General features: G+C 41.5%; 3 protein-coding genes and 1 long non-coding RNA gene across 5 annotated transcripts; 2 read left to right on the top strand and 2 right to left on the bottom strand.

The window, feature by feature from the left end:
* The first annotated feature begins 15,389 nt into the window (after positions 1 to 15,389).
* LOC110196034 (uncharacterized) lies at positions 15,390 to 19,271 on the top strand. The gene is made up of 2 exons (XR_002321084.2): positions 15,390 to 15,585; positions 18,266 to 19,271. It is a non-coding gene; the product is annotated as an uncharacterized LOC110196034 (long non-coding RNA).
* A 20,377-nt stretch (positions 19,272 to 39,648) lies between these two features.
* Positions 39,649 to 53,807, top strand: IL17B (interleukin 17B). The gene is made up of 3 exons (XM_020969167.1): positions 39,649 to 39,723; positions 50,118 to 50,446; positions 53,297 to 53,807. The coding sequence occupies exons 1-3, from the start codon at positions 39,703 to 39,705 to the stop codon at positions 53,541 to 53,543; spliced, it is 597 nt and encodes a 198-aa protein (XP_020824826.1). The 5' UTR covers positions 39,649 to 39,702; the 3' UTR covers positions 53,544 to 53,807.
* Positions 53,808 to 60,399: 6,592 nt separating this feature from the next.
* PCYOX1L (prenylcysteine oxidase 1 like) lies at positions 60,400 to 72,646 on the bottom strand. 2 transcript variants are annotated; one of them, XM_020969164.2, is made up of 6 exons: positions 72,439 to 72,646; positions 70,586 to 70,792; positions 68,575 to 68,749; positions 63,537 to 63,748; positions 62,742 to 62,882; positions 60,400 to 61,464 (listed from the first exon to the last, which is right to left on the bottom strand). In XM_020969164.2, the coding sequence occupies exons 1-6, from the start codon at positions 72,515 to 72,517 to the stop codon at positions 60,803 to 60,805; spliced, it is 1,476 nt and encodes a 491-aa protein (XP_020824823.1). In that variant the 5' UTR covers positions 72,518 to 72,646; the 3' UTR covers positions 60,400 to 60,802. The 2 variants fall into 2 exon arrangements, with proteins under 2 accessions (XP_020824823.1, XP_020824825.1); XM_020969166.2 differs by lacking the exon at positions 70,586 to 70,792 and having other exon boundaries at positions 72,439 to 72,645.
* A 2,883-nt stretch (positions 72,647 to 75,529) lies between these two features.
* Positions 75,530 to 98,048, bottom strand: GRPEL2 (GrpE like 2, mitochondrial). Its single transcript, XM_020969178.2, has 4 exons — positions 97,889 to 98,048; positions 88,378 to 88,531; positions 83,590 to 83,671; positions 75,530 to 80,369 (listed from the first exon to the last, which is right to left on the bottom strand). Exons 1-4 carry the CDS (start codon positions 97,963 to 97,965, stop codon positions 80,014 to 80,016), a joined length of 669 nt encoding a protein of 222 aa, XP_020824837.1. The 5' UTR covers positions 97,966 to 98,048; the 3' UTR covers positions 75,530 to 80,013.
* Between the last annotated feature and the right edge of the window lie 9,549 nt (positions 98,049 to 107,597).

Below are 107,597 nucleotides of genomic sequence, written 5' to 3' on the forward strand. Positions count from 1 at the left end.
CTTGGCCTTTTGCAGCTAAGGTCTTTTCGAGTTCTCACTTTGCCTGAGGCAATCCCCAGAGCCCAGTGCCATCCCTTGGTACTAGAGTAACTGCCCAATAAATGCTCTGAGAATTGAGTTGACTTGGTATCGTTACTGGGGAGGACCCTGTTTTGGCTAAGAATACAGTGATGCCATCTATGGTGTAAATTATGCACCGTTAAAAGAATTTGTCATCAATGACAATGGTCAACCTAGATAAGAGAATAGTGATGTCATCAATGGTTAGAACCATGTTTCAGCTTCAGTATTGATCTGATTTGATTTATTTCATTGTCTTCTGAGCAATATTTGTGCAGATTCTATAGCCATTTTCCAAACTTTGTTGCCATTTCAGAATTCACTAATACCTGTAATGTGAGAATTGTAGAGTGTCAGAGCTGGAAGAGACTTTACAGATCATCTAGTCTGACCTACTTCTCTCTCAGGCTTTACAGATTGGCAAAACTGAGGCCTAGAAAATAAAATGAGCAATTGACAGAGTAGAGACTAGAGAGTACAGGCCTCTTGACTCCCCATCTAGTGTCCTTTCTGTTTTGCGTGATCTACTCTCCCCCTATCCAATTCCATCATTTTGCATTCCAAGATCTCAAATGATTTCTTATAAGGAGATTTTATGCATTCATCCTATCTTCTCCCAGCCAAAAATGCTGTTGGATAGGAGCATAGCATTTTAGAGGTAAATAATGTAAGGCCTTAGCGATCATTTTATCTAACTTCTCTCATTTTACAAATGAAGAAACTGATGCCCAGAAAGAAACAATTTTGCCAATCTCACAGAGAGAGCTGGTGGAAGAGTTAGGACTAGAAACTACATCTCCAGGGCAGCTAGGTGATGCAAAGGATAGAACACTGGCTCTGAAGTCAGGAAGACCTGAGTTCAAATCCGGCCTCAGACACTTGACACGTACTAGCTGTATGACCCTGGGCAAGTCACTTAACCCCAACTGCCTCACCAAAAAGCAAAAAAAAAAAAAATTAGGATATCTTGAGGACATCCCATAACTTTTAAGGTTGATGTCAGGGGGAGGGAAAAACCCTCCCACAGCATATTCCTGGGTACTATTTTTAGAGCTAGAAAACTGGACTGGATGGACCCAAAGACAGAATGTTCTTAAGTTGTATGAGCTTCAAAGGCCACTTACAGAGTCAATTCAATTCTTCTTTGGGTCTTTGATCTCAGCATCATGGGTGTTCTCTCCAAAGATGTGGATTGCAGCCCAACTGTGATTTCCCATTCTTGTGCATTTTTTCTCCATGCCTTTCCATAAAAAAAAAAAAATTCATAGAGAATCTACCCAGTTTGCTAGGCATCTTCATCTAAGTCTTTTACCATTTCATGGGTAACAGTGACAAACCCACAGGCAGTCTAATAGCTAAGAGATAGCATTTACTTACATAACACTTTGAGGTTTGAAAAAAGTTTTGCACATTTGAGCATCACAACCCTGAGAGGTAAGCACTATTATTATCTTCACTTTACAGAGAAGGAAACCGAGGGAAACCTAGGTTCAGTGACTTGCCCAGGGTCACACAGGTAGTAACTGAGAAAGGATTCAGATTCAGGTCTTCCTGACTCCTAATCTATATACTGCATCACTTAGCTGTATCATCCATCAGCCCTAGCTCTTGCTACATGACTGGAACACTTTTTCCAATCACACCAATCATTCTAATCAATTTTTCTGGAAGACATCTCTTATGGCATATGTTAATATTCTGTGGAAGCCCAACATATCTCTCTCCATTGCTCTTTGGGTCACTCACAATTTTTATTTTTAGGAGGCTGTTGTGGTCCATTATTCACAGGCTTGTAGTCATTTTTAATATTATATATATATGTGATTTTTAATATTATATATATATATGTGATTTTAAAACAACAACAACAGGTTATGGTGTCAGGAAAGACCTAGAGATTATTAAAAGTATTTATTTCCAGATGTTATTCAACCAATCTCTTTCCCCTATTCAGTTCTGGGCCCAGGACTTTATTTACCACCAACATGCTCCCAGCCTCTATGTCTCCCAGACCCCTGGTGCTGTTACCTGACCTAGTGATGCGACCTGAGTCCCTCTGAGCCTTGCAATACTCTCACTCACTGCACCATGAGGTTTTCTGTGATCTTTCATCTGTTCTTCAGCAGAACTTTCTCTTATGTATCATCTACATTGGTTAAAGTATGGGCTTCTTGACAGCATGGACAGTCTTGTTTTTCTATTTCTGTCTCAGCATACAGCACAATGCTTGGCACAGAGTAAGGCTTTAAGAAAAACTTGTTTTCATTTACTCATTCACTAATAGATAAATTTAATGGATTCCCCATGCAATGGAAGGTCACAATCTACACAATGGATTATTCATCCATTTGATTTTTCCTGTGTGAATTGTCAGGTAGATATTTTTTGAGTATTCAAAAGTCTCACTGAGGTATCTTTATAATATTCAGAGGCTTGGTATGATCAATGCGTATCATCTACAAACAAGGGCATCTGGAAGATATCACTACATATAAGGAGTCCCTGTCCCAGCTGGACCTTGCACAGACCTCCTCCATGTTAGCTGTAAACACTGTAGTCAAGCATACATCTCCAGCTCTGTGCTTTGCTTAACATTGTTAATCAAGGGACTGTGGAACAAAGTTGTCTCCATGGTTGTACCTATCAAAGAACCAAGCATGATCTTAGCATGAAAATGAAATATACCTTTTTGGTGGAGAGCCTTGAAGCCTGTGTTGTTTTTTTTTTTGATGTTGTTTAGCTGTTTGGATATATCACATCAGTGCTATTTTTTGAAATCCTTATAAATTAATCACATAGAATTGTTTTCTCTACAACTCTCAGTGTTTGTGTCTGTGTGTGTGACTAAGCTCCATGAGGGCAGGGACTGTCTCATTTTGGTCTATGTATCCCCAATGCCTAGCACAGTATCTGACACACAATAGGTACTTAAATCCTAATGGATTGATTGATTAAGAGGTGGTCAGCAGTAGAAAATTGTCGGCAAATGGTGTTCTGTTCTCTTCCAGCATCTTCTTCAAGGATACTCTCAAAGAAATGAGTAGATCATGCTTGTAAAAAAAGACCTACTCCAAAGCCCTATAGCTGGGTTCCTGAAGGCTATGCAAATGGAGCACAAGCTTTGATCGGTTCTAGTAAGTCGGAAAGACTTTCAGCGTCGTTTCTGCATGGATCACGTCTGTTCCTAGGTCATCATTAGCTAGGCACACATAAGTTGGGAAGCTGGCCAGTCTTTGGTCGTGTCAACCCATAAAACAAGGAGAAATGTAAGTCTTAGAAATAAGAAGCGTAAGTTTGCAGTCTAATGCAGTGGCCCCCTTCTACTTCTACAGTAATGTGGGCAGAGCAGCAGCATTAAAAAAAACAAAAGTGGCAGATGGTGCTCATGTTCAGTAGTTTCAGTCATGTTGGACACTTGATACTCCCATTTGGGGTTTTCTTGGCAAAAATACTAGAGTGGTTTGCCATTGCCTTCTCATCTTACGGATGAGGAAACTGAGGCAAACAGGGTTAAGTGACTTGCCCAGGGTCACACAGCTAATAAGTATCCGAGGCCACATTTGAACTCAGGAAGAGGAGTCTTCCTAACTGCAAGCCTGGGACCCTATCAACTGCGCCACCTAGCTGTCATCAAGAACAACATCGTTTTAAGACTAAAGAAAATTAATTTAGCTGCTGATACTCTAAATGTGAGATCAATATCTATAGACTACTACAGAGAGAAATCTGCCATCTCAATACTATCATTCTCACTACAAACAAAATCACAAAACACAGAGAAGTTCCTATCACAGGGTCTCTCCTCCTTTTCCCCATTTCTTCCAACACCCTCCCACCCCCACACCAGCCCCATCCCTCCTTCTGCTGTTTCTCTGTCTCTATCTCTCCCTCTTTCTCTATCTCTATTTCTCTGTATCTCTCCTTCTCTCTCTCCTTTTCCCTCCCTTCCTCCCTCTCCCTCTTTCTCCTTCTCTCTCTCTGTTTCTGTCTCCCTCTCCCTCTCTTCTCTTCTCTTCTCCCTCTGTCCCTTTTCCTCTTCCTCTCCCCCTCCCTACTCTCTCTCTCTCTGTCTCTGTCTCCCTCCCTCTCTCTGCCTCCTTCTCTGTCTCCCCATGTCTCTGTCACTTCCCCTCTTCCTCCCTCTCCCTCCCATGCCCCTTCTCTCTTTCTGTCTCCCTCTCCCTTTCTGTCTTCCTGTGTCTCTCTCTATTTTTCTCTCTCCCTCCATGTTTCTGTCTCTACCTCTCTCTCTTTCTTCCTCTCTTTCCCTTTATCTCTCTCTCTCCTTCCCTCCCTTTCTATCTCCCTTTTCCTCCTACCTTTCCTCCTCTCTGTCTCTATCTCTCTCTCCCTTCCCTTTATTCCTTTTCTCCCTCCTTTCCTCTTTCTCCCTCTCTCTGTCTCCTTTCTTCTCTGTGTATCTTTCTGTCTCTATCTGTTTTCTTCCCTCTTTCTGTCTCTCCAGGTCTCTGTCTCTCTCCTTTCCTCTTTATCTTCCTCTCCCTTTTTCCTTCCATCTCTCTCTCTCTCTCTCTCTCTCTCTCTCTCTCTCTCTCTCTCTCTCTCTCTCTCTCTCTCTCTCTCTCTCCCCCCTCTTCCTTCTCTGATTTCACTGACGTAGGGAACTCCTGATGAGAAAACTACTACTTCCGTCTATGCAAATCTGTACATGCCCTGCAGCAGGTAGTCTTAAAGAATTGCCTGAGGAACTAAGAGGTTATGTGACTTATCCAGAGTCACACTATCACTCTGTGTAAGAAGCAGTATTTAAATCCAGCCTTTTCTCACTCGGAGGCTGGCTCTACATTCAATGTGGCCAACTGCCTCTCCAAACAGGAAAATAAAGGGTTAATTCAGTTGATTTCATTGCATTCCCAAGGGCAATAAGAAATATCACCTTTTCTTGTAGTATTTGCATAAGCAACTGGACCGCCTTGAAGACATTTGAAGCTTGTAGGCCAACATCTGTTTGAAACATATGAAAAATTAATGAAAATCTATGAAGAACTTGACAAGTGGCAAAGGAGTACGATAGAAAGAAGAGCAAATTTGAAGTCAAAAGATGTGGGTTCAAACCCTGCTCACACACTTATTACCTGTATGACTTTGAGCAAATCACTTAACCTTTCTGTGCCTCAGTTTTCTTATGTGTAAAATGATAAAATTAAGCTAAATGACCTCTAAGATCCCTTTTGGCTCCAAGTCTGTGGCCTAAGATCCTTTAAATTAAACCAGTGTACACACTGATACTTGAAGACCTTGAGAGAAGTTGTGAAGTAGGAAGAATGGTAAAAATGTGTGTGTGTGTGTGTGTGTGTGTGTGTGTGTGTACCCAGATAAGAAATGAAAGAAGGCCAAAGGTTCGAATACTATTCAGAAATCTTATATACATCATGAATACTTTCTTTAAGAAGAGACATAACAAGCAATGTATAGTATCATTTTAAAAATAAAATTGAATATTTTTTATTAGAAAACATCTGGTTGCCAACATGAAAATCATTTCTGGATTTTTGAGCTGTCAGACTATCAATTAGATAAAGCAAAAGTCAAAAATCAATACCACATCAGATGAGATGAGAGGAAGGTACCATGTATCTTTATAACTCATCTACCCAGACCTACTCAAACTAGTTAATGTTAGAAATGGACAAAATAATTTCATTGTTGTTCTTAATGTTCTTCTTATTATTATTATTAAATAAGTAATAACAAATGTAAATTTATCACCACAATGAGACCAAAAGAACTCAGAAAAGATAGCAACCAACAAAACTTTCATCTCCTTTCCAAGAGGAGTGATCTGAAAGCCAAGTTCAACATGAGTAAAGTACAATTTTTTGAGGCACCATTGAAGGGGATGTAGAAAAATATAAGTTGCACCGTCTCATAATACAGTGAAAAGTAGTGGAAGGGAAAATAAGATATCAGAAAGCTTGATGTATGACTCATATAAGCCAAGCCATTCCAAGATCATTTGGGGACAAACCTGAAAAGTGAACAAGTTGATAGAAAATGGAACAGATCTTTCTTCATCTCTATAGCGATCTATACTTATTATTGATGACAGCCCTGTAACACCTGGAGCATCTCAGTGCCAGATGTAAACGGCACTTCATAAAATGAAGTCAGGAAGTCAGGAAGTCAGGAAGAACAGCTAGATCAGATCAAATATAAACAGAATAAATCTGTGCTGGAGACAACACAATTTTGAAAGCACTGAAGAATTGTTTTTCAAAGAATTTCAAAGGGAAATGTCAATTTTTAAAAAATAGTGGACATTATTACCACCCCTCAAAAAAGTGGGTATTCACAACAATTTTCTATATGCTTATTTTCCAATCTCTATAAAATAATTTTGTTAAGACAATTAACAACTATGAATATATCCGAATTCAACTCAACATAACATTAAGTTCCCAATTTCTGTGTGTCACATAGTAGAAAGAACACCATACTTCAAATGTAGTTTTTGACCTACATTCAAATACCAGCTCTATCTTTCTTCTAGTTGCATGACTTTCGACAAAGTTACTTAACTTCTCTAAGTCTTGGTTTGTAAAATGGAAATCTCAAAGAGTTGAAAGAGCTAGCTAAAAAATTCAGGAGTTAGAACCCATGCCAAGTGTTGCAGCCAGCCCAGCACTGATGCCTGGAGGAGAAAGGAGTGATAGGGGGTGATCTTCAAGACTCCAGCTCAGGAAAAAGTCTCCATCTGTCAATGATGCATCTTTTGGAAATGGTAAGTTTTGAGCGTACTGCACCAGATTAGACCAAGGTCTAATTAGACCAAGGTGATGTAGGGGAAAGTATGTCCCAAGGGCACTGAGGAAAATGATTGTAGTAAATATTCCTTCATAAAAGGAATGGTTAAGTGGAACTGAGGGCACTAGTCACAGGCCCCTAATAATGGAGGGTTGTGGGGGAACATAGTCAGTAAGCTTTGAAATGGATGGAAGCAGAGAAGAGAAACACCCACAAACTCCTCAGGGCATCATGGAATTCTGAGGGGAGATGTAGTCTGCCTGGCCCTGGAAAAGAGAACCAGAACATCTTCATTACAAACACATCACCTGTCTCGCAGAATTGTTGTATTTTGTTACCATTTTATCATTTTTATTGCTACTAGTATTATGATTACTGTTGGGGTTTTGAAGACTCTTCTCAACTAGGTTTCTCTTTTGTCAGAGTGTGTTGGTGGGATTAAATAAGACTTTGCAGGAGACTTAGAAAGGACAGTCAGTGCTGAAAACACCAGCCTTCTTATTCCGGCATGGTTAAGGGAAGATCCAGAAGGGAGGGCCACACAGCTTGCCTAGAGACACCAAAGGGAATAGGAAGCGGGAATGACCAAGGAGGGGCACTAGGACAACCTCATGAGCCCTTGACGTTGGGGCCAAGACCAGTACCACCAAATCAGGACAGCCGATGGAATTAGCTACATTAATGGGATTTTTCACTAAAATAAAAAAAGAAATGGCCAGGTTCTCCTACTTATTTTAAATATGATATTTGGTGGATCTTCCTCTTCAAATGAGTGATTCTGTAGTAAGTCATTTGGGAGAGAAAAAGGAGAGAGGGTCCACACGCGAAAGTTACATATTCAAATGAGATATTTTGAAGAGTATTCTTTATCACCTAGTGAGGCCTCAGGTGGATAGGGATGAAGGAATGTCAAGCACAATTATCCTATTGCATATGTTAGGGAGTGCGGGGCAGAGAGGGTAAGAGCTCAAAAATTACCTGCCAGCTTTCCCCTTTTGTATTGGAAAGATTGCATGTCGGACATGTGCTGGTCATATTTCCTTACCTGCAAGCAGTGAGTTGTGGGAAAGCAAAGTGTTATCTACCATTTCCACTCCCAGCTGTATGCTTTGGAATCTTCAAGCATTTTAATTGATTGAGTGGGCAAAAAAGAGAGAAAAGTAAGGGAGGGAGCATTTGCTTCATCCCTATAGTCAACTTTGGGTCTATCCTCAAAGAAGTGCAGCCCTTGGCTCTCATGGCCTTGATTAGATTCTGCAAACCTCTCTCTAAATAGGAGGTAATGAGCTCAAACGAATAACAAACATCCTCTTCAACACTTCAGTTTCATGAACTAGCCTCCAGATTCTAAAGCAAGCCATAGGCGTAGTGAACAGACTGATGCTCACTCTGCTATTTTTTTCCAGCACTTTATGCACAGTAACATCTTGCATCTATGAAATGGTCTAGCAGACAATTACTGAGGAGGTGTGGGGATTCAGTAAGCCCTAATATGCCCTTCAACCCTCTCATGTTGGGGCCAGGAGTAACACCTCCAAAGCAGGCAGCCCCACAATCCACATACAAGTTGGGGTCCCTCCTCTCATGACACTAAACCAAGAGTTCTTTGCTCATCTAAGGTAGGTAAGTGCCAGATATAACTTCAGCATAGTGACAAGAGCAGCAGATCAGGAAGCAAATGAAACGTGTTCAGATCTCTGCTCAACAAATCACATCCTCTCCCTGGACCTCAGTTCCCTCATCTGTAAAATGTGACATTGACACTAGCTCTCATCCAGTTCTAACTTCCACAATCCTCCATTCCTTGCAGAGTTCAGACAAAACTATGATTCTCAAACAATAGCAAGGATCTCCAGATGCTGTTGTCCTCAAATAACATTGGGACAACTGCATCAAGCCCAGGACAATTACAAAGCCTCCTTTGGGAAGTCCAAACCAACACAAGAGACCTGGGTGCCCATCTGCACAGTAGATAAACTGCTGGGTTTTTCCAGATGTCCCTGTTGGAGAATTGACATTGGGTAAGCAGCATTAAGCCCTTGAATATTAATAAAGGTCCTCAGTGAGATCCAAAATCATTCTGAAAGAAAGGCCTAGCAATCCATATAAGAAAAATCAGCTGGAAGAAGGATCCCTATTGCTTAGACTAAGACATGTAGTTGAAAGGGAATTACATCTGTTTAATCCATCAATATCTAGCAGAGTGGCTAACCAACTATTGCTAGGTACTTGCCAGGTAATAGCCTGAGGCCACAGGAGCTAGAGAGCTTAGAGGATCCCTATCCTTTCCCTACTTCGTTCTTTGTCCTGATTTCATTGCTCTGGGCTTGCCTGTCTCACTGGGGAGCTAGGCTCCCAGCATTTCATTTCCACCCCTACCTCAGATGCCTGAAGAAAAATGTAGTCTTTGGCTGTGGTCTAAAAAGTCACCTTCAGTAGAGTGGGGAGGGAGAGGAGGAAGTGAAAAAGAGGTACCCAGGGTACAAACATGAATCAGGTATGGAACAGGCGGTCTTGTGCTTGGAGAGAAAGGTGAATGTTAAGTAATAAAGAATTATAGAATGATTATGATCTAGTACTCAGCCCTCACCGGAACATTCACAAAGTGCTCCATATTAGGGGTTTTTTAAAAAATTTTTTTTCCTCCACTGAGTATAGCCCAACCAATGCCAAGTAGGTTTTTCTTCTTTCTTGATGCATCAGCCACTGCCTCTGATGCTGGTAACATTGCAACACCTACAGTCGTTGATACCCCATTGCTTGGGTGCCTGGGAAAATGACTGCCTTTTGAGATTCCACAAGGCCTAGTTCCAAAGGGAAAAAGGCACAAGCAAAAAGTACCCCCATCCCAGTGCCAGACTCGCTAGGAAGCCATTCATTCATTCTAAGAGATCCAACAGGGGGAAGGGTGTCCTCCCACTGACGCTCTAGATTTCAAAAAGTCAACCTCATACTTTAAGACCTGTAGGAAGAAGAGGCCCCAGGAGCAAAGATTTCCCCTTTGTTATATAAAAGGAGTTTTGGCTCAGTAGTTAATTACAAGAGTCTTCCTAACTGACAAGAAGCCCTTAGAGGTTATCCATACCTGCTCTGAAGTAGGATCTTGGGGGTGAAAGGGAAGGGCCCCTCTATCACACATCCCCAGTGGAAAGCTAAACTCACATATGTCTTCAGCAACGGAAATGAATGAAAGAATGACTAATGATGAAAAATATTTATTAAGTGTTTATTATGTGCAAAATACTGTGCTGAGTACTAGAAATACAAAAAGAAAAAAGAGATTATCCTCGCTCTCAGGGAGCCAACCAGCCCCTTCTATGCCTCTATGTTGCTGAGAACAGAGTAGTGCATTAGGTGAAGGTCTTTCATGTGACCTGGACTGCATTTGGGAAATACAGCAGCATTTTCAATGATCCCAAGCTGCTCCCTGTGATAAAAACGTTTTCCTACTAGTAATCTTGCAATGTAATATAGGCATGCATCCTGGAATACTACCATCTCTGAATAATCATAACTACTGGATACCTCAAAGGCAATGGAGAGACACATGGTGAAAGTCAAAAGACAAAGCATCTTACTGGAAATGAATTTCACACCAGAGATAAAAATTGCCATCCAGGAAATACACAAGCACAAAAAGAAGGTGAGCCAATCAAGCTTTGAAAATCAAGTGTAAATTAGAAGGAACAAAGATAACTGGGGGAAAAATGTTTACAGTAAGTTTCTCTGATAAAGGCCTCATTTCTCAAATACATAGGGAATTGAACCAAGTGTGTAAAAATAAGAGCTGTTCCCCAGTGGAGAAGTAGCCAAAGAATATGAATAGGCAATTTTCAGAAGAAGAAATCAAAGCTATCAATAGTCATATGAAAAATACTTACGTCACTATTGATTAGAAAAATGTAAATTAAAACCACTCTGAGATAACACCTCACACCTATCAGGTTGGCTAACGTGGCAGAAAAGGAAAATTATAAATGCTGGAGAGGATATGGAAAAATAGGGATACTAATACACAGTTGGTGGAGTTGTGAACTGGTCCAACCATTCTGGAAAACAATTGGGTAGATTTTCCTCTTCTATAGACCAAAGGGCTATAAAACTGTGCATATCCTTTGATCCAGCAATACCATTGGATAGAGATCACAAAAAGGGGAAAAGATCCACATGTACAAAAATATTTCTAGCAGCTCTTTTTGTGGTGGCCAAGAACTGGAAATTGAGGGGATGGCCATCAACTGGAAAATGTCTCAACAAGTTGTGGTATATGAATGCAATGGAATACTATTGTTCTATAAGAAATGATAAACAGGTGGATTTCAGAAAAACCTGGAAAGACTTACATGAACTGATGCTGAGTGAAGTGAACAGAACCGGGAGAACATTGTACACAGCAACAGCAACATTATATGATGACAAGCTTTGATAGACTTAGCTCTTCTCAGCAATATAATGGTCTAAGACAATTCCAAAAGACTCATGAGGGAAAATACGAATCACATCCAGGGAAAGAACTATGGAGTCTGAATGCAGATCAAAGCATACTATTCTCTCTTTTTCTTTTTTGTGGTTTTTCCCTTTGTTCTAATTCTTCTTTCACAATATGACTAATGTGGAAATATGTTTAATATTAATCAAGTACATGTACAGCCTATAACAGATTGCATGCTGTTTTGTGGAGGGGAGAAGGAGAAAATTTTGGAACTCAAAATCTTATAAAAGTGAATGTTGAAAAATAAAAATAAATAAGTAATTTTTAAAAATGTGTTGATCCAACAGTACTGCTACTAGGTTTGCATCCCAAAGAAATCAAAGAAAAAAGCAAAGGATCTATATGTACAAAAATATTTATTACAGCTCTTTTGTGGTAGCAAAGAATTGGAAACAGAGAGGATTCCCATTAATTAGGAAATAGCTAAAGAAGTTATGGGTATATGACCGTGATGGCATACTACGGTGCTCTAAGAAATGAAGAAGGAAATTATTTCAGAAAAACCAGGAAAGACTTATATGAATAGATGCAAAGTGCAGTGAACAGAACCAGGAGAACATTGTTCATGGCAATAGCAATATTGTAGCACTGATCAACTGTGAAAGACTTAGCTACTCTGATCAATACAGTACAATACAATAAATAATACAATAACATGCCATAATTCCAAAGGATACTATCCACTTGCAGAGACAGAACTGAAGAACTCTGAGTGCAGATTGAAGCATAAATTTTCACTTTATTTTTTCTTGCTTTCCCCCACCACAACATGGCTAATGCAGAAATATGTTTTGCATGACTTCATGTGTCAAACCTGTATTGTATTTCTTGCTTTCTCAATTGCTTGGGGAGAGGATAAAGGAAGGGAGAGAATTTGGAACTGAAAATGAAAATAAAACTATATATATATATATATATATATATATATATATATATATATATATATATATATATATATATATATATATATATATGAGGGGGAAAAGAGAAAATGAAGTATAAGTTCTCAAATATCACACAAATAATGAGAATGCATTTTAGGGGATTTCTCATGGCTCATTGCCCTCACTTAGGAAATCTGGGAATTTTGTTATATGACTACATCAAGTCTGTTTTCACCACACCCCGTACAAACACAGAAGTCACAAGTTCAAGGAAGAAAAAAAATTTTTTTTACAGTTCAATAAAGCACTTGGAGTCAGGTAGAGCAAAGTTCAAATTCTATCTTAGACGCTTACTAGAATGCCTGAAACTCAAATAAATTGTATCATTTCTTGAGTTTCAGGCACTCATCCCTAAAACGAAGGGATTGAGCCAGATGACCTCTGAGGTCCCTCCCACCTCAAAATCTATGATCCTATGACCTGTGATCCTATTATCTCAGAGGTCATGGAAGGTTTTTGCACCTGCCAGTAAACAACTTTTCCCTAGGGACCTCTAGAGTTTCAGTTGCTTACAGTCATGTACCAAGTAGGGTGCCTAACAGGCATTATGTCTCAAAGTTTCTTAGCACCTGGCCTCTGCCACGACTCTGTAACAGCTCCCTGCAAAAAGTGACCTCTATCACTCTGCCTCAAGTTTTCCTTAGCCTCCAGTAAGTGGTATGGGCAACTATTTTTTCTGAAAGAAAAGCTGCTGTGCTCCCAGGGCCCTACATCCAAAATGAGGGGAATCTTTTAGTTTCCCTGTTACAGTGGGAGAGTACAGCTCTGATGCCATGCCAGATCCCAATGCCTCCACACTGAAGCCTCTCCCTACCCCTAGGGTTCATTTTAACCTTGGAACAGGTTAGGAATTCACCACCTTTGATCTGTCTCTCTGTCTTGTATTCTGATTCCGAACTGTTAGAATTCATGTTCTAATGAGCTTTTATCCACAGCTCTTGGGGACTGGGTATTTCTCACCTAAGACAGTATTTACTGTGGATGCATAGGACTACAAATCTATTTTTTTTTAAATCTCCACCCTCCCCCCATCATCCTTCAAAGTCTTTTAAGGTCCAATCAGGAAGTATAATTCAAATGACTCAGGTCTATTGGTCTGAGTCATGTAGAGTATGGTTCTGGGAGGAAAGAGCTGAGCATTCTCACGACATTAACATGTGACAGATATATATGTGTGCATATCTATCTATATGAACATGTATACATACACATGTATGGCTATATCTAGATAGATATATACACATATATTTCAAGTAATATAGTAGTAGTAATATATAATGCTATATATCATACTAGTAATAGTAATAATATGACATATTTTATTATAATATAGTAGTAATAATAATACTGTAGATAACACCCACCACAAAGGAATAGATACTATTAACCAAAACATTCTTTAACAATACACAGCAACACACGTGTAGCATTTATCAGACAGGCTTTCTGGACACGAAAATTTATCGTTACCTATTTTGAATCCTCTCCTATGATCTATGCCTTTTTTTTTCCTTTTCTTACTTTGTAACTAAGTGCCAGTATTTAAGTTTATGATAGGGTTTTTTTTCTTTTTCTTTTCTCTATTCTGTATTTGTGTTCTGGTGTTTGAGTCTAAGATAAAATTCAATTTTAAAAAATACATAGCCTGACAGTTTTGAGACAAAGAAATCAAAAATATCTATAGTCACATGAAAAAAAATGTTCTAAATCACTATTGATCATAGAAACGCAAATTAAAACAACTCTGAGGTACTACCACACCTACCAGAGTGGCTAATATCATAAAAAAGAAAAATTTTGGATGTTGGAGAGGATATGGGAAAATTGGGACATTAATGCGTTGTTGATGGAGTTGAGAACTGATCCAACCGTTCTGGAGAGCAGTTTGGAACTATAATTGTGCATACTTTGATTCAGCAATACCACTGCTAGGTCTATATCCCAAAGACATCCAAAAAAGGGAGAAAGGACCTATTTATGCAAAAATATTTGTAACAGCTGTTTTTGTGGTAGCTAAGAATTGGAAATCAAAGGGATACCCATCAACTGGGGAATGGCTAAGCAAGCTGTGGTAAATGATTGTAATGGAATACTATTGTTCTGTAAGAAATGACAAGCAGAATGACTTCAGAAAAACCTGAAAAGACTTACATGAACTGATACATAGTGAAGTAAACAGAACCAGGAGAATGTTGTAGACAGTAACAGCAATATTGTTCAACAAAAAACTGTGAATGACTTAGCTATTCTCAGCCATACAATGATCCAAGACAGTTCCAAAGGACTAATGATAAAGCATACTATCCGCCTCTAGAGAAAGAACTGATATTGATTGAATACAGACTGAAGCACTCTATTTTTCACTTTTTCTTTAATTTTTTTTCTTTTATTTGAGCCTTCTTGTACAAAATTACTAATATGGAAAGGATTTACATAATTGCACATGTATAACCTATATCTGACTGTCTCAGGGAGGGGGGAAGGGAAGGAGAAAGTGAAGGACGGAATTCGAACTCAAAACTTTAAATAAAAATGTTTAAAAGTTGGGAAAAAGACTATACACAGAATGAGTGAAATACAAGAGCCTACAGAATGTTAAAAGACCTTGAGGAAAGCCTCCAGTCCAATGGGTTGATCACCTATGGAGTATTTATGGAATGATGTGGACAAAAATAACACAGGATGAGGTGTCCTCAGTTTCCCCATCTGTAAAATGAAGGGCTGCACTCTTCTATTAGTCCTACTATTTCTGTTAGTCTCTATTATTTCTTTCCCCTGCATCAAGCCATCCTCATTCTCATAGTTTAAAAAAAAATCCCAGACCCACACCAGCCCCCAATATTTGAGTGAGCTATAATGAGCAGCAACACCAGGAAAAAAATGAAGCTTCCTTTTTTCACCTCCCTCTTCAATCTTGGCTGAGAAGACGTCACCAAGGCTTTCTCAGTTCTGAGTTCTACTTCACTGTGGCCATTAACTTCCTGTGTGACCTTGGGCAAATTCCCCTCTCTGGGCCTCAGATTCCACCTTTATGGGGGAAATCTTTGTAAGGTTCTATGATCCTGATGACATTCATGGAAGCCCCTCCTCTGAGCCTCCCCCGCAGCGTATACCAGGGCAGACAGCCCTCTTTAGGCTGCACGAGCACCAGCTCCACATGCTTGGGAGACCAGCCCTGCCCTGTACCAAGTCCTATAATTAGAAACTAGGTTTCTAAATGAGTGAAAAATGTAACGTTAGCCTCTGTTTGTTCAGTGGACGCCAAACTCTTGTTCCATGACCCAGAGGGGCTGCGACCTCTAGTTTCCAAGAAGACTTAATAAGGTAATGTTTATGAGCTTACTATCTTTATAACTGTGGTCTATTACAACTCTGTAAAAAAAATATTTGGGACAAACCATAATTCCAAAGAGATTTTTTCCCCCTGCTTAATCCTACTCTGATGTAGGCACAGCAGTAGAGTGTACAAAGAACTGCCCTCATAGTCAGGAGACCTAGGTCCTAATACTGCCTCTGCCACTAATTCAGTATGGTTGTTAGACAAGTTGTTTTCCCTTTCTGGGTCTCAGTTTACCCATCTGTAAAAGAGAGGTTTGGACTAATAATCTCTAAAATCCTGTGATTATATGACGATATGGTCTGATACTCCTAGGCATGGAAGAATGGAAAGAGTTTAAGAGGAAGGCAGGCAGGCAGGAAAGAAGGAAGAAAGGGAGAAATGAAGGAAGGAAGGAAGGAAAAAAGGAAGGAATGAAGGAAAGAAGGAAGGAGGGAAGAAGGAAGGGGAAAAGTGGAAGGAAGGAAGAAGGAAAGGAGGGAGGGAAGGAAGAAAAAACAGATGGAAGGGAGGGAGGAACAGAAGAAGGGAGGAGGGACAGAAGGAAGGAAGGAAAGGAGAGAAGGAGGAAGGGGAGAAGGAAAGGAGAAGGTGAAAGGAAGGAAGGGAAAGAGAGAAGGAAGAAAGGAGGAGGAGAAGAAGGAAAGAAGAAAGAAAAGAAAGAAGAAAGGAGGGAGGGAAGGAAGAAAAAAGGATGGAAGGGAAGGAAGGAGGGACAGAAGGAAAGAAGGAAGGAGGGAGAATGGGAAAGAAATTGGGAAATACTTAAATTAAAAAAACCCAATAAAACATAGATAACATTACATTTAAAACTCAGTCAATATGAGGCCTGCTGGATCCTTATGTATGGAGCAGTGGCCGACATTTCTATTTGAGTTTGATACTGCTGCTCTAGATGACCTTAGGCAACTCCTTTCTTCTCTCTCTAACTCAGTTTCTCCCTTTGTAAAAGGAGGAAGCTGAGCTAGTCAAGTCTCAGTGGTGCCTTTTAGCTCTGAAATTCTGTGACTTTTCGACTTGATATCAGCATCTCTGTTCAACATCCTGGATCATTCCCCTTTGGCCTTGGCTTGGCACCTCCGTGTCTGGACATGGGGTTATCTGGGAAGGACACTCTACCAGCCCTGGGAAGCTGAATTTATACTGGATGATATGATCCCAGACTTTTTTTTCATAGTTTTCAATTTATATATTTCATTTTGACACATCAGTCATTTCCTAATAAACACCACCAATCTCCATTGGACCCTCCCATAGTCAGTCAACAATTATTAAATAACTGCTATATGTCAGGATTGTCACTGGAGACATAACCTCTCTACAACCTCTGCCCTCTAGGAGCTTCTGGTCTGTTTCTGCCCTCATTTTTAAAAAAAATTAGCAAAATCCCCAATAGAGTGATTGCTACTAATAGTATAAGCCCAGATTCTTTCTCTCTTTCTCAGTGCTAAAACATGGAGTGGGAGAGGAAGGAGTTTAGAGCTGGCAAGGCATCGGGGGTAGCTCTCTGGAATAGGACAAGCTATGGGCCTCCCTTGAGAGAGTGAGGCCTTTGCTGAGGTCAGAGGTCTTGGCAACGGGAGGGATTTTGCTGAGGAAGAGACTGGGGTGGGGTCAGGTGGGGTGAGACCTTTGCTGAGGGGGAGAGAACCTTGCTAAAGAGAAGAGACTTTAGCTAGGGGAGGCGGGGGAGGGATTTTTGCTGAGGAGTGATGTGAAATGTTTGGCAGGAGAAGGCTTCCAAAAAAGAGTTTACAATCTGTCTTTAAGCTCCCGGCCTGACAACTTAATGGCTTGTAGTGAATGCCAGGTACAGACACAGCAGTAAACGTCCAGATGCGTGTGTCCTAGAGAAGGTCCTTCTGCAGTCAGACTTGGCTCCCAAGTCTCTGGCCTTCCTCCTCCAGCACCCTCTCAAGGCTACTCCATTACCTATTAGGAAATTATCAGGAGGCAAAATCTATGAAGGCATTGCAATCCATACCAGGGAAAACAGGATTAATTCCCCATGGTCTCTAACAGCACTAGGCTGAGCCCCAACATGTCAGTCCTTACATTCCAAGCCACAGAGCAACCTCTCTTGACACAGCTTGGACCCTTGTCAAATGCCTCCTGGGCCTTCCTCGCAACCTGGCATCCCAGTCACCCTCCCCCTCATCCAGGGCCCTCTCCCTCATCTCCCAGTCCTTAACCCCTTGAATACAACCCCACAATCTTGAGACTACATGATCTCTTGGCCAGTGGATCCAGAGATCCACCTGGTAGCAATCATTGGGGCTCCATTTAAGAGCAGAGGGATTGTGGGACCGGCAGAGACGGCCAATAGGAAGGACTTGCTCACCTCCTTGTTGTCATCTTTAATGTCATCCTCTGGGCACTCTTACAAAATGATATTGAGACTTCTGACTGTAACAGATGAACCAGCAAGAAGCACCAGGACCCTGAGAAGGTAATCACTTATCAGTCCGATGTCTCTGGCCTGTTCTTGGAATTGCCCCACAGCCTTGCACTGTGGTGGGCTCTGAGCCAATGAGCCAATGAGCCTATTTCTGACAGCATCTTAGCTGAAAGGGGCCTTTGAGATAATTTAGTTGTACTCCCTTATTTTGCAGATAAAGAAACTGAGGCTCAGAGAGATTGGGTGATTTATTACACTTCTATTTGCAGAGTGGGAATTGAAGCCAGGGATTCCAGAATCAGAACTTCTCTGATGACAGTAAACAGCCTCTCCTTCTCTTCAGTCTCCAGCTGAATCGCTTTCTACCTGAGCAGTTCAAACAAGCAGATAAGGCTTTTCTTGCCTCGAATGCTTTCCCTGAGTGCTCGCCTTCCCAGAATAGATACAACTAAGACCGGGCCAAGACCAACGCGTGAGGGAGATGTCGGCTTTGGGGAGAGAGCTGCGAGTCTGGAACTCATAACCCTAGACGTCCTGTACACTGCGGTGGAAGCATAAACATCCCAGGAAGGCTGCAAGGCAGGATGTGCTGGGCCAGCCGGCGCCAGCGGCCTGCTCTGGGGAGCAGACTGTTTATGCCCTGTCAGCCCTGGGGCTCCCTCTAGCTCCCCAGAAAACCAATATGAATGGGAGTCGGAGCCCTGGGGTGTGTGGGAGGCCACAGGAAGCCCAAGTAGGGGAGGAAGGATTTCCCCAGGCTGATTGAACTTGACGTCATCCTTGAACAAGTCACTTGCCATCTCTGGGTTCTTACTTACACCTTTGTAAAATGAAGAGTCCTACTAAGTGGTCTGTAAGGTCCCTTCCAACTTTAAAATCCCAAGTCTAAAATCCCATCCAGCCACCTACCAGAAAACATAGGCCTACGAGGAGGCATCTTGTCCTCTGCCCTGTTATTATACCCACAATACCCAGCCCCCAGCTTCTCCCCTCCCCTCCCCAACCATTTTCCACCTCTTACTCTGGGAACAGTAATCAAATCAATACTCCCATTGCTGCTGGACATTAGACTGTCTTTTGGTTCTATCTGCAGTCCTTGGGATGACCCAGAGTCTAGGCCCTAGATCAAAACCGTTTTATCCTGACCACCATTTTCCTTTAATTGCTGCTCTCATCCCTCCCCTACATGTAATCTCCTTAGTGACAAGGACCCTTCTGAATTTGTATTCCCAACATCTAGGACAATACATGACTTAATAAACGTCTTAAACTCAAGTACCTAATAAACACTTTTTTTCTTTCATTGATTTATTTATGTTCCTAATAATAATGATAAATTGCATTTCTTTGGAACTTAACCATTTGTGAAACATTTTTTCTCAAAACAATCTCAAGAGCTCAGAAGGACAAATATGATTATCCCCTTTTATAGCTTAGGAAGCTAAGTCTTGGGCAGGCTGATAGGACTTCCTCAAGGTTCACAGCTATGGAGTATCAAGAGTTAGGATCTGACTTCAGGTGTCTTGATTCTAACTCCTCTGTGCTAACGGCCATGATGCCTCTGTCTGGGCTGCTCTGAGGTGGCTTCTTCTGAGAGGGGCAGGCAGTGCCCGGGTATTACTTGGTGCTGTGTGTCGCCCTGTGTTCAGCTGGAGAAATGAAATCACAAAGAAGAACAAGATGCTCTAATGAATCAGGGCAGTGGTCACATGAGAATATACCCTCACTTATTCTCTAACACAAATGCAGATGAAGAAATCCGGCTTTCCTACAATCCAGATGAAAAATCGAAGGGGAGGGGGAGGGGTCTTACTCAACTAAGAGTTTAGTTGAGCCAATAAGTGTGTCATGGCAGCTACAATACAGCTAAATTCGCTGTATTAATAAAAAACATTAATAGTTTTTGGTTTGATTATTCATTCAACAAGTGATCATTAAATTAAATTTATTTCAACAAATGTTTACTAAATAACTACTAAGTGGAGAGCATTGTGCTAAGTGATACAAATCTCAAATAAGGTGCAGCCCCAGAGCTTTTCCCAAGATTAAGAAAGTATATTGTTGCCTGGGCATCAGAAAAAGCTTCCTGGAGGAGGTGACATTTGACTTGGGCTTTTAAAGGCAGGTAGGTAGGGCAGCTAGGTGATACTGTAGATAGAGCACAGGCCCTGGAGTCAGGTGGACCTGAGTTTAAATCCAGCCTCAGACACTTACTAGCTGTGTGACCTGCTGAAGTTACTTAAACCCCAACTGCCTCCAAATAAAATAAAAGACAGATAGGAATCCTGTGTGTGTATACATGTGTTTGGGCGGGGGGGGGGGGGGGGGGGGGGCAATTACAGGAAAAGCTACTCCAAGCAATAAAAGCAAGAATGCATAGGTAAGGAGGGCGTGTGGGGGTGGGAAAGGTAACAAGTAGTGTAATTTTACCGGAAGGTAGCATACTTAAAGGGAAGTGATATGAAATAATCCATAGAGAGAAGTTGTGCAGCATTGTGGATACAGAGCTGGCCTCAGAATAAGGGATACTCTGGTTCAAGTCCAGGTTTTGCCATATGAGCCAGTCACTGAATCCTCATTGCCTACAGGTAGGTAGATGTCCCTTAATGGGAGACTTCACACCCTGATGAAATCGCATATCCAATACAAAAAGAAATAAGGCTATAGAGGCAGATTGGAACTACCAATTTTGCAGGGGTACCTTTTGCAAAGGTCCTTGGGTACGGCCTTTTAACTGAGTCCAAGTTTTACAGAACAATCTTTTATTAGGCGGATTTGTTCTGTGGAGTTTGGATTCAGTCAAAGCACTTGAGGACCTAGAGGGCCACATGTGGCCTCGAGGCAGCGGGTTCCTCCCCCCTATAGCCAATGAATGGCCTTGAGTGCCATGTAAGGGAAACCAAACTTTACCTAGCAGACAATAGTAAGCCATCAAAGGTATCTCCACAGAGGGGCAATGTGATGTGATCAATGCAAAAAGATCAATCTGGAAATGGCATGAAGATTGGACCAGAGAAAGGAGACTGAAGATGGGAAGACTTTTTAGAAGATTCTTACAATAAATGAAGCAGGTAATAACAGAGGCCTCAATAATGGTAGTGGTGATTTTAGTGGAGAGATAGGATCATAGTTTTAGATTTAGAGCTGGAAAATACCTCAGAGATAATCTAAACCCTTTTATTTTATAGGTGATGGAAATGAGGCCTAGAGAAGTTAATTAACTTGCCCCATCTCATATAGCTAGACCAGGATTCATATCCAAGTTCTGTACAAGAGATGAAAGTAAAACATACTAGTAGCACAGGTAGAAGCACCCAGGGATTAGTGACGGATCAGCGAATGAAGAAAAGAGAAGAGTCAGAGCTAACGCCAACATTTCAAAAACGAGAGATCAGGTGGACAGTGCTCTCCTGGAGAGAAATAGTAAAGTCAGGAAAAAGAGAACGTCTTGGACATTTTGAGTTTGTGGGGCTGGTCAAACAAAACTTGTAGACAGCAAGAGATGCAGGTGTAAAGATTAGGAGACAACGGGCTGAAGGTGTAAATTTGAGAACCGTCTGTATGGAGTTCATAGTCAAAGCCTTAGAAATGAAGGTATAGAGAGAGAAGAGAGAAAGGCTGAGGACTGAGTCTTGGGTTTAAGAAGCCTGTCAGTCAACAATCATTTATTAAGCATTTACCATATTCCAGGAATAGAGCTAAAGCCTGGAAATTCAAAGGGAAGCAAAAAACCAGATCCTGTCCATAAGGATCCCACCTATTAATGTAGGAGACAACATATAAACAACTCAGAGAAGGCACAAGCAGTATGGTGACCAGGAAAGACTTACTGAAAAAAGGTTGGGTTTTAATTGAGACTTGAACAAAGCCAGGGGATCCAGGTATCAGAGCCAAGGAAAGAGAATTTCAGGGATGTGGGCCAGCCAGTGAAAATACATTGAGTCATTCCCCAGTTGATAAATGGTCAAAGTTTTCAGAGGAAGAAATCAAAGCTATCAATAGTCATATAAAAATATTCTAATTCGCTAATAATTCAAGAAATTCAAATTAAAACAACTCTGACATACTACCTCACACTTATCAGATTGGCTAACATGACGGAAAAGGAAAATGACAAATGCTGGAGAGGATATGGAAAAACAGGGACACTAATGTACTGTTTGTAGAGTTGTGAACTGGTCTGACCATTCTGGAGAAGAATTTGGAACTATGCCCAAATAGCTATAAAACTATGCATACTCTTTAACACAGCAATGCCACTACTAAGTCTACATTCCAAAGAGATCAAAGAAAAAGAAAAGGGACCCATATGCACAAAAATATTTACAGCAGCTCTTTTTGTGGTGGCAAAGAATTGGAAATTGAGAGGATGCCCATCAATTGGGGAATGGCTGAACAAGTTGTGGTATATGAATGTAATGGAATACTATTGTGCTATAAGAAATGATGAACAAGCTGACTTCAGTAAAACCTGGAAAGACTTATATGGTCTGATGCTGAGTGAAGTAAGCAGAACCAGGAGAACGTTGTACACAGTAACAGCCATTTTGTACAATGACTAACATTGATAGACTTAGCCCTTCTCAGCAATACAAGGATCTAAGACATCTCCAAAGGCCTTGTGATGGAAAATGCTATCCACATCCAAAGAAAGAACTATAGAATTTGAATGCAGATTGAAGCATACTATTTGCTTTTTTTCCCTTCTGTTGTGTTTTGTTTCCTCTTTCTGGTGGTTCTTCCTATTGGTTCTAATTCTTACTTACAACACCACTAATGTATACGTATAGCCTACATCAGATTGTGCGCAATCTTGGGAAGGGAAGTGGGGAGGGAGGGGGAGAAAAATTTAAAGCTCAAAAGCTTATGGAAGTGATTGTTGGTAAATCAAAATAAATTAATTAAAAACAAAGGAGAGGTCTGTGACACTGGGGTCAGGGCTGGTCTAGAGTGCAATGCAATGGTAACAGCAGCTGTGGGTTTTGGAGGTGGCTGTAACAACAGTAGCAGCTTCGGAAACTCTCAGCCCAAAATGATAAAGTGACAGGACAAATCATCAGAAAGAGATTTCAGGGGACCCCTGTGCTATCACTGGGTGAAGGACCAGGCGCTGTTTGGCAACTGTATTACCCAAACGTAGTTCCAGGGCACAGTCCCAGGGTAGAGAGGAGAGCTAGATTTGCAGCTACAAGGGAGCGTCAGCTCTTCTTGGGTGAGAACTATAGCACAGAGCAGTAGAGCAGTAACCATGCTTCTCCCCAGATCACATCACCTTGAAAGTACTGGAAATATGTTTTGTATGACTTCACATGTATAATTGATGATATCATATTGCTTGCCTTTTCAATGGGTGAGGGAAAGAATTTGGAACTCAATTTTTTTAAAAAAATTCAATTTCAAAATAAATAAAGCATAATTATAAAAAGAAAAAAGTAGTAATCAAGAAATTAAAGCAAAAAAAAAAGAAAGAAAAACTGGTTTGCTGCAAAAAAGGAAATGAAAGAAACAAAAGAAAGAAAATAGGTTAGCCACAGTAGAACAGGCACAAGGGTGGGGAACTTGCAGCCTTGAGGGGCATATGTGGCCCTCTGGGGCCTCAAGTGCAGCCCTTTGACTGAATCCAAACTTCACAGAACAAATCCCCTTCATAAAAGGATTTGTTCTGTAAAACTTGGACTCAGTCAAAAGGATGCAATCAAGGACCTAGAAAGCCACATGTGGACTCAAGGCCACAGTTTCCCCGCCCCTGGGCTAGGAAAGGAGCAAACTCCATCAGAGTGCAGCTGGGGAAGAGTAGGTTTGGTCTGAATAGGGATGAGAATTTGAAAGAAGTGGTAGGGATAAGCAGTTTGCATCTAAAACAGTGAGAATAAATCAGGGTGAGGAATAGTATGATGGAAAATAATAATAACAGTTCATGTTTCTGTCATTCTTGAAAATTGACAAGATGTTTTTTGCACAGCCCCTCTATGAGATAAGAAGTGCAAAGATGATCTTGACCATTATTGCCACTCCACTCTCTCAATAGGATTTTTCAAGACCATACCTGGAAGGAACTGAGCCATTCTGATCTGAACTCCCTGGGACCGTGTAACCTCATCTTCTGCCAGCCATTTTCAGCATTACTACAACATAAGTGCTTCCACCCTTCTTTCTGCCTCTTGTTCTGAAAGCTATAAAAAGATTAGCATCACCAATGACTCTGAAAAGGGCAGAGCAGTGCACTGGCCTCTTGTTCCATTCATCATCTTTGTGATTTTCTGCACCATTCCTCCTTTCTCTGGACATCATTTTCCTATATTTGTTGTCTCCCAATTAGGAAGTAAGAACCTTGAAGAAAAATACTATCTCACTTTTGTATTTGTATCCTTAGAGTTTAGCAAAATATTTGGCCAGAGTAAGCACTTAAATGATTAAGCAATAAATGATTTTCAGAGTAAGCAATAAATGATTTTCATTCGTTCAAAATGAACGAGGTAACTGAAGGAAGAGCTAATAAGTCGAAGAGTTGGGACTTGAATCAAGGTTCAGGTTTCCTGATGCCAAGTCTGATGCTTTATTCGCTATACCACATGTAATGGTATGCAGGTACTTGGAACTTATAGAATTGACTGGCCCTAAGTGTTTGCATTCCCAGTACTGAGCAGTAGGATCACCTTGCACAAGAGTAGATACTTCATAAATGATGAATGAATGAATGAATGAATGAATGAATGTAGAAATTCTGAAAATCAAAGAAGTAGTTTTTGAAGAAATTTATTTGCTGGATTTTTCAATGGACTGAACATAGAGGCAAATCATTTAGTGATTTGAAAAAATGGGGAGACAGAGCAACACAGAGAAAGGAAAATTGAATTATAACAAAATGAAAAAGTTATTTCACAGAAAATGAAGAGAAAATAAAAGAAATTACTAGAAATAATTACATAAAATTATTTGCCAACTGAACTAAAATGTAATGGAAATGGATGAATTTTTGAACTATGTAAAATACCCAAATTGACAAAAAAACAAAGAATTTAAGTAACCCAACCTAAAGAACTGAAGTTATTTAACATATTATTAATGAACTCCCAAAAGAATTTTTTAAAAGGGCCCCAATGGATTTACAAGCGAATTCAATCAAACATTCAAAGAATGATGGGGGTGGGGGTAAGCTAGATTTCAAGTCAAAAGACCTGGTTTCAAAGTCCAGCTCTTCCATTTGCTGGCTCTGTGATCTTGGACAAGTCATTTAACTTATCTAAAACTTAGTTTTCTCATCTGTAAAATGAGGAAGTTAGACCAGATAACCTCTTCAGTCTCTTCCAGCTTTAGACCCAAGACACTATAATCTATGATTGTAACACCACAAAGCATAATAAACTTCCAAAAATACATCATCTAAATATAAAATCCTCTATTTGGTATTCAAAGTCCTTTATAACCTAGCCCCCTCTTGCCTTTTTTTTAAAATTTCTTACACCTTACTCCCCAAAATGAAGTCTTAAATCAAGTGATACTGACCTCTTGGCTGTTCCATGAACAAGACACTCCATCTCTCATTTTCTCTGACTATCCCCCCATGCCTGGGAAGCTCTCCCTCCTTCCTCATCTCTGCCTTCTGGTTTCCCTATCTTACTTTAAATCCCAACTAAAATCCTATTGTCTACAGGAAGCCTTTCCCAGCTCCTAATTCTAGTGCCTCTTTCTCTTAATTATTGTTGTTCAGTTGTTTCAGTCATGTCTGACTCTTGTGACCCTATTTGGTGTTTTCTTGGCAAAGATACTGAAGTAGCTTGCAATTTCCTTTTCTGACTCATTTTACAGATGAGGAAACTGAGGTAAACAGGGTTAAGTGATTTACCCAGGGTCACACAGCTATTAAGTGTCTGAGGACAGATTTGAACTCATGAAGATGAGTCTTCTGATTCCAGGCCTGGCACTCTACCTACCATACCACCAAACTGCCCAAAATGTGTATGTATTGACTGACTAAAAGATTGCCTTTTTTAAAAAATTTATTTAGAGGAGTATGGAAGGAGGTATCTTACACAAATGTGGCTAGAGGAATAAATCATAGCTAAACAAGGATGGAGAAATAGAAGGTAAAATGAGCAATTTGGATTTTATAAAATTGAAACACGTTTAAATGGCCAGAATCAATGCAGCTAGATTTAGAAGCCAGACAGTTAAACAGAAAAAAAAAATCTTTGTGTAAAATATCTCTGGTAAAGGTCTGACATAATATTTGCCATAAAGTGATGCAAACATATAAAAGAAGAAGATAAGTGATCAAAGGATATGAACAGGAAACTTCCAAAAGAGAAAACGTAAGCTATGAACAATCGTATGGTGAAAAGTCCTCCAGATTAAATGTGAATTAAAACCACTCTGAGGTGTTACCTCTCATCTGTCATATTGGCAGAAATGACAAGAGACAAAAATGATCAAACTTAGAGCAGTTGTGGGAAGACGGGCATGACTGATGATCAAACTATGAATTGGTCCAACCATTTTGGAAAACAATTTGGAATTAAGCTTTAAAAGTCATTAAACTATGTGTCCTTTTACCTATTGCTAAGGGATATATCCAAGAAGAGCAAAGATGAGGAAAAAGGCTCCAGTGTACAAAAGGATTTGTAACAGCATTTTTGTAATAATAAAGTACTGGAAGGGAATAGGTGCCCATGATTCAGAAATGACTCAAGAAACTATGACTTGTGAATGTCAGCAAGTAAAATTATACTCTAACAAATGAGATTTGTTTAAACCAATGAAGAGCAAAATAAGCAGAACTAGGAGAGCAATTTACATTACAACTGTAACAATATAAAGGAAGACACATGAAATAGCTTCATAATTCTGATCAATGCAGTGATCAATGTTGACCTCAGATACCTTGATGCTAGGGCATGTTTCCCATCTATCAGAAAAGAAATGGTGGTCAATAGATGTGGAATAAGGCATGCCTTTTCAGACATGGCAATATGTTGATTTATTTTGCTTGACTGCACTTATATGTTAGTTACCAAGGCGGTTTCTGTTGGTGGGGTTGGGGTAAACATTGGGAAATAACAATTATAGCAGAAAAAAAAAAGATTAGAGATCAACCAAAAATACTTAAGAGAATGGCATTGGGCAGGGCAGAGAGGTGTCAAGGACTGAATGTATTTAGAGAAGAAAGATCTATGCCACTTGACTAGGGGTATGTGGCAATGGCTTGTAGGAGAGGAGGCTGAAGAATTAAGATAAAGAGGATGACAGAATATAAAGTTGGAAAACTCCATATACATCCTTTAGCCCAGCCTCTTTATTTTGCAGGTAGAGTAGACTGGGACCAGTTTAGGGATGCCTTGATTGCATAAAGAATGCTGGACTTTATGTTCTAGATCAGGGATGGGAAACCTGTGGCCTTGAGGCCACATGTGGCCCTCTAGGTCCTCAGGTGTGGCGACCCTTTCACTGAATTCAAACTTCACAGAACAAATCCCCTTAATAAAAGGATTTGTTTTGTAAAACTTGGACTCAGTCCAAAGGCCACACCCAAGGACCTAGAAGGCCACATATGGCCTTGAGGCTGCAGGTTTCCTACCCCTGCTCTAGACAGCAGGGACCCACTCAAGGTTCATTTTTGAGCAGAGCAGTGACCACACCAGAATTGTACTTTAGGAGACCAGTGATAAGTACAGGATATATTGGAGGAGAAGAGAGTTAGGGAGACCAAATAGAAGGCAATATTTCAAGGGAGAATTAATAAGGAAATGGACAACAAGAAAGGGCTATAGTAGAGTACATGAGACAATTAATGTGACAAATATTCCAAGGGAGGCAACTTGGCACATTGGGTAGACAACAAAGCTTGAAGTTGAGAACATCTGGATTCAAATTCCAGTTCTACTTCTTACAACTTGTGTGACGGTGTGCAAGTTCACATGACCTCTCTACGCCTCCGTTTCCCTATTTACAAAATGAGGTGGTACATACAAAATGAGGTGACTTCTAAGGTCCTTTCCAGATCTGAGTCTGTGATCCTTTGAGATGCTTTGGTGAAGGATGAAGACAAAGGAAGAGTCAAAGACAACACAGGTTTTCAACCTGAGTGACAAGAATTAGATTGCTATTAACAGAAATAGGGAAATCTGGTTGGAAAAATTGGTTGGAAGTGTTCTGTTCTGGACAGAAATCTGATGCCCGTATTCTTTGACCCAGAAATACTATTAGGAATTTGTCCCAAGGAAGTCAAAGGAAGAAAGGTCCCGTATATTCCAAAATATTCATTGCAGGACTTTTATGGTAGCTAAAAAGTAGGAACAATATAGGTATCCATCAGTTAGGGAATGGCTAAATAAACTGTGGTACAAGAATGTAATTAAATATTACTGTTCTATAAGAAATGACGAATGTTACAAATTCAGAGAAACATGTTGACACTTTTATGAATTGAACTCCTATATATATATATACCACTACAACATAAATGGATGGAACAGTAATGGAATAATGTGTGATTATAATGACCAAGCTTAGAGCCAGAAAAGAGAACAGAGAATGCCCCTTTCTCCATTCAATGCAGAAGTGGAGCCCTGGAGTGTGAATAACTATATATGTATGCTATAAGATGTGGCCAATGTGTTGATTGGCTTTTGCTGACTACTTTCTTATTTTTTAAATCTTTGTTACAAGAGAGGCTCACTTTGTAAAGGAAGAGGGACACTTTCAGAAACAAATAGGATGTAGAGACAGAAGGATTCAATAAAAATATATTTGTATATCCTCCAAAAGTAGAACCGTGTTTATCATGGAACCTCTAAATCAAATGTCCTCTGAGATACTTGCCAATTCTGAGATTCTTTAATTGTTCATCAAGCTGGATGTATCAAGGAGGGAGCTATAAGGATAAAGAGGGATCATAGAATTTAGGACTTTAGAGATAACCTAAATTCCCAACTATGTCATATGAAGTTTAGCTTAAGAAAATAGAGATTTAGTCTGGAGAAGATAAGACCTAAGGAAGACAACATCACTGGCTTCAAGTTTCTAAAGGATTATCATATAAAAGAGTGTCATAGAAATAGAGCTGGAAGGGACCTCAGAGGCATTCTAATGCAGCTCCTTTATTTTACAGGTGAGGAAACTGAGGGTCGAAAAGGGTAAGTGGTTTGCCCAAACTCACACAGCTGGTGAGTAGCAGAGTCAAGATTTGAATCCAGATCCCATGGAGACAGTGTTCTTTCCACTTAACCACATTGCTACCCCCAGGGGATTAGAATTATTCTCTGACCTAGAGGCAGTGTGGTACAATGAGAAAAGTAATCAATGTGGAGTCAGAAGTTTGGTTCAAATCTTAGATACTACCTCACAACCTTAAGGAAGACACTTAATGTCTCTGGGCTTCATTTTCTTCATCTATAAAATTAGGTTGGACAAGACGACCTCTGTGTTTCCTCCCAGTCAGAGGTATGCTAATAAGTGCTTATCAACCACTCACCAAAAACCTATGCAGGCACAGAACACTTTAAAAGTTTAATCTGTATTATTAAAATTTTCTCCAACACTTTCTTAAATCTAGACAATCAACTAAATAATGCATCTGGCTCCGATTTGTGGTGTTTACAGATTTCTGAGGTGTCAATGGTCACGATGAAAATATTAACAATCAGTTCTTGCAAGCTGGCTACAGGCACTCTTGCTTACAGGTCAAAAATTAGTTCTATGAATGGAGAAATGGTGATCAAATATGACATTTACTTACTCATATGACCGAGGACAAATCACCTAACCTCCCAGGGCCTCAGCTTCCTTATCTTAAAAATGAGTGGGATTGGTGCCAACGGGCTTAAACCGGGGACATAGTCCCCAAACCACCTACCTACTCATCTCCTGGTTGATTTCTCACACAGGTGTGAGTATGGAACGCTCAGAATGTGAGCTCCCAGGCCCAGGGCTGTGTGCCTAGGCAGAGTGGGCATGGAGCAGATGGGCAAGTCAGCCAGGCCTCCCTCCATGTTTATATTATCCAGAGGCACTGGCCGGGTGGTTTTCCCTTTTTTGAGAATGGGGAGCTCACAGGCCTGTCTCATTCCCACCAAACAATGTTCCTTTCCAGGGAGCTTAAAATAGCTCCTTTTGGCCAGGACTCCAGAGAGAGCAGTGAGCAGGCATTTGTGCAAATATGGGCCTGGGCAAGGAGCCCCCAAGTGGGGCTGAGCTGCAGGGGGGCTGATGGTAAGAAGCCTTGGCCAGGAGCCTACCTCTCTGGACTCCCGCATGCAATGCTGCTTTCTGACTCCCTAACCTGTTCACCTCCAGGTCTTCTGTCCGAGACTCAGATTTCTCCCCTCCCTCACCGTTGTCCCCCTGTCCCTTATGTTAAAAAAGCACTAGCTCTGCAAATATAAATCCTGCCTCTAACTCTTATTACTTGTATGACAGACATTGGGTGAGTCACTAGAGTCAAGGGTGGGGAACCCGTGGCCTCGAGGTTGTGGGCCTCTAGGTCCTTGGGTGCAGCCTTTTGACTGAGTCCAAGTTTTACAGAACAAATCCTTTTATTAAGGAGATTTGTTCAGTGAAGGCCACACTTAAGGACCTAGAGGGCCACTGTGGCCTCAACACCACATCTTCCCCACCCCTGCACTAGACCTTCCCATGCTTCAGTTTCCTCATCTGGAAATTGAAGGTTGGTCTAGATGGCCTCTGGGCTCCTTCTAGCTCCAGACTATGATCTCTTTCCCTCCTGAGACTGTCCCCTCTCTTCCTCACTCAGTTGGAACGTGCTCCCCTCTCTCCTTTACCCTACCTATTCTCTGCTCCCAAATCTACTCTGTCCTCATTACCCTAAACTTTGTTCCTTGCCCCTCCCCTCCCTGTAAATCAATCTCTCCGTTCTCCACATTCTGTCCCTTGAAGTCTCCTCTGGCAAATTATTTTTTCACCTCTTCTCCTTCCTACTGTCACTCTCCATTCAGCACTGACTTTGTTCTTACCTCAGGCTCATGCCCTAAAATGCTGCTGTCCCCCCTTAGTCCCCTTTTCCTCATTCTGCCCCTATACCCACCTGATTCACTCTGTCCCTACCTCACTAGACTTCATATTTTTGCCTCCCCTTAAATAATTCAGTCCACTCTCCATATTCTGTCTCTTTGCCTCTTCACACAGTCACCTCTCTGACAAATTCTGTCCTTTCCCCCTCCACACTGAGGCTCCCCACTCCTCATCACTGACTGCCCATCCCCAAAACATAGCTGACCCTTTCCTCTCCCAGGCTCATTCTGCCACCCCCACATAGTTTTTAGGCTTGACCAAGGAAGTAGAAACTTCATTTCATCACCCCACCACTTCATATCCCCAGACCAAGGGTCTTGGTCCTTGTTTCATTCCCCTCAAAAACCTTCTCTGTCCTTTTAAGAGCTGGGACAGTCCTTAGGCCATCTAAGGACAACTTGTAGGTACACAGGCATTTCAGCCAGGCCTCACTCATTCTTAGGTTCATGGCATTTAGTGTTGGAGGAAGCTTAGAGATAATTTAGTTCAATTTTACTTTACAGAGGAAGAAATTTAGGTCTGAATAAAGGAAGCAACCTGCCCCAGGTGAAAAGAGGTAAAATTGCAAATCCAGGTCCATTTAATGCCTAGTGTTTATGTAGTGTGTTACAGTTTGCAAAGTACTTTACAAATTTATCTCATTTAATCCTCACAACCACCTCAGAGGAAGGTGGTATTATTATTTCAATTTAACAAATAAGGAAGCTGAGGCAGGCAGAGATTAAGGGTCACCCAGCAAGTAAGTGTCTCAAACTCAGGTCTTCCTGGCTCTAGGTCCAGCTCTCTATCCGCTGTGCTTCCAGCTGTCCCTTATAAAGCAACTGCTTTGTTCAGAGTCCTAAGAAAGACACTGGGCCTCAAGCACAAAAATATGGTAACCCTACTACAGGCTAGAGAGGCAGCATTGTGTAGTCAAAAGCAGCAGCCTGGGAGTGGGAAAACTTGACCTAAAATGCCAAAGTCAGCTGTCTACCAATTGTGTGAGCTCAATCAGGTTATATCTGCTCTCAGCCTCCGTTTCCTCATAGCTGGCATTCATATCACATTTTAAGGTTTGCAAAGCACTTTACATGTCTTATCTCACTGGATCATCCCAATAACCCTGGGAGGTAGGTGTTGTCCTCATTGGTCAGCCAGTCATTCAACAGGCATTTACGAAGTACCTACTGTGCCTCAGACACAATGCTAAGTCCTGGGCATCCAAAAAAAAGGCAAAACATATGGTCCCTGCCCTCAAGGAGCTTATACTCTAACGGGGAGGTAACATGCAGACGACTATGTACATACAAGAACAGAGTGGGTGATACCATTGCCAGGGAGCACTGAAATGATCCAAGGTGGGTGGTAGTAGCCTTGGGTGCAAATGGGGGGCATTGAACAAAACTAAGGAGGTGGTGGAAGCATGAGGAAAGGCGAGAAGAGAAGAAAGTTTGGAAAAACAGTTTGTGCATCTTTCATCTGTTGTGTAACAGAGTTAAAGTCGCAATGATTACATTATTTCCAAGTAAACACACAAAATGCAAGTTCTAACCCATCAGTGGTGAAGTCCACTGACAGGTCTTAACAAGCAAGTGTTGGCAAGTGAGCATATAACGCATTGTTGGGAAGTCCAGCACGCATCAGCAGGAATATGTGTGTGTCTGACTTGTTTGCAGTATGATACTATACTATTATATGCCACAATACTGCATGTTCAAAATTCTAATGTGTGATAAATTTTAAAATTTAAGATATGTCCTTTTTTTAAAAAAAATATTTTATATTTTTTTGAAATGACACAAATTTAAAAGAAAAATCATTAAAGGGTTAAAGAAAGTAGATTTCCAGGGAACACTGAGTAATTTTTTTTTTTTGGAAAAGGGGGCAATAGGCCAAATAAGTTTGGGAACCTCTGCGATGGAAGGTAATTTCAGAGGAAAGGAACTGGTATTTGGGGAAGGAGGGCAACAAAAAAGCCCTCCTATAGAAATTAAAATTGAGATGAGTTTTAAAGGAAGCCAGGGAAGCTGAAGAAATCAGAAGTGAGGAGAAAGACCGTTCCAGGCACGGGGGGACAGCCAGTGCAAAAGTATTGAGTCTGGAGATTGAATATCATACATAAGAAACAACAGGTATACACCTGGATTGTAGAATACATCGGAGTAAAGTGTGAAATGACTGGAAAGGTTAAAAAAGGGGGGGACCAGCTGTGAAAGGCTTTAAATGCCAAAAAATTCAATTCAATCAACCAATCTTCATTAAGTACCTACTGTGTGCCAAATATTGTACTAAGCACTGGAGATACAAAAAGAGACACAAGATGGCCTGGGACCTCGAGGAGCTTACTTTTATATCTGATGCTGGAAGCAATAGGGAGCCATTAGAGTTCATTGGGGGAGAGAGGGGCGATATATTCAGACCCGCACTTTAGAGAGATCCCTTTGATGGCTGAGTGGATGATGGATTAAAGATTATAATACTTGACTATTTACACCATTGGGTGTTGTGAGGTTCATTTGAGATAATAACATAAAAAGATCATGTAAATATTTACTATCATTATTATTAGGAGATATGCTGCGTGAGTGCATGAGAGGTACAAACAGATCACAAAATCAGAAAGGAGAATCATTGCTGCCTGGAAGGATCTCCGCTGGGAGAGTCTGGCTTCTGCACTGAGCCTTGGAGACTAGGTAGGATGTCCGAAGGTGTTCCCAGGACAGTGGAAAAGATCACACCCAGCTTCTGCAATCAGAGGACCTGCCATTGAATTCTGGCTCTGAACTTACAGTGAGGTGATCCTCGGCCAAATCCATGGGCTTCCCTGGACCACATCCATCAAATTAGATTAGGTTAAACAATATCTAAGGTCCTTTCAGTTCCAGGTCTACGACCTTATGATTTTGAGTGTTGGGTTGGGGGGTGAAGGTGGAGAACTGTGTGAGCAAAGTCCAGCAGCAGAAAATGAGCTCCCGAGCCGGGAATCTGACTTTATAGCATCGCCACCTGGCGGCCAAACAAGGCCTCCCACCACCATCATCAACCTTATGTCCCTGATTTTTCAACTGGTTGCTGATCTTCTCATTCATTCAACAATGACCGATGCCTTCTGTGTTTGCTTAAGGCCCCTGTGGAGGAGATAAAGCTGAATAATGCCTAGGTCCTGTTTCGGGGTAATCCATCCTTTAGTTTGGTGATGTTGTTCGGTTGTGTCCAGCTCTTTGGGACCCCATTTGGGGTTTTCTTGGTAGAGTTACTGGAGTGGTTTGCCATTTCCTTCTCCAGCTCATTTTAAAGATGAGGAAAGTGAGGCAAGCAGGGTTTGCCCAGGGTCACAAAGCTAGTAAGATTTGAACTCAGGAAGGTGAGTGTTCCTGATTCCAAACCTAGTGCTCTATCCACTTCACTACCTAGATGCCCCTGTCCTCTAATAGAAGGGATCAGAAATAAACCCAGACTCAGACTGAGAAGACACAGATCCACAGTAGTGGAAAAAACACCAAACAGGGTCAGAAGACCAGAACTGGAGGCCAGGCTCTGTGATGAACTGGCTTTGTAATCCAGGGCTCTTCTCTAGAGCTGTTTCACTTTTTCTAAAACATGAGTGGAGGGTTTTGGCAAGTTAAAGAGGAGCTAAATGACCTGTAGGCCTCCTCCAGCTGGAACAGGATCAGGGTAACAGGAAAGGTGGCAACAAAGTGCCATTGGGCTCAAAGATTGGAGACATCACTTCCATTATGAAAGATTTCTGGATGGGTAAGCTTGAAGGTTGGATGACATTTCAGAGGATGCTGGCTCTAGGGCTGGACAGAACCCAGAGGTTATCTAGTCCTAACCACTCATTTTTCAGATGAGAAAACTAAGGCCCAAGGAGGTAACGCAGGCAATAATAATAATCAGAAGCAAAATTTGATGAATCTTCTGATTCCAGAGCCAGTGCCTTTTCTCCTTTACCAAACATAACATACCAAACAGGCCAAAAAGCACTTGGCATCTCTCTGACACTTGCTACTGCTATAATCTTGGGCTGGTCATTTAAGTACTCTGAGTTTCAGTTTCCTCATCTGTAGAGTGAGAGGAATGGAGAAAATGATCTCTTGAGTCCTTTCCAGTTCTCTACCTGTGGTCCTGTGTTTGATGGTTAGTAAGCAAAGTGGGCTTTCTAGAAGTGAGGGTTTGTGTTGGAAAATAGAAGGAAAAAAAATGTTAGAAATGGAGATGAGGACTAGAGGTGTGGAGGACCTTGAGTACTAAGCTGAGGAGGCAGGATGTTATCTCAGAGGCAACGGGGAACCATTCAATGTTTCTGAGAAGGGGAGTAGTATGATCTGAGAAGCAATTCGGGTACGATTATCCAGACAGAATGTGGATTGATCCAGGGAAGAGAGACTAAAGGCAGGTAGGGTATTACAATAGTTTGAATAAGAGGCAATGGGAATCTGTACCAGAGTGATTGTAAGGGAAGTGTAAGGGATAAGAAAAATGTGAGACAGCTTGTTTGGAGGTACACCTAAGTGGATTTGGCAACCGATTGGCTATGTGACATATTTTAGGAAAGATATTGCTTAATTTGAGAGCTTCCAGAGAAGAGTGAGTAGAATGGGGAAGGGCCTCAAGATTAACCCATATAAGGATCAGTTGAAGAAATGGTGACATTTCACCTGGAGAAGAGAAGGCATAGTGGGGAAAAAGAGGGGGAACATAGGCTGTGTTTTTAAATACTTGAAAATTTCTCACATGAAAAAGACTTTAGACATGTTCTTATTCAGTTCAGTCATTTTTCAGTCATGTCCAACTCTTCAAGATCCCATTTGGGGTTTTCTTGGAAAAAATACTGAAATGGTTTACCGTCCCCTTCTCTAGCTCATTTTATAGATGAAGAAACTGAGGTAAACAGGGTTAAGTGACTTGCCCAGCATCACACTGCTAGTAAGTGGCCGAAGCCAGATTTGGGCTCAGGAAGAGGAGTCTTTTTGACTCCAGGCCTAGCATTCTGCCCAGACTTGCTCTACTAATCCCCAAAGAGAAGGAGTACAAACAATGATGAAAGTGTTAGAGACAGATTTCAACTTGATTTGAGGAAAAATATCCTAACATGTAAGAATGCGCTGCTTTAGCCAATGGTGAATTTCCTATCACTAGAAGTCTGCAGAGGGAGATGTAGAGGAGATTTTCCAGTATGTATGAGAATAGGTGTCCCCCTGAGGTTTCCCTCCGACTACGAGATCCTCCAATTCCATTGTGCAGCAACAGAGGGTTGGAGCAAAGGATGTTTGCAAAGGAAAGCAAGAAACACCTAAAGCAAACCTTGTCCATGTCAGACTTTCTGCAAGGAAAGTGTCTTGGTGGTATGGGAGAATAAGTGCTGCCCTAGAAAAAGCCTTGGGTGGGTTCCATTTCCCATTTCTGCTATCTTCCATGTTCTAAAGTCTTTTCTAGCTTTGGCATTCTATGTTTTGTCTTTTAAGGTCTCTTCTAGCTCTGAAATTCTATGCTCTGTGTTCTAAATCCCTTCCAGCTTTGACATTCTATGTTCTATGTTCCAAAGTCACTTCCAGCTCTGACATTCTATGTTCTAAAGCACCTTTTTGTTCTGAAACCCTGTGTTCTATGGTCTAAGGTCTGGGGAACACAGGGGATCTATCTGGTAGATAGATCTGATATTCCACTTTCTAAGGCTACTTCCTACTCTGACAATCTGTTCTACGTCATCTTCCAGCTGACTGAAGACTATACTGGATGTATGCTCTATGTTCCAAGGCTCCTTTTAACTTTGACATGCCCTGTCCTATGTTCTAAGATAAATTGCAGAGCTGAAATCCATAGTCTAAGACCTCTTCCAGCTCTGGCAGTCTATATTCTAACTTCCAAGGCTACGTCTAGCTCTGATGTCCTAGGTTCCATGTTCTGAGTCTCCTTCCCATTCTGACATCCCCTAGTTTGTGTTCTACTTTATGAGCTTCATGAGGTCTTTGCTTGGTTGTTGAGCTTTGCTCTCGAAGAGGACCAAAATGGCATCACCAGGTCGAAGTCAAGGTACACTGTGTCCCATTGTGGCTGATCTGACCAGTACAAGCCCAGAAGGTTCTACCACAATTCAGGCACAAACAGTCCACATGAACATTTGGGATGGAGATGTCTCTAAATCTGTACATCTCATGTTTCTTTTGAGTTATTGCAATTCTACTTTGCTCATGGAGCACAGTGCTTTCTTTGATTCTGGCATGCCAGGCTAGGCAGTCCCTGTGCCAGTGTCTCCCATGTCACGCAATTGATTCCAAATTTGGATGTCAAATGAGATCTTGAATAACGAGTAGAATAGAAAGTCACCTGTGTATCGCTGTGAATGAGTTGATCACAGGAATCACATGGGATCAGAGCCCTAGAGGGAAAAGGTCCTCATAGTGACAGGAGAGACCAGTAGACCCAGTAGTAAAGAATAGAGAGAGGGATGAAGAGGCAGGAGGCTGAGGACAAAGTCCCACAGTTCTCCAGGCCTGCCAGCCCCCACCCAGGGTTATTTATAGGAAAGGGAAGAAGGCAGGAAAGTGAAGCTCCCTCGTAGGACGAGAACCACTTTGGAATGTCACAAGATGGATGGGTCCAGGGGAGGTTTGCGCTACATGACTGAAGAGCTGGCAAGGGCAGAAGGATATGGGGAAATACCACCATATTTGGTCAAATACCAAGCAGGGCTCAGCTCTATCACTGGAAACTTTGTAAGGAAGATGACTCTGAAAACATGTCTCAAGGCACAAGCTCCTTGCCCCTCCCCTTGCTCTCCCACGGATTGTCACCCATTTGGGGGAGGGTGCGATGAGCTGCCTCCCCAGACCTATTTCCGGCCTTCCTTCTGCCAGACCCCCCAGGCCTTGCTCACAGAAGAGCCTTGTTGGGAGGCTGGGACAGTGGGAAGAGACCTGGCCTAGCAGGCAGAAGATCTGGGTTTAAAGCTTTCATCCATCAGTGGCTAGCCATGGGATCCAGAATGAGTCATTTTGCTTTTTCCGACCTTCAGTTTCCCCATCTGTAAATTGGAGACAATAATATTTGCATCATCTTCTTCATAAGAGTACAGTAAGGAGAGTGTTTCATATACTCTTACCTAAGTAAGAGGCAGCTAAGTCCATGCAGTGGAGAGAGTGCTGGATTTGGTGACCGAAAACTTGAATTCAAATCTAGCCTACAACACATCCTAGTGCATATGACCCTAGTCAAGTCACTCTATCTGCCCCAGTTTCCTCAATTGTAAATTGGGATAATAATGGTACCTACCTAAATCTGTGGCCTATGTAGTCTAATTGGTACCTGAGCAAGCATCCTCTCCGTAATATCCCTGATGCGTGGTCATCCACCCTTTGCTTGAAGATTCCGGGTGAGGGGAGAACTGCCCGTTCCACTTCTGGATGATTCTAATTACTAAGGACTTTTTTTCTTACCTCAAGCTTAAATCTGCTTCTCCACAACTTTTCCTCATTGTTACTAATTCTTTCTTCCAGGGCCTAGCAGAACAAGTTCAATCCCTCTGCCATATGAATGTGTTAAGGGAGCTACCATCATCTCTCCACTACCACCCCACCCTGCCCTAGACTTTGCGGCCTGGAAGAGTTCCTTCAGCCAGTCATCATAGGGACGGTCTCAATTGCCCCTCACAAGCCCGGTGGCCCTCCTCTAGGCGTGCTTCCATCTCACAGGTTAGGAACTTTCTTCCAAACAAAGTTTAGAACAACTGCAGGCCTTGAAGTTTTTGGAATACTCATGCCACTTCCACATCTCTCCAATTTTAAGAAATACCTAATATTTCCTCTGAATAAAAGGATACATTCTCTATCCCATCTAGAATGCCAAGCTAAGATGGGCCTTAGAACACAGAACATAGAATGTCAGAGTTAAAATTGACTTGAGAACACAGAACATAGAATGTCAGAGCTGAAATAGATATTAGAATATTGAATGTAGAATGTCAGGGGTGAATGCATCTTTGAACATAGAAGATCAGAGGTGAAGGCATCTTAGATCATAGAGCATTGAATGTTAGAGCTGCAGGAGATGTCAGGAACTGTCTCTTCCGGACCCTTCATTTTACATTCAGATAAATTAAGGCCAAGAAATGGGAAGTGACTTGCTCAAGGTCACAGAATAGGTTAGTGGCAGAGCAGGAATTAGAGCACAAACCTCCTGATTCTTGTTGAAAACATGGCTTCTTTGCAGAGCTCAGAAGCTGTTTCCCTGTAAGATTAGGCTGGGCTCCAGCTGCAGCCAAAGAAACTGCTGAGGACGTTTGCTCTTCTGACCGCACCTCCCCAACCTTCACCCTCCCCCCAAAGTCCATCCAGGGAACCTGATTGTCTCAGCCTGTGCTGTGGGTGCTGGTGGTCAGGTGGCCACAAGCCAAGAGCAGAGATGCTGTCCAGCCAGGCTCCACCAGACACACAGGACATTGTCCTTTTGTCAACAGCCCCGGCAGCACCTTGGGCAGGTTCCGAGGCTGCCCACGGCCCCCCTCATGCCAACATGAATCTAGGCCAGACATGGCCAGGGGCTGAGGCTCTGAACCATCCCACCCCCCCTAGTCCCCACAAACACACCCCTTTTTATCTATAATTGCCTTGTTCCATCCTCTCTCTGCCAGTCCAAGGGAGGTATCCCTGCTGCTGCTGCTGCTGCTGCTGCTGCTGCTGTCGTCGACTGGTTCCCTACAATGCCTTCAGCTCACACTCTGGTACGTGGCTGTCTCTCACCCCTATCCTTCTGCTTCTCTCTCCTTCCCCCCATTTAGGGATCTTGGGGCCCAGTATTTCTTTCTTATTGGTGCATGGCTGGGGCTGTTTGGCCTGGAAGTAAAACAGTCCATCAGAGAAACATTCTTTCACTAGTCCCCCTCTTCTCCCTTCATGCCTGGGAGGTCCCTCAGGCCAAGGAAGGAACAGAGCCTAGTTTTATAACATTTGCCAGTGGCTGACTGTTAAGAGGACTGGATCACAGTCTTCAGGCTGCAGATTCAAAGCAATGGAAATGGAAAAAACAGGGGTGCAAATTCTTACTGTTGCTTATCACACTGGCTGTGAGGTCTTAGGGGAGTCACTTTCCCTTTCTGGGCCTCAGTTTCCTCCTCTGTAAAATGAAGAGGTTAGCCTTGATGATTTCTAAGGTGCCTTCAGTCTCTTAATCTGATAATAACACAGTTGTACTATATGATACACTGACATTTACAAAGCTCTTTCTTCAGAAGTATTTACTATCCCTTTTTTACAGATAGAGGGAATAAGGTTCAGGAAAGGTGAATGATTTGCCCAGGGTCACACAGCTATCAGGTTATCTGTGGCAGGATTAGACCTAGATCTCTCATGATTGCAAGCACATAGGACTTTTAACTCTCCTACACTGTCTCTCTGTGATGGAGTGGAGTTGGACTGAGCTGAAATGAGGCCATATCTAAGAGATACAATGTCTGCATGACACCTAGCAAAATCTTTCTAATCACCTAGTCCTTCCAAAATAGCAACATATGAACCAAATACCTGAAAGCTTGACCGATTGCTTCCTACTTCATTTTGGATGGTTAGTATTACACTGGCAAAGAAGGGGAGACAGCGTTGTGTGAAGAAAAGAGCATGGGATGGTCAAGAGACCTGGGTGCTGCTCTAGATTCTACCAGTGACACAGTACGACCTGGAACAAGCCACTGTTCCATTCTACTCATTTTTTTTAATGGGTCCTGTGATTTCTTCAAGGGCAGCAGGGTGGTGCAGTGAACAGAGTACCAGGCCTGAAGTCAAGAAGACTCATCTTCCTGAGTTTAAATCTAGCCTCAGACACTTACTGTGTGACCCTGGACAAGTCCCTGAACCCTGTATCCTCAGTTTTCTCATCTATAAAATGAGTTGAAGAAGGAAAGGGCAAGCCACTTCAGTATTTTTGCCAAGAAAACCCCAGATTGGGTCATGAAGAGTCAGACGTGACTGAAACAACTAAACGACAACAGATTACGCATGGCCATATAGGAAGCCTCTCAAATAGACCAAGCAAGAGATCGTGTCTGGGCCTGTGATCTCCAGCCCACTCTCCTTCCAGATATGTGAGTAGCACATCAGTCAATGAATCAATAAGACTTTATTAAACACTTACTTTGTACCAGGCAGTGCACAAGGCACCAAGAATACAAAAGCAAAAATGAAACAGTTCCTGTCTTCAAGGAGCTTATATTCTATGGGGTGAAATAACAGGCACGCATATAAGCAAACACAAAACATGTAGAAGTGAATAGAAGGGCACCCAACCAGGTGTACGCTCTGTCCTATTGGCACCCATTCTCCCTGTGCCACATCTGGAAGCCTACTCATCAGGATGTGCTTCCCGATTTGCCCAGATGACTTTGCATGGTAGAAAGTTGCATTTTTTTTCCAGGATCTCCCAAAGTTCTTCCATTTCCCTCACATGGAAGCGAGGATGTGGGGAATACCCCACTAATAGAAGAGAATTACCAAGTGTGGAGTAGCCATTTACTCCTTCCCTACAGGTGCCGTCTTGACCCACCACCAAGAGAAACTTCCATCCCTCCCTAGGGAGTTAGGCCAACATCGTCCACACCTTTAATAGGATTAGTTGCAAGGTTATCCTTGCTACATCCTGTCTGCAAATCTAAAAAGTTTAGGGGATTCTGGCACAACCCTCATCTCTGATACTCTCCAGATAATGAAACAGCCAGTTCTCATGGTCTCTAAGACTGGTCGCTGAAGCTGTTCATGTGCTGTGCCAAGGCATGCTTCTATACCTTAAATCCACATAACCACCTATGGACTATATTCTTCTTCTCTTTGGGAATGCAGAAATGAACATCTGGCACTACCTAATAACCATAACTCTACTGGTTTACTTTCTGTTGCACCTTCTTGGAAATAAGACAGTGTGCTTAGTCCAAATCCACATCCCTCTGGTGTTACCTCATCTGCCACTCAGCTGCCTGCTATCCCATGAGCCACCCAGGACAAGCATCGCTTCTCCTTCAGTAATTCTCCTTTGTGGTCATGGCAGAATGGTCCCTATGTACTGCAATGACAGCTCTTCACAGTCTTATTTCACATTATCTCTTCACTTTGGGTGTATTGTTTACTCTGACTCTCCACCTTCTGCTATCTCCAGCCTACCACCACTTCAGGGCCATTGCTTCTACAACATTGGGTTTTGTTTTGGGAGTTGGCTTTGTGTGTTTGTTGTGGTAAGTTATGTGATCATAGGATCACAGAGCTAGGAAGTGTCTGAGGGCAGATCTGAACTCAGGTCCTCCTGACTCCAAGACTGATACCACCTAGCTGCCCCTTATAATGTTGGTTTAAAACATACCTATTCAGGTTTGTAGAGGTGTGTAGGTGGGACAATGGATAGAGCACTGGGCCTAGAGTCAAGAAGACTCTTCCTGAGTTCAAATCTGGCCTCAGACACTTACTAGCTGTGTGACCCTGGGCAAGTCACTTAAAGCTGTTTGCCTCAGTTCCCTCATCTGGAACATGAGCTGGAGAAGGAAATGGCCAACCGCTCCAGCATCTCTGCCCAGAAAACCCCAAATGGAGTCAAAAAGAGTCAGACATGATTGAAATGACTCAATGACAGCGGCAACTCAGGTTTTGTCCCAAAAACAACTTGTCGGGGGCTCACCGAAGAGCTTCTCCACCGAGAGTGTTTGAATTCCAGATTCCTATGTCGGGAAAGAGGCCCAGACCTCACACTGCGCTCTAACGTCTAGGGAGCACTTCACACGTGCTCCTTCTTCTCGCTATCCCTTTGAAATAGGAGCTCCAGGCCTTGTTATCACCACTTTACAGCAGAAGAAACTGAGGCCCAAAGAGGCCCTGTGAGAAACTTTGTGGTTCTGAAAGTGTCGAAGATGGGATTCAAGTCCGGATTCAAATCCAAGTCCTGCTGGCATTCCTCTGCACCACACTCTCTATGTGCAGACTGTTGACGCCTCCCTCCCCAGTTAAATAGGCCGCGGGAGATGGGAGATTCACCACCAAAGATGACAAGCAACATGCCGCTTCCCATCGGAAGGGACACCTTTTTCCCATCAGCGGAGTATCCTACATGCCACCGAGGTCAATTTTAATCTAAACAATGAGCAGAAACATAGTACAGGGGAAAAAAGGTTGGATTTGGAGTCAGAGGACCTGGACTCTAAACATAGTTTTCCAATTACCACCTATGTGACACAGGGTGAATCACCTCTCTGGGCCTCAGTTTCTTCATTTATTAAATGAGGGGGTGGGGTAAGATATTCTCCCTGATCTATATCTATGAGCCTCTTAATGACATCCAATTATAATTATATGAAATTTCAATTTCTAGAAATAATTTAAAATTTCATTCAACTAAATCCACGTTTAACAAAATTGTAACTGTAAAGAATTCCAATTAATAAGACCAAATAAGCAAAATATAGAAAAAGTTTATTCACAGTTCATATACTGATCCACAAATTTATGTAGCACCACCACAATTAATGAAGGGCTGAAATTTATTGCTCTATGTGGGTCAAGTATGAGAAAGTGGTTATCTAAAAATCAACTTGCAAATTACCAAAATCCAAGGACCTTTGAATTTATTAATCATATGAATCATCACTTCCCTCCCCATGACCACCCTTTTTTTTGTTCCAGCCCTGATGGAATTTCATAGCTTTTTTTGTTTGTTTGTTTGTTTTTATCCTACCTTCATCTACTTCTGCCCATGCAGACTCAGTTAGACCAACAAGGTCCTTTGTACATTGCAACTTGTAAAAAAGAAAAAGAAAAAAGTAGTTTTCCCAAAATAAAGTATTCTCTAGCATACCAGTGTACATACATTTAAATCATATTCACATAAGCATGTATTTGAACACCCACAGATACATTTAATACTGAACCAGCTTTCAAAGCTATCATTTCTTGAAGAAGGTGAAACCTTCGCAGACTTTTTCCAGGCTAGAGCACAGATTGTCAGGAAGACTTGGGTTTAAATCCAGCTTTAGGCACTTAACAGCTTTGTGAGCCTAGCCTTATAATGCAAGCATTTATTAAATGCTAACTCTGGGCCTCAGTTTCCGTATCAGTACAAAAAAGGGAGAGAAGGCGTCAGCCTCGATGGCCTCTTCATTTTCTTCCAGCTCTAAACATAGAGCCTGATGATTACATGAAATAGAACTTGATGTAGTTGGGGGAAGACTTCCTCCTTTTTTCAGGGCTGCACACCACTTTGGAAAAAGTCTCCTTTCTTCCACTCTTTGCCACCCTATTTGACTCTTGCCTACCTGCTATTCTCCTCCATCCCCTATGGGCTTCCACCAATGATACAGACTCTTCTCTGTGTCTTGTGGATCAGACACGTGTGCACACACACACACACACACACACACACACACACACACACACACACCATTTGTAATGGGCAGCATGCCAAACAAAATTCATGGCAAAGCAGCATTGGCTGTCCCAAGTTCCTGCTCTCCTCTCTGTGCCCTTTCAGCCCCAGCAGGATTCTAAGGGTTTTCCCCGCCTTAACTTAACTCAGCTGGACCATGTCAAAACTTTAAGCTATCTGCTAGCCTCAGTCCTTTGCTCTGGGCCCTCAGGCCTGGAGCTTTTGTTTTCCTGAGATAGACTTATCAGCTACTTTCTCTCTTGTTTCCTTTCCTGGAATGATCTTAGAACATTCTCCAAGAGCTCTCTTAGAGGAGAGAATTTATCATCATGTCTTCAGGGATCCAAGTGAAACAGTCTCCCAAGGAACTCCTTCAGTTTACCTTTCCCAGGCGTCCCAGATGTCCCAGACGTTCTTTCTTCCCTTCAGGGAAGTCAGCAACACAATTCATTTATTTGTAATGCTGTCCCATCATAAACATGAGCTCCTTTGTCCTATTTCTCCTAGGCATCCTATAATTCTTTGTGTAATGTTTAACATTCCCACAGTTGTAGATAATATGGCATTGAATAAAAGCCTGGTATCTTCAGTCTCTGCCCCCAGCTCCGGCTTTAACTTCCACAATTGTTCCTTTGTTAACTCTTGTGTTTCACCAGTTTACTTTCAGGCTTCCTTATCTTGCTTAGGGGGGGTAACCCACCGAGCTCTTGATCCCATTTCTTTTTATATACATCTGTTCCTCATTTTCAGTAATCTGGGGCATCTAAACCTGCCAGAGTAGCACCCTCCTCCTATCTTTGCAGATTCCTTTCCTCTTATTTCTCAAGTTATAGAGACTATGATGAAGGGCTGCAACTAGGATAAAGAAACCAGGACTTTGTCCCAGGAAACAGACATTCAGTAGTATAGAAATAACTAACTCTTGGGGGCAGCTAGGTGGCAAAGTGGTTAAAGTGCTGGCCCTGAAGCCAGGAGGACCTGAGTTCAAATCTGGCCTCAGACCAAACACTTGACATTTACTAGCCGTGTGACCCTGGGCAAGTCACTTAAACCCAATTGCCTTAAAAAAAAAAGAAATAACTAATTCTTACATCTAGTTAGCAAAAATAACTGGTTAAATTAGGAAGCATAGTCCTTCTTTCCAGAGACCAAATTCCAATTAGGTAAGCTCCTCCCCATAGCAGGAAGTATTTTAGTGTTTTTTTCCTCACGTAGGCGAAACTGAATATATCTTTAAAAAACTGATTCAAGGGCTTGTTTTGTGTTATTTCTCCCAGGCACTGATTTCCAATTGCAGCTCTGCTATAATGTTTATCAACTAAGCTTTCTAATTCCTCCTTAGAAAGAACGATTTTCTTTCCCCAGGGACAAGTATCTGCCCTACCTGTTAACTGTTCTCAAGTGGCTTGTAAATCTCCCTTTTCCCTCTCTGTAATTTGGATTCTTAGTATGTAAGTAGTATTGCCCTCGCTTCTAGAGCATCTTGAACCCGCCCCATAATCAGCTCCCAGAAGACCAGCAATCCGTCAAGTTCCACGTTGCAGACTGCGCCAACTGCAGCCACAGCTCGCAGACCCTGCCCCTGAGCCCCATCGTAGCTAAGGAGAGTTACAGGAGAAATGTAAAGCGAACCTGGATTCGTCTACTGTCCTTGAACTTGTACCGCTCTGCCTAAGGGCTATGAGAAGTGAAAGTGCCGCCGGAGCCCAGCTCTCTCCCAAAACAGGCTGCCAAGTTCAGTGAACCCACTCTCCTCCCGCACGCGACGCTTGGCTCCTCCCACACCTATTCCCAAATGTCATTCCAGCATTCGTCCTCGGTCTCTCGCCCCCACTGCTTGCACAGCTCTACGCGTGCTCTGTCCGCTATTCAGTACGGGAGCGCCTCTGTTGTCCAGGTGACAGTTTTACTGCCCATGCGTGGTGATGAATCCATTCATCTTCTGGTCATCTTGACCTGCTCGTTCATTCTCGTGATCTGCTAAGTCTCCCTGTTGTACTGGCCCCCTTTGTCCCGTGTTCCCCGCAGTGCTTGAGCTAACAGGTTTACAACAGTGGATTCTCAAAGCCTCCCACCCTCGGAGCTGAGCCTAGTGGTCTAGACACTTGTCGGCCTCCAGCCAGCAGCCATTTTTAATCCCCTTTGCCACAGTAACAGTGCTGACAACTTGGTGCGCAACATGAAAACATACCTATTTCTTTATTCCCTGAAAGCCCCTTTCATATAGTAGATAGGAAGGAGTCTATGTGGTCTTGCAGAGTTATGCAGTCTTAGTGCCAGAAGGCCATTAGAGACTATCTTCTTCAATGTCCTCATTTGACAGATAGGAAACTGAGGCTCAGTGTGGTTAAGTCACACACCAAAAGGCATAAGGGTTGTAAGAGTCAAAGTCATAAGGGTCACAAGTTGTAAGGGTCAAAGCCAAGCTGTGGGGATGTTTTCTGTTTTGGTTTTGTTTTGTTTGTACTCTGAATCCAGGGTTCTTTTGCTACACCGCTCTGCCTCCCAAATATATAAAATCTTCCAGTCAATGAACGAGAAATGATTGAATATGCACTCTGTGCCAGGCATTGTGCTGAACACTCCACGTGAAGAAAGTCCGGTTCCTGCCTCCGAGGAGCTCACATTCTAATGAATGTCAAAGTACTGTAGAAATTGCTAGGATGTATGTATGTATGTATGTATATGTACATGAAAATCCCTCCCTAAGCAATGCTCATAATTGTAACTGTAATAATCATATACAGATATAAAATCATATTCCTTTCCTAAGCAATGCTCATGATTGTAACTGTAATAATCATATATGTAATAATATTCTTCCCTTAGCAATGCTCATAGCTACTACTATAATAATCATATGTAGATATAGAGTAATAATCATATATAGATATAATTAATATTCTATTAATATTATAACTGTAATAGTATTACAGTTACAGCTATGAGCTTCACTTAGGGAAAGAATTAGGTATAGACTGGAAATTAAACATCAAAACTTTGATTTCAATTCCATTTACTAAACAAAGGACACAAAAAAATGAAGAATGACGTAGTCCTGCTCCACACACTTACTTTCAATGTGATCCTAGACAAGTCACTTCACCTCTGTTTATCTCAGTTTCCCCATCTGTGAAATGGGGATAATAATAGCACCTACTTCCTAGAGTTGTGAGGATCAAATGAGATAATGTTTGCCAAGTGCTTTGCAAACCTTGAAGTGCTATAAAATGTTAGCTAGTTTTATTTTTATTATCTCTGCCTTCAGGAACATTAATTAATTGGTTATTTGATGAAAAGCATTTACTAAGGGTTTACTACATGTCAGGCACTGGGCTAAGCCCTGGGGGCATAGTAGAAGAGCCAGTCTTTGTCCTCAGGGAGTTCACATTCTCATAGGGAGGGTGGTAACCAAAGAAGGAAAGGTGAAGTTACAGGGATGATGAGTAGAGCCACAGAGCAATCTGATGATGGGCCACTTCCAGAAACGATCAGTATTGATTTGATTACTGTTCCCAGAGCAAGTGAGAGGGGAGGGGGGGTTGTACAGTGACAAGGAATAGCAAGGAGGTGAGTGTCAACGGATTATAAAATAAGTGGAGGAAAGTAATATGTAAGAAGACTGGAGAGGTAGGAAGGGGCTGTGTTACAAAGGGCTTTAAAGGTCAAACAGAGGATTTTATATTTGATCCTAGAGGTAGTAAGGAGCCACTGGAGTTTATGGAATGGTTGGGTTGCCATGATCAAACTTATACTTTAGGAAGATCAATTTGACAACTGACTGGAGGGTAAATTAGAATGAGAAGAGATGATTGCAGTGGTCCAGGTGGCGGTTGATAAGGGTCTGCACCAGGATGGTGGCAGTGTCAGAAGAGAAAAGGCGGTATATACTAAAAAGCTGACATGACTGCTGGTTGAATATGGAGTGATCTCTCCCACTGGAGGGCTTCAAAAACTGCACGACCACTCGTCAGGTGTGCTGTAGAGGGAATTCCCTGTTAAGGTATTCTTCAAGCTATATCATTCTTGAGGTCTTGTCCAAATCTGAGAAACTGTGATTCTGCAACACAAGTTAAAATGTGATGGGGGCAGGTGACAGGAGGGGTTATGGATAAGATAGAGTTCTGAACAAAATATTTGAGGAAGATTAGGAAGGTAGAGATTGCTTTCATCTGGAAGGAATTAGGAAAGGCTTCATGGAGGAATTGGCATTTAAACTGAGCCTTCAAGGAAGGGAAGGATTCCAATAGGTAGAAATAAGGAGGAAATACATTTCAGGCATGAGAGAGAGCCAGCAAATGTACAGAGGCAAGAGATAGCAGTAGATTAGAGATTAACTGGTAATGCAATTTGCTTGGAATTTAGAGTGTGTCTAGGGGCATAATATAAAATAAGGCTGGCAAGGTTATTTGGACCCAGATTTTAGAGGGCCCTAAATGGCAAGTTAGGGAGTAAGCCATTTTATCTTATAGGCAATAAGGGACAATGGAAGGTTTCTGAGCTGGGGAAAGATAAATGTAGCAGCTGTGTGAAGGCTGGACTAGAAAGAGAACACAGTAGTGGCAGGGAGGCTAATGAGAAAACTTCCATAATAGTCCAGGTGGGAGATAATGAGGTATGGAATTGAGTGATATGATTGGAGAGGATAAATGCAAGAGATATTTTGGAGATGGAATCAATAGGGTTAGGAAACTCATTGGATGCATTGATGAGGAAGAGGGAAGTCAGTCATTACATCAAAGTTTTGAGTCTAGATAACTGGGAAGATAGGGCAGGTAGGTGGTGAAGGGATAGAGTGCTGGCCCTGGAGTCAGGAAGAACCATCTTCCTGAGTTCCAATCTGGCTCAGACACTTACTAGCTGTGCCACCCTGGGCAAGTCACTTAATTTTGTTCACCTCAGTTTCCTGATCTGTAAAATGAGCAGGAGAAGGAAATAGCAAACCTCTCTAGTATCTCTGCAAGAAGACCCCAAATCGAGTCACAAAGATTTGGACTAAACAACAACAACGATGACAATGAATAGGAAGATGACAAGTCTCTAACAGAAGCGTGGAATTAAGTAAGATCGTGACTTTGCCACTCACTGACTATAAGGCACTACTTCCTCTCTCTTGGCCTCAGTTTCCTCATTTGTAAAATGAAGAGAACAGACTAGATCATTTTAACAGTTCCTTCCAACTAGAAACTCGAAAATCTCATGATTCTAGAGCAATTCTTCTTAATATGTTGATAATTATTTTGATATAACTGTTTTCCTTTGCAATCCTATGTATTTTATGATAGGGGTGAGTGAGTAGGGGTAAATGTGAATGGATAGGTATGTATAAAGTCATACGGAATTGAAGAAAGGTATAAGTGAGGTAGGGTGGTTGACTGTTGATGGAAGATAAGTGTGAGTGGTTTTAGCGGAAGGAGAGAATGTGTACAATTATGTGTAGAAACGTGTGAGTGGGAATGGGGATGGGTGGGTAGGTGTGAATGAGTGGTACTAGATATGTTTGTGAGTGGGTAGGGAAGGACAAGGGGAAGCCTGAACATCGAAGCAGTCAGTTAAGGGAGAAGGTTCTAGACAATATGGAACCCTTTTCTCCTCGGGCTATCTTGCATGGCCAGTGCTGTGGGGCCTCTCCTTGACCTCGCAAAGGTTCAGGATTATGGCCCTGGGCTTGGCTCTCTGCTAACTCAAACTAGATTGTAATACTCTGATGGGCTCTTTCTTTAGCTTGGACTCCTTGCTGTCTCCATCTTTCTCTCCCTGACACTGGGTGTCCCAGGCCAGCCAAAGACCAAACTCCAACATCCTAAAGCAAAGAGGAAAGGGATGGCGAGGCCAAAAGTTCTTCCCTCAGTGGCTCAGGGACCCTTAGACTTGGTCCAAAGGGTGAAGCTGCCAGGGGAGAAGGTATTTGCCTTAATGGAAGAATATGAGAGGAGCATTCAGGAGATGGTGACCCAGCTGAGGAACAGCTCAGAACCATCCAAAGGCAAATGTGAGGTCAACCTGCAGCTGTGGATGTCCAACAAGAGGAGCCTGTCCCCGTGGGCATACAGGTGAGTCCGGGATCTGGTCCCCAGAATAAGGGAGGAGTGATAATAGAACCACAGAATGGTAGAGCCAGTAGATACCTTTCTAAACCCTTCGTTTTACAGATCAGGAAACTGAGGCCCAGGGAGGGAGTGGTTTTGTCACCATGAAGCCTGATATCTTGGGTCCACATCCAGCCCTCTCTCTGCTCTACTGTGCTCCTATAGCATTCCACTGCAGGAACTCACGTTCCTGTAATATATTAAGATTACAAAGCACTTTCCTCACAACAAACCTATGAGATAGGTTGGGCAAATCTGATTATGGAATAAGAAAATAGAGCATCGCAGGCGTAAAGCCAGTTGCTCAAGGACACAAAGGTGGTGGTGGGGTGGAAGTCCACAGCCATGGAAGAGTGCTAAAACCATAGGGCGCAGGGCAGGAAGACGCCGAAGTCCATCCTCCTCATTTCTGTTGCTGTTGCTCAGCCCTCTCCAATTATGTCCAGCTCTTCACGACCCCTTTTTTGGGTTTTCTTGGTAAAGATACTGGGATGGTTTTGCCGTTTCCTTCTCCAGCTCATTTTATACGTGAGGAGACTAAGGCAAACAGGGTTAAGTGACTTGCCCAGGGTCAACCACAGCTGGTAAGACTCCAGGTTTGGCTCTCTATCCACTGGGCCAACTAACAGCCCCCTCCTCATTTCACTGATGTGGAAAATGAGGCCCAGATGAACTTGCTCAAAGTCAGTCAGGTAATAAGTAGCAAAGCCTAGATCTGAATGCAGGTTTCCTGATTTTAAGTCTAGTATTGTTTTCACCATACTGTGTTCCCATGGGGGAGAATATTGGACCATATTACTTCTAGGGTCTATCCCAACTCAAAGGCTGCTCTACCACCATAAAAACGAAATAAAGTTGAAGACACTAACCACGTAGAAAGAGCCAGTGGCAATTGACCTGAGCCTGGATAAACTGTGAATAAAATCAAGTGAAGGTAATAATAGCAAGAGTGTTCATAATGTGGGTGGTGCTGGCTTTGTATCTGGAAGACCTGGGTTCCAGTCCGGGCTCTGTCCCTTACTGACTTTACACTCCCGAACAAGAAGCCCCTTTCACGAGCCTCCTCCTTCCCATCCACAAAATGGAGATAATAATTACCTGCTGTTTGGTTGTAGTGAGGCTTCAGAATCATCACTGACAGATATTGGCTGTGTGACCCTGGAAAAGTCACTTAAGTTCTAAGCCTGAGACTCCAGCTAAACTTGCTGAACAGTTGCTGATGCGCTTTGGCAGAGGAAGTTTCTTCTGCAGGTCCTTAACACCAGTGAAATCACCAGTTCGTGAGAACCAAATGAGACAACGTGTGTAAAACACTTTAAATCCCTACCTACATGCGAGTTGTTACTTATTATTATTGTTGCTGTTAGAACTTTCCGTGAAAAGAGTCAGCAGTGAAACATTTATCTCAAAGCCTAGATGTGCACAGAAATTGCCTGAAGGATTTTTCGCTCAATACTGTCCAGTTGGGTCTCTCCTGACTATACAGCCTTGAAGAATAGCCTTCCAGAGGACGTTTGTAACTCTCTGCTTGTGCCTCCGTAATAGTAATCATAGCTAACATTTCTGCACATGATCTCTTCAAGATAGATGGTCCATGCATTACTGTCCCCATTTCACAGACGATAAAACTGTGGTTCAGGAAAAGGAAGTAGGGGCAGCTACGTGGCGCAGTGGATAGACCACTGGCCCTGGATTCAGGAGGACCTGAGTTCAAATCTGGGCTCAGACACATAGCATTTACTAGCTGTGTGACTCTGGGCAAGTCACTTAACCCCATTGCCTAACCAAATAAATAGAGAAAAGAAAAAGGAACTAACTTACCTAAGTGGCTTATAGAGCTAACAAATATTAGAGCTGAGACTCAAACCCAGTCTCCCAATTTCAAGTCCAAGGTTCTTCCCATGGTTGTCTATTTGGAAGGTAGTAAGGTGTCGTGGGAAGAGCATTAAACTTATAGAATGGAGTCACCACATTCATAATCCCGACACTGGCGACAGCAACATAGGATCGATGCATTTACTACCTGCTTGACGCTACACAAGTCACTTTACAGCTGTCTGTCTCAGTTTCCTTATCTGTAAAATGGGGATGATAACAATAATACTATTTAGTAGAGTTGTTGTGAGGATCAAATGAGTTATTTGCATTAAAGTGCTTTTGCAAACCTTGAAGGACTACATCACTGTTAACTGTTATTACTTGAGGTTGAAAAAATTGGGATGTTTGTGTGGAGACTAGCAGTCTTAGTAGGGGAACATGACCACCATCTTCGAGCATTTGAAGGGTGGTGATGTGGAAGAGATGCAGTGTTTATTCTGCTTGGCCCTAGAGCACAGAACAGGAGCAGTGGGGCAAGTTGCAGAGAGGCAAATTTCAGCTCCATTTAAGGAGAAACTTGGAATTAGAACAGTCTCTAAAGATCATGAGTTTCCCATCATTAAGAGTCTTCGAGTAGAGGCTCGATGAACACTTACCAAGGGGATGTGCAAGGGAGGCCTCCTCAGAGCCAGAACAGGTTGCCTCTGACATCTCCTTCTGTCTCTGAGATTCTGTGATTCTGCAAATACTTTGATACTGCAATGTTAATTGTATTTTTAATATCATTTTTGAATAGAAGATGGTACTTCAGAGAATTATCCTATGTTTAGTCAAAGGCTCTTTATATTACACCAACCTGGGGGTTGGGAAGAAGTGACCGGAGGACAAAGGCCTTGGGTCTTAGTCTTAGCCCTCACCTCCGGGCCAAGGGGACAAGGGAGGACTTGGTGAATCCGCCCCTTCTCTGTGAGCTTCCCTCCCACATCTCTCCTGCAGCCTGAATCATGACCCAGCTCGAATCCCTGTGGACCTCCCTGAGGCCCGCTGCCTTTGTCTAGGCTGTATCAATCCCTTCACGATGCAGGAAGACCGAACCATGGTGAGTGTTCCTATTTACAGCCAGATCCCTGTACGTCGCCATCTCTGCTCCTTGTTTCCCCGGGCTGGCTGGAGGCAGCAGAAGGCCTGTGCCCCAAGGCCTGTCGTGGAGACTATCGCTGTGGGCTGCACCTGTATTTTCTAAGAAGAGCCCAGGGAATGGCACTCTCTCCTATCTGATGACAGGCCTAGGATATCGAACTTTGGCACTGTTGATCCAAAAGTTCAATTCGATTCAACAACTATTTATTAAATGCTTATTGTTTATGAAGCCTTACATTTGGATATGAAGATAGAAGATGGTGTGGTCTCATAGATTTTTGGACATGACCAACGTGGGAATTCGTTTCGCTGGACTGTGCATATTTGTTATGAGGAGCTTTTTAAATTGTTTAATTGTTGGGGGGAGAGGAAGGGAAAGATAATAAATGCATATAAAAAATAACAAGTCTCTTTTTAAAAAGAAAGCCAATGAACTATAATAAAAACTAGACCTAGGAAAAAGTGGGGAGGAGGGAGACAAGAAAAAAGAAAGTAGTACAGTCTCTGACCTCGAGGAGCTTACACTCTATTGGGAAGCTGGGGAGAGGAGAAATGATGTCATAGTAGAATTCAGGGTTAAAGCGCGATATGAGAAAAATAAGAAACACACATGTCACTCTAAGAAAGCATGAGGCCCAAGAGAATGATCTGAGGTGGGCGTGGGAGGCGGTGACGTTCTGGAAGCCTTCGCAGAGTTGAACTGAGCTGAGCTGAGTATGGATAAAATGGTAAATCAAATTGAGTGAAGGTAAAGTATTCCCCCCATCTTGCTCCTTTTCCCCTCCTCCTCCTCATCTCCAGGGCTTTGCCCTGTATTCCCAGCTCAACACTCCACTAGGGTGAGGGCAAGAGAAGTGTATGTGTGGGATGGGGGAAGGGGGAGGACGTTCACTGTGGGGGGGAGGGGGCAGAGAATTAGTTCTAAGCTTCTTGAGGGAAAGGACTATTTTTTCATTTTCTTTTCTTTGTATTCCCAGCCCTGGTGCCTGGCACACAGTAAATGCTCAACGAAATGTTTGTAGACTGATTGGCTCAGCAGAACCCCTTGCAGAAAGGAAAGCCACACCATGCCTAATCTTGACAGCCTTGTGCTTGGATTACAAATTGTTTGAGCTTGGACTGGGAATACTGTAGAGCAGGTCTGACCTCCAGATTGTTCTCTAATTCAATAAACATCTATTAATTATATACTATTTGAAAGGCCTCTGGGGATACACAGAGAGATATGACACAGACCTTGCTCTTATGAAGTTTATAACTCAATAGAGAAAAAGATATATAGAGACAGAGAAAGAGACAGAGAGAGAAATAGAGATAGGGATAGGGATACAGATAGGAATAGATAGAAATCTTTGTAGGAATATACACATATATGTATATATACATGTCTAGATACCTATAACCTTTCTATATATACACATGTATATATACATATGCGTATGTGTGTATATGTTTATATAGATATCTATATCTAGTCTTTATATACATATATATGCATGTGCATATATGTTGATATCTATATATGTATATATGTATACATATATAGAGATATAACTATCTATATTTATACATACATACACACATACGTAGCTCTAGTCAGGCCTATGTGAGATAAATACAACAGTCAGAGACTCCATGCACAATGGAGGGTTGGTACATGCCTAGACCATCTAAGATGGGCAGGAGGTGAGAGACCCCGTAAAGAACTGGATATAAGGGCAGCTAGGTGTTGCAGTGGATAGAGCACTGGCCCTGGATTCAAGAGGACCTAAGTTCAAATCTGGCCTCAGACACATAACACTTACTAGCTGTGTGACCCTGGGCAAGTCACTTAACCCCATTGCCTAGCCAAAAAAAAAAAAAAGAACTGGATATAATCAGGATGCCAAAGAACTTGGCAGGAGCCAGAGGAACCTTAGTTGTCATTCCAAGCTAGGGAACCTCTGGCCCCACAACACACACACACACCAAAAAAGGGTAGATTTTGCTTCAGTATAAGGAAGAACCTGCTAATAATTAGAACTGTCCTACAATAGTGATCTCTCTGTCACTACTAGGTATGAGAATCATAATCATAATCATATAACCTCCAAGGTACCTTCCAAATCTGAGATTTTATATAGTGCCTACTCTTAGCTGTCCTCAAGGACCCTAACCCTACTACACTCTCCAGAGCACCTGAATTCTGCGTGTAAGTGCAGACAGAACATGGTGACCAGCCACAGGAAACATCAGCACGCAAACACATTCCAAACATGTTGTTTCCAACCCTTCTTTTCCCTGCAAAACAATGCAATAAAATCCTGGTATTTGGGCCACAAGTTCTTCCAAGCAATGAGTAGATACCACATGACCCTAAAATAAATGACGAACGTAATAGGGTGAGGATGATTTTTATAGCTAATATCCCATTAGGAATCATCAGATTCATTGTTTACACTGCAGGTTGGCCAAACTTCAGTGTAAGCCCTCAGTTGACATTCAATGGAGAAGTGAAAAGAACATAAGATCTGGAGTCAAGAAGACCTGAGTTTGAATCCTGAATCAGATGCTTAAACATTTAGAGCAGGCAGACACTTAGACACAATCAGAGACTAGTAACAGCTTAACCCTGGGCAAGCCACTCAATCTCTCTCAGTATCAGTTTCCTTACCAGTTAAATGGGAATGATGATAGTACCTACCTCCCAGGGTTGTTGTGAGGATCAAATTAGTTACCACATGTAAAGTGCTTCGCAAATTTATTTTATTTTTTTGTTTGTTTGTTTTGTTTTTGCTAGGCAATGGGGTTAAGTGACTCATCCAGGGTCACACAGCTAGTAAGTGTTATGTGTCTGAGGCCGCATTTGAACTCAGGTCCTCCTGAATCCAGGGCCAGTGCTCTATCCGCTGCGCCACCTAGCTGCCCCATGCTTTGCAAATTTTAAAGCATTATATCACAGCTAGCTCCCATTACATGAAGATAATGATGATAACAATGATGATCATGATGAGAGCGATCAATCAATATTTAAGCATGTACTATGTGGCAGACACTGGAGGAAAGTTCAACCACAGCTCTGTCTTTGCACACATACATACACAGATTATGTATTTGGACACCACACTTTGATTTTATTGGTATGGGAATGCTAATGAGGAAGCTAACTATCTTTATTTACCAAAGAGAATCGTTGCTGGCTCTGTAATTTTATCCCCCAGAGTTGCCTGAGGGCACCAAGAGGATGATATTTGCTCAAGGTCACACAGTCAGAATGTGTGAGAGGCAGGCCTCAAATGCAAGTCTTCCTTACTCGGAAGGCAGTTCTACCACACGTGTGTGCAAATGGATAAAGTGGCACAGTGGATAAAGTGTTGGGCCTGGAGTCGGGAAGCTCTGAATTCAAAGCTTGCTTCAGATACTGACTAGCTATGTGACCCTGGGCAAGTCACTTCACCCTGTTTGCCTCAGTTTCCTCATCTGTAAAATGAACTGGAGAAGGAAATGGCCAACCACTCCAGTATCTTTGCCAAGAAAGCTCCCAAAAAGGGTCACAAAGAGCTGTACGTGACTGAACGACAACAAAAATGCACGTGTGTGTATAAAATGCTTATGCGTGCAAAATACGCATACACATGTATAGCCAGCCACTGCGAAGACGTTAATGAATCAAGTGCCTGTGATTATGTAAGTATATAGGTACTCCCTCTACAAATAGTATACTGGGAGTTACCGTAACCAAAAAAAAAAAAAAGAAAGAAAGAAAGAAAAAAGAAAAGGCAACCCTTGGGGGAATGACCCTTTGATTATTGCATTAGGCCTTTTGTACTTCACTAGGGCAGGCTTTCGATGATGGACCTGGCCGGTACCTGAAGTCTGCTAGCTTGTCAGAACTTTGTCAGAGCCGTTGTTCTCCTGGCAATTTTCATACCCCCAGGGTCACTTCCACGCTATGTTAAGGCATGTATTATTGGAGAAATATCTCCTTTTTGAGCTCATGTAGTAGGTAAATACTACCAAAATAGATCTACCACAGAAATTATAGAGATTAAAAATCTATTTTTAATTTCATTTTATTTATTATTCATTATTTTTTTTTATTATGCTTAAGCACAGGTATAGGAAGTAGAAATGTAATCTTGAAAAATGACTAGGATCCTAACAAGGCTTCTTATAGACCAAATTATGTCAGCGACAGAGAAATAATTCTTTTACATATTGCAATTTCATACATTCTTTGGCTATAAAAGCTTTTAAAAAGACAGATTCACCACCTATGATTCCTTCAACGGCATAAAAGTTGAATAAACTTAGTTAAACAGAATCATAATCTCACACATTCCCTAAGGAAATAAACCCAGTTAAACAGATTCTATAGGTAAACTCAGTCAGGTTACAGATTAAACTATATTTAGAGGGTTCACAAAGGGCTGTTTGAGGGGGAAGATTTACACATCACCAGACACCAGGATAACCAAGGAGTTGGGGACAACTGAGATCCTTCCTCTGGCTCCATAATCTGAGGAATGTTGGAAGTCTTAAATAAATTTTCACATCCCATGAGACATGTGTCAGCCAACTCAACAGCCTGGGAGAAACAGCCCTGCTTCCCTCCCATCCCCAGATAATAAAAATTAATAAAAGGAAATCAAAAATCAAAAATTCCCAAACACATGGGAGGAAGACTTAAGTGAGGATAAAGAAAACCTCATTACCCGAAAGTAATTATAAAAGCTTGCTGCAAAACACTTTGGAGTTTCTTTGAGTGTGGTCCCTGTTGCTTTTCTTCCAATGCAAATGCAGGTAATTTGATCTTGTCATTTTTATTGCTGTTTTACTAAGAGTGCAAGTATGGATCATGCTAGAGTTGTGCTGATAAGATTTAGGAGAAAAGTATAGACTATTTTTTTGACCAACGTTTCCATTTTGAGATAGCCACAGAGCAGACAGATGTCAGAACAATGACGTAGGAAAAGCACTGGATTCAGAGTCAGTGGCCCTGGATTCTTATCCAGCACTGCTGCTTGCAGGTTACCTTTTTAAACCTGTAAACAAGTCACTTAACCTCCCTGGAGCTCAGTTTCCTCATCGTTAAAGGGAGGGATTGGGTTAGATGCCCCCTAAATCATCCGCCAGCCCTAAACTCTATCATCTCTTTTCCAGGCAGAAGTAACTTGTCCATCTTGCTGTAGTTCAAATTAGCCGTAACTTGGAGTAAGAACACGTGCCAGTCTCCAGTTATCCCCACTCTATTCATTCTGCACACACCTGCCTTCCCTCCACTCAACAAACAAAACACTCACATCACTGTTTCCCACCAATGCCTATCCTGTGTCTCTGTCCTTGCTGCCAGAGTGGGATACACCTTCATTCTCTCAGGAAAGCCAAGAACTCGCCAGTTTGTTGAAATTTGGACAGGGACCACAGCCTGCTTGCCCAGAGACAGAGAGAAGAGATAGATCGTTCTTCAATTTCTACAACCATTATTTATAGCTCATTTCCTTCCCAGCTTGTTTCTGGCATACGTCTGTGCTGCTGTCTCATTCTGGAACTTTCCTCAGGAACTTTCCTGGGGCTTCCTCATCCTGGAACATCCAACTACCCTGAAATATTCCTGGTCCCTTTCTCCCACTGTCAAGTTCCTTCTGGGGCCTCCGTCTTGTGGAGCAGTCCAGGCTGCCCTTCCTTCCCCTCCCCCGTACCTAGGCACCTTTTCACTCCCCTCTCCCAAAGCCCCCTTTTTTTGTGTTACTCTCCCTCATTAGAATATAAATTCCTTGAGGACAAGGTCAAGTTTAACACAGTGCCTGACACATAGCTAAGTAGTTAACAAATGCCTGTTGCCTTCCTTCCTCCCTTGTTCCTTTCTTTCCTTCCTTCCTCTTCCTGTTTTCTGAGCACTACCTATTTGGCTTTTCAAGAAGTCATAATGCTATTTTCACACTTGTCTTCTGGCTTCTTTTATGAGAATGTTCATGTCTATGGGTACAGTTGTTTCAGCAACACATCAATCCAATAGCTGGACAAAAATCTCATATTTAGATAATCAAGAGTTAAACTGTCTGTAGTCTAAAAAGCATGTGATTTCAGCATCTCTTGCATCCTTTTTCCGTCACTCTGAAAAAGCAGGACAAAACTGAGTCATTTTGTACTTTTGTTTCATGGTCAAAGAATTCATCACCTAGAGGTTGACAGTTGGACATAGACCTTTATGAACTTAGCCAGTCTTGTCCTTGATTACTGGACACCATTGGTTTCTTTTTTTTTTTTTTAAACATTTTCCCCTAATTGGGCAGCTAGGTGATGGCAGTGGATGGCGCACCAGCCCTGGATTCAGGAGGACCTGAGTTCAAAACCGACCTCAGACCAAATACTTCACACTTACTAGCTATGTGACCCTGGGCAAGTCACTTAACCCCAACTGCCTTAAAAAAACCAAAACCAAACAAACCCCCCCCCCCCCACTTTTCCCTAATTACATGTTAAAATAATTTTTTCAAACTTTTAAAAAAGTTTTTATTCCAATTCTATCCCACCCCCCTCCATGATGACACTATTTGTCAGGGCCTTTCCCACTTGGTAGAAACTGCCAGAGCTCAGGATCAACTGGCAGGCTGGGCCTTGGTTTTCTCATCTGTAAAATTAGGAGGTTGGAATAGATACAGGGTTAACCAGGGATCTATGAACTTGTTTTTAATATTTTATAACTATTTCAATATAGTCCATTGCCTTGGAAATCCCATATATTTTGTTTTGTTTTGTTTATTTAAAAACATTATTCTGAGAATGGGTCCATAAGCTTCACCAGACTGCCAAATAGGTCAGTGAGACAAAAAAAGATTAAGAAATACTGGCCTACATGATCTGTAAGGTCAGGTATGGAGCTAAATCTATGCTGCATCTTTCCCCACCCCTATCTCCAACCCTACCTCCACTCTTACTTTCACCCTTCAATCAGAAAACCAGGAGTTGAGTCAATGGCAGATTTAGAAGACTGATTTTTATTTAAAATTAAATAAATAAAAGAGGTGTAATTTTGCCTCCACTTCCCCTTCCCCTGAAGGCAATTACTCTCCAAAATCCATGAAAGGCAAGCAGAAAGGTCTGACAGAGGAGAGAGAAAGGGTCACACAAGACATATCAAGGGCGTGGGACACAGGTTTCCCATTGCTTTAGAAGCTATCACTGATTTGGGATCAAGAATCATCATTACTGGATACTTTAAGCTCCAGCAGGACAGAGGCCCTGTCTTATCCACATGTGTATCACATTAAGCCTCTAGAGTACAGGACTCCACATGAAGCAAGTGCTTAATCAATGCTTGTTAGATGAATGAATGAAGTTCCACAGACTCCTACCCATCTCCCTTTCTTCTAGTAGTTCTCACAATTCAGTCTTAATTTTGTGTATCAAGTCCTTCTGATCAATCTTATCCAGGTCTTGGTACCAGCGGTTGTAGGCCAAAAGGGCCACATTTTTAGCTGCCACAGCACTTATTTCCACAGAACTAGCTACCCACTCTAGGGCATTGAGGTAGAAGAGCTGGTCATGGAGGGCAAACAGTGGTGTAGCCATACGAGAACCATATTGTGGATAGGCCTGCCACTGGGCTGTCTGGACTGAGTAATAGGAACGGAAAAGGCTCTTCAGCTGGGGACGTTCCAAGGGCTGGGGGGACAGGACTCGCCAAATGGCCGCCTCCTGTGGCTGTTTCCTCCGGAAGGTAGCTGAGATGTTAACAGGGCACATGTTGTCCAGGGCACAGAAGAAGAGATTAGGGGCATCTGTAGAAAGAATGCTGGCAAAAGGGAAGAGCTTGGGGTCAGGAAAGCCAAAGTAAGAGGAGTTGAGGTAGCCATGGACCAGTGAGGTGACAGTGGATTGGAAAGAACCAACAAACTCTTCAAAGGGAGGCTGAAAGCCGTCAAAGGTGATGTTGCTGTCACTGCCGACGTAGAGGGGAGTAGCGATGACTACTATATCATAGAAGTCTGAATGCATTTTATCCTCCTTCTCATACCACACCTGATAAAGGGCTCTCCCTTCTGAGGAGAGAGAAAAGAGAGAACAGAGATCAATTTATCTCTTGGCTACAGACTACTTACAACCCTACATGCCTACTGGAATATACAATAAAATACCAGATACTTGACTTAGAGTCAGGAAATCTGGGTTCACGTGCTATCTGAAACACGTGCTATAACCTTGGACAAGTCACTTAACCTTTTTGGAAGTCAGTTTCCTCATCTGTAAAATGGGACTAATAACACCTATATTCAGAGAACCTATTTCACCATAGAGTTGTGAAGTTCAAGAGAAATAATGGATGTGAGATTCTTTGTAAAATGTAATATACTATATACAAATCATACATATATACATATCAGTTCTCAGCCCAATTTTTTCATTAACTTGCTGTATGGCTGTCCAAATCACTTCACCTTTCAGTTATTTTCTCATCTGTACAGTGAAGGTATTATCTCTCTTTTCTACCTCACAGAATGTGCAGGACCAGTTCGTATGGTATATATAAAAACATCCTGAAAAGCACAGATTACACAACTGTAACAAGTGGACAAGATTAGCATTGCTTCACTGCAGAGTGACCGCTAACCATTAAAACTGCCCTGACCAGGCTACAGACCTGTTAGTTCTAGCAACACTCATTTTCATTAGCGAGCCTGAAGAATTCCCTATCAAAATGTTCTTCTTTTCAGAGTCTAACTCCTCCCAACCCATCCTACCCCCATTTTCCAACCACCCTCACCTTCTCAAACCCTAATAGTTAACCCCCCCAATTTTCCAAGGAGCACAACAATATTCTCTTTCTCTTAGGATCCTGGGTAAGGCCACTGGCACTCCAGAAAAGATGAAGCCAGTGAATGATTTCCCAAGAAACAACACAGCAGAGAAAAAGGTGTAGTGGAAAGAGGTATGTACAGGGGGCCAAGACCTCATAATGCTAGTTCTGACACTGCTAAAAATAGGCTGTGAGGCCCTGGGCAAGTCACTTCCCTTTTCAAGGCCTCAATTTCCACACCTGTAAAATGAAGGGCTTGTTCTAAGATTTCAAAGGTCCCTTCATATTCTAATAATGCATGATCCTGTGGCTAGAAGCATAAAGACAGTGCCCTCTGGTGTTGGAAATCACTACTGTAGATGCCTTCTTCTGCTGTTTCCCTAGTTATCCACAAAACAGGGTTTGGAGATTCAAGAGGCAAAAATGCCAAAGCCTCTGAGACACTACAGTGACTTTGCCGTGGCCAACAAGGTGGCTCTTCAATGCTGTCTACTTCCTCCCTTTGGCTTCTCGGCCACCCACCTGTGTTGTGCAAGGCCACAGAGGTCACCCTGGCGTGTATCACATTGGCCTTAGTCAGCTTCAGCAAGCCTGAACATACTAGCTTATTGCCCCCTTCCACAGCCCACAGGTTCCCCTGTATTCCAGCAAGTGACATCGCTCCTGGAGGAAAACGAGAGAAAGATGTGGTCATTTTACTTTGAGGGCCAACAGGGTGGAGACGCTAATTTTTAAAATCATTTTTAGTTTTCAACATTCACTTCCATAAGCTTTTGAGTTTTAAATTTTCTCCCTCTCCCTCCCCCACCAAGATAAAGTGCTATCTGACACAGGTTCTACATATACGTTCCCATTAAACATATTTTCACATTAGTCATGTTGTAAAGAAGAAGTAGAAACAATAAGAGGAACCACAAGAAACAAAGCAAAATGGAGGAAGAAAAAAAGAGCAAATAGTACAGTTCCATCTGCATTCAGATTCCATAGTGCTTTCTCTGGACGTGGACAGCATTTTTCATCATGAGACTTTTGGAGATGTCTTAGATCCTTGTTTTGCTGAGAAGAGTTTTGTCTATCAAAATTAGTCATAGCACAACGTGGCTGTTACTGTGTACAATGTTCTCCTGGTTCTGCTCACTTCACTCAGCATCAGTTCATGAGAGGCTAATTTTTTAACAAATGTTCAATTCCCAAACACTGTCTACTACAGTTCCTGAAAAGTGAGCAGAAGATCCCCTGGGAAAAGTCAAGGAGGGACCTCCCTTTGAGAGGTATTAGTACAGGCAAAGAAGGACAAGCCGAAAGCCTGAAGCTCACCCGCAAAGGCTGCCATTGTTGCGGACTGCCCATAACTGGCACGCAGCAGAGCCGTGATCACCTCATCAATGAAGCGCTGGGTAACTCCCACTTCGAGCAGACATTCTGCCACAGAGCGTTGGGTCATGTTGATGAAGGTATATTCACCCACTGAGTACAGTAGCTCCTCCACTCCTGAAAAGGCATAGCCATGTGCCTGGTACTTATATATTCTGAAAGAAAAGAAGAAACCCCCAACAAGGGCTCAGGCTTGTGAGTATATCCCAAACAGAGCCACTGCTGAGTCACTCTACCATGCTAGGGGGTATACCGGGCAGGAGGAGAAGACATATGGAACCCCCTATAATTCCTGCAGAGGACTTAGGAAAAAAGTTGGTGTGAGGCAATGTAACAGAAAGAATACTGGATTTGGAAACCAGAGACTTGGGTTTGAATCTCAGCTCCACAACTTACTAGCTGTGTAATGCTGGACAAGTCATTTCCCCTCTTTCAGCCTCAGTTTCCTCATGTGTAAAATGGAGAGAACAGTACTTGTATTACTTACTTCATAGGGCTGTAACGAAGATCAAATGAGAGAATGTACAGTGCTTTTCAAACTTTAAAATGCTATGTAAATATCAGCTATTAAAACCTCATTATGGTTCTCCTTATTTTCTATGTATCAAACTTGTAACTATCACCACAGTTCAAATACTTCATCATCAGATATTTAACAGTAACTTAGATCACTCGATCAACCAATCAATAAGTATTTTTATTTATGTGCCAAACACTGAGGAAACAAAAGCAAAAGTGAGACCACCTCTGCCTCCAAGGACGGTATTCTAACAAGGGAGACACGGCATGTGTATACACATACACGCAAATGTACACACACATACATATTTATATGTATACATATATACACGTATACACACACATACATATGAATATACAAAATGTATACAAGGTGGTCTGAAGAAGAAGGGCACTTAGTAGCTGGGAGTGGGTGGGGACCAGGGAATCATCTTCATGGAGAAAATGAAGCTTGAGACAAAAACTTTTTCCCATGTGGTTGCTTCCCTTCTTATCCTAGGTTTTGTCTGTGCAGAAGCTTTCAGTTTCATGTACTCTACGTGATATATTTAACCTTTTGAAATTGCTTCTATTCCTTGTTTAAGAATTCATATCCTACCCAGTGCTCTGAGAGGTGTAGGATCTGCTCCTCTCCTAAATTTTTTAATAGTATCATCTTTAATATTAATATCACATATCCATTTAGAATGTATTATAGAAGACGGTGTAAGATCTAAGTCTCATTTCTGGCAGACTGCTTTCTGGTTTTCCAGTTTTTTTTGTTTAAGAAACAGGAGCCTATTGAGTTCCACTGTTTCTGATTCTCCCTTGGATGGTCTGTTTAATTTCTCTACTTCCTACTTTTTACCTAATACCATATGATAACTGTTGTTTTATAATGCAATTTGAGTCCTGGAAGTGCTGTTCCTCCTTCATCTATGTTTCTTTTCATCGTTGCCCTTGATTCTAGATCCTTCTTTTCCCAAATGAATTTCATTATTTTATAGAGTTCTATAAAGTATCTCTTTGATATTCTATTGGTACAGCATTAAAAGTATAAATTAATTTTGGTAGCATTGTCATTTTTATTTTATTGGCATAGCCTATCCACGAGCAATGAATATTTCCCCAGACATTTAAGTTGTTCTTTGTTTGTTAGAGGACTTTGTCATTGAATCCATATGAGATTTTGTGTGCTTTGGTAATCTGATCCCCAGATACTTTTTGTATTTAGTAGTTATTTGGAATGATTTCCCTCTCTACTATTTATTCTTGGATTCTGTTATCCTTATATAGAAATGCAGTTAATTTTTAACTGCATTTTTGTAGCTCACAACTTTGATGAAGCTATTGTCTCAATTAGTATCTCTGCTGATTCCCTAGGAATTTTCAAGTATACCATCACATTATCAACAAATAGGGATAGTTTTATCTCCTATTTATCTATCTGTTTATATTTAATTTCTTTCTCTTATTGCTATTGCTAGCATTTTCAGAACTATATCAAATAACAGTGGAAAAGTGGGAATACTTGCTTTGCTCCCCTGTTTATAGGAAAAGATTCTAGCATATCCCTACTACATGTGATGCTTGCTTTTGGCTTTAGATAGATACATTTTATGTTATTAAAAAGAGAGTCCCGGGGCAGGTAGGTGGTGCAGTGGATAGAAAACTGGCCCTGGAGTTGGAAGGACCTGAGCTCAAATCCATCCTCAGACACATAATATTCACTAGCAGTGTGACCCTGGACAAGTCATTTAACCCCGACTGCCTTGCAAAAAAGAGAGAGAGAGAGAGAGAGAGAGAGAGAGAGAGAGAGAGAGAGAGAGAGAGAGAGAGAGAGAGAGAGAGAGAGAGAGAGAGAGAGAGAGAAAGAGACAGAGTCCCTATGTACTTATACTCTGTAGGGCTTGTAACATAAATGAGTCTTGTACCTTGTTAAAGGCTTTTTCTGCAAGAAGATGAAGCTTGAGCTGACTCTCTAAAGTAACTAGGGATCATAGCAAGCAACTAACTGCAAACATTTCCTCTCTGGCTGCTCTCCTGGACTTCATCATGGTCCCCAGAAACTCATTTTCCTGCAAGATGGAATCAACTCTAAAACTCACACCTTCTCAGTATCCTTGCCCCTGTGGTCCCTCCCTTTCTCTAACTGAAACAGGTCTTCCCAGATCTGGCTACAAGATTTCAACATGTCCCTGAGTCTTCTCCCCCATCCTTTTCAGCTTTGTTTTACGTGTGACCTTCCCCAATTAGACCGTGAGCTCCTTAAGCCCAGGTGCTGTCTTTTGTCTTTCTCTGTATCCTCATTGCTTCCCACAGTGCCTGGCACAGAGTGGGTGTTTAATAAATGTTTACTGACTAATACGTAACTAGGCTCCTTGCCTCCAGTTTCTCCTCTCTGATAAGTTTTCTCATCCATAAAAGGAAAGGACTAGATTATATGATCTCAAGGACTCTAGTTAAATTGAGCTTGCTCTTTCCCAAACATATCTTATACTTTTTTGAGTCTGTTCTGTTGCTTATGTTATTCCCTTCATCTGGAAGGAACCAGTTTCTCCACTCTACTCCTCTTTCTAGATGCCTCTATCAAAACTTTATCTTTCAAAATGCAGTTCTAAGTCCTACAAATACAGTTACAGAGTAGTCTTCTCAATACATACATATCCCTTACGCAATGCTACTTATTCAAAAACCTAAAGGATCCCCTTCCTCTCCCCTCTCCCACTGCTGATAAAATAGGATTAAGTTCCTCATTTTGGCATTCAAGGTCTTCAACCAGCTAGCACCATTTCAACTTTACTTTTCGCTCAAATGTAGCCTATACTCCAGCCAAACTAAACTTGCTGCTTACCAATCATGTCTTCCACCTTCTTACGTCTGTTTTGCTCTTCATTCCATTCCCAAAACCTGCAATGTACCACATTCCCTCCCCTAACTCCAACTACGTGTGTCTACCAAAGTATTAGACATCCTTCTAAATAAAACTCAGGTGGTACCTTCTCCTCCCTAAGTATCTCCACTAGATATAACACCCTCCTCTAAACTTCTAATGATAACAATAGGTCACACTGCTCTAGTTCTTTGTGATTTATAAAGCACTTTTTTTCAAAACTGTTTGAAGTAGGTAGTACAACTATTATTGTATTATCCCCATTTTACACATGAGAAGACTGAGGTTTTGAAATTCCACCCTCTTAGCTACTCTGGGATTCAGTTTCCTCATCCATAACATGAAGGTTCGACTAAAGGAGACTTCCAAAGTCCCTTGCAGTTATGGCTCTACAATCTAATCTGAATGAGTGCTCAACGAATGAAATATAGAGCATAACCCTAAAAATAAGAGCTATCTGAAAGGAGAAATGTCCAAGTATTCTTATTCTATATATACTTAAATACATATTTGTCTATTTCCAACTTACGCTCCTTAAAAGTAAGGATTGTTTCATTCTTGTTTTCGTACATCCACCACCTAGCACCATTGGTACGTGGTAGGCACTTAATAAGTGTTTTGAAATGGAAATGGAAAGAACAACCAAGAAAAAATAAAAAATGAAATGTCAAAAGTTACAAACAAAAGGCTTGGCCCCAAAGAAGATATGAGAAGATACCTCCCCCTACTTCTTTGCAGAGTCTACAAGGGGAAATTTAGTCTATAAAAACAAAAGATGGCAATGAAAGTGTATTTTTTTTAAAAAATGCTTGCTGATTGAGTTATTATAGGCCATACTGAGGTTTTGAACAAGCTAGATATACAAATAGAAAAAATAAGTATGGTCAAACCAACACAGTAAACTGTAAGCTATTTGAGGACAGCAAACACTCCTGGTCTTCTGGCTCCAGCACTTTGCTGTAGGAAGTCACTGACTCTCTCCGTGCCACAGTTTACTCACTTGTAAGATGACAATAATACTACTTGAACTGCCTGACTCACAGGGCTTTCTGAGGAAAGAGATTTGTAAATGGCAAAACATTATAGAAATAGGAATTATAATTACCATTATCATGATTAAACTTCTTTTATAGCCCCTAGGAGTGTGCCCATCACAGTCCTGGGTACATAGTCTAGGCTAAACACACAAAATATAAGCTAATGTGTTTTCAAGCTGTCAGGGACCTCAGAAGTAATCCAATACAATCTCATTTTACAGATGAAGAAACTGAGGCCCAGAGAAGCTAAGTGACTTTCCCAGTGTCAATTAGGTAACGAGCAGCAGAGCCAGGATTTGAACTGAAGTCCTGCTACTCCACATTGAGTGGTTTGGTTTGTTGCTTTGTTTTTTCCCGTTGTGTCAAGAATATCACCTCACACAATGAGCAATTCTCATTCCAGGCTTCCTTTCTAATATCTATGCTAATGGAGCTAACTGCTATAGATCCCTTTTGCTCAAAGGAGAACAGCTGAATTGGCTCTCATTCAATCCATCTCTAGCCAATCTATTCAAAATGGAATGTTCTCACCGAGTTCTCCACAGGGCCACACCTCATAAACTTTTCCATGACTTCCTCTACCCACATCTGCAGCCGCAGGAAGCTGATGCCATAGTGCCACCAGACTCGGAAAAGGTTTAGCAGGTACCAATCTGTCTCTTCCAGAATAAGCTGCTCACCACCAAATATGGCACTCTTCCCTGCTACCTCCCGCCGCTGTTTCAGACCTGAGAAAATAAAGAAGCTGCTCAACTCCTTTTCAGAGACGGTTCAAGTTTGGGAGAATCCAAGCTGACAATGATGAGGATTCTCAATGTGGCCACAGAAGCAGAAATCTTTGAAGGGCTTGAGGAATGTTTCAAAGAATGAAAGACTCTCAAGGCCTGATGAGACTTCAGAGAGTAACTCATTCAACTACTCCCTAAACAGAGGGCAGGAAACCTGTGGCCTCATGGGGAGGTTCCCCAACCCTGACCCAAACAATAATCCCCTCTTTTGGCATGTGGACGTCTAGCTTCTGCTTGAAAACCTCCCCCAAACAGTCCACTCCACTGAGGACAACTTACCTTCATATTAAAGCTAAAAAACGTCTTGCTACAACTTATGATGATAATAGCTAGCATTCATATAGGACTTTAAGGTTTGAAAAGTGCTTAATATATGTTATCTCATTTGATCCTTGAAACAACTCAGTGAAGGAAATGATATTAATATTATTCCTATTTCACAGATGAGGAAACAGAGGCAGAAAGAGATTAAGTGATTCAAGCAGAATAATTACAATCTTTCAAATACTTGAAGGTAGAGATCCAGTCCTTTGACTTAAGTCACTTCTCTCGACTAAACACTCCTCCCTCTCTTTCAACCAATTCTCACATATCCAAGTTTACAGTCCCAAGTCTGTTTGTGCTGTCTAGCGCAATACAAAGAGAATCACACTCAGAATAAGGAAGCCTGAGTTCAAAACTGACTGTGTGATAATGGGCAAAACCCGTCACCTCTCTTGTTTCCTAGATTCCTCACGTAACTACGCGCAATACCCACCTCAGAGTTGTTGTGAGATAAGACCATCATAAACCTTAAAGACCTATTATTGTTCAAGTTGCTAGTTATGGCCTCATAAGCCTTTTGGGAAAAGGAGGGAATGGAGTGGGGGAGAAGCCACAGAAAGCATCGGTGGTTTTATGCAGTGGAGTCACTGCAAAGGCTAATCTGGCTCCAGTAGTAGACTTTGCTGATGATTACATATGTAATAGAGTCAGTGACAGATGCCATCATGGCGCCCAGGATCTAAGTCTCTTCAATTCTATATGAATACGCTTGCCTGTGAAAATTCACGCCTGTCTTCAGTAGACGGGTGACTCCAGGCAAGTCACTTAACCCCACTGCCTAGCCAAAAAACCCAAACAAACAAACCGTGCCTCTCCCACCATCCTCAGCTAGGGAGATTTTGGGCCTATCCACCAAGGTTTCTGGACCAACTTGAGGGTTTAGGTACACTCATCTTGGCCCTAAGATCCAAGAATAAGCTGGAACCTCAAATTCTTCTGAGACCAGGTCTAAGACTTGGACCAGCTATCATCTAGGGATAGGAACAAAGACTACACCTATGATTTCACTGGTGTAGGGAACTCCAGATGAGGAAATCCCTTCTTCCCATGTTGATCAGCACCTTCTCTGTAAGCTTTAGAGGGTTACTTAGCACAGTAAGAGGTTAAGACTAGGCTAAATGTAGGGGCTAGGGCAGATTTCCCAAGGACTCATTAATTAAAACAAACACTATCCTTAATAATTATGCCAAGCAACCTTTTCCATTACACAACCTGGAGAAATGAGTGTTTCTCATCACGTAAGATAACTGTCTTGTAGCCTATTAATTCAGAGAATTGGGAGATGGGAGAAATATCAGAGGTTCAGCTCAAAGAACACCAGATTTGGAGGCAGAAGATCTAGATTTGAATACTGTGTAGAGACTAGAGGATTTCTAAGTTCCCTTTCACTTCTTGAACCTATGCTTCCCCTTCCCCTGGCAACCCTAGCCAGCTGCTGTAGCCCTCACTTACCCAGGAGTTTGACAAAGTCCTGCATGTGCAAGCTGAAGGAATTGAATGAGGCACCACCACTTTCATATTGCTGTTTGTTGACAGTGATGGTAGCCAGGCGGCCTCCAACAGTGCCCTTTTCGTACACATCAATCTGCACCCGTGGCCCAAAGAGCTGCTGAAGGAAATGGGCTGCTGCTGAGCCCCCAATTCCAGCTCCCACAACCGCTGTTAGCAAGCAGAGAGAGAGAGAGAGAGAGACAGAGACAGAGAGAGAGAGACAGAGAGAGAGAGAGAGAGAGAGAGAGAGAGAGAGAGAGAGAGAGAGAGAGAGAGAGAGAAAGAGAGAGATGAGGACACAAAGGAACACAGGGCAATGATGAAAGTGAAAAGTCCACAAGCAAACCAGAACTTTTGCTTTCAATCATTTATTCATCCAATAACCATTTATTAAATCTTGACTATGTACAAAGCCTTGCGCTAGGCTAAGCCGAAGGAGATACAGAGCTAAGACAGCATGAATTCTGAATTCAGAAAGCTTATTTCATAGCACATTGGAAAGCATTAGGTTTGTAATTAAAGGATCTGGACTTGAATCTCCAAGTCACATAAACCTCCGTTTCCTTTTCTTTCCAGATTCTTGGATACCTACAGTCTAGCAGGAAGGACAGGACATGGACACAGGTAACTCTAACACAACTTGGGACAATGTAAGTTCAAAGAAGTGGAACAAAAAAGTGACAGGAGATCTGACAGATTCCTTTCAGCTGAATGGCTTGAGGCAGAAATCATACAGGAGGTAGTCCCTGAGTGAGGCTTTGAAAAACAGGAAGGATTATAATCGACAGAGATGGAAACACATAATTTTAGAGTTAAAAGGGAAAAAAATAACAGGACAACATGAAAAGATGGTAAGAACTGTGGAGTGTGAAAAGTAACAGTGCAAGTTCAGGTTGAAAAGCTAGGTCAGAGATAAATTGGGGAAGGAGTTGCAGGCACATCCGGAGTTCATACTTTATTCAGGAAGCAGTGAAAAGCCACTTAAAGAGGTTTTAGAGTGACCTTGCATAAATGACGATGCTTTAGTTCATTAACAAATTTAATCTGGTAGCTTGTGAAGGAGGGAGTGGAAGGAGGAAAGACTAGCGGTGGACAGACAATTCAGCAAGGAATCTGTTGGGACAGTGTGGGCAAGTGTGGTCTTCAAACCTCTGAGAGGTTATCGCAGAGGAGAAGGACTGCAGTTCGGCTAGGCCCTTGCAGACAGAACGAGGGGCAGAGGTGGGGGAGGAAAGAGAAGGGGCACAAGGACAAGGCATACAAGCCCAGATCACTAAAAGCCTTTGACAACTCCTGGACTTATCTGCTGGTCTTTCCCAGCTCCCAAACCTTCTACATGGCTGTCAGCCCCACCCCCTAACCACCCCGCCTTCCTGAGTCTGCATCCCTCGCCTGCCGCTCCCGCCAGCCCCTGTCCCCGAGCCTTGCCCCACTATCCCTGTGGCCCATCACCCCCAGTCTCAGCTTCAGCCCCTGCCCCTGCCTAGGCCTCCCACGTGAATCCTCCATCCACGGCCCGGACCCCCTTCATTCCTGCCTCCCCCCAGGCCTGTATATTCCCCATTCTCCTCATCACTTGGGGTCTTTATCTATGGCCTGGGCTCTCTTATGCGGCCTGGCCTTCCCCATTCTCCCCTCCAGCAAAGCCCTGGTACTCCTCCATCCTCCTCCATTCATCCGCCCCATCCTCCGGGCCTGATTCCTCCCCGCCCTCCTCCAGGATCCCCTCCATCCCCCCGGGCCTGGTCCTCCTCCATACCCCACCCCTCCCCCGCGGCCTCCGCGGCTCCGCCCCCGGCGCTCTCGCAGGATACCGATTTTCCTGGGCGGGGTATCCCTAGATGCGGCAGCCGAGGCCACCAGGGTGACGAGAAGCACGGCGGCGCCCGCCATGAGGCTGCTCGGGGGCGGGGGCCGGCCTAGGCTGGGCAGAGGGCGGGCGGCGCAGCGCCGGTGGGGGACCCTGCGGGCCACCGCTCCCCGGCCTCGGCACGCCGCTGGCCAGCCCCTGCGCTCCGCAGCCTACCTGAAGGGAGGAGGGGGCGTGGTGGCGGGGGACGGGAGGGAGAGACGCCCACGGCCGAACCTATAGGCTGCTCGCTAGACCCGGCCCCGCCCCACAACTTCCATTGGCTTACCTGCCCGCCCATCCTGGCCTCGGGTTGCTCATTGGTCACCCTTCTTGCCGACTCTCAGAGACCCTACCTTTCATTGGCCTCATAGCCCCCCAAAATCCCGGCCCCCCTCACCAAGCTTCTTATTGGGCAACTCACCTTCTATCCCTAGAGTCAGGGAGTGGGGGTGGGGGCAGGGTGCAGTCGAAAGCGTCTTTGTCAGGGTGGGCTAGGAAGTGGGTAGTGTCTCATTCTCAGCTTAAATTCTAGATCCTGGTCCATAGAGCGGGGGATCCAAAACCTTTAAAATCAGAGGATTAAGCTCTAGGTCTTACAAATTCTAACACTCATTTTGCCAGTAAAATGTGGGGTCCCAGAGAACAGATTTTCCTGTCTTTGGTGCCCAGCAAGGTGCCTTGCAAAGAGTTGGTATTTAATGAGGCCAGAATGGAAACTGAGGCACAGAGAGGTTGCCTAAGCATGTGCACCGAGGTGGCCAAGGCACTGAAACAGCAAAGACTGACTTCCAACCCATCTTCTGACTCCGAAACCCAGCTAAGCAGGCTGACTCTCTACAGTCCCTTCTCCTATGATTCCTGGGGAAGTCCAGCTGACAGAACAAGCAAAAGTGGAAGTGACACACCGAGGATCAAAAATAGGGGAAGCTAGATAAAAGATACATAGAGTTAGATCACTGGAGACAGTCTAGTGATGAGGAGTGTTGATTTGCAGCCTATTCCTCATAGAGCACCATTCCTAGTCTCTTAAAGAAAGTGGCTGGTCTGAGTACTGGCATATCTCAGGTGTTAGCATATGTTGGAATTTGGAGGTAGTTACTAAGCAAAGCTCCTGTCTGTTGAAGAATAAATAGAATTGGGGGGCGAGTAAGATAAAGCCAATTACTTTTCAGAGAGGAAGAAAGAACTAAATAAACAAAAAAGGTTAAGGCAGTATAAGGAATTTGTTCTAAGGAAGGAAGGGAGTTCCTGGGTGACTACATCTGAATGCTGTCCAAGTCAGAATTCCCAGGAGGTGAAAAAAACTTGGTTGGGGATGTGTCTCACGATAAAGAGAAGTTTGATTTACTGGGTCTTTTTTTTTTTCATAGGAGGAAACTCACGTCCAAAGAGGGGGAAGGATTTGCCCAAGGTAACACAGATTTCAAGTCAATGAATTCAAATAAACATTTATTAAGCACCTAATATGTACAAGGATCTGGGCATTAAAAAGCAAAAAAAATCCCTGCCCTCAAGGAACTTATGATATTACTGGGGAGATTCACCATATATCAACTAAATAAATATAAACAAAGTAGTTTCAAAAGGGAGGGTGAAAGGAGAAAGAAAGGGAGATAGAGACAGAGACAGAGGGAGGGAGGATGAGGAAAGACCTCTTTTAAAAGAGGTAGAATGTAATGTATGGGGAATAGCTAGCAGGCTAGCTATTCAACTGGAACAGAGAGTGCATAAAACATAAAAGGAATAATATAAGACTAGAAAGGTAAGTGGAAGCCATATTGTGAAGGGCTTTAAACTCCAGGCTGAAGATATAGTATATGACCTAGAACAATGGGGAGTCACTGAAGATTTTTGAGCTGGAAAGAGTGACATGATCAGATCTATGCTTTAGGAATATCAATTTTGTAGCTTTGTAGAGAATGGACTGCAGAGAAGATGGACTGGAAGCAAGGATACTAGTCAAAACAGTACAAATGAGAAGCGATGAGGGTCAGAACCCAAGAAAGAGGCATATGTCAATGGAGAAATGGAGGGAAATGTGAAATGTTATAATAAAGTTTCTAAAAGAAGACTTGGCAAACTATTGAATATGGAGCTTGAGGAAGATGGGTGTTTCCGTCAAGTTTCCAACCTGATGGAGTGGAACCATGGTGCCCTGACTTACATTTTGGACTCGAGTCTGAGATGCCTACAGGACATTCAGATGGAGATACCCAGCATGCAGCTGGTAATACACAACTGGAATGTGTGTGTTGTGTGTGTGGGTGGTGGTAAGCAAATAACCAAAAGACAGCAGTGTCACAGAAGTCAGTGGAAGAGAGAATGCCAGAATTAAAAGCCAGCTTTCTGACTTCTAACTTAGTGTCCAAACAATTATCAGTAATCATGTAATACTTACTGACTGACTGACCATACCTCAACTTGTCACATCTAACAGTTGCCAAAAGAGCTTGTGACAGTAGAAGAGAAATTACAAAATACACATTAACCCTTTAACCTAAAGATCCTCCAGCAAGGCATATGCCTCGAGGAGATTCAATAGAGAAAGGGAGATTCCATGTACATATTAATAGCAACCCTTCTTGTTATAGCAAAAAAATGGAAACTGAGTAGATGTCCACTAACTGGGTAACACCTTAATAAATTTATGTAAATGAATGTACATTACTAGATTGTAAGAAACAATGAATATGAAACATGAAAACTTCACAGAAGCATGGTCCCTCTTCGAAGGAGGGGAGGCACCTTAGGTGAAGAACAGTGCATATACTGTCAGACACAACTGATGTTTTGATTCGTTTCACTGAATTGTCTCTCCCCACCCCTTTTTTTTTTCTGAGGCAATTGCGGTTAAGTTACTTGCCCAGGGTCCCACTGCTAGTATCAAGTATCTGAGGCTGGATTTGAACTCAGGTCCTCGTGACTCCAGGGTTGGCGCTCTATTCACTGCACCACCTAGCAGCTCCTTTCCCCTCTTTTCTTTTAAAATTTTTGCTGCAATGGATAGATCTCTGGGTAGGGAAACGGGAAATGAAAATAATATAAACACAAAATCAACAAAAATAAAATTTATTTTTAAACAATTTTAGAAATCAAAGTACTTTCATGTATTGAACCAACATCAAAATTATTTATTTTTATTTTATTCAGGATATTCTGAGCATATTTAATGCCTTGATTTTCACTGTTAGATTCTGCTTCAGTTATCCCATGATGACAATCATCAATATCAATAGGAAAGAACATCCTTTAGCATGAAACTTAATGTTAGCTACAGAAATTATTTTAAATACATCCAATTATGTGGCCTGCTCAGGTCACTAGGTAAAGACAACGTCATCATAAAGGAAGAGTTTTAAGAATCCAACTGCTCAATCCCCTAGCATCCTTTCTCCAGCCTCTAAGAGTTCGCTACTTTCCTATAGCAATTTTTCACACTAAGGCCAAAAAGCTTATCGCTGCTGTAGAAATAATTCATTAAGAACACTTATAAAATGCTCTTGCCTCTAAAGGATTAAAATGTACATTTATGTTCAAGGCAGGGACTATAAGGTTCAAAAATCTAGGAAGGATCCAGGTCAATTTTATTGACATTGAAAGCTTTATAAAATTGAACCCTGATTAACCAGAACCCCATTCTCTTACCCCTGCCTTTAGTTTTGATGCAAAAAAAAAGGATTACGAACCAGAATCCACCAATATGTTATTTACAAGAAACACACTTGAAACAAAAAGACACACACAGAGTTAAAATAAGAAAAAGTCAAATCATAGCAAAACAGAAAACATAAACAAGTAAGAAATTTTCATTTTACAAAACAAATCCTTGGGCTTAAGTGGAGGTAACATAATTCTCAACTCTCTATAGCTATACATTGTACAGTTCTGTACAATGACCACTAGTTCCCTAAGGCATAAAAGCATTCACTGCAAGTTGCTAAATCATAAATAGAAAAGACTGTTACACAGTACAGGAGAAAGAATACTGGATTCTGATTTATGATTCTAAATTCATTTAGGAAGGGGAAAATCTAAAAGCATGTCATTTTGCACTAGAAGGATACTTAATAATTGGTTCAACTCCTTCATTTCACAGATGAGAGGGCTGAGGTCAAAATTAGGAGGGACTCACCAATGGTTACACAGAAAATTAATGGTAAAGCCAGACTGGAACTCAAATCTGTTAACCCTCAGAACTGTTGTTTGTTTTTCTGCTTTTTTTTTAACCACTAGACCCTTCTACCTTCCATATAATTCTTAAAAATTAGGTCTTTATGTCACAAAAAAATGTTGAAACTTGTATCTAAAGACAGAACAAAGGCATCAGTGGTATCATGGAAAAGTCAGAAGACCTGAGTTCAGGTCCTCATTCCACTAGTCATTAGCTGTTTAACCTTAAGCAACTCATTTCACTTTTCTTGGCCTTAATTTGCTCTTCCAGAAAATGAGGGATCTGGATTAGATGTGCTTTAGGGGCCTTTCAGGTCTGAAATGTCCATGATTCCTTGAGCAGGTTGTGGAAATGGCCCATCCAGTAAAGAAGGCCTAGTTGGCAAAGGGTCACATGCTCAGAAATTCATGGAAAGAAAAAAGCAGTGTTAACTACCGTTCGCTATAAGAACAGATTTAAAGGTCTGGGGTCAAAACTGTTCAGTCTGAGTTACTAGTATGACCAATCTAATATCCTTAAGGAAGAACAAAGTACATAAAAAAAAAAATACGCTGCCTGTGACCCAGCTCTGCAACAAACTTCTTTTAATGGCTAAGTCTGGAGGGATATAAGCCCAGAGTAGACATAGCATCACTACACAACAAGTGATTCTAAGCTGATGAACTGAAGCCCATAACCCTACAACTAGGCTCATATGATATGTCTTCCGTGAATGCAGGTTACATGACCTGGCCTAATCTAGAGGACTTATGATTGATTATCTAATTCTGTTCTTTAGTGACACAAGAGAAATGGCTAGAAACAGGACAGGTTCATGAAAAACCTATGGTAAGAAAAGTTCAAGTAGGAACCTTATTTCCAAAAAAACCACTCAGAATCTTAAAAGCAGAAGGAGCCCCAGAGGGCATCTAGCCCAACCCTTAACCCCCTTACAGTATTCCCAACAGTACTTGTACAGGCTCTGCCTGAAAAACTCCATGGCCACCTAGCCCTTGCCTGAATTATTGCTCTGAGGTAGCCCACTCTATTTTACGACAGTTCTAAAAGTAAGGAGATGAGTTCCATGTAACTGGAGGTATTCAATAGAGACTAGCTGACCATTTTGGTAGGGATACTGAACAGGTGATTCATGCTTCAAGTAGGGGCTGGAATAACTGACCTCTAAGTTCCCTTCCATCTTTTGGATTCCCATTCCTCAACCATGCTAACAGGTTTTTGGCATGGCTGGAATATTTTCAGGGACTGAATCCACATTTCCTCTGGCAGTAATGTGGACTAAGGTAACTGTTAACTTACTCACATAAAGTTTACCTTCTAGGGGCAGCTAGGTGGCGCAGTGGATAGAGCACTGGCCTTGAAGTCAGGAGGACTTGAGTTCAAATCCAGCCTCAGACCAAATGCTTGACACTAGCTGTGTGACCCTGGGCAAGTCACTTAACCCCAACTGCCTAAAAATAATTTTTAAAAAAGTTTGCCTTCTATATCTTAACTCATCCAGTGAAATGAAAAAAAGATCTGCATATTAACTTCTGAAAGACATGGGGTTGACCTGAGGTTTCACCTTATATCCTGTAAACTGAGAAAAATGACAAAAGACGGTAACAGTCAATGTTGGAGGGGTTGTGGAATATGAGGCACACTAATAAGTACATTGTTTCTAGAGCAGTGAAACTTTCCATTTTGGAAAGCAATTTGGAAAAGTCTTCACATACACCAAAATATTTGTAGCAGCACTTTTTTGTGATAGCAAAGAATTGGAAACAAAGTAGATGCCCACCATATGGGGAGTGGCTGAATAAACTGGGGTACATGAATGTAATAGAATATTATTGTGCCGTTAAGAAATGGTATCTGTAATGAATACAGAGAAGCATGAAAAGATCTATGTGAAGTGATAAAGAAGAGTCAAGAAAACAATATATACAATGTAACAACCACACACAAAAAAATCAAAAGTGAATGTAACAAAATTATAAAACTCAAATATGACTTGAATAAAGAGATACAAGAGGACATTCCTGACTCAACACTCCATGGGAGTGGGAGGTCCATCAGTGTTATACATTGCACATTTTTAGACTTTTTCAATACATGGATAAGTTGTGCTGATTTTTTTTCCTCTTCTTTTTCTTCTCTTTTTTTGTTTTAAAATTATCATTATAAACTTATCTTATGGGACGGCAACTTGGGAGAAGAAGGGAAAGGAATACTGGGGAAAAGTGTGATATTGTAAAAAACAGAAGACATCAATTAAAAACTTTAAAAAAACTAGGAAAAAATTTAAATGTCTTATGACTAAAAACAGAAAGATGTGGGTTGGAATCTGTAATAATGGAGGAAATATTCACCTCTATGAATGAGATCACAGATCTACTGAATCATTAAGTACAAATACTGAAAAAGATGAAAAGGATGATTTTTTACATTTCAGGTAAAATTCACTTAGATAAAGCCATGTATTATAAAATAGATTTTGTTTTCCTTATCAAACTCTAACATGTTTTCATATAAACATAGAAATATTAGCATTGGTAGGAACCTTAGAACAGAGCGTCAGAACTAAAAGGAGAAAAAACCAGGTCAAATTAATTATGAGGAAAAAAATTAATCAACTGATCAATAAATCATAACATATATGATATGAGAGCCAAAACAATCTTAAAGAGCTGGTCTAACTCCTATAATTTTATAGATGAGGCTCAAAGGAGAGGAGGCTTATGCAAGGTCACATAACAGAGGCAGAATATATAAAAACATGTCTACATATTCCTGGCCCAGTATACTTTCTATTAAGGTAATTCTGAATTGCTATTAAGGAATATAGGGAAGTGGGAAAGGGTGGGAGTGGAACATATCACAGAATTAAAATCAATTATAAACACATACCATAGTATACTTTGTTTTATCTTTCCACCTAAAAGACACCAGGGTACCATTATTAATAAATAACTTTCTCCAACATACATTTTAAAGAAGGCCAATGACAGGGCTTCTGATGAAGTCAAAGGAAAGGTTACATTAAAGCAACTAAAGTCATAATATTGAACTAATAATCATATGATCATAAGATTAAAGACTCAAAGTACCTTAGAAATTGTTTAGTGTAAACCCCTCATTTTATAGCTCTGAAGTAACATGACTCATCATTGTCACAGAGCTTTACATGTCAGAATTAAAATGAAAATGCATGTCTTCTGACTCTTAATGAAAATCAAGAATATGTTTTTTCCACTATATAGATTAAACTTAAAATAGATCAGGCAAAATATCCCAATTACAATACAAATCTGTGTAATAAATAAAGGAAACCCAAGGAGCTGTGTTCTGTGCAAGACGAATGTTAATTTACCCTGGTCCCAGACCCCATCATTCCTGTGTCTCAACAGCCACGCCCACTTGGGCAGGTCTGATGGTTCGCCCATGAAGTTTGTAGCCATCCTGGGTGACAAGTGTCACCGTGCCTGGCTGCACTCCATCAGCTGGTATGTGACAAACGATCTCATGGTCATATGGGTCATACTTGTCCCCAAGGGGGGTCATTTTCTCCAGGCCATGCTTAGCAAACACACTCTGCAGCTTAGCCTGGAGGAGAGAGAGTCCTTCGAAGACCTTCTTGAGGGTTGGCTTCTGGTCCCCCGGCTCCACTTCCCCAGAGCTATGCTTGGTGGCGCTCTCCAAGATATCTGCGATCTCTACCAAATCTTTGCAGAAACTCTGGATCCCTGGGGAACAATCAAACATTAATGGCAGGATTGTCCAGACTTGCTAGATCATCTTAGAGGCTGTACACTCACAGAATCCAGTCTGTTTAGAGGCGAGAGGAGTCTTAGAGGTCTGCAAGTCTACCCCTCTCGTCTGACAGAGCAGAGATCAAGGGCAAAGAGTCTAAGGGACTTGCCCATGACAATAAGTAGTAGAGACAGATCTTGAGCTCAAGTACTCTGATACTAAATCCAGGGCAATTTCTATGATAAGAGACTGGAAGGAAGTAACTTCAAAGAGACTGAGGAGTACAAACAAGGGCCGGGGATAAGTGACACAGAACCCAGACTAGGTTTCAAATCCAGTGCTCTATCCACTCCATCACAACACTTTTGTCACTACTTTTTAAAAGTAGAATTGGGATTTTATTGGTGTAGAAAACTCCTTGTGGAAAACTCCCTCTACCAATGCAGATGAGCACCTTCCCTGTGATTTATAATCTAACAGAATGCTTGGGAGCACTGAGAGACTAAGTGACTTATCTAGGATCACAAAACCAATGTGTGACAGAATTGGGACTTGAACTCAAGCGTTCCTGACTCTGGTGACAGCTTTCTCATTGCCTCTTTGCCTAATAATAGTATCAACAATAGTTGGTCGATAGGTAGCACAGTGGCATAGAGCACTGGGCTAGGATCAGGAAGACCTGGGTTCAAATCTGCCATCACACAATTAACTAGCTTGTGACTCTGGTCAAGTCACTTAACCACTACCTGCCTCAGTTTCCTCAATTGTAAAATGGGGACGATGACAGTAGCTACCTCCTGAGGTGGTTGTAAGGATCAAGTAAGATGATATTTGTAAACTACATAGAACAATGGCTGGCACATAGTAGGCATTTAATAAATAAAACACTTTTCCCCTTCTTTCCTTATATAACATTTTAAGTATTATAAGATACATGTATACATATATATATGTATGTATGTATGTATGTATGTAGGGGGTGTGTGTGTGTATATATGTATAATCTCTTCTGATCCTCACAACTCTATGAGTTACTATGACATTAGTATCATGGTGCATAATTCCCTTTTTACAACTCCTGCATTTTCCACCTCATTGATTTCTTCCTTGACCTTAATGATCTTCTTTTTTATTTGTTTCATTATTTTATTCCTTTTCTAATTTCCTTAAATGCAAATAATTCAAACATTGTATGGCTTTAGCTACTTCATGCAAATTTTGATTTAATATTTATGCATTCTTTTCTTTTTGAAACTTTACCATTTAACTGAGGTACAATTTAATAAGATATTTATAAAATATTTGTGTAAACTTGAATCTTTTTATCATATTGATTTTTACTTTTAATCCTGTTAGAATTTATTTGTTCTAACTATTGATTTAGCTATTATCTACTAATGTGGTATGTGAAATACTTTGCCCTAAATTGACCTCAGACAACTATGACCTTGAAACTGGTCAGCTGTTGTGAATACTCCATATGAATCCAAAAAGAAGGCAATGTTTTAATTTTTTCCATTAAGTTTTCAACACATATAACTAGGAAGCCCATCTTGTTTGTCACTGTTCAAGTCTATAACGTCTTTTTTATAACTTTTATTTATCGTATTCTAATAGTAGGGTATTGAAGCTTTCTATTAGCTGTTATCCTCACATTACTATATTCAAAGATTGTTAAAGCTGGAAGGGACCCTGGAGATCATCTAGTATAAACCCCTCATTTATCTGATACCAGTTAACATAAAAAGTGCTAATGTGATCTTGGACTACATTACTAGCAGGATAATGTCTAAAGTGACAGATGTGCCAATCCAGCTGTTCACTGGCCTGGTCACAGCACATCTGGAATACTGCATTCAGTCATGGTGGCCACATTCTAGGAAAAGTGACGAACAAACTGGAGCTCTATGGAGAAAGGTATTAATGGAATTCCAAACCATAAATCATTCCATGTAAGGCCTTGATGAACATGCTGGGGATGTTTAGCCTTGAAAGGAAAAGACTTGGAGGGGTATATAACTGAAGGATGTTCTTGTAAAAGAAGAAGAAAATTTGTGTTGCTTGTCCCAGGTCAGAATTATGACTATGAGCAAAACTTATAGGAAGGCTGATTTCAGCTCAATGTACAGAAAATCTTTCAAATAATAAGAACTGTCCAAAAGTGGAGTAGGCTACTTTGTAGCTAGTAGTGTGTTGCCGTCACTAGATACCTTAAGGTGGAAGCTAAATCATCACTTGTGTGATACTCTACGAATGAATGAAAAAGCATTTATTAATGTCCCAACATTGTGCTAAGCACTAGGGATAAAAATACAGGCAAGTAAGGCAGTCCCTGCCTGCCCTCAAGCAGCTTATATTCTAATAGGGAAGACAACATATGTAGGGAAGTGATGGCCAGAGAAGAATGTTTTGGAAGTCAAAAGGAATCAAGACTGAACTCACAGGTAAAATAATTGGCATATTCTTTTCAAGAATGGCGATGTTTATTTAATTACTGTTCTCAGAGTCAGAGCTGGAAATGGGGTTGAGATGGGAGATGTCTATGTCTATGTCGCTGAGGGGATTATAATTCAATATAATATAATATTCAATATAATATAATATTCAATATAATATAATATTCAATATAATACAGTTGGACTAGATAAGTAACTGCTGAGGTACCTTTTAGCTCTAAAGTTCTAAGTGATTTGCCCTAAGTTACACAAGCAAGCAGTTTGGCAGAGGTATGAAAAGAAGCCAGATGTTTCTGTTACCATTTCCATGATATTTAGTACCATTTCCACTATACCACAGTGATTCACGGTAGTATGTAAAACAAGATGCTAGAGGGGTAAGTGTGGGCAAATGTGCATTGACTGTATAAAGAGGGGCATGATTAATCAGTAATAAGAATGATTATTCAGGTACTCTGCTCAAACAGTGGGTGGCAATTAGTCATCATCAGTACTGTTAGAAGAACAAATGGTATCACATACCTCAAATAAAACCATAAGATTTTACAAAATGAAATCCAGAGATATTATAGTTAAGGATACCCAGAGTTCTTTTCAAATTAAATATTACAAAAAGCATAAATAGAATGGAAATGGATTATAGATCAATACAGTCTGCTAGAAAACCTCACTGATTTTATTCTGCATGAACTGCAAAACCACTAATGAGCTGCTCTAAACAGAAAGACAAATGAGCACGCACAATGCTCTCACTTACCAAATATCTTGGCGTCTTCCACAAATTTCTGTGTGCGCCTCCGTACGTGTTCAGAATCAGCTAGAGCTTGCTGGTATCTTTCCTACACAGCAAGAAGAACATCAAAATGATCAAAAGACAAGTGCTCATGAGTAGAAAACACGCTTTCTTTGCTCTATGTGATACGCCCTCATCAAATGCAGGTTTGCTTTTTAATCTTGCAACCGTAAGGGAACTTTGTTCAACAACCCTAAGTAGCCAGCCTGCTTCAGGCTGGTGAGACGTGGCAACTTGAGCCAGAAAGAGGCGACAGACAGAAAAGGCCAGAAAGAACAACTGATGGAGCCACAGAATATAATTATACCAGCCTAGGCGTGCATTCTTATCTGCCTTCCTTAAAATTAGTATACTTGCAAACTGGCGCTCAAGTAACTTCTTTACCGTCCAGTATAAGAAACCCCTAAGGGAAGAGGTGAAGAGAGCATAAAGAAACGGCCAGTCATCTCTTGAATGAGTTTGTTTTTGTTGGAACTTCATAAATGCCATGGCATATTCCAAGATCAGAACAAAAAGACTGGGGATGGAATACTATTGTGCTATAAGAAATGATGAACACAGTGACTTGAGAAAAACCTGGAAAGACTCATATGGTCTGGCACTGAGTGAAGTGAGCAGAACCAAGAGAACATTGTACACAATAACAGCTATGTTGTGCAATGACCGATACTGATAAACTTAACCCTTCTCAGCAATACAAGGATCCAAGACATCTCCAGAGGCCTCATGATGGAAAACGCTATCCACATCCAAAGAAAGAACTACGGAAGTTGAATCACTATCATTTTTTTTCTCTTCTGTTGAGTTTTGTTTCTTCTTTCTGATGGTTCCTCCTATTGGTTTTAATTTTTACTCACAACTTCACTAATGTGAAAATATGTTTAATAAGAATGTAACTGTAAAGCCTATATCAGATTGTGCGTCGTTTTGGGGAGGGGGGTGGGGAGGAAGGGGGAGAAAAATTTTAAACTCAAAAGCATATGGAAGTGATTGTTGATAAATCAAAATAAATTAATAAAATTTTTTTAAAAAGAACAAAAAGACTGGGGCTTAGGGTGCGTATTTGACAGAAAGTACCTGTTTTTGCTGTCCTTTGTGTTAATATTGATAAAGTATAGTTAAGTAACTTTTCTGAGCATTAACTGAGTCTCTCTTCCTTGAATATTACATACCCAATGAAGGAAGATATTCTACAGCACTACCAAGATACTCATCTAAAGTACCTTATCCTATGTACATGGTCTTGTTTAATAGAAAGACTGTAGTAGATTAGGCATCTGATTGCATACAACAATTTGAAAGAGGGCCAAAAGGTAAATAGGTAAGAGGTAGGAATGTAGATAACACCTGTCAACAGGAAATCACAACTTCACGTAACAAACATGAAAAACTGGGTTTATCACAAGAGAAGTGAAATTGCACATGGAATCCCTACGCAAGTACAAAGAGTTCACAATCCAAACAGAGGCCTGCATATTTAGGAGATCACAACAAAGAAGGGAGGAGAGACAGTAATCCCCTCCTAAATGGGAGTGGCATGGCAGGAAGAAAAGAGGAGAAGAGGTGGGAAAGCACTAATTCCCTCCCAAAGGAGAGGAGAAATTGTGAATAAGACGGCAAAAGCAACATTCTATCCTCTTGGGAACCGGCAACTCAAAAGACGAGTTCAGGGAGCCTCCGGAGCTCTTTGACATACATGACACCCCAATTGGGAAGACAGTGAGGGCAATGACTGAAGGAAACAAGGACTGCATGATTCTCAAAATATCTGCTAGCTATGGGGCATCCAAGGGCTGAAGATGTCAGAGGAAAACAAAGACAGTTAAAAGGCAAGGGACTTCAGTAAGGTAAAGTCTTTGCTTTTGCTTAGGGCAGATTCTGAAAAATGGACACAGTCAAAGAATGTCCGAGCTGGAGGAACCTTAGAACACGACTCGTCAAGGAGAAGGGAGGGCCTAGAACCCGCGATGTGACAGCTAGAAGGAGCTTAAAGACTATCCAAGCGCAACTGCCTGAGTTTTTAAGAAGCAAAAATGGAAGCCTGGAGAAGTCATGTGACTTCCCCAAAACAGTGAGGAGCAGAACCAGGACTAGAACCCAGACCCAGTTCTTATCCATGACAAATGAGCATGACAAACATTCTGCTTGCCCCTTTCCCCCTGCATCCAGTCACCTAGCCTATCTCCCCTACCAAGAAACATCCAGAGACTGCTTTCATCTGACCTGCCACCATCATGAATACCTTTCCTCTTGGCCCTATTTTGTCCCCTTTTCCCATCAGCCACTGCCCAAAGGTACTCTTTCCCAGAATGAATGACTGCCCATAACAACCCTTCCATCAAACCCCTGTCACCTTCACCAGTGATGGTTACCATATTTGGGGCTTCCCAAAGTCAGAGGATTAAAATGGTGGCAACACTGATCTATCCAATAAGCTCAAGATAACCCACTCTGGCTTTTAAGGGCCGTGCTTCGACCTGATTAGAAGTTCCAAGGTTATCATGTCCCTACCCTACTTCCCAGATGCAGCGTCCTTTCAACTTCAACTACCTCTTGCTACTGGAACTTCAAAAAGAGACAAAGCCAACTGGCCTATCAAAACCATAATCAAACACTTCACATTTGGGTAGTCTTTGAAAATGGATTCTTCAGCTATCACCTGGGAGGTTTGACCCGGATTCAAAGTATAATGCTTGTTCTGAAGAGCCATAATCATATCAATGTGTAAACTTTCTCTACCACTGCAGCCTAAAACTCACCCATACCTTCCTTGGTATAGTACATGAAGTCCTGGACTTGAAATCAGGAAGTCCTGGGTTAAAATCCTATTTTGACACATACTTATTATTTATCTATAGACAAATGACTAACCTCTCTCCGAGTTTCAATTTTCTCATCTTTAAAAGGCAAAGGTAATATCCATAATTTCTATCTCAAAAATGAAAATTGAAACCAAACTGAAAATCAAATGACACGATATAAAGTACTTCACAAAATGGGAAACACTATATACAGTTATTAACAAATATTATCCTCCAGGCCAGATCTCCTGACTCCCAGACCATCTCTCTTCCCACTACATCACTCTGTCTCCCTGATACCTGAGTGATCATGGGTGAGGTATTTAAGCTCTTTAGACATCAGTTTCACCCTCTGGAAAATGAAGATGTTTATCTGAACTCTAAGATCTTTTTCTAGCTCTAAATCCTTTAACCTTGAAAAAACTGCAGTGTTAAAATGGTTTCTGATTACAACAATAGCAGTTTTACTATGGTATTTAAGATCTATAAAGCATGTTCCTCACATCAAAGCTGAGTTTTTTGTAGTAATAGTCATAATTATTATACTGGAAATTAGTATAACCCTTTAGGTTTACAAAATACTTCATATACATCTTATCTAAATTCTCCCAAAAGCCTTATAAGATATGCCATTACACGTCTCATGAGACAGTCATTACAAATAATACCCCCATTTTACAGATGAGGATGATGAGGTTGAGAGGTTAGCTGAGTTGCTTGTCCATAGTCACACAGTTAGTAAGTATATGAACCAGGACTAGAACTTAGGTTCCCTAATTCCAAGACCAGTACACTTGATCTCATGGATAAAATAAGCCCATAATTACAAATGAAATCATCTTTCTCTCACACCTGTCAGATTTCAAATAGGTAATAAGCTTTAGAAGTCCATGAGAAATGAAAGGTGAGAGGCAGCTAGATAGCGAAGTGGATAGAGCTACAGCTTTGGAGTCAGAAGGACCCGAGTTCAAATTCAGCCTCAGACACTTGACATTTACTAGCTGTGTGACCTTAGGCAAGTCACTTAATCCCAACTGCTTCACTAAAAAAAAAAAGTGAGTCATAACAAAAATAATTGAGCAGTTAAAGCTGGTTATGTAAAACAGTGGTAGGAAGCAGGTGAATGGAATGTACTGGTTAACATCAGAACTTGTATTCTGATAGCCTCAGTTCATTCCCACTGCCCCAGGGTCATTATGGATGAGTGGCATAGTATTTCTCTAAACACGAATGTTACCTCTAAATCCTTTTCTCTCTCAAACCCCAACCTCCAGCCCCCAACCCTATCCATATAGAAAAGCTTTTATAATATAAATAAACTTAAATAATAAGATCTAGTTTTTTAAACCTCTTTGTGCTGAAGACTTCAGACAAATGAGATACTCTGGTGGTCTCCAGGAAGATGCCCAGAAGGCTGACCATGGGAATCAACAGGGGACTCAAGTCTCATACAGCAGTCTAAGCTCCGGGCTTAGAGCCAGATTTGAGCTGGGCTCAAATCCTAGTTCTGTAATATGCCACCTGGTCTACACTTGGGCAAGTCACCTCTCTTCTAAGAGTCTTGCTTTTCAAATCTATAAAATGAGGACATTGTACTTAATAATTTCCAAGGCCCTTTTTAGTTTGACTCCTGATTCCATAATACTTTATGATCATAAAGAACCTTACTTACATATCTCCTGGGATTCTCACAACAGGCCTGTGAGATAAACAGGGCAAAGATTATTATCCCCATTTTACAGATGGGAAAGTCAAGTTCAAGAGAAGGAAAGTGATTTGCTGAAAGCCCACAAAATAGCTCAAGTCTCAGAACAGGCTCTTCTAGGCATTTAAAAGAAAACTAAGAGCAGCTAATTAGTGCAAAAATCAAGCCTCAAAATCAGGGTGAGCAAAGGCAGTAAACCTCATTCAGCTTACAATAAATAACAACAGTATCCTATTTAAGACTCACAGTTAAATCCTGGACTTCCTTCTGCAGTCTAAGGGCTTTGTGTTCCAGAGCTTCTTCGGCCAATAAGGGGTCTGGCTCAGCAGGAGGCTCAGAAGAGCCGCAGTCCTCTCCAGCACTACTCTGGGCAGCTGTGTTGAAGGTACATGTCCAGCCTCTGAAGCGAATGCACAGAAAAGGGACACAGCAGATAATGAGTCAAAACCAAGATGGGATGAGTGTGAAAGATCCCACTCTGGGCCCAAGTACTTGAATTGTTTGCTTCCCTCCTGGTAGTTCCTTTTTGAAACTAGTTGAAGAAACTCTTTCTTTGCCCTAGGATTTTTTTCTCCATTACTAAAATTACTTAATTTCATTTTGAGGCATTATGTCTCTTATACCTTCTTGGTCCACATACCACCTTGGCTCTATAATTCACAGATTAGCCATTCTCTCTTCTGCTGCTGTCACCATATATTGATGCAATTCTAGAATGACAGCTGTAGTCCTTAACCATATTTAAGCTATCTGGGTTTTGATTCAATTATAAACATTTATTAAGTACCTACTATGTGCAAACTACTGTGCTAGGCCCAGAAACAAAGACAGCAATTAAAGTCACTGCTGTCCAGTCCACATTCTCCTGAGGGGATAAAGCATATACACAAATGTACGCAAATTAATTTCAAGAGGGAGAAAGTGTTAACAGGTATAAGAATCAGGAAAGGCGGGCAAGTAGGAGGTAGTACCTTACCTTTGCTGTGACAGAAGCTACAGGTTCTGTACGGTACAAGGAAATAAAGGGAATGTTTTATACATGACAGATCATAAGTGCAAAGACGGAATGTCATGGAGTTTGAGTGGAACAGAAAACAAATGAAAGGGTAGAAGGCTGGAGAGTTAGGTGAAACACATATTGTAAAGGGCTTTAATTGCCAAATAAGGTAGTTATATTATTGGTGGTTTGAAGACAGGAGAGCCTAGAGTCAGGGAGACCAGTTAAAAGGCTGCTGTTTGTCCTGAGAAGACAATAAGAGTCTGAACCTAGGGCAGGGACCATATGAGTAGAAAGGTAATAACTACGACAGATATGGTAAGAGGAAGAACTGGGAAGATTTGGCAACTAATTGGAAATGGGGGTTGAAGGAGTGGGAGGAGTCAAGGATGACTCCAAGGTTTTGAACTTCGGTAACTAGAAAGTTGGGGGCGTTCTCAACAGAGATGGGAGACTTTAGAAGAAGTATGGATTTTGAGGGAAATGAGCTCTGTTTGAGGCATAGTGAGTTTAAGATGTCTTTAAGATACATAAGGGAAGATCTCCACAGACTGGGCATCAGGAAAGATTATCATTGAATATACAAATTTGAGACTTATCATAGAAATAATCATTACAATCATGAGAGCTGATGAGATCACCAGCTAAAAAAAGAAAAGGGCCCAGGACACACCCTCAGGGAGATGCCTACATTTAGTGGGCAGGAGAATTCAGTGATGGAAACTAAGGAAGAACCTTAGAACAAGTAGAACTAGAAAGAACACTGTCAAAGAAGCCAAGGGAGAAAAGTTTATCCAGGAGAAAGGGATGGTTAAAATCATCAAAAGCTACAGTTTTTCAAGGATGACAGCCAAGAAAAGGACATTGGATTAAGCACTTAACAGATCATTGGTAACCTTGAAAAGAGCAGTTTTAACTGACAAGTGGGATCAGAAACCAGATTGCAAGGGATCAAGAAGCGACTGGGAAATGAGGAAATGGATGGAAAGGTAGCATTTGAATTGCTTTGCTTGGCCCCAGGGAACAGAACTGAAAGTGGCTAATGGTACAGTGAGGTACGTTGTCTCAAGTTAAAAATGAATAAAATTTTTTAACAATTACAGCTATTCTACAATGGAATGTACTGGTTTCTGAGGTAGCAAGTTCCCATCAACAGAAATCTTTAAGCAGAGGCTAAATGAATAATAAAGCAATTTTAAAGTCCTTATTATGTGCTAGGTACAGTGCTAAGCACTAGGGATATAAGTACAAGTCAGTTCTTGTCCTCAAGGAGCTTACTTTCCACTGAGGGAACAACATATAAAAGAGAACTGGGGATAATTGAGGGGAACGTTTCACGCCTGTGGCAGAATGGTTTGGGAATAGCCAGCAAGTAAATGAAACCTGTGTCTAGGCAAGATAAGGAGAAATCTCACCTAGCAGAGTGCAGAGTCTCAGAGGCAGTATCCCAGGTTCCTGTGACAGGGGGTGTGAGGATTGCTAAAGGGCAGGCAGCATGGTTTGGAAATGGCTAGAAGATCACTTGACAGGAATGCTATAAAGATTCCTACTCAGGTATGCATTAGCTCAGATTACCCAAGATCATTTTCATTTCTGAAATTCTAAATAAGAAGGGCAGCAGAATAGCAAAATGGAAAGCACACAAGCTAGAGAATCAGAGGACCTGAGTTTGAATCTCAGCTTTGCCATGTTACTTTGGTCAAATCACATAAACACTTAATTGGGCTACAGTTTTCTTATTAATGAAATGTCTGATTAGAAGTTCAAATAAGATATTTGCAAAGTGCTTAGCACAATACCTACACAGGAGGCTCTGTATAAATGCTAGCTACCATTATTACTGTTGTTATTATTATTATCATCCAATCTAATTGACCTAGCATTTAAGTCCTCCACATCTGGTACTGCCCTGCCTTTCAATGTTTTATTTCATAATACTATATGTGACAGGCTGTAAACCTGACAAAGTGGCCCACTCAATCAATCATCCAATACATATTAAGCACCTACATTATGCCAGGCACTGTGCTAGGTGCCAGGAATACAAAAAAAGGCAAAAACAAAAGACAGTTCCTGCTCTCAAGGAGCTTACAAGCTAAAGAGGGAGACAACATGCAAACAAGTATATACAAAGCAAGCTATATATGGGATGAATAGGTAATTAACAAATGACTAAATTAGAGTTAAGACAGGTTGGGGAAGGTTTCCTGTAGAAGATGGGATTTTAGTTGGGATTTAAAGGAAGTCATGGAGGTCAGCAGTCAAGAGTAGAAGGAGAGCATTCTTGACATGGGGGACAGCCAGAGAGAATGCAGGGAGCAAAGATGGAATAACTTGCTTGTGGAACAGTCAGTAGGCCAGCGTCACTGGATAGAAGAAATCACGGGAGTGAGTAAGGTGTAAGAAGCCTGGAAAGGTAGGATGGAGCTAGGTATACTCTTTGTTTCCCCTGAACACTCAATGGAAGGACCAGAAGATTTTAGAGCTAAAAGGGACCTGAGAAATAAGTTAATCTAACCTCTTTATTTTATACACGAGGAAAGTGAGAGGCAGGGAAATTAAGTGTCTTACTCAAGGTCACTCGAGGTGTTAAGTAGCATAGTTGGGATTTAAACCCAGGTTTCATGTCTCCAAAATTCAGTTCTTTCAATTACATCCCAAGGCCAAATTAGATCACTCTCTATCCCAGGAACATACCCTGAACTTTGGAGGCTTTATGCCTTTTTACTTAAATTGGAATACTCTCATGGAATACTCTCCTCCCCCACCTTCCCATCAATTGAGCTTCTACCCAAACTTTAAATGCTAATTCAAATGTCTTCCTCTCAAAGGAGTTACCCAGTGAGCAAAGGACATTCCCCCAGATCTCCCACAGCATCTTATCCCTCTTTAATGGGCTCTTCATGTAGTATTATGTATTATAGTTATCTATGCTTCTGTCTACCCTACCACACTGCTGAAGCAAAATGGTATAGAAAAAGCCCCTAGTAGATTCAGACTCAAAGGACCTATATACAAATCTTGGTTCAACAAGTGTCTATAATGTCTTAGGCAAATCACCTCTGGCCTCTGAGATCTGGTGTCTCTAGCTCAAGAACAGAGATTTTGCAGAAAATTATCTCTAATGTCACTTACAGCACTAAATCCTATGATCCCAGGATCAAACCTTAAGAGTTGATAGGAATACTATAAAACTATGTTATGAGCTCCACAACAGCAAGAAATGTGATTTACTTTTGGCCTTGTGTTATCTAACATTTTATCAGTGAACTGAAGGAAGACATAAATACTATGGCATGCTTATCAAATTTACAAGTAATAGAAAGCTGGCAAGGATAGCCAACATACTTGGATAAGAGTAAAGATCCACACAGATCTACAAAAAACTTTTTAAACGTTTTTTTAACTTAACCCCCCCAAAAAAAACTACTTTCAAAATTGTCCTACTTCTGAAATTCCTTCTGTCCTCTGTTCATTTTAGTAATGTTACAACAGCCCTCTCTCTTTTTGCATCACTATTGCTCTTTCATGTCCTATCTCCCCCACTGAAAACCGAGATAAAAAAAAAATGTAACATATAAGTACAATCAAGCATAATCCACATAGCCATGTCCAAAAATGTATGTCTCTTTCTGCACCTTGTTTCCATCACTTGTCAGGAAGTAGGTAACATGCTTCATTCATCATAGGTCCTTCTGGAGGCATGGTTAGTTATTGCATAGATCATAGTTAAATCTTTCAAAGTTCTATTTCTTTATAATATTGCTATCCTGGCATAAATGATTCTCCTGGCTTTGCTTACCTTTCTCTCTATCAACTCATACTATCTAGGATTCTTTGAAATGGTCTCTTTAACATTTCTTATAATGCAATAATTTCTACTACATTCATATACCAATTTGTTTGGCTATTTGTCAACTGTCCAAGAGACAATCCAAGGTACCACTTCCCCTTCCTTTTACTCCCCATTCAAGATCAGAAAATTTGTTTTGCTTGTGACTATTCCCTCCCCCATATTAACATTCCTCTTAACACTTTTCTATGCATCCCTGATTATTCTTTGTTGAGTTTCATATAATTCTACAGCAAACGTCTTGTGTGTTCAACCTTTTTTTAATCTGTTTAAAAGTGAGGTTCATCTGATTCCCATTCCCCCAAATATTTTCTCCATGATTGTACACTCTTCTTCTGAAACACCCCAATTACAAAAATAGAAACTCCACACCCTTTTCCCTCCTATCTATAGTAGTGTATTCCTTTTATTTCCTTTTTCTTTATCCTTTTAAAATACTCAAAATATCCACCCTCCCCCTGCCCCCAGGAACTCTTTTGTTGTTTTTGGTTATCTACGCATTTATCCTTTGAAGACATTAAGGTTCTGAAGGGGACATGTATTCTTCCTTTACTAGAATGTTAGTACTTCAACATCATACAGTTCCTTACAATTTTTCAGATAAATTTACCTTTCCAGATTTCTCTGGACCCTTTAATTTGTATTTCAAATTTGCTACTCAACTTAGATCTTTTCATAAGAAATGTCTGAAAGTTCTCTATTCCTTTAAAAGTTAATTTCCCCCCTGTAGGATTATATTCAGCTTTACAAGATAACTTATTCTTGGTTGCAAGCTGTTCTTTTGAAATACTGTATTCCAAGGCCCCTGGTTTTCAGCAGAAGCTGCCAGGCAGATCTTGTGATATTGACTGTAGTTCCTTAATGTGAACTCATTCTTTCTGGATAGCTGCAGTAATTGTGTGTGGGTGTGGGTGTACACTCTTTATTTTGGCTTTGACATTCTTGGGTCTTTTCCTTTGGAGATTCCTTTGAGATGAAGATCAGCCGATGCTTTCCATTTTTGCTTTGTTCTCTGGTTCTAATATATCCGGATAGTTTTCTTCTATGATTTCATGAAATATAATGTCTAGGCTTTTTTTTTAAATGATGGTTTCAGGGAGTCCAATGTACCTTAATTTATCTTGACCTATTTTACAGTCTTTTTTTTTCACATCAAATCTTACATTTTCTTCCATTCTTTCAATCCTTTGATTTTGTTCTTTGGGAGAATCTATGGATTTGCAATAATTTTTTATACTGACCAATGCTGTCTTTGATTTTATTATTTTCTCCAACTTTAAGCCCTGAATTGGAGTTTTGCTCCCTGCTGCAGTTTTAGATGGGACAGTTGGCCTTGCTTGGTCTTACCCTGGGTCCCCTGAGCTCTTGTGCTGACCTCTACCTCCCAAGGTTAGGCTCAAGATATTTTAGGTTCAGAAGACTGAATCTTCAAGGCATAGTTTTAGGGATAGAGGCCCTGGGCCTGCCTGGACTATTCTTGTCTGAGTATAGCAATTCCCTCCATGCTGCTCACTGCTATTGCTCCCTTGGGCTTTTTAGGTCCCCACCATGGGGCTTTCTGACTACCCTGGACTTTCTCAGGGGAACACTCTGCTCTTGTTGCCTCCAGATCAGTCTTACAGGCTACATGTGTCCTGTCTATGATAGTACAGGCTCCCTGCACCTAGGCTACATGTGTCCTGTCTATGATAGTACAGGCTCCCTGCACCTGAGCTGGCTTTGTTGGAGGGGCCCTCTTTCCTATTACCTTAAGGCTTCTTTCTGGATGATCTCTTCTAAAGTTCTGGGGTGGAAAAAGTTACTTATTGTAGTTTCTCATTGGATTTCTTCATCATTATTAAATCTTGTGTGAACTTCAGGATTTTGCTGCAGCAGGTACATGGGAGCTCAGGAGTCTCCCTTCTGTTCAGTTAGCCGTCTTGATGGGAAATCCCTATGACATTTTTCAACATGCATTTTGTCACACTGAAATTTCTAAATATTGTGGAAGAAATGGACTTCATTGATTCTAGACTGGCCAAGGAATTTTCATTCAAGCAGCTTCGGGAGAAGAACATTCATCACAGATACAGAATCTTAGTGTTGTAAAAAAAGTTCCTCTCTAAGCTGAGTAAAAGCTGATCATTTTTGGGTCTTTTACACTGTAATGGAAAAACAAAAAGCAAGAAAGTGGTATATATTTATGTCAGCAGGGCATAGTAACTGAGTTGTGAATGGAAACAAGTAACATATTAAAAGGATATGGTTACAGCAAGTTTATCAGATGCCTAATTGTTCTAACCAGAACAAAGCTTTCCAAGAGAAAGAGGATTTCCCATATTCCTTTAGGGTTCATGAGCTGGACCTATGTAATTTTTTGATGTTGAACTAAAAAATGCAAATGGAATTTCTCCATTACTTAGAATTACTGAGTGTCACATGAAGTTTTAGTTTTGATATAAATTATGCAATGAGGAAATAAATTGTGGTTGATAGAGGGAAGGTAATAAGAAATCAATGGTTGAATTGTTCTTGGATGCTATATGAAGTAGCAAGAGGACACCAAAATATGTTTAAAATATGAAATTTCCTCAGAAGCATTAAGTATGAAAATAATTATCAGTATGTCTATAGGTAACTCAAAGTGATTGTCCTTTACTAGGATTGCAATTTGAGCATATTAAATGCTGCTACTTTTGGGTGAAGAGAATAGCAAAGTTAGGGAAAAAAATTATAAAAAAACTGATGTAAAAGATGTGATTCTAGGGGAAAAATATTGTAAGACAAACACCGGTTAGTCTAGAAAATGTGTTATTATCACTGCTGCATGATAAATTTAGTTTAACGAAACATTTTGTCAATGCAATGTATTGACATATTGCCAATTTTCTTTATTTGTATAATAAATTTCCAAGAATCAACGAGGCTAAATCTATGATGGGATATTTGTGGGTTCTCAAATAAAGCAAAGGATGAAAAATTTTGAATAAGAGTTAAAGTTGAAGAAGATTCACTGAAATTATTGCAAAAATTGACAATGTAATTTTGCGGAAAATACAAGCCATAAAATCACCACAACACAGTCAACGATTTCCTTAAAGCCTACAAAAGTATTGGGTATAATATGTCACTCAATATCCATTTCTTGAATTTATACTTGGACATCTTCCAAAAAATCCAGTGCTATTATAGTGATGAACAAGGGTAATACTGCTGTCAAGAAATCTCTACAACAGAAAAAGAATAACTAAGCCAAGTAGAATAAAAACATACTGGCACAATATTGTTGGATGCTAAGAAGAGATGTTCCACACGTAAAAATAAAATGGGAAATCATCAGTACCAGTGCCTACATTTTAGTTGAGTTAAAGCACCATTTGTTTAGACAAAACATTTTTAATATAAAACTGTGAGAATGATAAATGGCAAAAAAAACCCCAACAACCCTAAAGCTACATTTAAAATCACAAAGAAAAAATACTGTGAGTTTCAAAACCATTGTCACCGACGTAAGAGAGAACCATTTTTTGTTGTTGCTCTTGTCCAGTATAACAGAACAAACACAAGATGCAATTTCATAATAAACATAAAGTCTCACGCATCCTGGCACAGTGGCGAGGGTGCCATGTGTGAAGTCTGTGAGATCTCGTTCTAAAACACTACGAACCTCAAGAAAATGCTATTCCAAACCTCTTCTGTCCTTATGCCTTTCCCACTTCCTTCCTTCCTCTCCTCCTAATCCCCTTCTTGACTGAGATCTCTTTATCTCTCACCCTAACCCTAACTGCGCTCCTCTTCTCTTGTTCTCGTCTCAAAACCCCTTGGTATTCTTCACATCAGTGACTAGCCCTGAAAACAGCAAAGCCCTCACCCCCCTGGCCCGGGCCACCAGCCCTCCTTTGAGGGCCATTTCCTTCCACAACACTTGAGATGCACCTTGGAAACTGCCTCTGCAAATGCTTTAGTCTGTCCCATCCAACAGCCCTTCTCAGCGACCACAAGTAGATCCCGAAAACTTGTAACCACGCAAGGGCCTGGCACTGTCAAATGACTTAATGGAAGTCAACGAAAAGGCCAGTAAAGACACTATCTTACCATCTGTTTTCCAGTACATCCCGAGGCCTGCTGGGCCTTTTAATCTGACTTGCGGCTATGGCAAGACCGCCTGCCCCGCTTAGGACGTGGGCCACTTGGGCACAAGGACCATCTTCCCTGCAGCGCTATCCCTCATTTCCCGCCCCAAATCCCACGTTCAGCAGGAGGACCTCCCCAACCTCCCTTAGTGCTCATGCTCTCCCTGTTCGATCACCGCCAAGGCCCCCCGTATGCATGCTTGTGCACAGCTGTTTGCACGCCGTCTCTCCTTCATTTAACTGGATTCCACGAGCAGAGGCTGGAAACGGGGGGAAGGGCAGCTTGCCTTTCCCGGGGGCTCCAGCCTACAGCAGGTCCTTGCACACAGTAAGGGCTTAACAAATGCTTGTTGACTTGATGCAGCGCGTGCTCTCCAACTCACACACGTCCACTTTACAGAGGAAGAAACTGGGGCCCAGGCAGGAGGCCTGGAAATCGACCGGCCAGGGCTGGTCACGCGTGGGCTCCCCCAGCAGATCGCAATCCGTCCAACTAGGGCGGGAAAGGGAGAGGGAAATGGAGCTGGGGGGACCCTGGGTTCGAAGCCCAGCTCGCTCACTTACTACCTGTGGGGCCTGAAGCACACCGCTTCTCCCTCCTGGGCCTCAGTTTCCTCCTGTGTCAAATGAGGAGGTTGGCTGGAGGCCCTCCGGGGTCCTTGCCCACTCTGGACCGAGAAGCCTCGGCTCTAGGGCAGACGTGGGCTTTTCCATACCTCATCCCCGCCATCCCCGCCTTCGGCCCCAGCTCCTCGAGGCCCCGCCCAGCAACACCGCCCCCCGTCCCCCAATTACCTGCCCGGGACGTGGGCGCCGGGGGCCGCGAGTCGCAGCAGAGTCCGCGGGGCCGCCCGCAGCCAGCTTCCGGCCATGTTCCGCTGCCTTACGGACAGAAGACACAGCGCAGGAGGCGAACTCGCCCCAGAGACCAGGACAGAGAACTACAATTCCCAGGGACCCTCGCGGCTCGACCAGGTGAGGGCCCCAAGCATCCCGGAAGGGGCGGGCTAAGAGATCACTTCCGGCCGCTGTGGGGCTGGAGTGGGGCGGGACAAAGGGAGGGGGAAAGAAGGAGTTGGAGAAAAGGGGAGGCGGGAAAGGAAAAAGGAGCGATAAAAAGGGAGAGTTTTGTTTTTTAATGGTGAGGGAAATTAAGTACTTGTTAATTGAAAAGAAACAAAATTTAATTTAAGAATGGGAATGCAAAAGAAGGGGAGGTGGAAATGGGTAGAAGGAAAATAATAAGTAGAATGATGGAAGTTAGCCCTTCAGTCAGTCAGTAACCATTTATTAAGAGACCGCTATATGCCAAGCTCTGTGCTAAGCACTGGGGATGCAAAGAAAGGCAAAAAGGGCAATCCCTGCTGTCAAGGAGTTCACAGTTTGACGGGAGAGACAGTACGAGAAGAACTGTGTACAAACAAGCTATATGCAGGATAAACTGTAAATAACCAATAGAGGGGAGGCACTAGAATCAAGGGTAATTGGGAGAGGCTTCCTGTAGAAGGTGGGATTTTAGCTTTTAAAGGAAGCCAGAAAGATGGCGATGAAGAGGGGGAGCGTTTCAGGCTTGGGAGATGGCCAGTGAAAATGCTCCTAAGTAGGGAGACGGAGTGTCTTGTTAGAACAAGGAAGCCAGTATCAATGGATCCCAAAATTGGCCGGGGAGGGACGAGGGGAGGTAATGTCTGGTGAAAGAAGACTTGGGGGGTCAGATTATGAAGGGTTTTAAAAGCCAGGTAATTTTATATTTGATTTTGGAGGTGATAGGGAGCCGGTAGAGTTTGACTGGGGAGGCAGGGAGGGAGGTGTCATGTACTTCGGGAAGATCACTTTGACAGTTGAGTGGAGGAGAACTGAACTCGGGAGAGGTTTGTTGCAGGGAGACCAATAATCGAGTCTGAGTGTGAGGTGGTAATGGCCTGGACCAGAGTGGCAGAAGTGTCAGAGGAAAGAAAGGGGCATGTGCAAGCGCCATTACTGAAGTAAAATCTACATGCCTTGGCAACAGATTGGGTATGGGAGTTAAGAGAAAATAGGTAGATTGTGAGCCTGGGTAACTAGAAGGGGGGTGGTACCTTGGACAGTAACAGGGAAGTTGGGAAGAGGGGAGGGTTGTTTTTTTTTTTTGGAGGGGAGCAGGAGGGAGGGAAATAAAGAGTTTAGTTTTGGACATGTTGAGTGTAAGATGTCTATCAGACATCCAGTTTAAGATTTAGAACTTAATGGGATTACAAAGTAATAGTTTTCTCTTTTTCAATTCCTGTAAAGCTGCCCTGTGGCCAAACCTAGTCAACAGGCATTAAGAGCTTACTGTGTATCAAGGCACTGTGCTGTGCTGAACTTTTGAAACAAACTAGGTTTACATAGGATTAGCAGGCATGGATGGGTCAGAATCTGCATCATTGTAAGGAGCTATCCAATCCAAGAGATTGTAGATGCCCTTGAGTATTTAAGTAAGAGAGATCATTTATTCTTATTTTCTAGTGAGGAAACTAAGGCCCAGAAAAAGTAACCCTGACTTCACAGCCCTTTTGTCCTAATCTTTTGCCTTTCTTTGTATCCCCAACATTTATCACTGTATCTGATACATAATAGGTGCTTAATAAATACTAATTGCCTGACATGAAAAAAGCCAAGATGAACAAAAGGGGGCCCATATGAAAAGCCTCCTGGCACTGAATCAACAGATATAAGTGGTAGATTTGCTTAAGGAATATTCAGAGTACTAGTAATGAAAAAGGATGGTATTAGAGAAAACATTAAAAGTTCCTCGAGGCAATAAGTTACCCTGAGAGGTCAGAGGTCAGTCTGCCAGTGTAAGAGCTCAGTGGCAGAGATGAAGGGGAAAGCTGGGGCCATTACAATCTCCTCGTTGCCCACTGTGAAAAAAAAAATGAAGAAAATCAAAAAGAAGACTATGGCAGTACCCTTTAGCAAAGAGGAGACTAGGAATTGACAGGGGTGCTGCACACACTAAATCCTCCAAAGCCTTAGTCAGGTGGAATTTGAAGAATGAGAGGTCAAAAGAGCTCAGTTGTCCTTTGAAGGAGATATTGGGTAGTTGGAGCTCTTAACTTCCCTGAGGCATGAAATTTTAAACCTCCATTTAAAAAAAATCCATAACGGTCTCTTTACTGATTCTTTATTGACCTCCATTCTGTCCTAGCAGATCTCTTACCTTTGGAGGAAGGAGAGAAACGCTATTTCGTCAGCTCCCTCAGCCCCTCTCCTGAGCTGCCTAACCCAGAGAGGTTACTTTACACTGAGGCAGCACCCCTATAGATGTTGATAAATGCTTTTTTCCCTTCCCCAAACCTGAATTCATTCCTCAATGATTTATAAACTCCCACTAGATCATATCCTCCTCATCCCAGTAATTCTGAACCCCTAAGCATCATCATTCCTGGTTCTGTGTCCCCCACTGCCCACTCCTTCATTCCTATTCCTCTCAACCCAGTCCCTTCCTCCAATGTTCTACTCTATAGCTACCCTCCCCTACCACTGTGCTTCATTCCTCTATAATTACTCCCAGAAACCTCTTCATCCTAGAAGTTCAATCTTTTCCCATTCTTTCCATCTTCTGGCTCTCATTGAGGCCTGATTGCCTTCTAATGACACAGCTGCCCTTTCTAGTACTGGCTGCATTTTCACTTATTTCCCTGACTCACTGGTCAAAGCAGGGTACTTTTTGCTCTCCATTGCCACTCTCAGACTCTCCCTCAACCACCATCATACAAAAATTTCTCCTCTTTTGAGGTTCAGTCAATCCATAACCACCTCCCAATCAAAATACTGACAGCTAGGGTCCACCAACCTCAGAACATTCCCCTTATTTCCTTGATGAATTCAGTTACTGGCTCACACTTTTTCCTTGTCATCCTCTGCCCTTATGCTAGAGGAGTTCAACATACATATTGGTAAGTTCTCAAACATTCAAACCTCAATTTACTGATTTCCCAGACCTACTCCTCTACCCCACCTCAGTTACACAGTCATACTTGATCTTGCCAGTACCCACAATTGTACTATTCCTATGTTTATGATCTTTGGAATTCTCTTATCAAATCACAATCTATTGTTATTCTACCTTTCCCTCTTTCCTGAATTCTCTAACTCTGTCCTTTGCCCTCACCATGACTCCTCTACCTCTTAGTTCTTTTTCAGGCTATCATCCCTGAACTGTCTACACTCTCCCCTTCCCCATCTTGACCCCTTGGTGAACCAGTTAAGCTCTACACTGTCATCTTCTCTTAAGTTCCTCCCCTTATCCTACTGCCAATCTAACCCTACTAAACCTCAGTCTTAGATTACTGCCACCATCAGCTTATTTTACTCCTACTCATGTACTTGCTGAACAAAGCTGGAGAAAATCTTGACTGGGTTGTGCTGACTGAGTCCATCACACATTTATGTTACATAATCTCAACTGGGAATTTGCTGTAGCAAAGAAATAATTTTATACTTCCCTAATTAGCTCACTACTCCCCTTACCATTATAGCTTTTCCAAATCTTTTCATAAATCGTCAAACCTCCCATGGTTTCCTCTTTCCCTACTCTCTTAGCTGAGAACCCTGCCTCAAGAAAAAATGGAGGCCATCAGGCAAGAACTCTATCTTCTCTCCTTCTCCAAATCTCTCTTCACCCAGACGCCTTCTATTTCTATGATCTCCTTCACCCACTTCACATGATGAGATGGCTCTTCTTTTTACCAAGGTAAACTCTAAGCATTCAAACTGAGTGATAAAATTCCATCATATCTTCTCCAGCAGATTCCTCTTTCTTATCTCCATTCTCTTATCTTCAATCTTTCCCTATTAAACTACTTCCCTACTGCCTACAAACATACCCATGTCTCCCACATCCTCAAAAACTCTCATTTGATCCACTCCTCCTCACTAGATATAGTCCTGTATCTTCCCTTTTGTGGTTAAACTCCTCAGCTTTTTCAAGGATCTGCATCTGATGCCTCCACTTCTTTTCCTCTCACTCTCTTTTTCACTCTACAGTCTAGCTTCTGACTTCATCATTCAACCAAAACTACTCTTTCCAAAGTTTCCAATGATCTCTTTATTGATAAATTCAATGGCTTTTTCTCAGTCCACAACCTTGACTTCTCTGCAGCCCTTGACATTGTTGATCCCTCTCTTCTCCTTGATGTGTTCTTCTTTCTAAGTTTCTGTGACACTGCTGTCTCTTGGTTCTCCTCCTTTTTTTTATAAATAGTATTTTTACTATTTATATTTATTCAAATAGGATTTTTTCCTAAGTAATTTATATTTTCCACTTTATCAGACACTGGGACATTAAGTTCTGTTGTTTCTGATTCTCCCTTTTCTAGTCACTTCCATTAATCTATTTTTTTAAACCAATGCCAGATAGTTTTGCTTTATAATATAATTGAGGTCTGGAAGTGCAATTTCCCCCTTTATCGTATTCGTAATTTCCCTTAATATTCTAGATCTTTTGTTTTTACAAATTAATTTCATTATTATTTTATAAAGCTTTGTAAAGCATCCCCTGGGAAATTTTATTGGTATAGCATTAAAGGTGTGAGTTAATTTTGCTAGTATTGTCATTTTTATTATTCTGGCATTGTTTAGCCATCAGCAACAATTATTCCTCCAGCTATTTAAGTTAATCTTTCTAATTTAAGAAACGCATTGTAAATTGAAATACCAGTTTTTTTTAACGTGCTTTGGTAAGTTGATCCCCAGATATTTTATGCATTTTGTAGTTATTTGAAATGAGATTTCTCTATTATTGCTTCTTGTTTTATTATTAAATAGAAATGCTGTTAATTTTTGAGGATTTACTTTGTAGCCTGCAATTTATTGATTCTATTAATTCTCATTTAGCATCTTTTCTGTTTCCCTATGATTTTCCAAATATACTATCATATCATCAGCAAATAGAGATAGTTTTATCTCCTCCTACCTTATCTTTATGCCTTTAATTTTTTCTCTTGTCTTATTGCCTTTGCTAGCATTTCCAGAACTATATCACTTCATGAGTTTGTTTTTACCTTCTTTTGGATTCCATTTGGAATAAAATTTATTTTTGGTGCATAACCTCTGTTTTGGAGAGGTTTGAGAGGTTGAGGACATTAGAGAAAATGTCTAGACATGTATCTTATTACCTGACTGGGAAGTCCTGCAGTAGCCTTTTGATTATTTCCCTGGCTCAGATCTCTCTACACTTCTCTCTCTCTAAACTGAAACGGCAAATCAGTCTTCCTGAAGTGCAAGTCTGACAATGTCACTTTCCTCCTTTCAGAAAATCCTACTGGCACCGTATCACCTCCAGGATCAAATAAAAAACCCACTGTTTGGCATTGAAAGCCCTGCATAACCTACCCCCCTCCTACCTTTCCAGTCCTCTTACACCTTACTCTTTTCTTCCCCACTACCCTCACCATATGACTCTGATCCAGTGACATTGGCCTCCTTGCTGTTCCTCTAATAAAACATTCCATCTCTTGACTCCAGCCATTATCACTGGAAATCTTCCATATTTGGAATTTTCTTCTTCCATATCTCTACATCCTGGCTTCCTTTAAGTCTCATCTAAAATCCTACCTTCTTGGTACTGGCTAAGAAATAGAGTGGTGGATCAGTGGAATAGGTTAAGTATGCAAGACACAGTAGTCAATGACTATAGTAGTCTACTGTTTGATAGACCCAACGACCCCAGCTTCTGGGATAAGAACCCACTCTTTGACGAAAACTGCTGGGAAAACTGGAAAAGACCATGGCAGAAACTAGGCATAGATCAAAATCTCACACCATGTACCAAAATGAAGTCCAAATACGTTCATGATTTAGATATAAAAGCTGATACTGTATGCAAACTGGGAGAGCAAGTAATAGTTTACCTATCAGATTGATGGCGAACAGAAAAATTCATGACTAAACAGGAGATAGAGAACATTATGAAATGCAAAATGGATAATTTTGATTACATTAAATTGAAAAGTTTTTGCACAAACGAAGCCAATGCAACCAAGACTAGAAGGAAAGTAGAAAATTTTTACAACCAGTCTCTCTGATAAGGGCCTCATTTCTAAAATATATAGACAATTAAGTCAAACTTATAAGAATACAAGTCATTCCCCAGTTGATAAATGGTCAAAGGATATGGACAGGCATTTCTCAGATGAAGAAATTAAAGCCATCTATAGTCATATGAAAAAATGCTCTAAATCACTATTGATTAGAGAAATGCAAATCAAAACAACTCTGTGGTACTGTATCACACCTATCAGATTGGCCAAGATGACAAAACAGGAAAATGATAAATGTTGGAGATGTGGGAAAATTGGAACACTAATGCATTGTTGGTGGAGTTGTGAAATGATGCAACATTTTGGAGAGCAATTTGGAACTATGCCCAAAGGGCTATAAAAATGTGCATACCCTTTGACCCAGCAATAGCCCTTCTAGGGCTATATCCCAGAGAGATCATACACATGGGAAAAGGACCCACATGTACAAAAATATTTATAGCAGCTCTTTTTGTGGTGGCAAAAAACTGGAAATTGAGAGGATGCCCAGCAGTTGGGGAATGGCTGAACAAGTTGTGGACTACGGAGTTTGAATGCAGATCGAAGCATACTATTTGCTGTTTTTTTCTTCTGTTGTGTTTTTTTTCCTCTTTCTGGTTCTAATTTTTACTTATAACATCACTAATGTGAAAATGTTTAATAAGAATGTATATGTATAGCCTATATCAGATTGTGTGCTGCAACGGGATCGCCATGCTTTGTCTCCTACTGAGATCAGGCTGCTAGGTTCACACTCACACTTCTGGCCATCCACGAGTCTTCAGAGCCCACCCAGATACACCAAAGGACGATCAGGAGGTGTTTAACCGTTTATTACAGAAAAGCCATAAGGGTGAGAAAGAGAAATCAGCAGACAGAAAAGCAAAGCCAGATCGAGAGGGAGGGAGCAGGGAGAGTGTTGCCCCCGGCAAGGACCGACCCTGACCACCAATCCGGCCCCACCCCTTCAGCAGAGGAGAACAAACACATACCGCTGCAGCTCTAGACGGAGACGTGGCATGAGCGCATAGCTCAGCCGCCTCAATACACATCATAAGAGGCATGTTAACATGCCTCCATCTGATGGAGACATGGCAGAAGCATAGGCTTAGCCACCTCTAGAGTGACGTCAGGCACAGCCCGTGCACCTCTACTCCACTTCCAGGACAGTTTCCGTATCAGTGGACAAAGCCGAGACCCACAGGGAACAGCCGGCCCCTAACAGTGCGCCATCTTGGGGAGAGTAGTAGGGAAGGAGGGGAAGAAAAATTTAAAACTCAAAAGCATATGGACGTGATTGTTGATAAAGCAAAATAAATTAAAAAAATAAAATCCCACCTTCTACAAGAAGTCTTTTGTGATCCCTCTTAATGCTAGTGCCTTCCCTCTGCTGAATCCTCCATTTTATTCAGTACAATATTCCTTCTACATAGTCATTTGCATGACTTTTTTCTATTTGAATTGTCTTAGGAAGATTCTGAAGATCACCTGACAGAATAAGATACCAGACACTGAGGTCCTTTCTCAAGCTAAACTGCCAACCATTCAAACTCTACTGCAGAGAGCACGACTCTGACAGGCTGTTCACGTTGTTTGCATGCCAAAAGTATGTTTGCCTGAAAGACTGTTTTTGATGTGGGTATGCCATACTGGGCAGTCCTATGCCAGTCTCTTCCATGTCATGCAGTCAGTTCCAAAGTTCTTCAGAGAACCTTGAGAATGTCCCTGATCGCTTCTTCTGACCACCAAGCCTAGAAAATATTTCCTTTTCATCTCTGCATATTGAAAACCTACTCTCTAAAAATGTGCATACCCTTTGACCCAGCAATAGCATCTTTAGGGCTATATCCTAAAGAGATCATACAAATGGGAAAAGGACCAACATGTACAAAAAATGTTTACAGCAGCTCTTTTTGTGGTGGCAAAGACTTGGAAATTGAGAGGATGCCCATCAATTGAGGAATGGCTGAGCAAGTTGTGGTATATGAATGTAATGGAATACCATTGTGCTGTAAGAAATGATAAACAGGCTGACTTCAGAAAAACCTAGAAAGACTTGTATGGTCCAATGCTGAGTGAAGTGAGCAGAACCAGGAGAATGTTGTACACAATAATAGCCACGTTGTGCAATGACTAATATTGATAAACGTAACCCTTCCCAGCAATACAAGGATCCAAGACATCTCCAAAGGCCTCATAATGGAAAATGCTGTCCACATCCAGAGAAAGAACTATGGAATTTGAATATAGATTTAAGCATACTATCTGCTATTTTTTTTCTTCTGTTGAGTTTTGTTTCCTCTCTCTGATGGTTCCTCCTATTGGCTCTAATTCTTACTTACAACATCACTAATGTGAAAATGTTTAATAGGAATATATACCTGTATAGTTTATATCAGATTGTGTGCCATCCTGGGGAGAGAGGGGGAGAAAAATTTAAACTTCAAAGCATATGGAAGTGATTGTTGATAAATCAAAATTGATAAATCAAAATTAATAAATTTTAAAAAAAGAAATCCTACTTTCCCAAAGTCTAAATTAATTGTCATTTCCTCCACAAAGTCCACACCCTTTTATACACATATCAGTCATACATAGTCTCACTCAAATTTTCATAGATCACTTTTCCTGGATCACTCTTTTACTCTTATCTCATTTGACTTTGTATTATACTATAAGCATGGGTCAGGGACTGCCACTATTTCTATCTGAAGTGTGGGCCCCTGTAGAAAACTGGTATCTAATGTTTATTGAATTCAATTCCATTTGGCAGTTATCACATCTTGTATTGTAGTTATTAGTGTCCCTGTTTTGTCTCCTTTACTTTCAAGGATAGGAACTGAATCATGTTTATCTTTATTTCCTACATCAGACTTTACCCATAATACTGGTTCCGAAAATGGTTGGTGGGCTCTTCTTTGAAGAGTTTTTCTTTGTTCCATGAATATTTAGACGTGTAATTATATGATATGATCTAAGGGCTGCATAGGCTAAGATATCATAAGGAAGCCATGGCTTCGTGGATCATCAGCCCTCAGCTTATTGAATGGAGTAGTTGGTGATTAATAAGATAAAGGAGCTTACTGTCTTTAAGGGCAGAAACACTGTATGTGGGTTTGTTTTTTAATCTTTTTATCCCAGCATAGGACGTTAAACATTCAGTAGTAAAAATTTATTACTTTTTTAAAAATTGAATTTAATTGCCCATTGGGAGCTCCCCAAACTCTCCTCCTCTAAACTTTTCAGCAAGTTTTGTGGGCCGACTGAAAAAGATCACCTTCCTCATCAAAACTCAGTACTACCCATTTGGACAGCTGTGATCAAGTTAAAGTCCAGCTACTGACTGGAGCCAAGGACACTAATTCATTAAACCTGTGTTTCAGTCCTAACTTTTCCACTACCTAGTGGTGCAACTTGAGGTTACTCACTAGTCTCTGAGCTCCAGTTTTCTTCGTTATCAA

The sequence above is a fragment of the Phascolarctos cinereus genome, unplaced genomic scaffold, assembly GCF_003287225.1.
Source record: "Phascolarctos cinereus isolate Bilbo 61053 unplaced genomic scaffold, phaCin_HiC Scaffold_2;HRSCAF=192, whole genome shotgun sequence".
NCBI lineage: Eukaryota > Metazoa > Chordata > Mammalia > Diprotodontia > Phascolarctidae > Phascolarctos > Phascolarctos cinereus.

Coding starts and splice junctions, on each gene's coding strand:
- GRPEL2 (XM_020969178.2), bottom strand. CDS start 97,965: ATGGCCGGAAGCTGGCTGCGGGCGGCCCCGCGGACTCTGCTGCGACTC. Junction 83,672..88,377: donor AGGAAGTCCAGGATTTAACT/GTGAGTCTTAAA, acceptor CTTGCTGTGTAG/GAAAGATACCAGCAAGCTCT. Junction 80,370..83,589: donor GGAAGACGCCAAGATATTTG/GTAAGTGAGAGC, acceptor ATTGTTCCCCAG/GGATCCAGAGTTTCTGCAAA.
- PCYOX1L (XM_020969164.2), bottom strand. CDS start 72,517: ATGGCGGGCGCCGCCGTGCTTCTCGTCACCCTGGTGGCCTCGGCTGCC. Junction 68,750..70,585: donor GGACTTTGTCAAACTCCTGG/GTAAGTGAGGGC, acceptor TTATTTTCTCAG/GTCTGAAACAGCGGCGGGAG. Junction 61,465..62,741: donor TGTGGCCTTGCACAACACAG/GTGGGTGGCCGA, acceptor CTCTCTCCTCAG/AAGGGAGAGCCCTTTATCAG.
- IL17B (XM_020969167.1), top strand. CDS start 39,703: ATGCCTTCAGCTCACACTCTG. Junction 39,724..50,117: donor TGCCTTCAGCTCACACTCTG/GTACGTGGCTGT, acceptor CTCTTTCTTTAG/CTTGGACTCCTTGCTGTCTC. Junction 50,447..53,296: donor CTGTCCCCGTGGGCATACAG/GTGAGTCCGGGA, acceptor TCTCTCCTGCAG/CCTGAATCATGACCCAGCTC.